The sequence below is a fragment of the Canis lupus genome, chromosome 26, assembly GCF_048164855.1.
Source record: "Canis lupus baileyi chromosome 26, mCanLup2.hap1, whole genome shotgun sequence".
NCBI classification, from domain to species: Eukaryota; Metazoa; Chordata; class Mammalia; order Carnivora; family Canidae; genus Canis; species Canis lupus.
Window position 1 is genome coordinate 18,109,904 of NC_132863.1, and position 144,179 is coordinate 18,254,082.

The window sequence follows — 144,179 nt, forward strand, 5'->3', positions numbered from 1 at the left end:
TGTCATTCTACCACTTGAGTCTCAAACCGGGGTTCAGGACACGGCCGTGGAGCAAAGCATCTGCCAGTGCAAGCCGGTGCCAGCTATTTATTTATTTATTTATTTATTTATTTATTTATTTATTTAAAAAAAATTTTTTTTATTGCAGTTCAATTTGCCAACATATAGCATAACACCCAGTGCTCATCCCATCAAGTGCCCCCCTCAGTGCCCGTCACCCAGTCATCCCCACCCCCTGCCCACCTCCCTTTCCACCACCCCTGTTCGTTTCCCAGCTATTTAAAGCCACTGCCCGGCCAAGCAAGGACAGAACAGGGGTGAGGGGCCACCTGTTCAGAGGGTGACAGAGGGTGCTGGCAGCAGGCAGGAAGAAGGCAAAAATGATAGGAAGGAGCCCACTTGGGCAAAGGATCCTCTTTCTCTTCCTCCAGGCCTGCCAAGGCCGTGTCTCCTCAGCCTAGCATGGCATGATTGAGCCTCCAAGACTTTGGGCGGTGGCGCATATTTGTTTTCTTCACACCTTTCACATTTGCAATCTGGTGGAGACAAAGAGGCTTTCTTTCTTCTTCTTTTTTTTTTTTTTAATTTGCAAATTTTAGCTTTTATTTTAAAGGGTCCAAATGTTCCTTCCACACCCTGCTAGGATTATAAAACAGGGAATTCTGGCTTTGGAGAGGCAAGGGTATGATTAACATGTGATGCATTTTAAACTGTATTTAAATCTTTAGATTATTTTGGGAGATACATTCCCAATCACATGGTCTCAGTTTTACAACTTGGTATGACTCTTCTACTTGATTTGGCATAGAGCTTTAAATCCTTCAAAAAGCTCATCTAATGAGAAAGCCTGTTCTCATAGGTTGGGTTCTCCCAAGAAGTAGACTCTGAGTCAAGGATTCAGGTACAAGAACTTTATTAAGGAAAGGCTTCCAGGAGACACCAGTAGGTGAGCAGAAGAAGGAGGACAGGGAGACAGAAGAGGCTGAGCCAGGTGTGATATCGTGGGAAGTCTCAGTCTTGGCCTGATCCAGAGGGGAGCTCTGGAGAGTAAATTATGCCTCAGAGCACCTCCTTCCTTCCTTGGGGCAAGGAAGCTGTGCTTTTGGGCTCCCCAGCCAGTCACTGGCCTGAAGTCAAAGGGACGGGTAGGGTGGGGTGGGAGGTAGTGTGGACATAGGATCTATAAAGTCCACAAACGCTACTGGCCCAACTGGCTCCCAGGGGGCTGGACACACAGGGCTGGCTGGAGAGGCCCTAGGGGATATGAGTGGTGCACCCATAGCATCGGCCACAGGGCACCCTCCACACTTCCTGCTCTTACCACGGCGGGGGGGGGGGGGGGGGGGGGGGGAGGGGGCGGGGGGAAGCTACTTAGAGGTCTTTCATCACGTTCTGCTGCAAGAGGAAATGAATGATGTCTTTTGAAAGTCCCGGGGTGGGCTTTTCATCCTCCAGAAGCACACTTCCTTCTCCCACTGGGTAGAAGTGGGCGTCCTTGGAATGCCTCTGTAAGACTGAGCAGCCATCCCGGCTGAAGACGACCCTGGCCATCTGAAAACTGCGAAGGGCATACTTTTGGCTCTCCTGGCCCTTCAGTTCGTTGATTTTCTGAGACAGGCACTGGCAGACCGATGTGGAGAGTGGGTTTCTAGCAGCTGGGTGTGGATGGTCAAACATTTCATAGAATCTATCCAGGGATTTCCGAAGCCCGTCATCCTCTGCCTTGGTCTCCGTTTGGCCCTGCACAGAAGGGTCAAGCCAGAAGTTCTCAGAGGTCCCGGAATCATGTTGTTCAGTATTGAGGTTACTGGTGTCTGTAAGACAAAACACATTCCAGTACTTGGACACATATTCCAAAAAGCCAAAAGCAGGTGATGTCTCTTCTATTCACCACACTGACTGTTCTTAGGTGACTGGTAATGGTCAGAATTAGCTGATTTCAGAACTGACTCCCACCATGCTGGGGTTATGCGACCTGTTAGCTCAAAACAAAAATATCTTATTTGTATGTTTCAGGAGTTCTTCATCTATGGTCTTTGCATAAAAGTTCAGGATGGCTGTGTATCTGGATGGGGGGAAAATCATATTTATTTTCTCTAACCTCAACCGGAAATTAAGCGTTTTCTTTCATAATAAATTTAGTCAACAAACCTATTAGTAGTGGTACCTATGACTTTGTTACCAATAGCTCACAGCTATTTTCATATCACATGATAGTCTGCAAAAGATGTTTTAAAATATCATTTATGCCTATCACTATGCTATGGACTAAAGTGTGGCCCTCCAAAATTCACAAGTGATAGCCCCAATCCCTAACATGACTGTATTTGGAAATAGGGTTTTTAGGAGGTTATTAGGATTGTAAGAGTGGGAGCCATTCTGATAGGAGTGGTGGCTTTATAAAAAGAGGACAAGGGATCCCTGGGTGGCGCAGCGGTTTGGCGCCTGCCTTTGGCCCAGGGCGTGATCCTGGAGACTCGGGATCGAATCCCACATCGGGCTCCCGGTGCTTGGAGCCTGCTTCTCCCTCTGCCTGTGTCTCTGCCTCTCTCTCTCTCTCTCTCTCTGTGTGACTATCATGAATAAATAAAAAAAAAAAAAAAAAAAAAAGAGGACAAGATCTTTCTTTCTCTCTGTCTGTCCATGTGCAGGAACTGGGGAAGGGCCACGAGAGGACACGATGAGAAGGTGGCCTTCTCTAAGTCAGGGAGCCCTCCCCAGAACCCAACCATACAGGCACTGTGATCTCAGACTTCTGGTCTCCAGAATGCTGAGAAAATACATTTCTGTTGTGTAGGCCACCCAGTCTATGGTATTTTGTTATGGCGACCCAAGGAGACTAATACACAGCGCTTTGAAATTACTACAGTTATTAGTTCTAGATACTAGATACTATTACTTAAGTATTAATTTATTAGATTAATCTTATTATTTAAGTATTAATTTACAAAACATATATTAGAGACTCTTTTTTTTTATATACATATATATTAGAGACTCTTAACCATAGGGAACAAACTAAGGATTGCTGGAGGGGAGGTGGTGGGGGGATGGGGTAACTGGGTGACGGGCATTTAAGGAGGGCACTTGATGGAATGAGCACTGGGTGTTAAATACAAGTGATGAATCACTAAATTCTACCCCTGCAACTAATAATATATATTAACCAACATGAATTTAAATAAAATCTTTAAAAAAGTAAAGTTTAAAAGCATATATTCATTATAATATCATGCATTTGTTCTTTTTTTTTTTTTGCATTTGTTCTTTAACTATTTTAATAACTACATTTCAGTACTTTTTTCCTTGGCAATCCTACATATTTTCATTTTTGCATTTAAAAACATTATTCTGAGAAAAGGTCGGTAGGCTTCAGCATATGCTAACAGGATCCATGGCACAAGTGTAGTAAAGACCCCTTAATGTAGACAGTGCTGGGCATTTACACAGTTCAGACACCGTCTTTCTCTATTCCCTATAGTAATCCTATAGACTATTTATCTCTAATTAAAATCTCCACCTTTGTGTTTTTAAAGGAGTAGCAAATAAACTGAGCGATTTAATAATAGACAATATGAAGCCAGAATTTTTTTTAAATTTTTTATTTATTTATGATAGTCACAGAGAGAGAGAGGCAGAGACACAGGCAGAGGGAGAAGCAGGCTCCATGCACCGGGAGCCCGATGTGGGATTCGATCCCGGGTCTCCAGGATCGTGCCCTGGGCCAAAGACAGGCGCCAAACTGCTGCGCCACCCAGGGATCCCTGAAGCCAGAATTGATCTCACTTCTGTACCTCTCTGGGAACTCGAATTCTTAATATAGGAATCTCTTAGCTCTTCTGAAACAAAGGACTTTCCTATCAATGTGTTCTAGAAAAGATTCCACACCAAGAATCTAAAGAATTCCCTAGACACCAACCAGTTTTATTCTTTAAAATTTTATGCTTTAAATCAAAATATTATATTTTCCTCTTCTGCTCTGATGTAAGCTTTAATAAATTACTAGCTTTAATTCCACACACACACACACCCTCCAGTAACTCAATTAGTAGCTATAATAAAAAATATTTGTACTTGCTAATGATGAAGAAAGTTGTATGATACAGTGGGTGGTTTTAGAAAAGGAGAAGGGATCTGGAGTTTTGACTCTAATTTTGCTACCAGCTAGATATCATACTACATTGCTGAGCTTTAGTTTCCCCATCTACAAGACTTTTAGTAAATGGTCTGTCTTCTAGAATTTCTCTGGTAAAACAAGGAACAGAGAAGTAGATAATCCAAAGCATCCAAGAAGGATGTGGACACATGTAGTATGAGACACAGGTAGCCCCACACATGGACAGACATCCACTGGTCCACCATTCAAGTAGCCCAACAACCCAGAGCACTTGGCCACCTTGAAGAATGGCTGATTCCAGGGTGGTTATAGGAAAGTACATGATGGGACTGGTATATCTTATTGTTCTAGAATGCTCAAATTGTGATAGGGGCTTGTCAAGGAGGAATAGAGGCCAGCTGGAAAGGGATCATCTGGCCACATCTGGAACAAATAGAGCATCAAAATAAATAATGATAGTAACTGATGATAGCCCATTTATGAAAATATAAAACAACAAATCCATAAAATAATTGAAAATTGGCTGAGGAACAGGCTATTTATAGTCTCAGAGTACTTCCCCATAAAATACTTATTAGTTACAAATGGAAAAAGAATAGCTTCATGGTGGAGAAATCTGGCACATGTCACCTTAATCAAGTGACCTAAGTGATGGGACTAATCGAAATCCTGTTGCCACCTGACCAGAGGCAACAAGAAGACCCCGCACAAATTCTCTGGTAGTCCTGCCAAAGGTACATCACCCGACCCTGATTATGAGGAAGCAGCAGATAAAACCAAATTGAGGGACATTTTGCAAAATGACTAGCCTGTCCTCTTCAGAAGTACCAAGGTCATGAGAACCAAGGTAAGAGTGAACAAGACTGCTCTACGCTGAAGAACACTAAAGAGACAGAACTAAACACAGCACATGATTTTCAACTGGATCTTTTTGCTATAAAGAACATTCCTGGGGGGCACCTGGGTGGGTCAGTGGTTGACCATTTGCCTTTGGCTCAGGTCGTGACCCCAGGCTCCCTGCAGAAAGCCTGCTTCTCCCTCTGCCTATGTCTCTGCCTCTTTCTGTGTCTCTCATGAATAAATTAGTCTAAAAAAAAAAAAAGGACATTCCTGGGATTGCCTGAATGGGGTCTGGAGATTAGACGGTAATAATGTACCCATTTAAATGTTCGGATTTTGAGAGTTCCATTGGGTTGTGTAGCTGAATGTCCTCGTTTATAGGAAAATCAGAAGTGGTGGGCATCAGGCTGGCAGCTTACTCTCAAATAATAATGGAGAAAGAGGTTCTTTGTATTGTACTTGTAAGTTTTCTATGAGTTTGAGATTCTTTAAAAAAAATAATGAAAACAATCTTCTGGAGGAATAATTGTTAAAACTTCCTTTGGTGACCTACTTTAATATTAACAGAAACAAAAAAAGCCCTAGCCCAGGGCTTGGCAAACAGTCTTTGTGGCTATTATAGAGCCAAGGGAAGAAGGGGCAGGCAAGGGGTCCCACAATGGCAGGATGAGGTGTCGCTTCCCACCCTCCCCAAAGATGATCTGGGCCCAGAGACATAAGGCAGGAAGTCAGGGGCTGAGAAGGGTCAATGGGAAGAGTGGAAGAGAGAAAGATCCTCAGCAGTAACAGAGAACGCTGGGGAGTTCCTGAAACTGCCACCCGAGGCAGCCGTCCACACAGAACCCTCTAAGTAGCACAGCATGTACTTAGTAAGGAACTGGTCAATAACTTTGATTTGAACCTAATGAGCCTAAAACCTGAGCATGTCTCCTCTGTTTTTCATGAAAATATCAGGCAGATTGCAACTCATCTTCAAAGAAACACTCCTGCCCCTTTCCAGAAGAGCAATGACAACATGGGTTATTTACTACAGATCAGTTCTTTTGAACACTGTCTCCAGCTCATTTCAGTCTTTGATTTTCTTTTAAAACTCACTTTATTACCAACAACAAAGCCATCTCTCTGATCGTATGGCTGTTGCAGCCTTTCTGATTATCTGGGATTTCTTTGCCAGCAAATAGAGCTAATTGCTTTCCTTTTCCTGTCCTACATGTGGACAGAATGGCCATCTTTGATGATTCAGTCAGCTCCTGCAGGGGTACATCCTCACAGCTATGTTCAAATGGCACCTTATTCTTGTATTAATATAGTCCAGACTCATAGGGCTCTCACTTGGGACAGTAATGTCTACTCTAGGGAGAGTCTGGGGATGTTTCTGTGTCAGTGATTGGAAAGTGCTACTTGTATTTAGTGAGTGAGGTCAAGGGCGTAAACATCCTATAATGCATAGGACAATCCCATACAACAAAGAATCATCCTCCCCCAAATGCCAATAATGTCTCTTACCCCTGGGAGGAACAGTGGCTCAAAGGGTGGATTCTGGAAAGAGTAGGAGGTAAATGCTGAGTCCCACTGCACTGTAATATATTGAGTTGCCTTGGACTTCCAAGACACCTTTGCTGTTGATCCCTGCACAATGCCTGCCTTCCTTCCTTCCTTCCTTCCTTCTTTCCTTTTTTTTTTTTTTTTTTAAGATTTTATTTATTCATTTGACAGAGATAGAGAAGACAAGCAGAAAGAGGGAGAAACAGGCTCCCAGCTGAGCAGGTAGCCCAATGTGGGGCTCGATCCCAGTACCCCGGGTTCATGATCTGAGCCAAAGGCAGCCACTCAACCAACTGAGCTACCCAGACACCCCCACAATGCCTTTCTTACTGGCACCTATTGATACCATGCATTCCTCCCTTCTCAGACCTTGAGACCATTTCATTGTTCTCAGCAAGGGCCCCAGTCCCAATGATTTTGGCAATATCTAAATTGAGGAGAATTTCCCTTTTTATTCCAATTTGCTTCCATCATGAATAGAATTTCTTTAGGAATTGACAAGAAGTGAGGAGGATGGCCATGCTTTTGCATGCATTGTTTCAGGGTCACCTATCTACCAGAGCAATTGTTTGTTAAATTTTCTTTTAACCAGAGAGAAAACAGCTAACATACAGATGTTTGAGATTCTTACAAACCTGAAAGTATTTTTCTATCTTTAGGAGTGATAGATGGTAGTTTGTTCGGTAATCCAGGCAATCAATTTGCATGGAGGATTTGAGATTAATAGTTGCATTCCGAAAGAGGCCATTAGCCTTTAGAAACCCAAATGTTTAATGGGAGTTTCCTCTAAAGAATCTTTCATGGCCACTTCTGGGGTTGATGATGAACGCGTAGTAGCATTTTATCACCATGGAACATTTTAGCTTTCAACTTTTACCACGTTTTTCCTAAAAGGATTTGATATTTAGAATCCCGTCTCCCTCCTGCATCAGTCTCAATAGCTGCCCACTCTGCCTTAGTTGTTCAGACTCTCTTTTACTAGCAACTGCTAGTTGGGAGGATCTGTGGTTTCCAGGCTGCATAGAGCTGAAAGAAATCAAAGACTTAATAAGAAAGAATAGAGAATTATCAGGATTTAAGGAGAGAAAGAACTTGTGGCTGATACGGTCATCTTTTATGGTGCTCAAAGGGAACGTTACCCCTTTTGCAGGCCAGTGCCCGGTACATTCCTAAGTGTGGCCCTGCTGCCTTGGTTTATCTGTTGGGGGCCCCTTGGGTTCTGTGTGCCTCTAAGAACGTCATGGGTGTAAAAGAACAAAGTGGGGGTGGGGGCATGTCCTGATCAACAGTCCCTGAGGAGCATACTTTGGATGCACTGACTCCTCTCCTTTATGACAGCTATCAGACTTCAAAGGCCCCACACGATCTCTACATGGTGACATTATCTTTTTTTTTTTTTTTTTTTTTTTTTTTAACAGTAGGGTCTATTGCCCATGGATCTGGAGCCCTGATCTGCAGTCTGCACCTCCCTGTCCAGATCTGCTTTTCCTTCCTACCCTCTTCTGTTCCTCTCACTCCTGCCATCCCACTCCATACCCTGCAGAGGAAAAGAGGAGTGATCAGGTTCACTGGATGAACAGGATTAAGTCCTAACTCCAGCCCCACGGGCCGCATGAACGTCTGACTGGAGCAACACCCCTGCATCATTGCCTCCAGAAAACCGGCTTCTTTTCTGATCCCTGCAAGCTCCCTCTTCAGAACCTCTGCACCTGCTGTTCCTCTGTGTGGAACATGCTTTCTCCACACATCCGTGCGATCGTTTCGGTCACCTCCTCAGGTCCCAACGGGGCAGCCACTACCTCCACACTGCTTCGTGACGCGGCAGAGGGCAAAGAGCATGGGGGAGCAGGCAGTGACCGGGAAAGCCCTGTCACTTCTGTTCACATGTCATTGGCCAATGTTCATTCCTACCACCAAGCCTGATTTCAAAGGAACGAGGATGAACACTTCTCCTGTAGGGGGAGGTAGAGAGCACTGGTGACCAACAATTCAGTCTTCCATACCTTACCGGAGCTCGCTATTTAAAATCACATTGCAAAAAAATAAAAAATAAAAAAATAAAAATAAAATCATATTGCCCTTACTCCTCCAGGCCCTGGCTGTCCCCATATCCCTTATCTGCCCTATATTTCTATATAAACATAGTAGCATCTAATAATGTATGATTTGTTTGCTCATGGAATTTGTTTCTCTTGATACCTGCTGCACCCCCATGGCCTAGAGCAGGGCTAGCACAAGGTAGATATTTAAAACGTTTCATGTTTTGATTTACTTGATGAATTTCATTCTCAAATAAAGATGTAAACCCACATGATTACTAGGGTGAGCAGTACTCACTACGGTGACTAGGTTTGCCCAGGACAATCCCAGTTTATGCCTGTTATCTCAATTAATTGTTAATAGCACCTTCTTTCACTCTCAAAAGGGCCCTGGATCACACGACTCATTACATGTATACATGTCTCATGACACAGCCATCACATTTAAGCCCCTGTCCTACATCCCTATGTCTTGTGAGGGGGAGGGGCAAGTTTTGGTGCCAGAGATAATTCCAGGCTGTGGGCTAAATAATATGGTATCTACACACTTTTTTTTCTCCCCTAAACTTCCTACTGTACTCCAAGACAATCCTCCTTTCCTTACTCTTTGTGCTCACAGCAGTCTTTTCTCCTATCTGCCAGCTGTCCGAGAACTATTTGGTTTCTGCTCTGCAAGGAAAGGGCCTCAATTCACTATACCAACTTACTCTGATTCCTCTTTCTGGTTTCATGTGGTTTTCCACCACTGTGTAATAACCCCCACATTGGGGGCACCTGGGTGGCTCAGTGGTTTAGCGCCTGCCTTCGTCCCAGGGCGCAATCCTGGAGTCCCGGGATTGAGTCCCACATCGGGCTTCCTTGCGTGGAGCCTGCTTCTCCCGCTGCCTGTGTCTCTGCCTCTCTCTCTTTCTGTCTCTCATGAATAAATAAATAAAATCTTCAAAAAAAGAAAAAAATAATAACACCAGCATTAGCGTTCTAAGATACTTTACTCTCTGTCTCTTTAATAACATAAAATTAATGACAAAGAAAAATCAATAAGCTTACTGCCTTCTTTTGCCTGATAGCAACCCTGCCATCTGCAACTTGTACATTTTAGAATTTGCAACTATTCCTTTAAAGGACAAAACCCACAGACTGACAGAGGGGTGGTGGCAGGATGTGATTAGCAAGATATTTAATCCAAATTAACACTTCAAAGGATGGATGGTCTGCTCAGGTGCTTTTGAAACCTCAGTCGGAGCCTGTACTTGTTTACATCTGAAAGCTAATCCTGATGAATCACCCAGAGGGGAGGTGGCATATGCTGTCACCCTTCATCCTAATTGTGAACATAAGCAACGGGCAGAAGCTAGGGTCCTCTAAAAGGCAACTGCTGAGAAAGAAAATGAGGGCTGGAAAAACCCAAAAATATGTGTGATGGGTGAAGAGCCCTAAAATTAAGTGCCCAGGGAAATTAATAAGGCTCATCTCTGCCGTCTGATTTGTAAACGATCTCACTTTTACCTTGGCATTTTATATTTTCTTAAGCAATTAAAGTGTTCTGAAAATTACAGAGAACTAGAATATCCAAGTTCACACCACTCCAAAATGACAACTGCCATATTGTCATATTTGCTTCAAGACTTTTTTCTTATTAAAGAAGTAAACATTTTAGGGATGGGTGAAACAGGTGATGGGGATTAAGCAGTGCACTTGTCTTGATGAACACCGGGTGTTGTTAAAGTGTTGAATCACTATATTATACACCTGAAATTAATATAACACTGTTAACTACACTGAAATAAAAATAAAAATAAAACAACAAAAAATGAAATATTTTAATCAAAGTTGCCCACTTCCACATGGAAATTCATTCTTTCCAGGTCATTTTTATTTATTTTTTACTATTTGTTTTTAAAGATTTTATTTTTAAGTAATTTCTACACCCAGCATGGGACTGGAACTCACAACTCAGAGATCTAAGTGTCACAGGCTCTACTTACGGAGCCAGCCAAGCACACTTTCCAGCTCATTTTTATACTTTGCATATATTATAGTGTTGCTTTGTGTGATGGTCATTTTATTTTCCATATACAAAGTTTTGCTTTTTTCCCCTCCACTTTATGAAGTTTTACTTCCAGCCATTGTTGATAATACATGTGAATCTGCTTTATAGTATTCTAGTATAAGAACATACGGCATTATTTTTCATCCATTTCATTCTCTTGCTGATGGACATGGAGGTTGTGTCTAATTCTTCCCATAACAAACAAGGCCTCAGTGAAGCCCCAGTACCCACTTCCTGGTGGACATGCAGACTTTCTCTGGACCAGTAGCAGAAGGGCTGAGTCGAAAGGAATATGAGTTTTCAATTTCACCAGAACCTGCCAAATCGCTCTCCAAAGTGGCCGTGGCACTCCCACCAGCAGGACCTCGGTTTCCCTATTTCTCTGTAACTTTGCTAAACTCTGATCTGGTTGGGCATTTCCAATCCCATCTCCTTACTCGGGGTCACATTTCCCTCCACACTCAAAATGGCTGAACTGCTGCTCTTCTGATACTTAGCGGCCACATGGATTTCCTGTACTGTGAAAAATTCACATTCTTTACCATTCTTCTACGGGGTTTGTCTCTTTTCTATCTTCTTTTTAATGGCATGCAAGATGAATCACAGAGAAAAACAGTATCTTTGTGACTTTTCTCCACTTGATCTCATGACTAGAATATCCCAGTCTGAGGCTGGGCAAAAGAGCTCCAGGTTTGTTTTTGTTTTAATGGCAAATCTTCTCAAGGAAGACAACCTTCACAGTGTCAGTTTATGGCTTCCAAAAAGTGACGCCGCTGTGTCTCTGCTCCATTTAGTAAAAAAGTCACGCACTAAGCCAGATCCAGGGGCAAGGAAACCAGCCGGCTTACCAGAGCCACATTTTCCAGGCAAGAAAATTGAGACAAAGACCGAGTCTCCAGAATCACCTCACGAGAGGGTTGGTGAAGAGACCACAGAAAAGTCTAATTAACTTTCTTAACTAAAGTGATCTTCCTGTGGCTAACATCTAACATATGCCATAATTAGGACCAATGATAGCTTTCCACATTGGCTGTGGAAAAGCCAGGCAAGGGGGTTCTCCCTAGATGATTCTGGTAATACAAGTTTAGGAATCACAGGCCCAGATCCTAAAAATGCTTAACAATTCTCTTCTTTAGTAGGAGATGAAGGTTTAGCCTGAGGCTCGATTTAAAACAGCTTCGTTTTGCATTTTGTTAAGTAAAAGCCAAATTAAAAGATCAGAACCTGACCCCTTTACAGCTAGAAAAGCCAGGGGGAATGATCTGATTCAACTCTCTTGCACTTTCAGGACCAGACTATGATAGCTAGAGCTGGACCAAGACCTTGGATCCCCTGACCCTGTCCAGGTTTTGGGGCACAGCTCATGGGTGCTTTGGCACCTCGAGCCCTGAGAGGGTACTAAGAGGCAAGGCTGTCAGACCAGGGTACCGGAGACGTATCTCCCTCAGGAGCCATTGGGAATGAGGAGCTTTCCTGCAACACTTAAAGCAATCATTTAAAAATGTCCCCCTCCAGGCGTCTCCAGGATCGAATCCCATGTCGGGCTCCCTGCATGGAGCCTGCTTCTCCCTCTGCCTGTGTCTCTGCCCCCCCTCGCCAACCCCCCCCCCCCGCCTCTGTCTCTCAAGAATAAATAAATAAAATATTTTTTTAAAAAGTCCCCCTCCGCTGACAAATGTTTTTTTTCAATCTCATTTTACATGGGATGTTTCAGCAGATTTATTTCATATCATGGCCTAGATAGTAAGGCACAATCATGAGCAGAAAAGAAAATCAAATGATTCCGGATCTAGGTTGCCATGGCAACACTGCTATTTTGAATACGATTGTTTACTTCAGCAGAATTAAGTTCAGTGTGAGCAGCTAATTAAGATGAGGCTTGAAGCTTTAACCTTAACCTTCACTGTAAGAAAAGAAAAAAGAATAAGCATTTTAAAAATGATGCTTGAAGTGTTGCTGGAGATGTATTTAGCAGAGGGATCATCACCCTTTGTTGGGGAAGCAGAAAACTGATTATTTTTTCCTTGAAGAGGAATGGGGGCCTACTCACCATCTGTCCAATTCCACAAGTCAATATTTCCTAATTTTAAGATATAAAGAGGAACAGAACAGAATTCTTATCAAAACAGAGCCAATTTCACTGTTGACATCAGCAGACTTTCTGAGACCAGCAGACAAGGAAAATCTGATGTTTTCCTTTATGCAGTAGGCAAAAGGATTTTTGTTAGATGCATATTTGTGTAAACAGACTTCATTCCACATCAAAATCAACTTTAAGTATATCTGTGAAGTAACAGGTTGAATTGTAAACAAATACACCAGAATGCAAATGTATAGCTGAGTGCTTCCCCTGCAAAGTGATCACCCTGGGAGGCCAAGCTCTAATTTTCAAAATGCTGACATTGCTGAGAACATGCTGGAGCCTCTTAGGAAGTGTCTCCACTCCCCCTGGAAGCTTCTTCTGGATGTCCTCATGGGTGGCAAATCTCCATCCTCAGAGGACAGAATTACCATTTTGGAAATTGTCAAAAGGCATTAAGAATAAAATCTGAGAAATAATGTAGGTGATCAAGCAAAAATAAATTGCTTTTCTTACATTACACACACTGGTTCTGAAAGCAGTTCTTACAAAGGAATTCCAAAACCAATTCTGCATGATGGCAGGTAGCATAGTATTATATACTTACAGATGTGTTACTTTAAAGGGCAGAATGAACGTGAATTTAAGTTCTAGCTTCTGTAAACAGCTCATAGTCATAGATCAGAAATCTGAATATTTCTATCCTGATAGATGAAAGGCTTGTGAGCATGGACTGGGTTTAGAAGGCTTGAGTTTTGAGTGCCAGCACGGCCACTTATTGGCTATGTGACCTTGGGCAAGTTACTTGACATTTCTGAATCTTCACGTTCTCATCTGTAAAATGAGGATGATGATAATAATAATGATCCATACCCCATAGGACAGTTGTAAGAATGAAATGATTTATTAGCATAAAGCCTAGCACACAGTTCACACCCAATAAATAAAAGCTACTCTGTAATTACTATCACGGTGACAAGAGCAACACCAGCAGCAGTGATATAAATATTAAGGTATTGGTCATTTAACACCAGAGATTTTTAAAAGTGAATTGTAAATGCTCTTGTATATCTACATGCAGTGATAGACACGTATCACAAAGGAAGTCCAGATGAACAAGTGTTCATTCTCCCAACTGGAAGAAACGTCGCCTTTACCAACAGCTAGTGCCCCACCCTGGCCTCAGTGTTGATGGGATAAATCAAGGCAAACATCACCCATCTCACCATTAGGACTGACTACAGAGAGGTCCCCAGTGCATGCTCTGCAGAACAAACATGATCCCAGTGTGGGTGGAAACAGCAGGTTCCTCAGCATGTGGGAGTGTCAAACACAGAAGCCCAGGCTTGTGGGGCCCTCCAGCTGTCCCCCAAACATCTCCCAGGGGGTGCGGGGGAGGGGGACCAGTAGTTGTGGGTGGGACTGCAATGACTAACCTCCAGGAGCCTCATGGTGGTGATGGTTTCATGGTTGATGGAAACTATGAATCAAGGGAAGAGTTTCAGGGAAAAGTCAAGGTTAGTAAATACACTGAAGAAGGAGACAGATTGCATCAAACAACAACAAAAAAGAGATCGGGAAACTGGGCAGAAAAGATCTCTGTTCATAGAATGGCTGCTGGCGGAGTCAGAATTGTAGTGCTGAGTTAAATTTTAAAAGGCAAGACAAGGGGATCCCTGGGTGGCGCAGTGGTTTGGCGCCTGCCTTTGGCCCAGGGCACGATCCTGGAGACCCGGGATCGAATCCCACATCAGGCTCCCGGTGCATGGAGCCTGCTTCTCCCTCTGCCTGTGTCTCTGCCTCTCTCTCTCTCTGTGACTATCATAAATAAATAAAAATTAAAAAAAAAAAAAAAAAAAAAAAAAAAGGCAAGACAAGACTGAGAAAGGCAATGAGAATGGTCCTAGGAGTTAATCCTTCCTCACACACCCACCCTGCCCCTGCTTCCCGCATTTACAGGTGAATCTGAAGAAGGGCAAAGCTGTGAGCCTTCTCTCCCAGAGCAAACATCAGAAACATAAAAAGCTCAGAAACTGGGGAAAAGCCATAAACATTTAAAAAACAGCATAATATAATACAACCTATTCAGAAAAGGCCTTGGAGACAGCGGAGAAATAAAAGTTGGAGCTGGCTGAGTGGCAGAAAATATGAGACATGAGAGGTTTAGGATGTATTTGTGTTGAAATGAGTCCAACATGGATTATTAAGGGCTAGTCGTGGGGGCAAACATGGAATTGAGTTTCTAGCTTTACAAGGACGCCTCTGGTAGGATTGCAGAGATAGTTCTGTATTTTTGACCAAAAAAAAGTGATGCACAGATATTATGAAAATCCTTTTTTAAAAAAGATTTTATTTATTTATTTGAGAAACAGAGCACAAGCAGGGGAAAGGGGTAGAGGGAGAGGAGAACAGGAACCCCCCACGAAGCAGGGAACCTGACATGGGGGCTCAATCCTAGGACCCTGGGATTACAGCTTGAGCTGAAGGCAGATGCTTAACATTGAGCCACCCAGGCACCCGAAAATCCTTCTTGTTACCAAATATCTAAAAATTCTGGGTAAAATTTTTTTCTTAGTCTTTTAAGATGCATGACTGAATAAAGGAAGCTGGAATTAAGGAAGGGAAGTCCTCAGAGTCCAAAAGCAAAATCCCAGAGGACATTCTGAGAGGTGAATGAACCCTGAGCTGGTGTCCTGATCTAGCAAATCAACTTAAATGGTACTCAGGTTTCAGGACACCAAGTCTAGGGTCACAGCAAGATGGGGTGTTTGGAAGGAGGTCACTGCGTGAAGCTGAGAGCCCTGAAGTAACACCCTTGGAGAAAAAATGAACTAGGGAAAAAAATGCCTTGCAAAGGGTCCCAGTAAAAAAACTTGTTTGTCTTGGCTTTGGCCCTGGGTAGAGAGAAGAAGAAGAAGAAAATTCCTCTGGAGATTTAACTATAAGCCTGACCTCACATGTGTTTGTGGCCTGAACTGATACTATTTTTGTAGTCTAAAAACCCCCAGCCAGGAATTTATTTTAGTATGCTTCCAGAATAATGTGCCCTTCTATGTTTAGAGAAAGCAAATGCAAATCCTCTTCAGAGGAATGTACCTTCACTCAAAAGTCAAAAGAAACCCTGCATATAAGGTTCCATTGAACAGGAGCTCACAATAAAAACAATACTCACAAAATACACTGGAGCCAGTTCCAGAATGAGACTCACAGAAACTTGAGATGTTAGTTAATTGTTGCAGAATATAAAACAAGTATGTTGATGATGTTAAAGAAATAAATTAGGAGATAGTTTGAGTTAGGTAGGAACAAGGGACTTACAAATAATTTGTCGGTAAATTAGAAAAATAAACAAAAATAACTTAGAAAAATGGAAAATTAGGGTAATAGGTATTTATACCTCTGTAGATGGATCAAACAGAAGATTAAATGCCACTGGAAAGAGAATTAGGGAATAGAAATAAGAGTTGAAGATATTACTCAGAATTCAGCACAGAGAGACAAAGAGATGGAGAAAACAAAACAAAAAAATTAAGAGATATGTAAGTCAAAGTGAAATGGTCCAACATGCATCTAATTGAATGCCACTGGAAAGAGAATTAGGGAATAGAAATAAGATTTGAAGATATTATTCAGAATTTAGCAAGGAGAGACAAAGAGATGGAGAAAACAAAACAAAAAAATTAAGAGATATGTAAGTCAAAGTGAAATGGTCCAACATGCATCTAATTGAAATTTCAGAAAGAGATAATAGAGGCAATGGGGAAAAGGCAATGTGCAATGAGTGAATGGGTGGAAATTTCCTAGAATTGAGCAAAGCATGCATTCTCAAATTTAGCAATCACAATGTTTTGCAAGCAGGATAAATAAAAAGAACCCTTATTGCTATGCATGAGATAAAACTGCAGATTATCAAAGGCAAAAATAAAAATTCTAAAACCACCCAATAAAGAAAAGATTGATTACCCATAAATGAATGACAACTCAGTTGACAGCTGATGTCTCCACAACAGCAGTAGAAGCAAGAAGGCAGAGGAATAATACCTTCAAGCTCTAATAGAATATAACTGCCAACCTAGGACCACTCAGGAAATGGTGAGGAAATTATGACATCATTCTCTTACCTGGCCAGATCAACAGAATAATAAATGTCATACCCAGATTGCTTTCCTGTCCAAAGTTCATTCTTTAAGAATGCTCAAAATGGATAATATTCATATCACCTTGGTCAATTATGGAGATTTTATCTGAAGGCAGAGAAATGAGCTACAGAGAATGTTCATGTTTTCTATTCCTCTGGTGATGTGAGTCTGTTTAATTCACTAATACAGTCTAGCTATCCTCAAAACAGGGTCCTGATGCTAGACTTTGATCCCAAATCACATGTGGCTGTCTTAAAAGTATAATTCATGTCCACCTTCCATTTTGTTTCTCAAAGTTTCATTCTGTAATGAGCCAATTATGCAAAATAATTCAACTTCAAAGTTCTAGTTGGTTTTATTAAAAAAATGTAGATGCTCTCAATGTTTTGTTTTGCAGATGACATTTTCTTTTTCTGTAATCAACTATTTCCATTTGCTTTTCAAATAATTACCAACTTTATCTTCTTAACTCAGCTCATGCCTGCTGCTCTACTGGCCTCAGCCTTGCAATACCAATTATGCAGTCATTGGCTCCAAACACTTTTGAAAAAAAGGAAAATAATTATTTTTGCTCTCATGATATTCACTCTCTTTGAAAAGATCACATGAAAGAAACTGTATAGCTTCGTTTTAAGAAAGCAGTTAAATTTTCTTTTAGTCAAAAAACTATGCCAATCATAAGAAGATAAACAGAGACAGCGATTTTGACTCACAAAGTTACTACTGGTAACATTTAGTGCCTTATTGATATTTTACAATTTTTCTGTTATCTAAGGTCCTCCCTAATTTCATTTCACCTGTAAATGAAATTATTTTCTTCCATAAATCTAGAAAGGAACACAAATTTGTAAGGGACTATGAAAAAGAAAAAAGTGATCTGATTTTACTGGTTATTCCAGAGGACCAAATTTTTTTTGACCTCTGAGTGGCAAAATCTCAAATGCATTTGAAACTTAAGCTTCTAAAATAAAGCCCTCTGCCCCAAATCCATACACACAACAAATCTTTCATGCACATTTTTTGTTTCTCTATATCTTGATCTGCATAGTGGTTAATTGGGTGTATACATATGTAAAAATCCACCAACCCATAACACATAAAGTTTGTATACTTCAGTGTATGAAATAGTATCTCAATTAAGAAAATATCTACAGGGGCACCTGGGTAGCTCAGTCAGTTGGGTGTCTGACTCTTGATTCTGGCTTAGGTTGTGATCTCAGGATAGTGGGATCACTCTCATGCCAGGTTCCACGCCCAGCACACAGCCTGCTTAGGATTCTCTTCCTCTCCCTGTCTCTGCCCCTCCTCCCCTTCCCCAGGCATGCAGGCATATTCTCTCTCTCTTTCTGAAAGAAGAAAGGAAGAAAGGAAGAAAGAAAAGAAAGAAAGGAAGGAAGGAAGGAAGGAAGGAAGGAAGGAAGGAAGGAGAAGAAGAAGAAGAAGAAGAAGAAGAAGAAGAAGAAGAAGAAGAAGAAGAAGAAAGAAAGAAAGAAAGAGAGAGAGAGAAAGAAAGAGAGAGAAAGCCTACACACACACACACACACACACACACTCCCTGTCTTTAATAAGTCCCAGATGGGGCACGGAAATTAAAAAAGATTCCCAGATGGTTCTAATATTCACTTAGGTTGTAACCATCATCCTAGGGCAGTTAGAACATCTCTTGATTAGAATAGACATTCAGCAAGTATTTGTTTCAAAAAATGTAGAACGAATGAATGAATAAGTGGATGAGTGAATGAGTGAATGAACCAACAAACTAATAAATATCTGTGTTATTCATGGTTGTAGGTATACCATTGACTAGGGCCAGAAAAAGCCCTAAGCATATTTTTAAAAAGAAAAAAAGGGCCAGATGTTCTAAGCACTGTAATGTTTTATCTTTTTAACTCTATCAGCAACTCTACAAGGTGATCTTTAGGTGCAGCCAACATAAATCACTTTGGCTACTTGAAGAAGAAAGAAAGGTAGTTATAAGTATACCATGGTACAGAATGCTGTTGGGAGAGATGCAGAAACAGACTCCAGGCTGAGCTTTGAGGAATTACTCCCCAAATCAGCCAAAGGGGCTCTATCATTATTTGAAACCTGAACAATTAGAAAGGTGCTGCTATAGATGCTGCTCCAAGTTAAAACCGTTTCTGCTACAATCTGGAAGATTCCCAAAAAGGAAGCTGCCTGTTCAATCAAGGAAGCCATTATTTTCTGGTTCTAGCTGAAAATGAATGTCCCATGTCCCATCTCTCTTCCCACATAATCTAGGTCTGAATCCAAATGTTTATGGGACTGTATTTGATTAGCAGGTCTAATTCACATCCACAACAGTAGCTATAAGAGATTCTGAAAATGGGAACTTCCATCCTCTGTAAGAGGAGGAGGTTGGAATAGGCATTGAGTGCGCTCATTGATAGACTCACAGACAATGAACCTGAGGCATAGAGATTAAGAATGGTCAAAGATACACAGCTAGCAAGTGGCAAGGTCAGGATTCAAACTCAAGTATGGCCCCATATAAGAGAATAATACAGTGCACAGGCAAGCTCATGGGTGTGAGGTCTCTAGGTCTTGACAAACTTTCATGCTCATGTTGACTATACTCATTAATCCTGACATCACCTCTAGAATTTAAGTCTCACAATTTCTCATCTTCATAATTCAGAAATATATTAATTTACTTGGCCATTTTATTTTTGGTTTGGAAAGTGTTCTCAGGTGTTGGCAGAGAGGGTTGTAGAAAGGGTTCTTTCACCGAACAGTGACCAAAACATCCATGCCCAGGCTTCAATAAGTACCTCCAACTCCAGCTCCTCACACTAGTTCCATGGTACAAATTAAAAAAACATTTACAAGTATCCTGAAGTTATTTTAGGACTTTCTAGCTTTTAGGAACATCTAGCTAATTCTACTTTCATCAAAAAGTTTGGGAAACTATGTTGGATGTAATAGAATGATGGTTATTTAGCCTCTGCTTGGAAAGCTATTACATAGCTCTCATGAACTGGAAACCATGAGACTAAAGCTTGTGATATATCCTATTATCTGAAACTGTATTTCCACACATCCTTAGTACAGTTCAGGCTGTCCATCTGTCTATCTCCATCCATCCATTCATCCATTCCCCCACCTACCCATCTCTCTATGCAAATGACCCAGATAATAGAATAAAAATATTAAACTGTATCTAAAATAAATATGTCAATAAATATAGACTAAGGTTGAGAGAGAGAAGGGTCAGTTCCAAATCACAGGACTGAATGTTGAAATTCAGTTGACGGAATTGTTGAAATGTTGAAAGTTCCTCATAAAGGAGAATATGTCAGCTATTTTTTAAAGACTATAATTTTTTAAAGAGATCCTTCTAGGGGCAGGGGAAAGAGAAATGCTTCGTTTGACATTACAAGTTATAACGTGCAAATCTGTCAGTTTGGGAAGGGTAAATATTTGCTGAAGATTAAGTGCATGGCAGAGAGATGTCATTAAATCACAGTAATTAAAAAGTTCAATTTAGTATCATGTGCATCCACTCCATTTTTGATAAGCATACAGCTTCAACAACCCAAGTCATAGTCTGATCGGTCTCCACAGTGTAGAAGGAAATGATAAATGTCTTTAGCACGACTTCCAACAAAGTGAGCCTGAGTTAATTATTCTGTGTGCAAGTGAAAATGGATTTGGTTAAACAAATGGCCCTGCCCGCCAAGGATATTGGCCACATGCTGGACTAAATCTCATATTAATCAAATGTAGATCAAACTCTGTCAGACATGTGCACAGAAGGAAGGCTTTATTCCTTTATTTCTTATTAGTCTTGGTCTCTATATGTTGTGATGGAAGATTCCTGCAAATATTTTTGGCTGTGCATTCATAATTTAATGATGTGGCATTAAAAAGCAAATTTGAAGCCCCTGCCATGGGTACTGTTTACAGATTGGTGGGCTTCATATAGTGGGACTGATAATTCATTCAGGTTTTCCAGAAATGGATCCTCTCATCTCCAAACTGGCCAGAGTGATGGATGAAGATGCTGTTTTTAGACAGGAAGGTCCAGAAAGCCCTCTTGGAGGAGGTGGCATTTACCCAGAGTCATACATGCAATGAGGGAGGGAGGAAGTGATGCAAATATCTGAGTGGCAGGGTCCAGACAGAGAAAATGGAAAATGCCGAGTTCCTGAGATGAGAACAGTTAAACAAGGCTAAGAACTAGTCAAGAGGCCACTGTGGCAGAGCCCAATGAGCAAGGCGGAGACAGAATGGAACGATATGCATTTATAATGTATGGAAACAATTTCCTATGGGGCACCGGGCTGGCTCAGTTGGAGTGTGCGACTCTTAGTCTCAGAGTTGTGAATTCAAGCCTCATGCTGGATGTAGAGATCACTTTAAGTAAATGAATAAATAAAAATATTTTTAAAAATTTCCACCTAGACCTTGTCAGAGACATTAAAAAGAGTAACATTAAAATATTTAGTGATATCTTATAAAAATCGATCTGAACCATTGTTACAGTATTTGACATCAAACAAAAAAATCACTCTGATTTAGCTTTGGTTTAATCAGGTAGGCTAACAATTATGTGAAATTATTTATTACTGTTCAACTTTGTAAAGATGGTGAAAAATTTAAAAATCCATACCTCATAAACACACTAAAGACTTTCTGAATAAGATGGAAATCTGTACACAGGTTTGAGCTAAATCAAAGGAAGCAGCTCACATTGTGGAGAAAAATCAAAAGCTTAAAAAAAAAAAAAACCCAACCAGTTGCCAAGGCAACAAGAAAATCATTCGACAGAAAATATAGTTTCCATCTCAAGCACGTTCACATGGAGAAGCCAAGTATCTTCTGGCTCTGCATTGGGATTTTTATGTAACCTTTATCCAGTCATTTGTGGAGACAGGTTAAGAGTTGAGAACTTGGGAGAAGATATTTGCAAATGACGTATCAGATAAAGGGCTAGTTTCCAAGATCTATAAAGAACTTATTAAACTCAACAGCAAAGAAACAAACAATCCAATCATGAAATGGGCAAAAGAGATGAACAGAAATCTCACAGAGTAAGACAGACATGGCCAACAAGCACATGAGAAAATGCTCCTCATCACTTGCCATCAGGGAAATACAAATCAAAACCACAGTGAGATACCACCTCTCACCAGTGAGAATGGGGAAAATTAACAAGGCAGGAAACCACAAATGTTGGAGAGGATGTGGAGAAAGAGGAACCCTCTTACACGGTAGGTGGGAATGTGAACTGGTGCAGCCACTCTGGAAAACTGTGTGGAGGTTCCTCAAAGAGTTACAAATAGACCTGCCCTACGACCCAGCAATTGCACTGCTGGGGATTTACCCCAAAGACACAGGTGCAGTGAAATGCTGGGACACCTGCACCCCGATGTTTCTAGCAGCAATGGCCACAATAGCCAAACTGTGGATGGAGCCTCGGTGTCCATCGAAAGATGAATGGATAAAGAAGCTGTGGTTTATGTATACAATGGAATATTACTCAGCCATTAGAAAGGACAAATACCCACCATTTGCTTCAACGTGGATGGAACTGGAGGGTATTATGTTGAGTGAAATAAGTCATTCAGAGAAGGACAAACATTATATGGTTACACTCATACGGGGAATATATAAAATAGTGAAAGGGAATAAAGGGGAAAGGAGAAAGAATGATTGGGAAATATCAGGGAGGGAGATAGAACATGAGAGACTCCTAACTCTGGGAAACGAACTAGGGGTGGTGGAAGGGGAGGTGGGCAGGGGGCTTGCGGGGGGGGGGGGGTGACTGGGTGACGGGCATTGAGGGGCACTTGATGGGATGAGCACTGGGTGTTATTCTATTTGTTGGCAAATTGAACACCAATAAAAAATAAATTTATTAAAAAAAAGAAAAGAGTTGAGAACCCACTGGTGCCTTGGTCAAAGCTGGAAGGCAGGCAACTTGCCAGGAAAAAACCCTTTAGGGGAATGAGAGTAAATCCAGTGGTTCTCAGGCAAAGGCACAAGACTTCTTTTCTTCTCTTGAAATCATTCTGCCACTTTTCCCAAAGCACTCAATTTTACAGAGAACTCCCATTTATGAGCTAGACACCAAATGATTATTGAGAGACTAGAAGGTCACATAGCAGGGCTGGAGGGCTTCCAAATCCTTCTCCTTGAATTTCTGCAATTTCGAAGAGTGACTCAGAGCTGACTTTAAACACCATCTGTGCTCCTCGCTGGGCACCCTGCTCAAAGCCCTGCCACTTGCATGCTGCCAAATATGGTCTTGACTCTCCCCTCACAGGCCTTCTCCACCTGGAGACTCTGCTGCTCCTGGGGGACCCTATGTCCTGGCCCCTCCTGTATGGAGCTTCCCCATTTCCCCAGGTGGAGCCTCCCCAGGTGGAGCTGGCTGGTCCCTCCCCCCCAGGCCTGCAGTGAGCATACATGGTATTTAGTGTCTCTGCCCTCCTCTCCCCAAAGCTTGTGTGTGGCCAGTTTCTTAAAGGATTGTGACTTCCTATAGAGACGGTCCTTGTCCTATTTCTAGTAGGACACCAGGGCTGAGGTAATGGGTTTCAGCAAACCAGAAAAAATGAATTACTATATTGCTCTAGGTTTTAATGTAGAAGGACAATCCCAAATCACCAACAATACAACTAGCAGGAAGAACCTAAAGGCAGGCTGTGGAAGAGGGAGGTGGCTGTAGAGGCAGGTGGCTGTGTCTGGTCCCAGCTCCTGCCCTTGCTAGTGAGACCTCTGAACCTCTCCTTTTCCGACCCGTGTCTGCAGAATACCACCTGCGTCCTGACAGGTGGCAGCAGGTGTTCCACGACAACGGGGGACTTGGTTTTCCAATAAGTTCAAGATGGCAGGGTTAAAAACATTAACTGGCTTTATCATAGTACTTCACCCACAGAACTGGAGGAGGATGAAATGAAGCAAAATGAGGGAGCACAACAGAATGCTCAACAAATGCCAACTGTTGTTTTCATTATTGTTACTCTTCTCATCCACCTGGACGCAGCAGATTTTTTTCATAATGTCTATAGATTACTTTTAATTTAAAAACAAGAAAGCAAAAAAAAAAAAAAACCCAAACAAACCAAAAAATACCAAGAAAGCTATTTTACTCAAAGAACTAGTCCAATTAGCATGCAACCCAGCTAAGTTTGTAATATATTTTTTTTCTGTATCGTGATAGAAATGATCCCGTTCCCAGTTCTTCCTCTGCATAAAAGTTATACACTGCTAATTTCTCTGTCAAAAAAAAATTTTTTTTTTAACTTTGGAAAGTCATGTTTGAAGAAAAGGACTCCCAGGATAGGGGAACCACTCACCCAAAGTCTGATGCAGAAAGTCTCCACCATACATACATCTCCCTCCTCTCAGACATGAGGGGAAGCTGCCCATTTGCTTTCCCAAATATCGAGCATCATAACATAAACATCATGCTATGAATTTGCCCTCAGCATATATCTGCATTCCAAGGGTCACCAAGTTGATGGGAATCCACTGGAAACGTACCTGAACTCTTGTTTCCTCAAAGCCAAGGACAGCAGGTGCATTTTATATGAGGATTATAGGGCCACTTCAGGTAACTGAACAGAGGCCAAGAGTTAGTCAAAAAGGAAATGATAGGGGCGCCTTGGATGGCTCAGTTGGTTAAGTGTCTGCCTTCAGCTCAGGATATGATCTCAGGGTCCTGGCATAGGGATGATAGCCTGTTACTCCCTCTCCCTCTGCTGCTTCCCCCTGCTTGTGTGCTCTCTCTCTCTCTGTGTCAAATAAATAAATAAATACATGCATACATAATCTTTAAAAAAAAAGAAGGAAATGATAAAGGTGCAAATTCAAACTATGTATATTTCTTTTCTCTTTTCTCTAACTACTCTGGTAACTAGATTTTCTAAAATTATTCTCTCTCTGTTTCTCTGTCTCTGTCTCTCTGTACACTGCACATACACACCATACAGCAGGGGTCTCACTTTAGATGGACTCTGTTCGGGACAATCATTTGCAGTAACACTGTTAGGCACAGGCTTAGAGATAATGCAGAATGTCACACAGGCCCCAACCAGGGCGGAACTGAGCAAACAAAATAATGTGCCCATTAAAGTATTTTAAAGGTCAAGAGAAACAGTCTATCAGTGTTACAGGAGGGATTTTTCTTCTCACCAATGAATAATCTCATTTAAATGAGTATCATTTAGGGACACCTGCATGGCTCAGAAGATTAAGCATCTGCCTTCGGTGTAAGTCATGATCTTGGGTCCTGGGATCAAGCTCTGTGTTGGGCTCCCTGCTGAGCAGGGAATCTGTTTCTCTCTCTCCTCCTCTCCTTCTGCGCTCTTTCTCTCTCAAATAAATAAATATTTTAAAAAATAAAGGCATACCACTGAAATACTTCAGAAGTCTAAAGAGAAACTAGGGACAAAGCTCTGAGGAGTCGAGAGCAAAAAAATGGAAGAAAGTCAAGGAGAGAAGCACAGGAGTCTATTTTAGGAGGAAAAAGCAAGAGTGCAAACACTGTCTGGCATGTGTACATGAGTGCTCCAGATGACAGATGGGGAGCTCCAGGTCATGACAAAGAAGACAGGTGCATCAGCCACACAGTGCTGGTGGAGGGAAGGGGATCATCATCTTGTGGTTCCAGAAACAGAAGGAACAGTACAGCCTAGGACAAAACCCCAGAAATCTCTACCTAGAGATGCAACTCTTCTGTTTAGATTCTCAGGCAGAGAATTAGGATTAATGAGATTCTCAGGGTCTGAAAGATGTTGAAGTCTAAGAGATTTAAAAGCTCTCATCCTGCTCTCAGGATGAGATTGAGGACAGAATATTAGTAAACAGATTAGTTCTATCTTGGAAGAACTCTAAATTCTTTTTAGTGATTTGGAATATAATGTATGCACTGGCCAAGCTAATCTAAAAATTTTAAGCAGGGCTAAGAGAAGCCTGAGTTACATCTTAAGACTCTTCTGTGGCAAGGTAAGGCATGAAAGCCTAGCTCATAAGCTAAGTCACACCTTAGCATATGAAGAGTAAGAAAAACAGAGGTAGTAACTAACGTGCACAGTTTCTACCCAATCCAAGAACGCTTTAGAAATGGGGAGCAGTAACAGAAAAAAAAAAAAAAAAAAAGTTGAGCAGTCTCTTTCCTCAACTCATTCCCATTAGTCTTCAGAAAGGAAAGAGAGTGGAGGGGAGGGCAGGGAGCATAAAAGCAATGACATTATAGCCAAAAAAACAAACCAAACAAACAAAAACCAACCAACCAACAAAATCCCAGCAAAATAGTAAGTTTTTCCTCTGGGTGGAAGGATTATGGGTGTTTCTCTTTTACTTCGGTGTCTTTTCATAATTCCCAATCTTCCACAATAAACACATAAACAAGAAAATTTTAAAGAGAGAGAGATATCAGAGGGATTCAAGAAATCAAATTGAGACAATTTTAAGCAATACATCTATTGCCACTGAAAAGCAAATGCTTGCTCTGCTGTTCATTGTCCTGCCTCTTTAAGAGCAACAGTCATGTGTCTAATATTTATCAAATGTCCACCAATGCCTGACCCTGGATGGAGAAATGAAGGGTGGAGCTGTTGACAAACTCACAGTCAAGAATCAAAAGAAATCAAACAACTAAAGCACTGTTAACTGTTAGCCCAGTTCTTCTTCTGATGGCTGTCATCGGAGCTCATAACAGAGCAGAGGTCAGAGGTGCCACAAAGATTTCACTCAGCTGGAAAACTAGAGGGGCCCCTAAAGGAAACGGGGGTTTGGATAAGCTCCATGATTCTCCACAAAAAAAATCACGGCTAGGCCGAAGTGTCCTAGTGGTTCCATCTGGAAGATAATATGGTTCTACCTAAAGACAAAGCACTATAGTACTCGTGTACCCTTGAACCTTTGTCAAAGTGTCACTATAAATATACTTTGGACTTTGCAATGAGTCAGCTTGAAAACTATAGCAATGGCCAGGGGTGCCTGGGTGGCTCAGGCAGTTAGCGTGTGCCTTTGGCTCAGGTCATGATCCCAGGGTCCTGGAATCAAATCAAAATAATGTGCCCATTAAACCAAAAAAACCAAGAAAGCTATTTTGTGCTTTCTTGGTATGTGCCCTATTGGGCGTCCTGCTCAGCAAAGAGTTGGCTTCTCCTTCTCCCTCTGCCCCCCATCCATGACTTGTGCTCAATCTCTCTCTCTCAAATAAAGTATTTAAAATTATAGCTATGTCTAATTTGCAAACCGATATATTTGTAACTTTTATTTATTTATTTTTATTTATTTTATTTTTTTATTTATTCATGAGACACACAGAGAGAGAGAGAGAGAGAGAGAGAGACACACGGGCAGAGGGAGAAGCAGGCTCCATGCAGGGAGCCCGACATGGGACTCGATCCTGGATCTCCAGGATCACGCCCTGGTCTGAAGGTGGCACCAAACGCTGAGCCACCCGGGCTGCCTGTAACTTTTTTTTTTAAGTAGGCTCTATGCCCAGAGTAGAGTCCAATGCAGGGCTTGAACCTACAACCCTGAGATCAAGAGTTGGATGCTTAATTGACTGAGCTACCCAGGTGCCCCTGTAACTTTTTACTAAATTATAACATCACATATAGAAGTGCCTAAATAATGGCTCTATTAATTTTCACAAACTGAACATACCCAGTATAACAAGCACCCAGATTAAGAAACAGAACAGGAGCCCTTCTCGTGTCCCCTTCCAGTTACTACCCTTCAAAGAGGTTACTGTCATTTTGACTTCTAACTCCTAGATGGCTTCCCACTCAGCCTTTTAGTTGTGAGACTCATCCAGGTTGTAAGAACACACAACCACTTAACCCATTCTACAGATGATGGGCATGTGGGCAGTTTCTAGTCATGGCTGTTATAACTGGTGCTGCTCTATTCCCATACATGTCTTTCCATGAACTTAAGGATACATTTCCGTTGGGTATGTATCTGAGAGCAGAAATGTTGGGTTGCAGGGGATAGAAATGTTCAGCTTTTGGAGGTACTGCAAATAGATGGAGTAGTTTATGTGAGGATTAAGAACCCATCTCTGCTTTTGCCTGTTGCTGGCTCTCTGACTAGGACATCCTACCTATATCAGGCCTGGTCCAAATCTGACCTCCTGTCATCCGAGACTGGGAGGTCCCAAACCATTCTATTTTCATCTATTTTAAGAATATTATCTTCATAGATATTGCCTATGCTTCCTCCCCCCGCCAAAGAAAAGGCTGATAACCAGAAGGGCAGAAGAAATTATATTGTAGTGAAGGGCAAATTATATTACAAAAGACAAGCCAACTAGTAAAACACAACTTAGAACTATAATTATCTTCAAAATGAATCAATTCATCACATAAACCCAGTCACTCACTGGTAAATTAATGAAAAATATAACAGCATTGAGCTTTTAATTGCTCCTATTGCAAAAGCCCCAAACTTAAACTTTGGTTATCAGGCAGAAAAAAGGCAATTAGTTTGCAACAGATGCCTCAGTAAAAACCTGTTACAACATGGCACCAGAGTTAATATTCTCCAGTTTTCTTGAGGCTTCCACTTTTGACAATCCTACTTAATCTCTCAAAACTGATCGCTTTTTGCTTTTTTTTTTTGGATTAGGATCTTTTTCTAACATCTCCAGTATATAAGCTTCATAAGAGTCCTGTTATCTCAACCCTCAAATTTAATTTCCTCTCCAGAACTTTTTTTTCTCCAGAATATTAAATGTCAGAAAAACGGCAGATAAAAAGATTACTGAGCAATGATAGAGCTTAAATAAATTAAGGCTTCCAGGCTGTGTTGCTACTTCCTGTTCCCAAAAAGTAATCTTTTTTGAGGATATTAAACATCATTTGTGACCTTTAGAGAGAACTCCCTGAAGTCATTCATTCATAATAAAATTTGGTTAGACTATCACAGTAGGGAATAGCATAAAATGATGCCAATTTTCAATTATAAGACCTGATAATGCCCCATGACACACTTTCTAGATTGTTGACTAGGTTTGAAATGGTCCCAATAACAATCAAATATATTTTTCTGGGCACCATCAGATTAATAAACCACAAATAAACATGATCAGGGGAGAGAAATGAGAAATGGAATACTTTCAGAAAAATAATTCCCACAATATCCTAATCCCTATGAAGATTGCAGGGAAAGGAAATTTGTTCTTGGTCCAAGACCTGCTCCCATATGAGTGGAAAGGGTGGCTGATATAATGGCAGGGAGGGAGGGTCATAAAGAAATAACCCTTTCCAGCAGTAATGACTTAAAGGGCATGGAAAGAAACTTCACTGGCCCTTCCATGGCACCTAGAATCCCCATCTGCTGGACTCCTGAGGTTATGACATGTCATGGAGTATGGTGATCAACATGTTTATTCATTCAACAAATATTTGTGAAGGATCTATCGGGTCCCATAGACTAAGGTTCTAAGGTTTGGAGATTCTGTGATGCACACACAGATCCGGTCTCTGTCCTCATGGAGCTAAAGATCTAGAAGAGGAGGTAAAACAAGGAATAAATGACTACACAGATAAATTCCAAAAAGTGACATATAGGGTGCCCCCAGAGAATATGACAGCAACAAAATCTGGATGCGGAAATAGGGGGGTCAGTGGATGACTTGGTTATAGACCATATGTGCTCTAGTTAGCCAGTATTAACTATGTTGAATCCATTATTCATAACTAATGCCGTCTTTAGCCAGGAGAGTAGTATTTATTGTATCTTTCCACTAGTCATTTCAATGCAATTAATTTTCGTAAAAGATTTATTTATTTATTTGAGAGACAGAAAGAGAGATAGATAGAGAGAGAGCTCTAGCGGAGGAGGGAGGGGAAGGGCAGAGGGAAAGGGAGAAAATCCCCAGCCTCTCCACCAAGCACAGAGCCCTACATGGGGCTATAACTCAAGCTGAGGGGGGGCTGCAGACCAGGGGTCCTCAGGGCCCTATGTGCATATTTCCCCCCCTTCCCTCTGGTATAGATCCACTCTCCACCTGGCTCTACCCTGCTCTACCCTGGAAGGCTGACTTACATGGACTACATCATGGATCAGCACCTTTGCTCTCTCTGTCTTGGAGTTGGGAACCAGGGAGGTGGCATTTGGCAGGAGATGCAAGGAGGGAGAAAGGTGAGTTCAGATTCCTTACTTACCTGGCTCTTCCAGGGCACCTGCCATGGATTGGGGCAACCCTCCATCAAGCTCATGGCTCCTATCAGGCAGCCCTCTCCACACAACTCCTGTGGGCATGCTCTCTCGGGGTTTCTAGGCCTGGGTACTGGGCTTCCCCTTGTGCTTTCCTCACACCTGCTCACAGCTTTGTAAATAATCCCTTTACTAAGCTTTCCTCAAATTACCTGCTTGGACAGTGTTATCTGTAGCAGTCACACAGCAAGGGTCTCAGGGAGTGGGTGCTGGTGAAGGCCTAAGAGGCAAATGTAGACAGAGAGATGCCTGTGGGAGAAGGGGGTGGCCTGAGGGATGGAAGGTCATGGTGATGGTGAAGGGGGGATGATGGGAGAGGTGGGCTGACAGGCTAGCCATAGACTACCGTGCTTATGTGAAACCTACTGCATGCCAGGCACTATTCCATAGGCTTGAACATAATTCACTGAACTCCTATAGCTTTCTTATAGCATCCCACCAATGAATCAGGAAACTGAGGCACAGAAAGGCCTAGGGATTTGTTCAAGGTCCTGAACTAGTAAGTGGTGAAGCTTAGATTCAAACCCAGAGTCATGTTCTCAACCTCTGTGCCAGACTGACCACTCTGGCTGGGACAAAGAAGGGGACTTCAGAGCTCAAGATTTTGCAGGAAGCAAGGCACTGATGACAAAATTCTTGGGACAGCTATCTATGTAGACTGCTGAAATAAAGCTACTTGGAGAAACTCTTGCTACCCTACATAAGCCCTGCCTCAGTGACAATGCAGAATCCTGTCTGGACATCAGAATGGCAGAAATCCTAAAGGGAAAAAAAGGGCCATATCCAAATAAATGACAGTCACTTATCGTAGTTATAAACCACAACTATGATCCTAAGAAACCTCACATTATCAAAAAACATATATAAATAGTTATTTCAAATATGGGGGAAGGGGAGTTATGGTTACAGAGAATGGATAAAACTAAATAATTTTTCCTGTAGGAGCTTTGATAATGGAGAGTTTAATTCCATTTTTTGCCATCTGAAAATTATGAATGGCTTGATCACAGACAAACAAAAAAGAACATGGAACAGCACAGGAAAATAACCTGCTGCCAAGTTCACACCCACTGACAATAAAGAAAAGCCCAGGGCTCCCTCCGATGGAGCTTAAATCACAACCCCTCTCAGTCCAGAAAATGCAAACCATGCTTCCCACATGGGCAGGTGCATAATAACCCGTTCTTGAGATGAAAGCTGACACCATAAGGGAAATATCAATCAGTTATGTTTGCGTAAGGTCTCTGGCAGATAAGATCATGAAAACAACAGTGCTCAGGGAAAATGAGGAGCACCAGGAACAGGTAACGACAGCACGTCCCTCTCATTACTTGCGTTAAATGGCACCTCACCATCTTAACTCAGACTGTCTTTCTTTGGCCAGCAAAGCCAAACCATCATGTTCCTATTAATATGAGAAATAGCTTCCACAGCAATCACTTTCCTTTCCTTCAGGAGAAAGGGAGGAAAGGAAACGCTCCCTGAGTCAGACTCATATATTTTTCATTTGCACCGTGGGCTGCCAAGCATGCCAGCTTAGCCGGGGCTGTAATGAGGAATCCAATAACAAGCTCGCACAAAGGCCGGCTGGGGGCCTACCCACTGTGGGTGTTTAGTAATAGCTACAATCGTACTGACCAGCCTCTGCCTTATTCTGTTCTTCCTGAACATCCTCTTGCTGGGTCCCATGCACAGTAAAGACAGGGCTGCAGAAAATGGTCCATTTCTACAGTCGTTCACTCAACATCCAGGGCAGGTTGCCGTGATTATGCATACCCTCAGCTTTTCCGTGCAAAAGGGAGTAGCCGGCAGGTGACATTTGTTAATCAGTGATGCTCCATACATTCAAACAAAGGAAGCCAAGAAAAGCTGGCATTAATGCAAATATTTATCCTTTCAGCTTCAGACTGATCTGTTGTAAAGGAGTGCACCCTCTCTTTTGGGTATGGCAGGAGAGATTTGATGAAGTACTTTGAAAGGGATTGGTTTAGCTAAGTGTATTGCTGGTATTTGAAACTTCCTATTTTTCTGAGTCCTCAACATCCCCACAAACAGGCTGTGAGCATCCACCCAGGTACACCAGTATGATAATGCTGGTCCTTGCTACAGTTCCTCTTCTTACCCTCCCCGACTGTGACTGAGTGACAGGCAAACACATCAGTAAAATCTCCTCCCACCTCTACTTGTCTATCTCACCCTGACCTCCAAATGGGCACTTGCCCATGGCTCCCCACCTGCTAGGTTAAGTCTGCTCCCTGGGTGTTCCCCCCCAGGTGGCCTCCCTCCTCTAGGCCCCATGAGCATAATAGATCCTTTCATTTCATATGTCTCTCTGTGGCTGTGTTGGAATCATCCTTGAAGACCCCACAAGGGAGACTTACTCCCCCATTTACAATAGGCTAAGCCATCCAGCGGTTTTGGAAAGGAAGCTAAGGCCTCTGATGACCATGAAGATCAAGATAGGCCATAGGAATTGATCCACAATTTTAGGTTTGAAAAACACAATTTTTTGGGGGGGGCGGGCACCTGGGTGGCTCAGTGGTTGAGTGTCTGCCTTCAGCTCAGGTCATGATTCCGGGGTCCTGGGATGGAGTGCCGCTTTGGGCTTCCTTACAGGGAGCCTGCTTCTCCCTCTGCCTGTGTCTCTGCCTCCTTCTCTGTGCCTCTCATGAATAAATAAATAAAACGAAAGAAAGAAAGAAAGAAAGAAAGAAAGAAAGAAAGAAAGAAAGAAAGAAAGAGAGAGAGAGAGAGAGAAAGAAAGAAAGAAAGAAAGAAAGAAAGAAAGAAAGAAAGAAAGAAGAAAGAAAGAAAGAAAGAAAGAAAGAAAGAAAGAAAGAAGAAAAGAAGAAAGAAAGAAAGAAAGAAAGAAAGAAAGAAAGAAAGAAAGAAAGAAAGAAAAGAGAAAGATGCAATGTGAACATTAGGATTTGGAAAAGACAATATAAATTTTAGGATCTTCAATTAAAATTGGAAAAGATACAAGCTTCCATCCACATTAAAGAAAACTGGAGATTTCATCAGAAAATTGTTCCTGGATGCTGGACACATTTCCCCCTTAAAAATGCAACCTTCATGACAGCTAATGAACCAGCTGTACTGCTATCTTAGGCGCAAGTTGTAAAGCAAAATATCTGTGTGTTCTGCTTGGTTAACAAATGGATAATTGTAGCCCTTCCACGTGATAGGATTCAAGCTGTTTATAAGAAACAAAAAAATGATATAGGAGAAAATTGCCTTCCTAGACAGAAATACAGAATAGCAACATTTATGGATATCACAAATAAAGAATCCAGTTCCTTACATGAAAAACAAAAAGCAATCTTCATCTTCTAAAGTCAAGATCGGGAAGCTGACTGCTGAGAGCTTTTGGTTGGCTCCTCTGGGCTCCGACTCTACAAAGGGCAGCCCTGCTCCCGTGGGCAGGGCCTGCACTGTTCAGAGCCGCTTGTGGTTCTTTACATTCTTCAGTTAAGGTTCATATGGAGGAGAGGACCCATTCACATCCCACTCCGTTCTACTGCAAGTGGTCCCTCTTTCCCCTTCTCATTGCTCTACCTGTGCCCCCGACCCCCAACTTCTGATTGATTTCCCCCTATTGGAGCACACAGGTAGGCTGCATTTGCCAGCCTCCTTAGCTGCCGAGTGTGGCCATAGGTCTAAACCCAGAATGCAGTGATGAAGTGCATGTGGCAGGAGGAGGCGGGGGTGAGTGGAGGGGTGGGTGAAAGGAGAGGCACAGGCCTGGCTGGGGTGGATTGGAGAGAAATCGAGAAGGGAAGAATGGAGAGAGTGAGTATAGACAAATCAGACCCGTCTTTCAGGGCCCTCTACTGTAAAAAGAAACAGGGAAGTGAGGCAGGAGGCGAAGAGCAATACAGGGTCAAGGGAGGACTTCTCTTTTTTTTAAGATGAGGGATATTTTAGCAAGTTTTAGGTTGCTAAGAATAAGCCAGCCAAGAGGGGAAAATCAATAATGCAGGAGAGAGGAGATAAGTGGAGGTGTGATGTATGTGACCGTGACCTGGAGAGAGGACACCGGACAGCATACCTTCGGAGGGACGGGCTTTAAATAGGAGCAGAGATAACGTTCCCACTCTAACAGACGACAGACAGGGTCCTGCGGGGACAGGAGCAGGTGGCAGGGCAATGGCAAAGTTCTTTTTCTGTTGTTTGAGTTTCTCAGGAAAAGAAGAAGCAAGAAGCAAGGTTTGGGAGCTCAGGGGGTGAGCCTTAGAAGAGGTAGAAACAAAAAAAAACAAAAAAAAAAAGAAGAGGTAGAAACAACCCAGTTTCCTCTAGACCCCAGCAACACCGCCTCAGGCTGGACCAGTGGGGGCGCCAAAGCTCACCGGGCAGCCCAGCTCCCAGCCCAGGACTGCTGAGCCACTTCTTTTTCTTCCCTTCTCTTTCTCTGTTTTTTAAAAATTTATTTATCTACATATTGTCACTGCAGGGTCATATTCATGTTGTGAGATGTGACTTAGTTTCAGCAAAACAATGTAATATGTAACATTAAATTAATGCTGTTAATTATTTTGTTGTTCACTGTCTTGTCTTTGTAGCCGTATAAGCACCATAAGCCTAGGGCATTTTTTTAAAAGTTTTTTTTTTTTTAAAGATTTTATTTATTTATTTATTCATGAGGGGGGTGGGCAGAGACACAGGCAGAGGGAGAAGCAGGCTCTATGCAGGGAGCCCGATGTGGGACTTGATCCTGGGACTCCAGGATCATGTCCTGGGCCAAAGGCAGGAGCTCAACCGCTGAGCCACCCAGGGATCCCAAGATCTTATTTTTAAACCTTCTCACCACCCCCGCTCCCCCTTCATGCACACACAGAGTTAACTATGTGAAGTGACAAATGTAAATTATTTTGATCTTGGTAATTATTCCACAACATATATAATCAAATCATCATGTACAGTTTAAATTTTGTCAATTATTCTTCAAAGAAGCTGTAAAATAGTACCGAGCCCATTTGTAAGGAGAGAAAACAGTTGGGAGACTGAGCCCATTTGTAAGAAGAGAAAACAGTTGAGAGACCAGACAGGGTCAAAAGGTGGCAAATCTCTCAGGAATCAAGAACAGGCAGAGAAAACCCACCAATCTTTAAACAACACTTAAAAAAATGAAAAATCCTTAATCCATTCACTCTCAATTTTCCTAGTAAACTCTTCCCACTCCATGAGAAAAATACTAATGTCCCAACAGAAAATATAGGATGAGGACATTTACAAAGAATTGACAGGTAAAGAAATGTGAATGGCCAATAATATGAAAATATTGCAATTCATCCACAGAAGCAGAAAATAGAATGGTGGTTGCCGGGGACTGAGGAAAGAAGGGAACGGGGAGTTAGTGTCTGATGGGCACAGAATTTTGGGATGGGAAGATAAAAAAAAGTTCTGGAGATAGATGGTGGCAATGCCTACACAATACTGGAAATATAGTTAAATGCTATTGAACTGTACACTTATAAACAGTTAATATGGTGAGTTTTATGTGATACGAGTATTTTACCACAATTCTTTAAATATTACATTTCATTGGCAAATAAATCCGAACAATGAGATGACATTTTGAACCCATAGGGTAACCTCAGTGAGGACACACAGCAGGCACCAATACCTGTAGAAGGGGTGAATGTTATGGGGATGTGGGAAGAGGGGGCCCACCCCAGCCTGCCACATGAAGGATAAGCAGGTGTCATTTTCCCAGAGAGCCATGGGACTCAAATACTTTAACCTCACAGCTTATCTGTCAGGAGAATATTCTCCAGAAAGAATCAGTAGCCAGGCTCAGAATCTCTACGTGCATACCTACCAATCCACCACACACTGGAAGGCCAGGAGGGTGCCACCAGTGGACAACTTGCAGGGGACAATGTCTGGAAGCTACAAAGCCCAGTGGGCAAGAGAGAGAGCATGAAACCCAAAGATGCTGTCCACCACACTCCACCCAGCTGAAAGAAGATGGCTCACAAAAAGTGAGTTTCCCAGCCGGAATCTGACATGACCCTACAATCAGCAGCAGGCAGGGCTGGAAGGAGAAAGGGTGGGGAAAAGGACAGGGAGGAGGTCTGGCTGGAGATCATTTAAAAGGATTAGAGGGCGCCTGGGTGACGCGGCGGTTGAGCGTCTGCCTTCTGCTCAGGTTGTGATCCCAGGGTCTTGGGATCGAGTTCCGCATCAGGCTCCCTGCAGTAAGCCTGCTTCTCTCTCTGCCTATGTCTCTACCTCTCTCTGTGTGTCTCTCATGAATAAATAAATAAAATCTTTTAAAAAAGAAAAGGGGGGGATTAAAACAGTTAAGCCAGGTGCCCCCCAATACACACCAAAAACCACGCATCTTCTCAAAAGTGCCAGCTGCGGTGTGTGTGTCAGCAGGGTGCACACAAAACAGAGGGGACATTTATGTTCATAGCAGCATTATTTGTAAGAGTAAAAATATTAGTAACAACCAGTAAAAAAAAGAAGTTTAATAAATCATGGCATGGCTGTAAAATAGAATGTTTTTCAGTCATTAAAAATTATATTTTGGGGGAGCTTTGTATGTCTCAGTTACTTAAGCGCCCAACTCTTGATCTCTGCTTAGGTCTTGATCTCAGGATCATGAGTTCAAGCCCTGTGCTGAACTCATGTATATATTAAAATATATACATTTTTTAAAATTTAAGTAATATTTTTAAAAGGCTCATAGTATGTTTACAGAAAACTGAGACAGTCAGCAAAAATGGAATTGGGCCTATGGATCAGATCAAAGTTCTGCATAAATATGTTTTCCTGATTTTTATAATTATACTGTACTTATATAAGAAAGCATCCCTGTTTTTCAGGAAATATACACTGCACTAAAGTATTTACAGGTAATAGAGCATCATGTATATATATACTCACTCTCAATTTGATTAAAAGAAAATAATACTATACAGAGAATGATGAAGCAAATATGGCAAAATGTTTACAATGGGAGAATCTGGATGGAGGGTGTAATTAGAAAAGCAAATAACCCAATAAAAAAAAAGGGCCAATGATACCAACAGGTCATTTACAGGAGAATAAAGATGTCTAATAAAATTGTATAGGGTGATGGTCAACCTTATTAATAAGTGAAATGCAAATGAGCTGTTGTTTTTCACCTGTGTCATCAAGGATGTGGGAAAATAGGCACTTTGGGGCACTTTTGGCACAGCCTTTTGGAATGTTATCAGTAGTTATCTACCAAATTTGGAGCTGTGCATGAGCTTCAATGCAGCAATTCCCCTTCTAGGGCCCTATTCTACATAGGGGAAAAAAGGCAGCATGCACAATTAACCAGAGAGTGGGATCCTTCTTTGGTTAACAATAAAAAGTGCAAGTAAATCACAAAAATGGGAACAATGATTAATGATTACCTCCAGGTTTTAAAAAGGAGACTATGTTCTTCTCAGCACTGCTTTTTAAAAATAAATGAAATATTCAAATAGGCAGGAAACATACAAAAGCGAATACAGCAAACCTCAATGTACCCACCAATCAGAGTTTACTAATGTGAAGTTCTAAGACAATAAATCATGAGATATATTTTAGCACTATCCCAACTTCTTTCCATCATTTTCCTTCTAGAATTTCTTCTTCCTGAGCTTTCTTCTTTAAGATTTTCTATATTTACAATGAAAACCGATTATCCTTTTAACAACCATAAGCCTTTGGAAAAAGCAGCCTTGATGCAAACAGGCAGATCACTTGTACATTGCTCAGTATGTCTGGGAGGCTCTGGTAATTCCCTCTGACTACTTGTTATTGGAGCAAGTGCTATTGTCAGGTATCTCCCCTTGCGTGCCACAGGACTGACTCATCCTAGGGTTGAAATAAAATGCCATTTGGGAACCAGTAGCTTTCATGCTTGAATGCCCAGGTAATTCTTCATTGAACAATAGCTGGTGAAATGCCAGCTGTGGCATGACTTAGCCAGAAGGTACTGTATTTATTACCTTTCCTTTGAGTCCAACGGCTTTGTTACTGTTAAGGAATTTAATGTCCAGAGCAAGCATGTGACTTGCTCAAGACCAGACCCCAGGTCTGCTAGGGGGGAGAATAAAAGAGATGCTCCACTAGCAAGACAGCATTAGATCCCTTTGCATCTCTTGGAAAATGAGAGCTAAAGGGAGCCCAGACAGTGGTTTAAAGAAGGTGTTCCCAGATGTTCCATCGAAAAAAGGTTCCCTCCTCAGATTTCCCACAACTTAAGCCTGGTCAGTGCTCCCTTCAGTGAACAAAGCAGACAGGGGCTTTTCCTTTGTACTGTATCCCTAGTCTTACTCAGGTTGAGATTTATTCATCCAAACTCAAAAGTCTTGGCAACCAATCCCTGCCTCTCAGGTGTCAGCTCTTTGGCCCTATAATATGACAAGGAATTATACAATCGGCCTCATTGCTGAGACTTATGGACACACATACAGCCCCACAGCTCTGGGTTTCACTTTTTTTTTTTCTTTTAAAGATTTCATTTATTTATTCATGAGACACACAGAGAGAGGCAAAGACACAGGCAGAGGGAGAAGCAGGCTCTATGCAGGGAGCCCAACATGGGACTCGATCCAGGGACTCCAGGATCAGGCCCTGGGCTGAAGGTGGCGCTAAACTGCTGAGCCACCCGGGCTGCCCAGGGTTTTCACTTTTACATCTCTCAAGAAGATAAACAATGGAATCAGTAAGTATCAATGCACCTGAGCCAACATCATAGACTTTTTTTTTAAAAGATTTTATTTATTTATTCATGAGAGAGAGAGATTGGCAGAGACATAGGCAGAGGGAGCAGTAGGCTCCATGAGGGAGCCCGATGTGGGACTCAATCCTGGGACTTCAGGATCATGCCCTGAGCCGAAGGCAGATGCTCAACCACTGAGCCACCCAGGTGCCCCAACATCATAGACTTTTCAATGAACTTTTGCCTGGCCAATAGCCCAACAGCCTCCACGATGACCCCCAAGGATCTCTCTCTCTTGACGTTCACATTTCTGTGTATTCTCCTTCCATGGGTGGCAGGGTTGATCTGTGTGACCCAAAAAAATAGGCAGAAGTGATGGTCTTGTCACTTCTAAGATTAGGTTACAAAGCGCACGGTGGCTTCTGTTTTGAATCTCCCTCCTGCTCCAACACTCTCTTTACTCACTCGGGGAGAAGTCAACTGTCACATCACAAGGACATCCAGCAGCCCCGTGGAGAGGCCCATGTGGAGAATCAAAAACTCTAGCCAAGAGCCATGTGAGTAAATCTTCTTGGAAGCAGATTCTCTGGTTCCAGTAGAGGCTTTAGCTTGATTGTAACCTCATGGGAGACCCAGAACCAGAACCCTCCAGTAGACCTCCGGACCCAGAAACTCTTGAGAAAATAAACATATGTTGTTCTAAGCCACTGAGTTTTGGGATAATTTATTACTCCCAATAGATAACTAAACTCCCTACCTTTCAATATCCAGCATGTTATAACAGTAACTATAGTTTTACTAAAGTATATTTTAAAAAGATGTTGGTCACAGACTTTCACATAATTTTTAAAGCTGCCTCTTTAATATATTTATAATTGATGGATCCATATTTTTAAAATTTTTCTCAGTTGATTGAACTCAGATAGTAAAAGATTTTTCAAAGGACTACAAATCACTGCCATAACCTCCAATACTCAAGCAAATTGTGTATTTCAGGGAAGGATTGGAAAGCTCTTTATTTTATGAGGCTTTAGGGGAGCTGCCTTCCCAGCAGGCTTTTCCTGAGCACCTGCTGAAATCCTCCATGTGGCTCTCAGACTGCTCCAGATCTAGGACAACACACCGGCTCTTAGGTACGCCTGGTTGGCTTTGTCATCCCCGGTCTCTTTCTCTAGAACACTGTAAATCAAAGGCCCCAGCTGAAGCTTACACATCAAACCTAGAGATGAAAAGAAGAAGAAACTAAAAGAGACATAAATAAAACCTTTCCTCTGCGAGAAAGTACAGCAGCTGGCTAAGCGATCACTGAATGTCAGCCTCAAGTAACATTTTCCATTCTTTATTTTATGAACTTAGCCTGGTCTTTCACAGCTATTCTTTTTTAAGCCTATCCACCACAAACAACTCCAAGCTTGCCTACTAGAAATACCACTGTGGGAGAATGTCTTCTAATCTGAACATTTCAGAGGCTGATTTCTTGGATTTTCTATCACTAGAGGGGAAGTTCCAAGAAAGGGGGGACCATATCTAGCTCACACTCTATTCCTAGGAGCTAGCTAAGCGCCTGGCACACAGTAGGTGCTCACTGAATATTTGAATTTAATCCTCATCTCTGAAGGCCTATCAATCAATCAATCAATCAATCAATCAATCAAAGGGTATCTGTTGAGTTGCTATGGGCATAGTACAGTGCCAGGAGCTGTGAGGACCATGAAACCTAAGATAGCATATACATACTTGAAGGATTTTAAAAAAAGACTATGACACCCTCCTTGTGAATCCACTGGAATTCAGTAGTTCTTACACATAAACACAAAGGTGTGATTTCCTTAGCAAGCTACGTGATATTTTAAATATTCTACGTAGTTCCTGCGGTACCTGAAAGCATTCAATGGGCACTTTATCTGATGAAGGCAAGGCAGTTACAAGGGTGAGCATTACAGTTCATAAGCAAAGTTTGGGACTGGAAATAATGTATAATATGGGTAAAAAAATCATCTGATTTTTTTTCTTTCTAACGTTCTGTATTTCCCAGACCTCCTCCAATTAGCATATATGAGTTTAAATAAAGTCAGAGGAAATAAAAGTACTCTTAAGTAGAATGAGACAGAAGGGGAGAAATGATCAGGCAAGTCAGCAAGTGCAGGAAAGATGGCCTCTGATGAAGTGCACAAGCTTTGGAGTCTGCAGATCTGGGTTCAGATCTCAGCGCTGTTACAATGTCACCTGTGCCTCTGGGCCGGTAATTTGCCTCTCTTGAGCCTACCCTTCCTTCTCTGTAAAATAGGGATCATAGTGTCTTTCTAGGTAGAGAATAAAGATTAAATGAGACAATATACATTGAAAGCTCTCAGCACAGTGTAAGGGTGGAGTCATGGTGGGTATTATTTCTATATTCCCATGGGTGACAGGGAGTGGTATCTGATGCAACTTTTGGGGTCTCCTGTGTCTCTCCTGATACACAGCTGAAGAGAGCTCTCTCTCCCCTCCCCCACTCTTCTATCACCATCCTGTTTTACCCTTTCTTCTCTTTCCTCCACAGCTTTTGTCTCTGCCAGTAACACCCACTGGTGTGCTTAGGTCTGCAGGTGGGATCCAGCTTAGTGAGGTGGGTCAGATCATGTGATCAGGATTCTGCCATCCTATCAATTCAGATATGTGATTTCAAGCCTCTTACTCTTGGCAACCTTGCGTCATCTAATCTATAAAATGGTGTCTTTACTTACTACAGAAAAATATTAAAGGAAAAAAAAAAAAACACAAGTAAATAGCCTCCAGCAATGACAGAGTAACGGGCATCAGACCTGCCCTTCTGCTGGAAATGAGAAAGCTGGACAAAACAACTGTTTTCAGATACTGAACACAGGAAGTTTAGGAGAAGGAAAACAAGTAAGATGTGCCAAGAAAGTTGGCTGCCCCAACTTTCTGCCTGGAGGCACTTTCTGGACCACAGTGCAAGAAGGGAGGATCCAGGCAGGGCACAGAGATTAGAATTTGAGATGTCTGAAATTTATGAAGTCAACTCCTGCAGAGAAAGGGGTTGCACAGAGATAAAACCCCAGAAATCAGCATAGAGTTTATTATTTTTGAGTCTTTCACTGATTACTAAGCTGTGCATATTTAGGGCAAAAGTCCATAAAGCCAGGCAAAGCCAGGGGAGCTGTGAGCTGGACACGCACATCTCAGACCTCACACAGGGCTGGGAGACATGCATGCTCTGATAGCTGGAATGGAGAGCCTTTGTTGAACAGCTGGTGTATTCAGTAGAGACCCAGAAAGATCACACCTTGGTAGGAACCTAAGCTAGCTATAGAGTTAATAAAGCTGCCCTAAAATCTCCCTCTCGAGTTTAGAAACAAGCCTTGAAAGGATCAAGCTAACCAGCAAGTAATCTACCAGTTACACCATTACTTTTATATAAAGACAAATTCCTAAGTATAGGAAGAAAAGTGGCGCATGGGATCCATAAAGTGGGATAATACTAAGGAATTTCCAATGGTTACAGGGAGCTTTATAAAGAGTTCTTCTAGAGCAGGCATTGGCAATCTTTTTCTGTAAAGGGCCAGAAAGCTGTGTAAAATCAGGCCTTGGGTCAGATTTGGTCCATGCGGCCTTAGTCTGCCAACGTCTGCTCTACAGTCTTACTTAGACATCACTGGTCTTTCCACTTCATACTCTATTGTGTTAGAATCCACACTTTCACCAGATCCCTGAGTGACTGATAAACATATTTCATTTTGAAAAGCACTGCACTAAGACAGTGGTTTTTAAGACTTGGCTGCATATTGGAACCCAGAATCTTAAAATATTCTGATTTCTAGGCTGCCTTCCTTACCCATTAAATCAGACCTTTTAGAGGTGGATTCCAGGCATCAATATCATTAAAGCTCCCTCCAGGTGATATTAATGTGTGGCTACAGCTGAGAATCAAGGCTGAAGAGGCTCACTTAGTACCGTCAAACCAACCATCAAGCTCATCTGCTAGCAGAGAAAGCAACCCAATACCCCAACCAGGCCCACTTGCTCTCAGAGACCATTAGATTCTAGAATCACAGAAAATCCCAAGGAGCATGAAAAAGAACATTAAATCTAATTCCTTTTTTTTTCTTTTGAGGTATAGTTGACACATAATGTTACATTAGTTTCAGGTGTACAACATTATGATTCCATAATTCTATACCTTATGCTATGTTCACCACAAGTGTAGCTACCATCTGTTACCATACAACTATTAGAGCTAGTTCTTGATGTCTGTTTCCAGTCCCCTGGTGGTATGGACCATTAAAAAAAGTAATCCTGGAAACACAGAATGTATTTATAAAGATGTTATCAAATTCAGCCTCAAGTTAAACATGTAGCTAAGAGTAGACAATTCATTAATCTGTTTTGACATTGGATTTACGTTAAGGAATTAAATACACATAGGGCTGAACTCAGAAGCATTTTAAATTCAGGAACATGGAACAAAAAATATACAGATATTCCTAAATAAACCACCACTGAGTGTTCAGTACTTTTCTTCCAGATTCTCAGGTCCCATACAATTTCACAGATGAGATTTACTTTTTCCAGTGTTTATAAATATTTAACACCTTTAAAGATGCTTTTCTGGATCAAACTCAAGATGCCATCGAAGAGAGGCTATTATATGTGTTTTGAGAAAAGTTGGCTAATTTCTTCATATAAAGTCCAAAACAACCACTTAACTCAGTTCTTTTTGTTTGTTGCTCTTTGCCTTTATAATTTGAGGAAATAGTGCTTAAATATATGATTCTTTCTCCAGCTGCTCTTTTATAATATTTGCATTTTCTTCCACCATAGAAAAGTACAGAAGGTCTTTATCACATGATTAAAGTTTATAAGCAAAAGAAAAATATATTAATTTACTCCATTACTATGAAAATTCTTCCAGACTCTACTCATATCACCTCTCAGAGAGGCCTTTCCTGGCCATGGTGTTTAAATCACATCCCCATCTCTTATGTTGCATTCTCATTCCTCAGAGTACCAGCTGATATGTTATCTTTGTTTTGTTGTCTCTGTACCCCTTCTCTACCCCCTCCAGCCATGACCACAATAACCAGAATAAAAGCTCCTTGAAGTCAAGGTCTTCACTACCTTTTAAAGAATCCAATCATCAAGAGTTCAGGTAAACAACCCAGAAGAGCACAGAAAAAGCTGAAAAGAACTCAGTACATTGTTGGGGCATGATACCCTGTGAGAGTGATGCATATGACAACGTTGCCTCTCATCAACATAACGATTTACACTGAAAGGCAGAGAGACAGACAATGTAACTGAGTGGAAGCTTGGCATAATCTACTAAAAATATAATCCACAAACTTTACAACTTCCAGTTGCCTATTAAGCACCAGAGCAGCGCAAGGAGTGCTTTATGCCCTATGCCCATCAAAGTGTCCCAGGCACTGGCCTCTAGACTCATGGTAGGCCATGATGAAATTCTCACCAGTCCGTGGCCAAGTGAGAAAACTAGCAACCACCGAAGGCTGATCTTTATTTTGGGATTAGGCCTTCCTTCCATTTTGCAAATTAAAATAGCCTTTCTTGACACAAAGATCTGAAGGGACACCTGCACCCCCAATGCTTACAAAATCAATGTCCACAATAGCCAAACCATGGAAAGAGCCCAGATGTCCATCAAAAGATGAATGGATAAAGAAGATATAGTGTATGTATACAATAGAATACTAATCAGCCATCAAAAAAAGAAAAAGAAAAAAGAATTCTTGCCATTTGCAATGACATGGATGGGACTAGAGGACATTATTCTAAGTGAAATAAGTCAATCAAGGAAAGACAATTATCACATGATATCACTTGTATGTGGAATTTAAGAAACAAAACAGAGGATCATAGGGGAAGAGAGGAAAAAATAAAATAAGATGAAATTAGAGAGGAAGACAAAGCAACAAACTTTGGAAACAAACTGAGGGTTGCTGGAGGGAGGAAGGTTAGAGGATGGGGTAACTGGGTGATGGACATTAAGGAGGGCACGTGATGTAATGAGCACTGGGTATTATATTATATGAGACTGACGAATCACTAACCTCTACCTCTGAAATCAATAATACATTATATGTTAACTTACTGAATTTAAATAAAATGATAGATGGTAGTAGTGTGATTAATAGCTATTGCTTAGAGATTATGCTGAATGAAATTTAAGAGCCCTTCCTTCCAATTCTAAAAATTCTGGTATCACTGATTAAGTGAATGGGTGGCCTCCTGTAAGATAGCAAGGTTATTCTTTTCTGTGGATTACATTTCCTTTAGTGGAGAGATTTTTGTTCATCCTTTCAAGGAATGATTATTGAGCATCTACTATGTGCCAGGCCCTGTGCTTGACAGTGAACAAAATAGGTGATCCCAGGACCGGGATCATGACCTGAGCCAAAGGCAGATGCTCAACCACCGAGCCACCCAGGTGTCCCTAACTTTTCTTTAAAAAAAAAAAAAAAAAAAAAAAAAATTAAAGGATGACTATGGCCTTCATCATAAGTATTATAACCATCCTACGTATACCAAAATGGGGACCATCCTCCAAAGACAAGTAGTAGTAAGTATTCAACAAAAAGAAAGATACAGTTTGGATTTATTCTCTGTAGCTCATTGCCTGAAATCCCGGATGGATTCTAGGGAGCAGGAATCCTGAAGCCTGACAAAGAAAGACTATATCCTCAAAAAGGAAGTTGAAGGGGTGCCTCTTTTCCAGCAATGTCAAAATAATTCTAGGGCATTTGACTTGCCAAATGTGGAACATTCCACAGAAATAGGACTCTAACTTATGAAACTGCTTTGAATAATGCAGTGTTTTATATATATATATATATATATATATATATATATATATATATATATATATGGATGGATATTATAGAAATACTTTCGGAAGTTAGGAGTTTATGTTATATTTCTGGATTATAATCTTTTTTTAAACTGATGATATCACTGGGCCAGTTCTGAATCACAGTTCAAGCACAATCAAATGTGGCCAAGAGCTGCCCTCAGCCCCGCAGAGGAGAGGGACAGGAGGCAAAGGCTGGCTGAGGAGATGCACCTCTCTGTGGGGCTCTAGCTGAAAGCAGTAGGCACTGCCCTGACACACAGCTGCCAGCCCACTGATTCCTAAGCCAGTGTGTCCAGGAGCAAAAGAGAACTCAAAGCAGAAGATTATGGGTAATGGTGACAAGACCACTCACTCTCAGACACTAAAAGCAAGTGTTGCAATAGAAAAATACAATGTGTGGCAACCAACACAGCTACCGTTCCCGCATCTCCCCCACCCCAGGTCACTCAGTTCATAACCCCTAGGTGCACCAAATCCCAAACACAGGATGTACTAAGGAATGTTGGTACCTTGCCTGATACGCTTATCATGGGCAGGCCAGATGGCTAGGAAAACTAACTCTCCCATCATTCTACAGTGACATGTTGATGCTGAAACCTCCCTGCCCATGGCTGGTAGCAGATGCCAGGAACCTCAACAGTCCCTGGGATACCACCACAGGCCTCAGTGCCACTTCTTTCAAGGTAATTGGTTTCTTTTCAGCCTAAACCTAATTCCTTCAACACTTAGGAAACTGCTTATCAAAACTGCACGCCTGACAAGAGTGGAAATGGACACATTTACTGCAGAGAATCTGCTTCCTCACACGAATACAGGGAAGAATCAGTGCTTCCTAACTATTACAAGGGATGGCACATAGGAACTGGAAGAAAGAGACAGGCAAATGTTCTCATTTTCAATGGGGTGGAAGAAGATACAATCTGTAAGTGCATTCATTACAGACCACTGAGCCTGATACCTGAAGATTTTAAAGTGTGAGGTGGGACTGCCATCTGTGACATTTTGTGTGCCCTACTCTATTGGGTAGGTATTATTATCCCCATGAAACAGATGAAAAGACTGAATTATAGGGAAGTTCTTTTTAAAAAAATATTTTATTTATTTATCCGAGAGAGAGAGAGAGAGAGAGAGGGAAAGAGAGAGAGAGGCAGAGACACAGGCAGAGGGAGAAGCTGGCTCCTCGCAGGGAGCCTGATGTGGAACTCGATCCCAGGTCTCCAGGATCACTCCCTGGGCCAAAGGCAGGCGCTAAATCACTGAGCCACCCAGGGATCCCCGGGAAGTTCTTTAACATACCTAAGGACACCAAATAAAAAGTGTTAAAGCCCTTCAAACCCCAAAGGCTGTACTTTCTCCCCATTTGACAGAGAAAGGGAGTCACCAGGCCCAGTCATCTGTCCTATCACATTAGGCCCACCTCAGTCCTATCATAAACTTAGCTGAGTTCAAGTACTTACATTCCTGTTTTGTTGTCTGTCCCTAATAATCTACCTTTCACTCTTTTTTAAGGAACTGAATGGATGTTAACTAGACTTTGTGTGATCCTTTTGCAACACGTTCAAATACTGAATTATGTCATACATCTGAAACTAATGTTATATATCAATCATATCTCAATTTTTAAAAAGATATTACATTTTAAAAAGCAAGTGATACAATGTACTGCTGTAGAAAAGCCTAATTTTTTTTTTAAGATTTTATTTATTTGAGAGAGACACACAAAGCATGAGTGGATATGGAGGGGCAGAGGGAGCAGGAGAAGCAGACTCCCTGCTGAGGACATGGAACTTGATCCCAGCACCCCAGGATCATGACCTGAGCTGAAGGTAGATATTTTAACCAACTGAGGCACCCAGGCACCGAAAATCCTAATTTCTTAAAGAATCCAAAAGGGAACTTGGGGGCACTGATTGACAAAGAGTAAGAACAGGAGGGACGCCTGGGTGGCTCAGTGGTTGAGCATCTGCCTTTGACTCAGGGCGTGATCCCAGGGTTCTGGGATTAAGTCCCACATCCGGCTCCCTGCATGGAGCCTGCTTCTCCCTCTGTGTCTCTGCCTCTCTCACTGTGTCTCTCATGAATAAATAAATAAAAATCTTAAAAAAAAAAAAAAGAATAAGAATGGGAAACACCATCCTATCACTGAAGCTTCATGACCCTTCATGACCAAAAGTGAAGGACTAAAGGTACAGCCTGCCTAGGTTGGGACAATACTATCTTCTTAGAGGGAAAAAGGGCAATTGGGCTTCATGCTGTAAGATTTTATTTTCCTCTCAGCTGATCGCTAGAGCCTTGCCTGGTTCCTGCTGCCTGGACCCCACCGGGATACCCTGCACCACCAGGGTAGAGCTCGGGCTCTATCCCACTACCAGCACACAGCCTTCTTTCAGGCAAACAAACTGCCAGGGAGTCTTTGAATATGTGGAGTCTCTTAGGTTGTTTGCTCTTGTTCTCCCCCTTGCCTTCAAACACCTTGTTTTCCAAAAGTCTACAGGAAACATCTTGTGCAAAAGTGAACAAAATCCTGCTTCTTCACAAATTCCCCGTAGATGCACCAGCATGTATTTCCATGTAGGCACAAAGTGTCAAGCGGCACTGGGACACATGCCCAGGTGACAGGGATGGCTGATAGATGGACACCTTCCTCTCAGGCAACTTCTGCCATGAAATTCCTGGGTATACCTTATGTCAGGCCATGATTGGGATTTTTGTTTTTTTTTTTTTAAGGTTTTATTTATTTTAGAGAAAGAGCATGGCAGGGAGGGGCAGAGGAAGAGAGAGAATCTTAAGCAGACTCTCCGCTGAGCACAAAGCCCAATGTGGGGCCCAAGTTCATGATCTGGGCTGAAACCAGGCATTAGGCACCAACTAATCCACCCAGGCTCCCCAGGCCATGACTGAGATGTTCTTGTGTAGCCACAGATCAAGGGTAAGATAGTGAAAATTCACAGACCCTGAGCAAACAAAACTGGCCTGCAGGAACTGATAACGTTGCGTAAAAAAACACAAAGGAGACACTATTGACTAGTTACTTTTTTCTTGCTCTATCCTAATGTTTTGCATTAATTTAAATTTTTTACATTTTTTAAAAGATTTTGAGAGAGAGAGAGAGAGAGAAAGAAAGAAAGAAAGAAAGAAAGAAAGAAAGAAAGAACGAACGAACATGGGGAGTGGGAGAAGCAGACTCCCTGCTGAGGATGCAGGACTCAATCCCAGGAACCTGAGATCATGACCTGAGTGGAAGGCCAACACTTAACCAACTGAGCCAGTCAGGTGCCCCTATATTTATTTTTATAAAGATTTATTTGAGAGAGAAAGGGAGATGAGAGAGAATCTCAAACAGACTCCCCACTGAGTACAGAGCCTGATGTGGGGCTCGATCCCAGGACCCTGAGATCATGATCTGAGCCAAGATCAAGAGTCAGATGTGCTTAACCAATTGAGCCACCCAGGGGCCCCTCACATTAATTTTATTGATCTAGCATAGGAGCCAGAAGCTTCCTCTTTTGATTGAAGAGGGAGGAGACAGGCTCCCAATACCCGAATAGCAAGCCCACCACCACCTACTCTTATTATTTTTGTTTTATCCCTTTAAATGTTAAATCCAAAGCTTCAGCTTCTCAGGGAATACCTCTGAAACCACAGGCCACATTTGAAGCCGCCCCCTCTTTTTTTTTTGCCTGAGGAAAGCTTTTTATTCTATCAGATTCTCAAAGCAATCTGCAATCAAACCAAGGTAAAATACAAATGTCTTCAAGCCTTCAAGAATGTTGTATTAAGACACGGCCCCTCTTGAATTACAAGTGCTGTGGGCTTAACTGAGTATGTACTGAGGGCAGGAATAAGCCCAGGACAGTAAGAAGGGACAGCCAGGGCTGGTAATCAGGCCAGATGGGCACCAGAACAAAATGTAACTGGTCTTTGCATTTCACTTTGTCTTTGCATTGGCCCTAGCCCGGAGTATGCATGACAGAGAATTTTATGATATAACCTCAAGAAGTAGGCAACCATCTCCAGAGCTTGGTTGCATGACAAGGCTGTGGCCTGAAGGAACCACCTGGTTAGGTGGGGGGGGGGGGGGGGGGGGAGACAATGTTGCAAGCAGTGATCAACCAAGCTCTGGAGATGGCTGCCTACTTCCACATGGCCTTGGCTAAATAACCTAGCTGGGCAACAGTTTTCTCAACTGTCAAATGGGGATATAAATAGTACATCTCCCCTTGCTTATTGGGATAAGGCCAAGTAAACACTCAATAAATGTCAGGGATCATGATTACTATTTAGAGGAGACTTTATACTCCTTTTGTAATCATTTTCTTGTGTGACCTTTGCAGTGAACACTTCCTGAGGGTATGAGATTTATTATTATCTTTATGTTGTTTCCCCTTTAAGTACTTGCAGCCACATGTTTTAAAAGCATATCCTTTGCTTTGCTGCCTATTTCAGAACTTTTATCTTCAAAGGACCAAAGCAAGTGCACCTCCTCCACATTTTTCTTGTTTTTTAAGGTTTTTATTTTATTTTATTATTTTTTATTTACTTATGAGAGACACAGAGAAAGAGAGAGAGGCAGAGACACAGGGAGAGGGAGAAGCAGGTTCCATGAAGGGAGCCTGACATGGACTCGATCCTGGGTCTCCAGGATCAGGCCCTGGGCTGAAGGCGGAACTAAACCACTGAGCCACCTGGGCTGCCCCCACATTTTTCTTATATTCCATTTTCTGTAAATATCACATGAAGTCAAATTTACAATGATTTGAACATTTCTAAGCTCGGCCAACAAAATGACAAAATGGATTTTCCAATCTCCACCGTGGATAATGCTTTCTGGCTAAAAATGTCTTGTGTGTTATGATGCTTTGACCTTCTTCCAGCACTTTCATAACTACTCCTTATTTTATTTATGTGCTTCTTTATTTATTTATACCTGTACCTTATCCCACCAAGGACTGAAGGTGGCTTTAAGGACACAGAGAAGTTGACAAGTTGGCCTGAAATAAAGGTAGAGTCAAAGAAAAACAAGAAAGAAAGCAAACCAAAACCCCTGAGAAAAGAGAAGAAAAAGGCACTATTTCTATTTCACAGAGAAGGAAACCAGGGCACAGAGCCACATAATGCTTTTTGAACAATGTGGGTTAAAAGCAAGAAATAAGCTGACATGAAGCCAGCCCTACAAATGATTTCCTGGGACTCTGAGGTATTGGGAAACGGACTCAAAACAAAACACACCAATTCAAAAAGACCACATCCAGCTCAGCAAAAGTGGGTCAGAGAGATGGGGACTCCTCCTGGGAGAAGTCCTGGGAGCTGGATGGGCTAGAGCTTAGGGGAAAGATGCCCTTGACAGCAACAATGATGGTCCATACGACAGATCAGGTATTATTAGGAAGGGCCAGGTACCATTCAAAAGCCGTCCTCAACGTGGATAGATCTGGAGGGTATTATGCTGAGTGAAATAAGTCAATCGGAGAAGGACAAACATTATATGGTCTCATTCATTTGGGGAATATAAAAATTAGTGAAAGGGAATAAAGGGAAAGGAGAGAAAATGAGTGGAAATATCAGTGAGGGTGACAAAACATGAGAGACACCTAACTCTGGGAAATGAACAAGGGGTAGTCATAGGGGAGGTGGTCAGGGGGTTGGGGTGACTGGGTGATGGGCACTGAGGGGGGCACTTGACAGGATGAGCACTGGGTGTTATGCTATATGTTGGCAAATTGAACTCCAATAAAAAATAAAAAACAAAAAATAAAGCCGTCCTCAAGAGTATCACCTCATTTACTACTCACCACAGTACTCTATGACATAGCATGAGTATTCAAGTCTTGCAAAGGAGGCCCAGAAAGTTTAAGTAACTTGCTCAAAGTCATAGAGTTGAGTGGGTGGCAGATTTGGATGCAGGAGGTCTGACCCCAGAACACCCTCCTAACCTGTCTTCAGAGACCCAATGAAGACAGGCCACCAATGGGAGGGCTGAATGACCAGGGATGGCCTCTTACAAAGCTGAGAGGGTAAGGAAAGCAAGCATGGTGGGTGGGTCAAGGAAGTTGCAAGGGAAAATGAAAACTCAGCTAGAAAACAAGGAAGTCAAGATCTAAATCCCCATGATGGACATGTGTCTTATTTTGATCCTCGCAGCTTGCTAGAGAAATTCCTGAAAGTGACCTCATAAGGAGTCAGGATGCTGACTGGTCCCCAAAACCCACCTTATCCATTGGACAGAAAAACAGGATGATGTTGTTGATGTCAGTGCTGATAATGATTTAGGATTATTTAGGATTATTATCATCACTACCATCATCATCAACAATAGTGTTTGCTTTTTTTCTATGGTAAGTTTAGTGCTGCCATTCAATTTGATTAGTATTTGCTGAGCATATACTGTGTACCAGGCACTCTACTAGGCACAATGATTTTGAACACAGAACTTTATGTAATTTCTACAGCACATTAAATATTATTTTAAACATTAAAATTTTTCTAAATCAGGGGCGCCTGTGTGACTCAGTTGGTTAGGTGTCTGCCTTCAGCTCAGGCCATGATCCCAGAGTTCTGGGATCCAGTCCCACATGGAGCCCCACACCAGGCTCCCTGCTCAGTGGAGAGTTTGCTTCTCTCTCTGCCTGTCACCCTGCTCGTGCTCTCTCTAGATCAAATAAATGAATAAAGGAAGGAAGGAAGGAAGGAAGGAAGGAAGGAAGGAAGGAAGGAAGGAAGGAAGGAAGAAATAAATAAATAAATAAAATCTTTACAAAAAATTGTTTTTCTAAATCACATCACACATTGTTAGATGCAAGAAAGTTTCCTGTTATAACTTTGAGCAAAAAAATAGAATCCAGAGCTGTTTTTTAATTCCCAGTTCTTTCTTTCTTCAATTCCAGTATAATTAACGTACAGTGCTTTATTAGTTTTAGGTGTACAATATAGTGTTCAGCAATTCTCTACATTACTCAGTGCTCATCATGATACATGCATTCTTGATCCCCTTCACCTATTTCACCCTCCCCCTCTCCTTTCCCTTCTGGTAGCTATGTTTGTTCTCTATAATTAAAAGTCTGTTTATTTCTTTTTTTCTTCATTCATTAGTCTTGTTTCTTAAATTCCACAGATGAGTGAAATTGTGGTATTTGTCTTTCTCCGACTGACTTATTTTGCCTAGCATTATACTATCTAGCTCCATCCATGTTGTGGCAAATGACAAGATGTCATTCTTTTTTGTGTCTCTTTCTTCTCAGTTTTTAATATGCTGAAAGACATTCAGTATCCTTCTTAGTTTTCTGGTTAGTTGCACACATCAACTTCTCATGCCTGTTGAAGGTTAAGTTAATATTTGGAAAGTGATATGTGGTTTATAGTTTACTACTGGCAGAGACCAAGTCTCCTTGAGCTCACCTCCCATGTCCTAACACCCTGCCTGTGTTTGCTGAGTGCCCACCACGTGGGTAAACACCATGTCACCTCCTCAGTAGATGAAATCAGGAAATAGATCACAAGTAGGAAGAATCTGTCTAGACTGATGTAAAGGTTGCAGGTAGTGGCAAGCATTGTGGTAACACTCTAGCAGTAGAAGAGACATTTCCCTTCAACCATCCTGTAAGGTACCTGGATAGCCAATAGCAAGCACAGTGTTCAGTACAGAGTATGCACTTATTCAATGCTTACTGGATGAATAAAAAGCGTTAAATAGACAGCAATATGAATGTGTGCAAATAATATTAGGCAACTGTGTTCACTGTCTAAAATAACTAAAGTAGGATTATCTGATATTATTGGTTCATACTGACCCCACAAAATTCACCTGAATACATAAAGAAAATTCTCATTTACAGGCACCTGGGAGGCTCAGGCAGTTAAACGCCCAACTCTTGATTTTGGCTCAGGCCATGGTCTCAGGTTCATGGGACTGAGCCCCATGTCTCACACTCAGCAGAGTCTGCTTGTCCCTCTCCCTCTGATCCTCTTCCCACTCTCTTTCTCATTCTTTCTCCATCAAATAAACACATTTTTAAAAATTCTCCCTTACAGCATTATGTAGATAATTCCAAATTTGTTTTTCCCAATTTCTAAATCTTGCTATCCCTATTTTTGCTCAGGCTGCTATGTCTTGGAGCTGTTGGAAGTTACCAGATAATCCATAATCATCAGGTCCAGATTTGAGAGACAACATATTTCAATCAACTCAATTCTTTGAAGGAAGAAGACACGATTAGCCACAGACTTGGCACAAAGACCAATGATCTTCTCATCTTCACAAAGTAACTCAAATTCAAATTTAGGGAATTAGCTGAAAATTTATAGCAGACATAAAGCAGTGGGAACCTGTAGGGCATGTCTCGGATGTACAATGAAAGTAAAAATTCTACTGTACCACCTTAAATCATAATTGAGCAATCACCTGTTTCTTATTATGACTATTTCTCCATACTTCATTAATAATATATCAATAACATTAATAAAATAACTATGGCCAATAAGGCAATTTAAAAAAAATAACTTAAAACTCTACAGGTAATTTTGAAAGTACCCACAATAAGAAAACTCTTGAGGTCTAGTAATAAACGGTTATAAAAATGTTTCCTCCAAGATCTGATTAAATCTTGCATTATTGCTCTTCTCTGGAGCATTGGTAAGTATAAAATAACATGCCAATTTCTATTCCTTAAGCTGTATCTTCCTAGCATCACTCAGAATGTAGTAGCTTCAACAGCTACTCTTTTTATAGAGGATTCTGACATAAAGATATTTGCTCATCCTGAATAGATGTTTTTTTCCTTAAATGAGTATATGCACATCTACTTGTTCTATGCATCTATGAAACCTACATTGCCTGATTTTAAGTGTTGCCTTCACTCTCAAAAAAACAGAAATCATATTCTATATTCTTAGTTTTGGCTTTAGAGCTAGACTAGTCTGGGTTTGACCTTGACTCTGATTTTAAGTTTATGTATCATATTTTTACAACTAGACCTCCAGCTCCTTGCATACAGAAATCATGTGTTCCCACTGTTTTATGTCACTCTCAACCTAGAGCATGGTGCTGGATACAAAGAGGACAACAGCAACAAAAAAGTTTCATTCCAGGCATTAGGAATGGTTAGGTAGGTCCACCTAACCACTCCACTGGTTAGGTGGACCTCTAACAAACATGACATATAGGGGCACCTGGCTAGCTCAATTGGAGGAGCATACAACTCTTGATCTTGGGGTCATGAGTTCAAGCCCCATATTGAGTGCGGAGATAACTTAAAAATTAAATCTTACATGCCAGAGAATACATTCTCACCAACATAATTCTCACAAATGTGGTTTTGCTTAAAGACACCTCATATTAACTGAGATCCTTCATCATAAGATGATTTGTGGAGACTACATGGAAGCATCTCCAAACACAAATCAAAGCACTTGGCAAATGAGAAGCCATCTGCTGACATATGCACCTTCAATGAAGAGAACAGGATTAGATTATTTGCCTAAAATTATACACAAAGTTAGGAGAAAACATATATACTAATAGCAAATGCTAGGAAGTAATTCTATGGATACTCTGAGTCATTATTAATCAGAATAACTTCCCTGTAAAGGCTCTGTGCCAGTACAAATCACTTTTTTGCCCAGTACTGAGCAACATAAAGGATGAGAAATCTCCTCCTGAAAGGAGCTCAACAGATAACTAGAGGTCTAGAAACACCTGTGGGAGCACCACTAACTGTGACAGCAGCAATAGTAATGACCACAGGCCTTTACTAAGTGTGCTGAGCTCCGTTGCCTCCCTCAATCATCATGACAACCTAGGAAGCAGGCAGTATTATCATTTTCATCTACAGATGATGAAATTGAACAAGACAATGTGTAGCAACTTGCCCAAGGTCACAGTCAAGGTCAAATCCAAACTAGTCTGGCTCTAAAGTCAAAAATAAGAATACAGAATATGATTTCTGTTTTTTGAGAGGAAGGGCAACACTTAAAACCAGAGGGGTGCTTCTACACTAATAAATAGCATTCATTAAGGGATGCCTGGGTGGCTCCATTGTTTGAGCCTCTGACTCTTGGTTTCAGCTCAGGTTCATGATCTCATGGGTCATAGGAATCAAGTCCCAGGTGGGGTTTCCTGCTCCTTGGCGTGTCTGTTTGAGATCCTCTTCCTCTGTCCCTCCCCCCACATACTCGCACTCTCTTTCTCCCCCTCAAGTAAATAAAACTTTAAAATAAATAAATAAATAGCATTAAGATAATCGGCTCCCATTGGGAAAATAATAAAGCTATCACCCTGCCTCACACCTTATACCAAGATATACATTTTAAAGTTAAAAAAAATTTTTTTTAACTGTAAAATTACCAGGAGATACCTATTTATATAATGTTGGGAATTAGAATGATTTTCTAAACATTGCACCAAAGCAGAGGCACTGATTGATAAAATTACTACATAAAAATCTAAAATCTCTATACAACAACAAAAAAACCCACATTTACTTATAGTAGCCAAAAATGGGAGACAGACTAATGACCATTAATAGGGAGAAAGTTAAAAAGATTGTAGTGTATTTGTACTCCAAAATATTACGCACACCTTAAACTGGCTGAGGTATTAACAGCTAAAGAATGGTTGTGATAGAATGTGGAATTTTAAAAAGCAAGTTGCAGAACAATATGTTTTTGTTGGAGATTTCTGGTTTGCTAAAATCAAACACAAACAGTGACCAGACTTGAAAATTCCCTGAGCTGACACAGCCAGTTAATCATACATGCAAAGCTTAATTTAGTTTATTTTACAAGATGAGAAAGGCTAATGTGACCTGGGTCACTTCTTACTTATGCCTCTGAAAATCAGGAGCAAAACTTAAATTGTTCCCTGCAACTGACAGGTGGTAACCACTAACCAATTCCTTTACATTTAAGAAAATTCTAACACTGTAACCAATTATTGCAATGAATAGTCCCAGTCTCCACATTACATACACTGCTTTATAACAATATACTTCTGAGCCTCATTCCATATTTTGGTTTGAGCACTCTCAGTTTTTGCAAACTGTCTTTTTATTGTGCGTACAATAAACTTTTACTAATTACTACTTCAGGGATTCATTAGTTTTACTTGTTTTGTTGTATTTTTCTGAATTTTTGACAGGTTAAAAGCTATGCATAATCAACTGTACTAAAATACATATATTTACATATATGGTTTATCAACATGGAGATAGATATATTTATAGTATACTCCCCTAAGAATATACACAACACTACTGGTTACCACTAGGAAGGAGAAAGGGAGGGTGTGAAGAGAAAATGTTCTCTTTTGCTTCCTTTTGATATTTTACTTTTTTTTAAAGTACACATTAGGGCAGCCCGGGTGGCTCAGCGGTTTAGTGTTTGTCTTCAGCCCAGGGCCTGATCCTGGAGACCCGGGATCAAGTCCGACATTGGGCTCCCTACATGAAGCCTGCTTCTCCCTCTGCCTGTGTCTCTGCCTCTCTCTCTCTCTATCTCTTATGAATAAATAAATAAAATCTTTAATAAATAAATAAATAAATTTAAAAAATAAAGTACACATTAATTGGGTCATTTTAGAGAAAACATTTTAATCAGAGTATATAAAAATTAAAAGGCAAAACTGGGAAAATTATGGCAAAAAACGCTAAAGATTTAGTATTCTTGATGTATAAAGTACCCTTATGAATTAGTAAGGTGACAACAATTCCAATAGAAAACAGGCAATCTATAGAAAAGAAAATGTCCAAGAAAATACAGTATTTCTTTACACTATAATCATAGAAATGCAAATTAAAACATGAAAATTGCCCCCCCTATAATTAGCAAGGTTTCAAGAAATTATAATATTAGTGTTGAAAAGAGTCTTGGAAAAAATGATTTGCATCCCTTGTCTAGAGGACAAACGAGAGCAATTTTTCTTACAGAAATTTAGCTTGAAGAATAATTTAAGATAAATATAAGGGCTTACCCAGAAGGATGTTGAACACAGCCCTCTATAAAAGCAAAACCTCAGAAACAATGAAAATGATCAAACATAGGCAACTGTTTATTTGTATAATGATTTCTAAAGTTGTTTCAGGAGAAAAAAAAACACAATTATTTCAGAGAAACATAAGGAAGCAGAGGAAAACAAGGAAAAGGTGATCTCACAAGCACTTAAAAGAAAAAGGGCCTGGGGTGCCTGGCTGGCTGGGTTGGAGGAGCGTGTGACTCTTGATTTCAGGGTCATGAGTTCAGGCCCCACATTGGGTGTAAAGATTATTAAAAAAAAAAAAAAAGCTAAATAAACTTTAAAAAAAAATAAAGAAAAGAAAAAAGGGCCAGGATTTTTTTTGATGCCCAACAGATTATTAAAAAAAAAAAAGATTTATTTATCTGAGAGAGCAAGAAAGAAAGCACAAGCAAGGGGATGGGGCAGAGGGAGGGGCAGAGGGAGAGGCAGGCTCCTCCTGAGCAAGGAGCCCCTATGGGGCCTTGATCCCACCCCTGGGATCATGACCTGAGCTGCAGGCAGACACTTCACCGACTGAGCCACCGAGGTGCCCCTCTACAGTTGGGTTTTGACAGTTTTTTATATACTGGAGACACTAGTCCTTTGTTAGACAGCAGATATGCAAATATTTTCTCCTGGTCTGTACCTTGCCCTTTCAACCTCTTAATGTGGGCTTGCAGAGAGTGAGAAAGTTTTTAATTTTGAGGAGGTCCAATTTATCAAATTTTTGGCTACTGTAGATTTTATTTCAATCATTTCCATTTGCTTTTTTTATAACTTGGATTTCCTCACTGAAATTTTCTATTTTTTCATTTGTTTCAACAGAACTTGTAATTGATTGTTGAAGAGCTTTTATGGTGATTGCTTTTAAATTCTTAGCAGTTAATTCCAATGCCTACTTTGTCTCAGTGACTTGACTCATTCAACTCGTGACTTTTGGCTCTTGGTCAGACGAGTGATCTTGGTCCTATTTAAACCCTTTAGGATCCCTGGGTGGCGCAGCGGTTTAGCGCCTGCCTTTGGCCCAGGGCGCGATCCTGGAGACCCGGAATCGAATCCCACATCGGGCTCCCGGTGCATGGAGCCTGCTTCTCCCTCTGCCTGTGTCTCTGCCTCTCTCTCTCTCTCTGTGTGACTATCATAAATAAATTTTAAAAATTAAAAAAAAAAAGTTAAAAAAAAAAAAAAACCCTTTATTTTAGCACAGAGCCATCCTGTTTAGGTTTAGCACACAGGCCATGGGCTGCTTTTATGGGTTGTGGTTCTAAGGACAGTTTAATTTTCAGAGCCTTTGCTGTTTCCTTGGTCTCCTTGATTTATTGGGTACAGTTAAGGCTCCCACAGGTCCCCGCTAGTGCTGCCCGAGGGACCAGCCCAGCCTGTGGGTGTCTCTTGGGGGTGGCTGATCTCAGGCCCCCTTTTCCAGTGCCACTAGCTGCTGCCCAGCTGGCCCAGTGAATGTAAGAGGACAGGGAGCAAGGGGAGTCTCAGGTCCACAGAGACAAAGGGGCTTCTCCAGCCAGGTCACTTATTGTGTTAACAGAATCCCGCTGCTCACGCCCCGGCCACCTGGGCCTGTCTTAGCAGAGGTCTGAGAGGAGAGGGCTTCCTCTGGCCACTTACTCTTACAGATTTTCTACAGATTCCCTCTTGTTGGTTGCTGGGCTCTCCTGGTGATGTAGGATGACCAACCGGTCAGTCCTGGGGAGAAATGAGCCTACCTGGGCCCCTTCTAGCTGCTGGGTTGCAGGCTGAAATGCACCTCCTTCTGCTGGGTGGGAGGACAGAAGACATCCTGCCTCTGCTGCTCCTTCTTTGGTCCTAGAGCCCAAAAAGCAATTCATCTTCTTACCATTGCTCAATATTCTTCGACTGCCTCTCACGTTTCCATGGTTTATAGTTGTATTTAGTAGGAAGTAATGGCTAGGCCATCATGTCAGATTAGAAATCCCAATAGATTTTTAAAATCTCATTACCCTTTCATGCTGCTATAACTTCATCAAATAGGGCAAATTTAAATCCTTTGGTCTTATCTTTGCAGAAAAGCACAACTTTTTCTTGCCAAATGCAAAAGAAAAATCAGATATCATTTTCTACCTTTGTTTTCTAGCCTCCTATCAATCAAGCAAGATAAATGAAAACGTGTCCACAAATTACACAACACATGTACGGTCACTAGACTTAACATTGGTAGCCTTAAGACAAGTTAGCTTCTCAGATTCTGAGAAAATAATCTCTAATAATTTGGAAGCTTTATCTCTAGTAGGCACAAAAACTGCAAAGAATGAATTATAAAAAGGCTTAAATTCTTGTTCTTGGTAAGGTTCAGGAATCTGTAAAAAGTTGTCACTAGAGGGCAGCAGACTCAAACACTGCCCCAAAGCAAGCAATTGCCGGGCACCATCTCCAGATTGTAGACTGAGAACAGCTGCTTAGGTTTTTACTGGCTAAAAACATGGAATATTATTTTAACCCATTCTTCCTCAAACTTGACTTCTAAAATGGCACTGGCTCATGGGTAACTTCCTCATTCTTTTACTTATACTGTGCCCAATATTCCCAGCATTTTCAATATTCCCCATATTTTCCAAGAGTTCTTAATAGAAGAAAATTCTGGATCTATCAACTGAATATATTGTAAAGAAATGGAGCTAAATCTCTTGGCTTGTTTGTCTGTTTTTAGAATTTATTTAAATTTTCCACTCAAGTGCATTATTTTGTGAGCAGGAACAAAGTCACAATGCTATAGGATGTAATAAGAATAGTTTTCTTGGGGTGCCTGGAAGAGTGTGTGGCTCTTGATCTTGAGGTCATGAGTTCAAGTCCTATGTTGGGTGTACAAATTACTTAAGTAAATAAACTTAAAAAAAAAGAAAACAGTTTAAAACGCAGTCTTTAGAGGGTGCTTTGCAAGGGAACTTGGCATGAAGTTGTAGCAAGACAGCAGCTGGAGTTACCACCTTTCTGTTCTATTTGCAGCTTCCCATGTTCCCATGGCCAAAACAAAACAAAACAAAAAATGCTCTAAGTCATCTTCAAGTTCAAAGGATTCAGCAAACAATAGCAAGGCGGAGGCACCAGAAACGGACACCTGATTTCCATGACACATATGGTAAGGCTGTATTAGCTAAAGAAACCATTTTCTGTGTTGCATATACAGCAACACAAACTGGAATAGAAGGGGACCTATCCCCTGTTGGCAGAGTTACCCCAAAGGAATGGAGAGATCAGTAATCGTCCCAGCTGGTGTAATACTGTATTGTCTCAGGAATGACTCCTGATTGATGCCAAGTGAAAGCACTGTGCACCCATTAAAATATGGCACGATTGAAGAAATAAAGTACATGTGAAACCTTCAAAAAAATTAAAATCAAATTAAATAAAAAGCAGTCGTTAGAGATATCCTTAAAGCCACGGCCACATGCACTATAATTAGAGAAATATTCCCTAGAAAAATGAGTTAAAGAAACAACTCTGCTTGGAACATACTTTCTTCGAAATGGAATGATAATTTTCTGCTCTCAGAAGCACGTTATCTCCTCACAGATGTTCTTTTCTCTGCTGTAGTCTCATCAGGAGAAAAGCCGAGGGCTTTAGAGAGGCCAGTATGGGCTAGTCTGAAGACTTCCCAAATGAGAGTCAGGCAAATCTGCAGGGATTAGGTAAGAGTAGATGGTATTCAACTTAGAAGCTTTCTCATCCTAGAGTCCACATAAGATTAATCACAAGCTAAATTTGATGACAAAGCTCTAACGTGGCAATCAAGGGACTGTGAGACTTTATATCATTTTCATACCTTATCAAAATTACACTCATATATGTTTTTCAGGCATTCATTCAACCAGCCTTTACTGAGCACCTACTATGTGCCATGTGCCAGGCACTATATGCCCTTATTCTCTGCTCACACGTCAGGGTCTAGGTTTAAAAGGCAGCAGCTGCAAACACTGTGTGATGAGACAAAGAACAAAATGTGAATCTCGAAAGGCTAGCATGGGTGACCCAAAATGGAAAAAGTGCTTACCCTTAAAAGATATGTTCCAATAAGCTGGGTTTCTGTAACTTCAAGCATGTTAGCAAAACCCAGCTCCACAAAAAACTCTAGGGAGCCTGGAGGTAAATAAAGGGCAGCCACTTGGCAAACAGCATGATTTATAACTTCAATGGGCAAAGAGCCAAGTTTAAGAATAGTTCCTGGGCCAGATGAGAAAATTTCTTCTGGACAGAAAAGTTATGAAGGGTTGTACTCACTCCAGCAAGCAAAGTGAGAAGACTCATTTTCTTCCCTCAGGTTTAACATAAGAAGTTGGATCCTACCTCGTGTTGAGAATAGTCTGCCAATGGTTAGAGCTTCTTCAATGAAAGGAAGAGGAGAGGTTGAAAGGCAAGCTCAGGGAGCAGTGGACATAACTCTGGTCAAAATGATCCAGAGTTCTAGTCACTCCTAGGATGGTGCTGATACTGAAGATATACTCGGGGTTAGCAGGGTTAGCAGGAAGAAGCTAGCAGAGACTGAAGGAGAAATACTTAAAACTTACTACTTAGCACTTACTCATACCTGAATGTTTGCATTTCTTTAAAGTTATGCCTTTGAAGTCAGCCTGACCCAGATTTGAGTCTTGGTTTTCCACTATTCTTTGGAAAACATATCAATATAGAACCTCTATAAGACTATTTCCTCCTGGGAAACATGGAGATCATGATAGTACTTGTTTCTCGGGGGCAGATGTGAGAATCAGAAAAAATGGTGGATAAAACATGCATAGCACAGCACAGCATCTGGAATGTAAGTGTACAATAAACTATTAATCTTTCTGTCTTCTCAATTCAATATAGTCTCCTTTGTCCTACAAATACATAAAAGTGAATTGTACTGATGACGGTGACATTTGACTACTTCAATCAAGTTGTTTTCTGATATTTTAAGAAGACACAGCTGAGTGACAAGTCATGACTGAATGCTTACTTGTAGAAGCCTGGAGAGAGAGCTCTCAGGTCAGACCCTGTACACCTGAACTGCAAAGATAAATGCCCGTAGGCGTGGCTCTCAACAGGAACACAACCTGTTTTTCAAATCAGTGGGGATTTCTTTTTAAAACTTTAAGTGCGGGCAAAGTACACAGAAGCAAACAAGCTTCTCCCATAGCAGATGTCTTTGAAACTCAAAAGAGAGGAGCAATGAGAGATGTTGCAGATGGCAACTGGCATACTTGAGCCTTTGAAAACAATTCTCCTCTTAAACTAGTACTTCTAATGACTATTTAGTGTTACCTACACTTTAGCAGCCTAAAATAGAGAGCTGTATTCTTCTCTTTTTAGAAAAGGGATGGAAAAGTCACAGTTAAATCTGTACAGAGAGTCACTGAAGAGATAGAGTTGCCAGGTTGCTATGTGACCTTGGGTGACCTTCTTCATCATCAAGCCCCACTGTCCCTTGCAGAAAATGACATATCAAGGTGAGCTGGGGGGTTTTCAAACTCTTTTTGGCCCTGACATCCTTTCTTTCAATGACTGCTCATCTGGAAGCCTATAACACAAATAAGTTGATATGGGGAGCAAGAGTGGAGAGGCCAGGGCCCCCAGATGTTCAGTCCTGACCTTACAGCTCCTGAAGAGTGGCCTGGAGCTGAGTTTTAAAACCACTGGCCAGGGGTACCTGGGTGGCTCAGTGGTTGAGCATCTGCCTTTGGCTCAAGTCGTGATCCCGGGGTCCTGGGATCAAGTGCTGCATCAGGCTTCCCACAGGGAGCCTGCTTCTCCCTCTGCCTACGTCTCTGCCATGTCTCTGTCATGAATAAATAAATAAAATCTTAGAAGGAAGGAAGGAAGAAGGAATAAAGAAGGCAAAAAAGAAAGAAAACCACTGGCCCAGTGGTTTTCTCTTACTCTGTGGGCCTTCGTCCTCTGCACTTACTATGCTTCACTACTTGGGTCACACAATGAGAACACACTGCCGCCTTAAAACAGTAGCAAGCAAAGAGTTCAAAATCCTGTTTAGGATCCTAAAATGAAGCCTAAGTGGCTAAATCTGCAGATGCCACCTGAGGGAGCTCTGCCAGATGGCACACTCAAACTTTCCAAATAAAACCCATCAGCTGGACAGGGGATAGTAAGCACAAGATTTTGTTCTGAGATTTCTCAGAGAATTAGTTCATCAATCTCCTTCTTTCCCTTCCTCCCTATACCTTAGGTCCAGTTTAGAGGTCGCTGGGTCACTAGCCACTAGGTTGGGTATCATTTAATGCACTATAAGGAAAACATCTTTAACATTATTTACATGTCTAAAATAAATCCTGACTCCTATATAAAATGACACCACCACATTGGGAATTCTATAATTATTACATAAACTCTATTTTGAGATTTTAGGTTTAAGAGCTTAAAATTTCTTATGGAAATAAGATTTTCCAGAATTACAAATAGGTATATGAATCATAGAAAGGAAAAAAGACATTTTTATCTATTCTTAAATAGCAACTTCCTTGGATGAAATGCCTAAATATCCAGGTTACAAAATGGCCTTTGAAGATTGGGATGTTGACAGATTGCAAAAGAAAAATAAGAGGACATTAAACCACTATTTAACTTTAGACATATAGCTAGGGCTGTCAGCTAGGGTTTTTAGTCATCAAAGAATTATTACGCTTAGCATTCAATTTGCTGTATACATTCAACCAATTTCTCAACAGATGCTCTTAGAAGTTAAAGTTTAAGGAAAGGGCTCACCACCTCCATACTGCAATGTGTAAGCAAAAACTTCAGAAGAGCTCTTTGTCCTGTATTGGAATGTATCTGGGGTGCTCTCCAGAACAAAGGTTGCAGAGAGCCCTGATGAGATCACCAACACAAACTATGCAGACTTTCTCACGCTATAGTAGTACACACAGGACTTCACCGCCAGGAAACCTTGGTGACTTTGCTATTGAAGGGTTTATCCAAGACCAATGACCACCTCACTTGGTACTTCTGTTTACTCTACACTTTTCTTAAGCCCAATTAAAAAAAGAGAGAAAGGAAGCAAGTATCTAAGAGGCAGGGAGTCTAAGCCTATCAATAAATGTGTACTACAGATTAACTGACAGACTTAATTCAGCAGTCTCTTAAGTGGCCTGGAGTTGACCAGAGAGGAAAAAACACATTTCAAGGATGGGAACAACGCAGCTGAGACACTACGGCCTGACTCAGCATAAAAGCAAGCCCAACAGGAGTGGCAGGCCTATGCTAATGAGTAGTTAGACACCCATGAACAGGAGCCTGTATTCAGCTGGCATGCCCCTGTATGTTGCCTGGTACCTTGCCAGTTATTAAAATATTGCAAAATACTGCTGAATTGGTCATTAAATATTTTGAACAAATGCCCTGGGCATGCGATTACACATGGCCCTGAAAATGAGGCACAGGAGCTTTGATGAGAATTGGAAGGAAAGTATATACAATGACATCTCAAAGAGACTCAGAGGAATATGATGGATATGCAGTTTCAAGAAGACCTTTTTAGCAGTGTGGTCTTCTGCTGGATCTCACCAGGAAGGGCAGAGGGGGGCAGTTTCCTACTCTTGTACCTGGCTTAGGCGACAAGTGGCTTGTTCTACCATCACTTCATAAAGAGTGGCTAGACGACACTTGCTCAAGACACCAGTTCAAGACAGACGAGCTAAAACAAAACAAAACAAAAAAGACAGACGAGCTGTGTTTATTTGGACAGAGTTCAGCCTCTCCTGCCTTTGGGTATCCAGGCTGAAATGACCAAGGCTTTGAGGTTTTTCTGACTAATATCTCAGATTGCTATCAACTCATTATTTTCTAGAAAGTGCTCTTAAGTCTCATGTCTCTTGCCACTAATATCCTCCTCCAGGGCATGAACAGTGATATGGCAGTTGGGTATACAAGATAAGAGCTGAGAAATATCCATTAAGGGGGGGTGCCTTGGTGGCTCAGTCAGTTAAGTGTCTGACTCTTGATTATGGCTCAGGTCACGATCTCAGGGTCCTGGGACTGAGCCCCTCCTTGGCCTCCACACTCATCAGGAAGTCTGCCTGAGATTCTCTCCTTCTGCCCCTCCCCACCCACTCACGGGCACATGCATGCTCTTTCTCTCAAATAAATAAATAAATCTTTAAATTAAAAAAAAAAAGAGAGAGAGAGAAAGAAGTATCCATTAGATTTAACTCCTAGGGAAGATCACTGGCATCTGAGCAAGGGCAGGCTTGGTCTAGTGAGTTATGGGGGTAGAGGACATGTGCTCAGGAGTGAGGAACAATCGTTAAGAGGAACATGGGATGGAATATAGGCAACCCTTTCAAAAAGCTTCACCAGGAAGAGCAGGTCAGTGATAAGCCAAACCCAGAGGCCGCACAGTGAAATGGGGGATGCTTTACAAAAGTGAGGCTTAAGCTCGGGTCCATATCCTTACAACCTGGCTTTTCCAGTGGTCCCTGCCATCTCCCAAAGCTAAGACCACTTGTCCCTTACCTGCTCTTCTTCAAGGGGTTACAACTGTGATGCTGACTTCAATCTTGAAGTTGGGACCTTGCCACTCATTGATAAGCCACCTGCACACTGCCTGCCACCTGCCCGGGATTTCTGGGTACTCTTGCTGCATTACCCCTTGGAGGGCTGTGCTCTGCTACCAGCGGGTACCCTATACTACCACTGTGGCTCCACCCCCTTGCTAACTGTGTGTCTGAATTTTGACTGCAGATTTTGACAACTGGGCTAATTTGACTGAGTCTTAGTGGTCAGCTCCTGGCTCCTATTTCACCCAGCAGCTAGAGCTCCAGGTCCTGGGTTCACCTTCAGACCTCCATTCCACTGTAAGTAAACCTGCCATACTCTACCAGTTCTTAGTCAATTATATTGTGAGCCAAGCACAAGCTACATGAGAGTAGCCAACAGCAACAGAGTACTAGGGTGGGTACAGCCCAATGGTGACTATCAGCTGGAAACCTTTGACTGTATTTACCAATCTCTAGAAGATCAACTTCCTAATAACACACAATAGCAAACGAGCAAACCAAAAATGCAGTAGGCTTGGGAGCTAGATATGTGAAAAGTCTGAGACAGAATGGTAGCCACCAGAGCACCAAGAGAGACTAATGTAAACGCAGGCTCTGTCTCTGAGCAAATAGATCCAGTGTTATCAGAACTAGATTAAACTGTGGGCAAAATCTGCTGAAAGGCATGGGGGAGGGAACCTACAACTAAAACCACCCATGAACACGATAAAGGGTAGGAAGGTGGATCCTACTTACAAACAGAAAATTAAAACTAAAGACCCTGGACAATTTTGAGAACATGGAGGTGGAAGATGATCAGCCCAGAGCAAATCAGTTTTGGCAGTTAGGGCAGTGACTTCTCCCAGAGTTTAGGATTGTCCACCTGAACCATTTCATTGGTTGGTAATGGCCAGATTACCAGTGACAACCCTTCCTCAATTTACTTTGTAAAACATCTCTTTCTGGAGCGCCTGGGTGGCTCAGTCGGTTAAGCATCTGCCTTCAGCTCGGTCATGATCCTGGGGTCCTGGGATCAAGCCCCGCATCAGGCTCCCTGCTCAGTGGAGAGTCTACTTCTCCCTCTCCCTCTCCCTGCTGATCCCCCTGCTTGTGCTCGTACTCTCTGTCAAATAAATAAATAAAATCTTTTTAAAAAATCTCTTTCTCACAACTCAAAAATATTACAACAAAATAAATAGTCTTCCAAGCTGTGTAAACTTTACCTAGTGATATTAGAATGAAGTTCCCTTTTGGTGGCGAAAGCTGAGTGGATTTATTTCCACTTACCATAAACTATCAGCTATGAAGCTACTAAATACAAAGGTGGCTGCCTTCCATTTGATCCTAGCATAAACCCTGCTCCCATCATGGCTGAAAGATATAATTTTCACTAGTTCTTAGGAAGCTTTAGGTGGATCTGGTCCAATTTTAAGTAATCATAATATGTACTGTTGAGTAATAGATGGCATAGCATATAAAGGTATTGCAGAATGGTGGACTGCATAGCAAAATAAAATTGCTTTTAAATATTTAATTCTGGGCACCTGGCTCAATCCATTAAGTTCAGTTGGTTAAGAGTCGGTGCTCTTGATTTGTCTCAGGTCATAATCTTGGGGTCATAACATCGAGCCCCATGTTAGGCTGCTCACTCAGTCAGTGCCAAGTCTGCTTGAGATTCTTTCCCCCTCCCTCTCCTTCCCTCTCTGCTCCTCCCACCACTCCCTCAAATAAATAAATAAAATCTTTAAAAATAAATAAATAAATATTTAAGTCTGAATAAAATAGTACTAAAAATTTAACATTCCTCCCTAAAATTACCCCCTCCCAAAATGAGTTGTTTGCAATACCAAGCTAACAAACTTGCCTAAATTTATTTCTGGGCAGCTCCTTATTGCAGTGATATCCTCTACTTGGTTATTTTTGTTAGAAAAAGCAACTTTTGGGACACCTGGGTGGCTCAGTGGTTGAGCATCTGCCTTGGGCTCAGGGCACAACCCCAAGTCCCAGGATCGAGTCCCATATCTGGTTCCCTATGGGGATCCGTTTCTCCCTCTACCTGTGTCTCTGCCTCTCTCTTTGTTTCTCTCATAAATAAATAAAATCTTTAAGAAGAAAGAAAAAGCAACTTTTTTCTAATAAAAATGTGATTTAGAACAGTGCCTTTGGGGTTCAGCCCAGCTACCCCATTTACTAAGTGACACTGGCAAGCTTCCTAAAGTCTCCAAGTCTACATTTCCTTATTTATTTATTTATTTATTTATTTATTTATTTAAAGGTTTTATTTATTTATTTGACAGAGGGAATACATGAGCACAAGCAGGGGGAGGGGCAGGCAGAGGGAGAGGTAGAAGCAAGCTCCCTGTGGAGTAGGACGTCCAATGTGGGACTTGATCCCAGGACCCTGGGATCATGACCTGAGCTGAAGGCAGACACTTAACCAACTGAGCTACCCGGGGCACCCCTACATTTCCTTATTTATAAAATAGGGTTGCTTTCTACTTCTCAGGTTTGTGGTAAGAATTAAATGTAGCAATCTTTGTGAAACACTTAGCATGGAGCCCAATGACACAAAATCTGACAGGGAGCAAGCTCACCATAAATGGGACTGATCAGTATCCACATATTCTAAGACATTCCAGCATCTAGCTATACAGAGAAAAGTAATTGTAGAACCTTCCTTGGGGTAGTACATGCAAACCAATGTGAGTGTTTTAAACACAAGCTGCAGATGATGATGAGACATAGCCCCGGGGAAGAACAGGAGATAAAACTGGATGCTAGGAAGGGTTTCGTTTGGAAAGGTCAAGTTGGGGTACATGGGGGAGGAGGTGTGTGTGAGAATGTGTAGGTAAAGAAAACATGAATAGGATGCATTTTAGGAGCATAAGAGAGACAGAGCCTCCAAATCTCTCTTCTACCTGTCCTTGATTCCTGAAATTAAACCATTCTTTTAGGGCTAGGTACTCTTAAACAAAGACCCTCTTGGAAAAGCTAACACTTGAAGCTACAATTAGTCATTTATCTTTCAGTCCAAGTTTCAAACTATTTTTTGGGAGGCTTTGATGGGTGACATGTGGAGGCCCTGGGCACCCAGGGTTGGGGCAGAGGCTCAAGCAGGGAGGAGAAATGAGAGCTGGGAACATGAAGGGCACGGACCTAGAGGGACTCACCTGGGTGTGGGGTGCACATTACACACCTCTTGTGTTCTATCTTGACAGAAACAGCACAGGATTTATACCATTGCACATGACTTGATAACTCGCTACGCACACATTAATGGCTGACAGTTTGGCCACGTCTCCATCAGTTACATACAGTTGGACAATCTCCTCCAACACTGATGGTGCTATGGGGCTAAATTCAGGCTTCACCTAATTCAGTGACTATGACTATGACTCCCACTCCTTATACATGGAACTTTCCAAAACTGCTCATCATCAGCCTTAAGCTACGTGTGGGGGTGTAGGGGGTGGGGGAAGAGAGATGTTTTATGTTGGGATCAAGTTCAGCCCTAAATCCATCTAGGTATATCTCATAATGAAATAGTAATAGCAATTAACATTTATCATTCATTCCTCATACAAGTATTTATTGAGTACCTGCTATCTTGGAGTTGATGTTTCAGTGAGGGGAGACCAATTAAGAGTCATACCTGGTGCCCAATGGTACTCGTGCTGTGGAGAAGAATAGAGCCTGGGAAGAGTATGACAAAAAAAACCTCAGCAGGAGGGAGGGTGGCTGGCTCTTAGACTCGAAGGTAAGGGTGAGGGTGGCTGGCTCTTAGACTTGGGAGGTAAGGATGGACCTTGTGAAGGGTGAATGCACACTTGGTGTGACAGCGGCCCAGCCCAGTAAAGGCAAGGAGAATGGTAGAAGGTGAGGTTAGAGAGGCAGCAGGCCCAGGGCCCAGACAGCATGAGTGCCAGGTAAAGACTTCAGCTTTTGCTCTGAGACAGATGAGAAGCCAAGGGAGTTCTGTACCAAGGACTAACATGAACTGATTTATATTTTAGAAGGATCTTCTGGTGGCTGTGTTGAGAAGAGACTGTAGAAGGAGAAGGGTGGGTATGGAAAGAGCTGGTTAGGAGACAACCATAATCCAGAAGACACACAAAAGTGGCCCAGACTAGTGTGGTGGTCATAGAGACGAACAAACTGTTTAGGTTCTAGATATTCAGTGGAGCTGACAGTGATGGGCTGGATGTGAGAGAGGTTGAGAATGACTCCTAGGTTTGGGCCTAAGTGAACAGATGGATAAAAGTGCTTTTTGGGATGAGAAAGCCTTGAGGAATAGGTGTGCATATACAAGGTGGGGAGGAACTGGGGACAGGTAGAGGAATTAGCAATTTGGTTTAGGATATATCAAATTTAAGAAGTCTAACAGAAATCTAAGAGATGATGTCAAATACACAGAGCTCAGAGCTGTTAGGAAACGTGCCCCAAGTCCCACAGCCAGTAAGTGGCAGGGCTTTGAGTCCAGGTCTGTGGACCTCAGGGTCTGGGCTGGGCAATGAATAGGGAAGAAGATAAGGGCTTTGCAACCAGAGATGGTCACTAACTATGTCAAGAAATCATCATTAAGCTTAAATAATAGGCTTTTTAGCAATTCAGTCATGGAAATTTGTAGAAAAGTTGTTCCCAAATACAGAGTATACTTCCATGCAAGGAAGACTAAAGTCCCCATTACATGCTCTGTAACATGTAACAGGCTCACATTGCTACTTTCTCAAGTTTCAAAAGAACAAAACAAGAAACAATTCCACCCTCTCCCTGTTGAGTCTCTGAATGCAGCTGGACAGAGATTAAAAAGGGACTCAGACACAAAAGGCCTCCAGAGGGGCACCTGGGTGGCTCAGTGGTTGGGCATCTGCCTTCAGCTCAAGGCATGATCCCAGGGTTCCAGGATCAAGTCCTGCATCGGGCTCCCTGCATCGGGCTCCCTGCATGGAGCCTGCTTCTCCCTCTGCCTATGTCTGTGCCTCTCTCTGTGTGTCTTAAATAAATAAATAAATAAATAAATAAATAAATAGGCCTCCAGAAAACAGTTCCTTGTCCTAGTTATACCAGAGAGTTTGTCCTGCGAAATCTCTCCCCACAGCTGTGCTAGATAAGATGTTTTCCACCCCGAGACAATGAATGTTCCTCAGAGAGGTGCTATCGGAAGGGAGAGAGACAAATGAACAACGTACCCATATTTATCAGGGTGTTTCTGTGTGTGTGTCAATGTTAGCTTGTTTTAAACCCTGTTTCTTACCTGAATCCACATCAGAGGAGCAAGGAATAGAAAGGGCTTCCTCTGAGCTGAAAGCCTCGCTGCCGGCCTCCTGCTGGGGTCTCTGCAGAATGTAATCTCTTATGTCATAAACCGATGGCAAGTCCAACACACTGCTCTCCTCTGACTGGCTGCCTGGAGTGGCTTCCTGGGTCGCCATAGTCCTGCTATGGAAAAAAACAATTTTATACAAAAGGCATGGCGCAAGAGGAGCCGCCATTTTGGCCACAGCTTGAAGGGCAAAAGTTCCAGCCTCTGCCACTTAAAGTCCCAGAAGGCTTTACTTTCCTAACAGTCTTCCCTGTCCTACTTTAGACCTACTATGTGCTTACCACATTTCTTCATCAGGAAAAACAAATGCTCTCGGCACAGAAAGAAACCATTGATAATTTCAGTTGAAGGGGCGTCTGGGTGGCTCAGTGGGTTAAGCATCAGACTCTTAGTTTCAGCTCAGGCCATGATCTCAGGGTCCTGAGATTGTGAGGTCTATTTGCAGATTCTCTCTCCCTCTCCCTCTGCCCCTCCTGCTCATGCACTCTCTCTCTCTCCAAAATAAACAAATCTTAAAAATATATAAAATAATTTCAGCTGGAGAATAAGCTGCATGTCTGATAATGATGAAACACTGTGCGGCACTATAATCCAAGAACTACAAGAATACTTAATGAGAAAAGAAACTGTTTATGACATATCATGTGGAAAAAAGATTTCTAAACAATAGGTAGAATTTGATCCAGATTTTATAAAATACAATATCATGTGTGTGTTTATGTGTGAGAAAGAGAGAGAGAGAGCAAGAGAGAGAGATCTACAGATCTATAGCTTTTAAAAAAAGCATCTGGAGGGGTATATTCCAAATTAATTTCAATGGTAATTAATTCGGGGGTTTAATTTTTTTCTTTTTTTTTTAAGATTCTATTTATTTATTCATGAGAGACACACACAGAGAGAGGCAGAGACACAGACAGAGGGAGAAGCAGGCTCCATGCAGGGAGCCCGACGTGGGACTCGATCCCAGGTCTCCAGGATCACACCCTGGGCCGAAGGCGGCACTAAACCGCTGAACCACCCAGGCTACCCAGGGGTTTAATTTCTGAACACTGAGATTGTAGGTGACTTGTATTTTTATCTGTGGCCTACTGAAACATGCATTCAGTCAATTATTTAACATGCCAGGTCCTGGATATACAAAGGTGAATGTAATAGACCCTTCTTCAAGTTGCTCACAGTTTGGGCCAATCCAAAACAGAGACATACCATGTAAACAGAAGGACAAGACAAAGAAGAACCCAGAAAGGGACAGTGAGCTTTCTAGACGGGGTTATCCCCAAGCAAGGGGCAGGCCAGACCATGACCAGCAGACAGCATAAATACCAGTAGAACCAGCTTGGGCAACCACAAGTGGCATGAGTGTCAGGAGTTTAAAGTGAGAGTCAAAGGACAGTTGTGTGTGGGCAACTGGGGAAGGGCAACCCTGTGGTTTCAGCTAGATGACCGTGGGGCTCTCCCCTATCCCTACCTCAGCTCTGGGAAGGCAGCATGGTCTGGCTGCTGTCAGCAACATGCATATACACACTCTCCAGCTGAGTTGTAGACTACAAAGGTGGCTTACTGGGTTCACATTTGGACATTCCTTGTTAAAAATTAAGTAGGGCAGCCCAGGTGGCTCAGCGGTCTAGTGCCTGCCTTCGGCCCAGGGCATGATCCTGGGGACCCGGGATCGAGTTCCGCGTAGTGCTCCCTGCATGGGGCCTGCTTCTCCCTCTGCCTGTGTCTCTGCCTCTCTCTCTCTCTCTCTCTCTCTCTGGTCTCTCATGAATAAATAAATAAAATCTTTAAAAAAAATTAAGTGTTCCCCGGGGCACCTGGGTGGCTCAGTAGTTGAGCATCTGCCTTTGGCTCAGGTCGTGATCTCGGAGTCCTGAGATTGAGTCCCACATCGAGTTCCCCACAGGGAGCCTGCTTCTCCCTCTGCCTGTGTCTCTGCCTCTCTCTCTCTCTCTCTGTGTCTCTCATAAATAAATAAATAAAATATTAAAAAAAAATATTAGGTGCTCCTAAAAGAATAAAATAAAATAAAATTAGGTGTTCCTTACCTTCCCTCCCCTGTTCACGTTTACTTGTGGATGCTGGTTTCTCTGCTGGAGGGTTCTTTACAATGAACTCAGCCCTGCCCACCCCTATCAAATAACTATGGGCCTAGGGAGATCCTAAGCCCTCTGCAACTCTGTGTTTCATAAATTACTGTCATCAACAAATCATATTAGAGCATTTTGCCTGCCATGGGCCACCATGCACCATGCAGAGGAGCTACATGGTCAGATCTACAGATCTGGCAGCTGGATAGGAAATGGATTTGCAGGGCTTCAGTCCAGTGGCAGGCAATCTGAGAAGCAACAGGAATTCCTTCACTTGCCATGATCCTGGTAAGAGAGGAGGAGCCTGTGTACGAGGACAAGGTACACAAGAGCAGGGGACAGATTAAGTAACATATTTAGGAACTAAAATGAGATAGAACTTAATAACTGAATGGATAAAGGAGCTAAAGAGAAAGTGAGAGTCAACAAGGAGTGAGAGCTTCGACAGCTGGGTTTGTTTTATCTACTGAGTTAGAGAAAACTAGAGGAGGAATGGTTTTAGGAGGAGGCAGTAATCCAAACTATGGAACACTGAGCAGCTGTGAAAAATGACATCTGGAACTTGAAAGATCTCAAAGACACATGTTTGAATGAAACAAGCAATTTCAGAAAACATGAATAGTATAATAATACGACTAGATAACATTTATCCAGTGTTTGTTGGATGCCAAGCATTGTGCTAAGAGCCCTATGAAGCATGTCATCCTACTATTACCCTATGACCACAAGCAGACAGTCAGACCCAGAGGGAGGTAGGGTAATTTGCCCAAAGAAATTCATCTAAGAAGTACCAACCTAGGATGAACCCAGCTCCAAGACCTCCCAGGCTCTTGCATCTGCACAGCCCAAAGTACCACCTGATCAGGCAAAGGCAGGGGTGTATAAAAACAAATCAACAGTGAGGCCTGGCAAGATTCTTCTTGTTTGAGGACACCCGGTCACATGCTGCTGTGAACATTCACTTAGGCAGAGAGTGAGCCAAGATAGCAGCTGATTGCTTCTGAAAGAAGCAGAGGGATCAAGGTTCCCAAAGAAGCAAGAACATCCTGTCTCTTCACACATGTTATATCAGCCAATCAAGCCTGAAGTATCAGTAGACACCTCTGCCACAGGCATTGGTGTCTTTTCCTTCTCCCGTCATGTGACCAAACACTGCTCTGGAAGCTCCTGGGAGGGAAAAAACAGGTCAGTGAAGGACAGCAGTATATCCTGCCTGCCTGAAAAGAAGACTTTGATATTGACCCTCAAGCAAGAGTGTTGTTAGTGAAACAAATGGAAAAAATCCCTCTTGAAAACAAGTAGCACGGTGATGTGACATCCATCTTTTCTTTTAGAAGCATTTGGTATTAAACGCCAAATATGTTCCAAACTGGGCATTTGAAAAAGAAAGAAAGAAAGAAAGCCAGCCTACTGAAAGGCAGAATCCTGTTTATTACAAAGTCAGAGCCTGTGAATGCAAAATACCTGGAAGTCTGAGTTTGCACAGGAGAAAGCCAAGTACTAGGGACAGATGAGACCCTTTCAATGGTCTGCAAACACCTAAGCTGACAAATAGAATGCAATGATTATCTTTGCGCTACAACTTTCAATGGGTGGTTCTACTTCCTTCTCCAGAAGAGCTTATTATCCTCTCTTAAAAGTACTTTAATTACACAATGTAAGCATTCTTTTCCAATAATGGAGAGGTAGAGGCACAAAAAGTCTCTCAGTACGTTACAAGCTGCTTGCTGAGCAAAGACAGCCATTTTTCCGTGACTACAGACCCTTACAGACCTACAAATCCTAGTCAGTCAAGGTCCCATCTAAAAAACCATTTAACTTCAACTTTTTTCCCAATCACGGCTCTTCCTTCCCAACATTTTACATGAAAATGTTCGAACATGAAGAAAAGTGGAAAGAATCATCCAATGACCATCTCCATACCTGCTGTCTAGAATTTACAATTAACATTCATACTACTATCATACTACTATGATTTTCCTTAACACAAAACTATCCATCTACCCAACTCTCTATTCACCTGTTCATCTTTGTGTATATATTTCCGTTTAAATGTACTGAAAGCTTCTGAGTTAGTGTGTGATATGATCAATCTGTGTTTCCAATGCTCACGCTGTCAGCTAAATGAAGCATGGGTTGGAAGAGGGTATAAGTGAAGCAGGGAACACAACTGGGGAGCTCTGCAGAAAGGTCCAGAGATGCGTAGTGCCTTTGAAGTGAGAGACTCGGGTTTGCACCCCTGCTGTCACTTTTTAGCTGTGTCACCTTGGGCAAGTCACTCTCAGTTTCCTCATATATAACAATGACCTAGGGTGATGCCTGACTCTTGATTTCAGCTCAAGTCATGATCTCAAGGCCCTGAGGTCAAGCCCCAACCAGCGTGGAGTCTGCTTAAGATTCTCTCTCTCTCCCTCTCCTCTACCCCTCCCCCTGCCACTCACACTCATGCATGTGCCCTCTCTTTAAATACATAAATAAATAAATACAACCTTTTAAAATAATGCCTTGATGACTATGCTTACCTCATATAGTTGTCATAGGAATTATATGAAGTTAATGCATGTAAAATACTCAGTACAGAATGCATGCTCAGTAATGTCTAGCTCCAATAAGTGAAATAGTAATAATTAAAAAACAATTTACAGGCTCCTATCTTCCCAGCCTACCCTCACCATCTATTTGCCCTTCTATTTCCCATTCAGCACCCATATTACTTCTTTCATCCTTATCCAGTGTATTCTATAGTTCATTATCTGGTTAGTACCCTAAACTTCCCTTCCCTAGCCATTCTGTCCTTTTATCACACTCCTTTGACAAAACACCAGCCTAGATGAACTCAACTTACCTACCCACTCTCAGGCGCTAGCCCTGAGTCACTACATAGAACAAGCTGGCTCACCCTAAAATGAATGAGCATCAGCTTGAAATGGGCTGTCTGGCCACATGAATCTTGAGGTGTTTATCTCATAACCCCTTGACTCTCATGTTTTCTCCAGTCTTCTTCAAGTCAGACCCTTCCCATCTCTCACATACCTTTCTGCTCTTTTCAGTAGATCTGCTCACTTCCTGACAAAGGAAACGGAATCCTGCAGAGAGGAACCTCCTCCACTCCCCTATCAAACAGAGCCAAGACTCCCACTTTTGTCCACTACTTCAGTTCTCTTCACCATGGAGAGCTGTCCCTCCTGGGGCAGAGTCCAATGCTTCCACTTACTCCTTAAATCACACTCTCTGGACCCTTCATCAAGCCTTCAGTAATGACCCCCCTCTCCCACTTCTGCTCCCCTGGACCTACACTTAAATTTTTCAATATGCCCAAATCACTCCCATTTTCAACAAAACCTGGTATATAGGAGAATGTCCTTGTTCTTTGAAAATGCCACTCAAATATTCATTGGTAGGGGGACATGATGTGTGCAACATACTCTAAAATAGTTCTAAGTGTGTGTGTGAAAGAGAAAGAGAATGATAAAGTAAATGGATGGGGCAAGTAGAGACAATTGGTAGACCTGGAAAATATTATTTGGGAGTTCTCTATACTAATCTTGCAATTTTTTGAAGGTATAAAATCACATCAACATTAAAAGTTGCCAAGAAAGAAAAAAAGTGAAAAGAAAATCTTTGGCACCTGCCCTCCCCACAGCAAGTCTCCTCTCCCTTCCACAAACTTCTCAAGAATCTAAATTGGCTCATTTTCTGAGCTCCACCAACTCAATCACTCTTGTATAACTTCTAGAAACTCTGCCATCCTTTGTTTGCTTTTCAGGGAGCCTCTCTCCTGACTGTCCTCCCATCTGTTTGCCTTTGTTCCTTCCTGCCTGCTCTGTGGCTCATCCTCCATCCCCAACTGGACTTCCTCCACGTTTAGTCCAAGGCTCTATCTTCTTTCCTCCTCTAAGACATTAATCACCATCCAAAAATTTCTCTCTAGCCTGGATACTCCACTGCTTTCCAGGCTTCAAGCATTATGGCTTTCCTTCAAGTTCTCCAACAAGCCCCATTTCCTCCTACTGCACTTATCTTTCCCACGCCTAGATAACTCTACTAAAAAATGGAAGAGGAGGGAACATGTCCCATTTTAAGTCCAGGACAAAGATATCACAAAAAACTACAGATCAATATTATGAAACAAAAATCCTTGACAGAATACAGCAAACCAAACTCAGCAAAACATAAAAAGGATTTTCCATAACCAAGTGGAACTGGAACTTATCCTAGGAATTCAAGTTGTTTTAATGTCTGAAAGTCAATCAATGTAATACACTATATTAGAATAAAAGACAAAAACCACAACACACAGCATTTGATAAAGTCAAATACTTTTTCATGATCAAAATACCCAACAAACCAGAAATAGAAAGGAACTTCCTCCATCTGATAAAGAGCATTTTTTTGAAAAAAAAAAAAAAAAAATGCAGAGCTAGCATCATACTTCATGGTAAAAGACTAAATGTTTTCCCTCTGAGTTCAGGAACAAGATAATGATGTCTGCTCTAATCACTTCTATTCAACATTATACTGGCAGTTTTAGCCAGCACAATTAGGCAAGAAAATCAGATAAAAGTCTTCCATAAAGATCTTCATATATGAGAGAAGTAAAACTATTTCTATTAGCAGAAGATGTGATCTTGTGGATAGGAAATTCTAAGGCATCCTCTTTAGAAACCAGTAGAACCATTAAACAACTTAAACAAGATTGTTGGAGAGGTACCTGGGTGGTTCAGTGGTTGAGTGTCTGCCTTTGGCTCAAGTTGTGATCCTGGGGTCCTGGATCAAGTCCCACTCCCTCCGCCTATGTCTCTGCCTCTGTGTCTCTCATGAATACATAAATAAAATCTTAAAAAAAAACCACACAAGACTGTTGGATATAAGATCAATATAGTAAAAGTATATGCAAATGATTTTACACTAGCAAAAAAATGTGTAAAAATATTATGTAAATATTTACATATACTAGCAATAAACAATCCTACAATTGAGAACATAATTCCATTTACAATAGCATCAAAAAGAATAAAATATTTAAAATATAATTAATAAAAATGAGTAAGGCATGTACGATAAAAACTATATATATATAAACTATATATATATATATATATATATATATATATATATATATATATATATAAATTTTTTTTTTTTTTTTTGAAAGGAGGTGCCTGGCTAGTTCAGCCAGTAGAGCATATGACTCTTGATCTTGGGGTTAAAAAATCAAGTCCCATGTTGGGTGTAGAGATTACTTAAAAATAAAATCTTTTTAAACATGTTGAAAGACATGAAAAATCTAAACGAATGAAAATATATCCTACATTTATGGATTGGAAGACAATATTTTAAGATGTCAACATGGCTCAAATTGATCTACATATCAATGTAATTCTTAGCTGCATCCCGGTTGGCTTTTTTTTCTTTTTTGCAGACATTGACAAAAGTGCTTAAAAAATTCATACAGAAATACATGGGATCCAGAATAGCCAAAACAATCTTGAAAAAAGAACAAAGTTTTTTCTTTCAAAACTTACTAAGAAGTCACAATACTCAAGACTGTGCAGTCCTGGCATAAGGATGGACATATAGGCCAACAGACTAGAACTGAGAGTCCAGAAGTAAAATCTTACAGTCGCGGTCAATTGATTTTCCACAGGGTGCCAAAACAATTACGCAGGAGAAGGAAAGGATGGTCTTTTCAACACTGGGACAACTGGATATCCACACAGAGAAAGTCGTTGGCACTTAGAAAAACAGTTCAATAGTGCTTCAAAAGCTTAAATGGGGTTACACTTTAACCTGGCAATTCCACTCCTATGCATATGCTCAAGAGAAATAAAAATACATGTCCACACAAACTTTACACAAGTGTTCGGAGCAGCTTTATCCATAACAGGCAAGAAGTAGAAACAATCCAAATGTCCGTCAACACGAGTGGATGAATAAAATGGGATATATGCCCACACAGAATATTTTTCAGCTTTATAAAAATATTAAGTTCTAATACATGCCACAAGGACAAACTTAAAATATGATACTTAGTGATAAGAAGCCAGTGTTAGAAAACAGGCAACAGATCCAAAATGGTGTCACTTGTGCTAAACTCCACAACCAATCAGGAATCGCCTGATCAGCCCTCCTTAGGTAATCTGCCAGATAGATCCTTGCCATCCCCTACAGAGGAGTAACCTTGTGATAACCAACTTGCTTTTTTGGCCTAGTGTAACTCCTTGTTCCTGCTCCCTGAGGCCCTAAGTCTCATTTTGCTCGGCTTCTGAGAGTCCTTCCTACCTGCTAGACTGGCCACTGCCCAATTTGAATCGCTTCTGGCTCGAATTACTTACTCAGAACTTTAAATATGCTTCCGTTTATCTGATGACCACATGCTATATGAATCTATTTCTATCAAATTCCAAATTGATCGATTTATAGAAAGTAGACTAGTCTACTACTTAGACAATACGTCTAAGACTGGAAGATCACGGTGAATGGAACCCACGAACGGGTGCAGGAGACTTCTTCGGGGTGATGAAAATGTTCTCTAAAATCACGTTGTGGCGATGGCCGCACAATTCTGGGAATATCTGGAAAGCCACTGAATTTTACATTTTAAACAGATGAGTCTTACGGAATGTGAATTATATCTTTAGAAAGCTGTTTTTTTAAATAAATAAATATGTAAAAATAACAAGCTGGTTTTTAAAAAAAGGAGAATAAGAACGGAAGGGCATCCGGTCACACTGCCTGCAAATTTAGGTGATGTCCCCCAAAGAGCTGGCCGCAGAGGCCACGTGTTGTTGGGTTAAGGAGGGAGGGGGGACACCAGGAAATTGGAACCGTGTCAAGAGACGCCGCCATAACTTCCCAAGTATGAGAGAACGATCTGATGCGTTGCCCAGACCTTCTGCCTACTCCGGATCCCAGGTCACGCCTCAGCCCACCGAGACAAGTTAATTGAGAAAAACTGCAAAGTCCCCATTAACACTCACCGGCCCTCAAGAACAGCGCATCGAAATCCGGAAGCAGAGGCGCCATGTTTGTTATGGGAAAAGCCAGTTTGAAAGGAAGTCATTGTAGCCACGTTTGTTGAGGGCAAGGAAGGGCACTGGAATGTAGTCGCGGCCATCTTGACTGAGGGCATTCGCCCAGCCAGTGAAGTTTTGCGCTCTTGACAAACAGTTCGGACAATTTCTGAAGGCTTACTGATAAATGCTCTTGGTGGACGCTAAAGGAAACGGGAAAACATTTAAATTTTTAAAAATTTAAATTTTAAGAATTTAAATGTCTACGTTTTAAAAAACATGAAGAGTAGAGAGAAATTAACAAAGACAACGCAAGTATTTTAGTAGGTTGCATGCAGTTTAGCCGTGCACAACTGACAGAATTGCATGACCACACAAAGGAGATTGAAGGTTATTGTCCCATTTCACGATCTTCTTGAAAGAATCCTGTACATTCACATCTTCTACGGATGCCTATCTTAGGATAGAATCCCATAAATTTAAGGAATCCTTCACTTGACATGAATATTTTAAATAATGCTAGCTGAGGTTTGGTCAAACCATATGCCAAATTTGAAGGCGAATTTAAAGATAAAGTCAGAAGTAAAAACATATTCAGAAAAGTCTAACCCAGCAACTGTAAATTTCAGTTTGACTTCCAGCATTGGTAATTAAAGTGTATAGATGCACTTTTCACCTTTTTTCGTGTAATGTATCTCACAAAAACATTCTTCTAAACTAACATAGATTGTGAGCAGAGAAAGCCTGGAACAATACTAAGTTACTTTCCTGTTTGTTTCATAAAATGATAAACTCAAATATAATTGAATGAACTTAATCATCTGGATTATTATATAATCATTAAAATTGATAGAAGATACAGCAGAAGAAAATCCTAGATCCTGCATTGCATTCTCAGTTTTCATGTTCCTTTGGTCTCCTTTATTCTCCATTTCTCACCTTTTCTCTGTATTTCTTGCTGTTGACATTTTAAAATGTCTGATGCAAATTTAATTTGTCTGATGTTTCTACCGGGTTTTCAATGACATTGAATACCGTTGGTCACTCTTTCCCTCTGGAAAATTCTTGTCCTTGTGTTCCCTAATATTACCTTCTGGTTTTTCTCTTTCCTCTCTCAAAAATTCATCCAAATTTCCTTTACAAGCTTTTCTTTCTCTCCATTGTGGGCCTTTTCTCAGGATTCTGTCTTAAATCTTCTCTTCTCCTATCTATGCAGATGATTCCCAAACCACCAAGTCTAGTGTCCTCCCGAGAGTCAAATCAACATATCCTCCAGCCACCTTTAACTCAACCTTCCTCCATGTCTCAATCAACCTGCTCCTACCCCAAGAGCAGTCTCCTGTCCCAGTTGAGTTGGACTATTTAGTTGCCAAAGCCAGGAACTTTTTCTCTTCTTTTGTCAGCATGTCCTGTATCCATCCATAATCGAATCCTCCCCTGCTGATTCTTTCACTTAAAGAACTATCCACTAAACTATTCATTCTCTCCATCCTCGCAGCAACTTTCTGAGTATAGCTCACCATTACCTGCCACCCGGATGACATCTTTCCAACTCTCTTGCAACCAGGTGGGGTTTTGGGATTTTTTTTGTTTTGCTTTGTCTTATTTGTTTGTTTGTTTGTTTGTTTGTTTTTTATGAATAGTAAGTATACCACTCCCTGAATTTCAGGCTAAATCTCAAACCTCTTAACAAGACTTAGAGGACCCCTATGCCTTATCTCTTATCACTGTCCCCCAACCTTCCACCTATACAGGATTTTCTTTCCCTAAATACTCTGTACTTGCTCTCTTTTGCCTCTGAGCTTTTTACCTGGAATTACCAGGAATTTCCTTCCTTAGGGACACTCTTCTTTGGTCTTTCTTAGCTGTCAGATCTCAGCTTTGAGGAATTCTTCCAGGAAGTGTCTTGACTTTTCAAATGTGAGTTAGTTGTCCCTTCCAGGAATCCCTCCATTCCTCTATCTACCCTGATTAAATTCCTTTGCCTTGGGATGCCTGGGTGGCTCAGTGGTTGAGCATCTGCCTTCTGCTCAGGGTGTGATCCTGGGATCCTGGGGTCAAGTCCCACATCGGGCTCCTTGCACGGAGGCTGCTTCTCCCTCTGCCTATGTCTCTGCCTGTCTCTGTGTCTCTTATGAATAAATAAATAATTTTTTTAAAAAAATTCCTTTGCAAAAAAAAAAAAAATTCCTTTGCCTTTTCTGTTTCTCACTAACTGTAACTGCTCGGAGGGCAAGGACCATGTCTATCTCACATTTACTTGTAGTCCAGATCTCAGCCCAGTTACTCACACATAAGCAAGTGGTCAGAAAGGATTTAAAATTTTTTTTATTTTCAAAAAAGTTTTATTTAATTAAGTAATCTCTACCCCCAATGTAGGGCTCGTACTCATGGCCCCAAGATCAAGAGTTGCATGCCCTTCCAACCGATTAGGAACAGAGGTCTAGCTGAGGACAAAGCACAGGCTGATATCCCACAAAACGATCTCCCGCTCACAGTGGGATATGTGTGGCTTTCCTCAGGAAGCTTCCAGTTGTCTTCCTGTTAATGCCTTGCTAGAGGGAAAAAAACTATCTAACTTGTCAATGGCAAGGCCTCCACTATCTTGTAGGTTCTCCTTAGCATGTGAAAATCCTTTTGAAATCTCACTTTTCCTTACCTCCCCCAACTCCCAGGTATATAATCAGCCACTCCTCACAAACCCCAGGTAGCAGTTGTTCCTGCCCACAGGTCCTGTCCCTGTGCTTTAATAAAACCACCATTTTGCACCAAAGACATCTCAAGAATTCTTTCTTGGCCATCAGCTCCAAACCTCACCCCACCAAACGTCACTTATATTCCAGAACTTCATCACAACAGAGCCAGCCAGGTACCCCAGGACGCATTTTTATATGCATGAATGGTTATTTCCCAGGTATCCCCCATTCCCCACTCCTATCCAATTCAACCCATTCAACAAGTCTCAAAAACATAACTTCTTGGGGCACCTGTGTGGCTCAGTCAGTTAAGTGGCTGACTCTTGATTTTGGCATAGGCCATGATCTTAGGTTCAAGGGATCAAGCTGGGGTAAAGGACTCTGCGCTCAGGGGGAGTCTGCTTGAGATTCTCTCTCTCCTTTTCCTTGTGCCCCTCTTCCAGCTTATGCTCACGTGCGTGCTCTCTCTCTCAAATAAATAAATAAATAAAAACTTAAAAAAAATAACTTCTTCTGACCTGTTAATCAGTGAGACAAACCTTGAAACCTTTTGCCATTGTCACCCTTTCCCTGAAAAACCATTTGCTTACAAACTAATTTTTATTAGGAGAATACTGTGGCCTTTCCATGAGAAGTTTTATCTTTCTGATGGGCTTCCTAGAGCAACTTTCTGAAGTCTCAAGTGACTTTTCTTTGCCACAGAGCATGCCTCTGACCATCCTTTCTTACCACTTTCAATTGGTTAGTGCATAAGAGATGAAAACTAATTGAAGTCGTGATCAAGACAAAATAGAGACTTTAGACTTTAGAAAAATAGAGATTTTATCGCATTCCAAAAGTAAGGTATAAGTTATTTTTGTTCCCCTGCTGTTTTGATTGATTATATAATGGCTGTAAAATCTGGGTCATGTCACAATCTTATGAAACCTTTCTATTTCATGGTTGATTTTTCTGCCATCAGCTAAGCTAGCTGCTACCGCTGCCAAATCTCTTTCAGCAGAAAGAAGTCACTTTAGGTGAAAGACCAAAATAGCTCTTTCAAAGTGGGATGATGTTGTTTGCAGTTACCTTATCTGTCTTTGTCATTCTGAACCTTGACCTAATTACTCACCCATCTGGGGATTTAGCTTTAAGAAAAAAGAAAGAAAATCTTACGAAAGTTCAAAGGTTAAGTAGCTGATGAGTCTCAAAGCATCTTATTGCTTTTCATTCATACAATATTATAAAACCATAATTAAGCAATAAGTAGATAACCAAGGAAAAAAGTGTCAGATAGACTATAAGCTCCCAGACTAGACTGGAAGATCCATGAAAGTGAAGGTATGGATTTTCTGTGCCAATGGATACCCAGCATTTGGACATTGTATATTTATAATGAACAAGAGCTTGGACCTTAGTTTCTAAATTCAGTATCAGCGCAATGGTAAAGACTTAAAAAATATTGCTTGATGGACATCACATGACACTAGGGAAAAAGATCCATTTCCTGGCACCCCACACCAGTGAGGGCTTAACAAATGACATGCCATTTCATGATAGGGACAGACACATCTTATCTATAATTCAGAGCCACTCTGGACTAGCCACATTCAAAGGTGAAGAAACAAGTGCCCTTAGTGTAGAGTCAGGAGGCTGAGCTTCAGTCTTAGCCCTCATATTAACCAATTATGTGACTGTAGTCATTTACTCTTTGGAAGCCTTAATTTTCTTATCTGTACAGAGGGAACAATAACTGCCTTCCAGGGCTACTTAAAAAATAAATAAAAATTAAATAAAAATATAAAAAAATTCTAAAAGCAACTGTTTGATGGAATAATTGACAGACTGATGGCCAGCAATTCTAAATTCACTTTCCTCTCAAATAAATGATTTGAACAATGCCAGGTATAATAAAAGTATTGTGTCAGCAGAAAACAAATGGGGCTTGTAGAGGCTGTAGATTTAAACATTGATGATGCTTATGAATACTAAAGAAATAATTTGATTCTTTTATTAAAAGATTTATGTATATATGTATGTATGTATGTATGTATGTATGTATTTATTTATTTATTTATTTATTTATTTATTTATTTATTTATTTAAGAGAGGGAGCACACACAAGAAGAGGGACATAGGGAAAGAGAATCCTCAAGCAGACTCCCTGCTGAGTGCAAAGCCTGAGGTGGGGCTTTGCATGACATGAGCCAAAATCAAGAGTAGAATTCTCAGCCAACTGACCCACCCAGGTACCCCAAAATAATTTGATTCTTACACATTTACTGGGATGTGATGTCTGAGGTCTTAGTAGTTACTGCAAAGCCTGCAAATCATCAGATACAATAAATATGGTGATGAAGATTGTTGTGTTTATGTTCTGCCCATCTCCAAGAATTATTAAAGGAAGTGAATGAGCATTTTATTTGGGAACTTTTTAAAAAGATTTTATTTATTCGTTCATCACACACACACACACACACACACAGAGGCAGAGACATAGGCAGGGGGAGAAGCAGGCTCCCCACAGGGAGCCCAGTGCAGGACTCTATCCCAGGACCCCGGGATCATGACCTAGCCAAAGGCAGACGCTCAACCACTAAGCCACCCAGGCATCCATATTTGGGGACTTTAGACAATATATAATATATTCCATTTACAATGGCTGCATAATAAATTACCCCAAAACTTTGAGGCTTCAAATAGCAATTATCATTTATTATCTCTTATGGTTTCTGTGCTTCAGTTATTACTTTGGCTAGATAGTTCTGGCTGTGTCTCTCATGAGGACTTGGGCTGATGGCAGGTAAGGCTTCGATCTTCTGAAGGCTTCACTGGAGTTAGAGACTCCACTTTCCTGCTGATTCACTCATGACTAGCAAGTTTACATTGGCTCTGGGTGGGAGGCCTCAGTTTCTCTCCATACTAGTCTCTCCACAGGGCCAGCTGAAGCCCAGGACACTCCGTATACATGTCCTCACAGCAAGGTACCTGCATTGCTGAGAGCAGGGGTGGCAAACTCTTTCTGAAAGGATTAGATAGTAAATATTTTAAGCCTTGTGGACCACCTCCAGTCTCTCTGTCACATATTCTTCTTCTTTAAAAACAGCAACAACAACAACAACAACAACATATTTTAAAAATAGGAAAACCAACCTTAGCCCACAGACAAAATAATCTGCAGGCTGGATTTTGCCCATTAACCCAAATTCCAGTCCTTCTCCTAGAGTAAGCAACCCAAGAGACCAAGATGGAACCTGCCATATCTTTAAAGTCCTAGCCTGCCAAGTGGCGCACTATCCCCTCCATTGTATTCTAGGTCAATTAGGGATGATTCATTCCAGGAAAGGACTACCCAAGGGTTTGAGGGCTAAGCCAGAGGTAGGGATCATCAGAGGATATTCTGGTGGCTGACTGCTACACAATGCCTTTAAAAATAATATGTCTGAGGAGCATACTAATTGATTAACATGATAGACCACACAGAATTGTCCTTGCCATAAAATATAAAATATTCTGCTCCTAATTGCTTGGTGTTCTTCTAAATTATTCCCTGAAAGGTCTAGAAAATATAAAAGAATATAAACAACTATATTGTGAGTAGAGACTATCTTTTTTATCTTCAAAATCTCACAACTCCTAACAAAATTATTGTGACATAGTGGGTATTAAGTAAAGGTTTGTTGAGTTAAATAGATATAAATATTTATATATTTATAAAATTTATAATTATAATTGTATATATAAATTTGTAATTACGTTTAAAATTTTAAAGTAAACTTATAATTAAAATTTATAATTATTTATTGCATGTTATATATAATATTTATATTTAAAAGTGTATATAAATAGATAGTATACTCTATATATAGTAGTGTCTATAAAGCCTCAAAATAGGCCTTCTTTTTTTAATTGATCTGCTTATTTGGCATTCTGTAAGTCAAATATAAAAGATTTTTTAATTATTTATTTTTCAGCCAGTTGTGTTGATTTTATATAGACATAGTATGCATTTACTGAGAAAAAAGAAAAGTATACTTTTCATAAGCATAAGTAGTAAGATGTTTATAGAAATACCTCACTGTCAAGGATATAACAATCACTCAATCTTTTTCTTTGTAAATATCCACTTGTCTTTTTGGCAAATACCTTTGAGTGATGTTTTCAAAGATAGTGTCTCAATACCCACGTGTGAGCAAGTATGCAGAGGACTTGATGGAACTTGTCAAGAACTACTGGCTTCAGCTTGTTTTTTTGGTAATTTTTCAATCTCTCTACATGATTTTGCTGTCACAGTCTTTGACAATGACCTCCTGAAATTAGGTAAGATAAAGCCACCTTGGGACGCCTGGGTGGCTCAGTGGTTAAGCGCCTGCCTTCAGCTCAGGGCATGATCCTGGAGTCCCAGGATGGAGTCCCACATCAGGCTCCCTGTATAGAGCCTGCTTCTCCCTCTTCTTATGTCTGTGCCTCTCTGTCTCTGTGTCTCTCATGAATAAATACATAAAATCTTAAAAAAAAAAAAGCCACCTTCTTAGACTCCACACTGGTTAAATTGCAGGTTCAACTTTGAGCACCAGATTATTGACTTCTACTCCCCACTCACTCCACACCATGACCTATAAAAAGCCTGTGGGTGCCATGAAGAGGCCTATGTAGATTGTGGGGTGTCTTCACTCCTGCTTTTCTTGTCTTTAACTGAAGGTAGCATTCCCCTCGACACCTAAAAGTATTTCGGTCTTTGAACTTCTCCAGTAAAAAGTAAAATACACTCATGCTAATGAATCACAGATTTTAACGAATGTTCCAAAAGTTCCCTTGAATTGTGCAAGTCTTTGTTTTCCATTCCTGGGAAGTGTGTTTCTAAATGCGGGTCCCTGAGAAGGTCTTCCTATGCATTGTACATATCCCAAGAGGCGTAAGGAAAAGATCAAGGATTTGACTGTACAGAAATGTGAAAAGCTGCTCTAAACACATACTGGAGCCAAGGATGAATTAGACGAGGAGCTAATGCCCACATTGCATAAAAAGGGGGCTCCGGGGACCTACTCAGGAAGAATGTCCATAATCAGTTGTTAGATGGGACAAGCAAAGTTCTAAGGTGGTTGCATGAATGTGCATAGTAAAATCGCAATCAAGGGGTACCTGGGTGGCTTAGTTGGTTAAAGGTCTGCCTTGGGCTCAGGTCATGATTGAAGAGTCCTGGGATCGAGCCCCACATCAGGCTCGCTGCTCAGTGGGGAGTCTGCTTCTCCTTCTCGCTCTGCCCCTCTCCCTTGCTCATGCTCATTCTCTCTTTCAAATAAATAAATAAAATCTTAAAAAAAAAAAAGAAAAGAAAAATTGCAGTCAATATACAGTGGCTATCTCTAGAAAGTAGGACTGGATGGGGCTAAGTGAAGAGTGGACACTATCATTTTTTACTTTATAAACCTCTACATTATTTGGATTTTTTTAAAGCGAGTACATATTACTTTTGTAATTCAAAACAGTTATAATATGCTAACAATAGCTAAGTTTAGTACAGCACTCTAGACTGTGCTAAGGGCATTAATGACATGGATTTTTTCATATAGTCTTTGGAACAAAGCTGTGAGTAAGGTACTATTTTTATGTCTGTTTTTCACAGATGAGAAAACAGAGACACACAGAATGCAGGTAAACTGTGATAGAGCTCATAAATGGCTGGCTAAGATGATATTGAAATATATATAAACTGCAAAGAATATGATTATCCTAAAAGGAATCAGTGGCACTATTCCTAGCTCCCGAAAATAATTTAAAAATAATTTATAATTTAGAAAATGACTTAAATTTTAATTTTAAAAGGTGAATTGGAGCACATGGAGCTCATGATTCTTCTTCTTCTTCTTTAAAGACTTCATTTATTTATTTGAGAGAGAGAGCACAAGCAGGAGGGAGGAGCGGAGGGAGAAGGAGAAGCAGGCACCCCGCTGAGCAGGGAGCCCAAAGCAGGGCTCCATCCCAGGACCCCAGGATCATGACCTGAGCCAAAGGCAGATGCTTAACCGGCTGAGCCACCCAGGTGCCCCACGTAAATTATTTTAAAAAACATTATTACAGTAGAGCAGACATAGCCTCATGCTGGGTATCTGTGACATAAGTCCTTTGTGTGCTTTAGAAATATCCCTTGTGTGTACTATAAAAACCCCATGTCAGAGAGCCTTGTTGCTAAACTGGCTTGTGTAATGGCCAAGAGGGAAAATCACTTAGCAAAAGAGCATAAACAAGGAGAAATGTGTAATTACAAAGCTCAGATGCTCCAAACTGATTGATGTAGAAAATAAAAATGTGAAGACATCCTGTTCAATGGGCTTATTATCTTAAATTGGCTACCTCCTTTGTTGTGGATAGCCAGACAGACTCGTTGAGAGAGGCTGAGTGCTCACTTCACGTCTGTAGTGACACTCCAAGAGTCAGCACTTTTAGCTCCTGGGGTTCCTAATGTTCCTGTTCTATAAAAAGGAGGCAATAGCTGAGTGAAGTAAGTCAGTCGGAGAAGGACAAACATTTTATGTTCTCATTCATGTGGGGAATATAAATAATAGTGAAAGGGAATATAAGGGAAGGGAGATGAAATGTGTGGGAAATATCAGAAAGGGAGACAGAACGTAAAGACTGCTAACTCTGGGAAACGAACTAGGGGTGGTAGAAGGGGAGGAGGGCAGGGGGTGGGAGTGATTGTGTGACGGGCACTGGGGGTTATTCTGTATGTTGGTAAATTGAACACCAATAAAAAATAAATAAAAAAAAAGGAGGCAATAAAATCTATCTCCCCTCAGTACATGAAGGCAATGTGTGAAGCCTACTCTCCCTTTGCTATCAAAGTGATGAGAAAAGCATTTACCTACTGTTTTTACTGATAATATCAAGTTATAAATACCCATTATCAGTTGGTCCGTGGAGTGGACTGAAATCCACTAGCCTCTGAGAATGACAATGAGTTGGATGTTTCTGAAGTTCCAAAGGGCAGAGCCAAAGTCTCAAGAGGGCAAAGTAGGAGGCTACTTAGTCTTTGAACAGCACAGGGTAGAACCTCCTGTCCCCAAAACATCTTTGGTCACGTTAGGTACTTGAAGTCCCACTGTTACAAATTAATTCCTTTGAATTGTTAGAGTCGTTCTTCAGAATGAAAATATCTTCATATCAGCTTTCCACATAGGCAGTTAGTTCAAAGTTGGATCATTGGAAGTAACCCCTGGAAAGCCCATCAGTCCTCGAGTTAGGAGGTATGAGGAGCCTGCCCAGGAGAAAGACACAAAAAGATGTTAAAATAAATAAACTGCAAAGAACTCGATGATTCTAAAAGGAATCAGAGTTACTATTCCCAGCTTTTGGACCAACCCCAAGACTCCAAGAGCTCTAGTCTTTCCCAGGTCAATATGTCCCACATAAACAAAGCCTGGCTGGTCATCTACTCTCCAACTGCACAAATACGTCAAACTTTGGCTGGGTTCCCTCTGACGTCACCTCCCTCTCTCTCCACCTGGGAACAGCAATTTTCCAGCAAGTAGCTGGACTTTGTGCTTGGTGACAAACTGGTATTCTTTCCCTCTTCTGCTTTGAGGCCCTACAGACACAGAGCTGGACTCTGGCAGTGCCTAGATGCTAACGTGTCTTTCCAAGCAGGACACCTGACCTGCAGGAGATTGGCTTGTTTGTTTTTGCTTTTAAATGTTTTTACTGTCATCACAGATTTTTCTAATCCTTTCCATGGAGAATGAGTCCATATTCTGCTCTGATTAAGGATCTCAAGGTCCTAAACAGGAATACCACACCCCCTCAGCAAAAGAAACTCACTCCAGTCACATTCTTTCTCTTAGTGTATAAACTACCATCCCCTGAGCACCAGCGACACTAAACTAAGGGTCAGGGGCACCTGGGTGGCTTAGTGGTTGAGCATCTACCTTAGGTTCGGGTGGTGATCCCAGGGTCCTGGGATGGAATCCCACATCGTGCACCCCGTGGGGAACCTGCCTCTCCCTCTGCCTATGTCTCTGCCTCTCTCTGTGTCTCTCATGAATAAATAAATAGATAAAATCTTTAAAAAAATAAAAATAAGCTTTGGTCAGTCCCACCAGCCCTGGCTATGAAGAGGTTTTCATGACTGAAAACTATTAATGTATATTTAATTTGCAGACTGAATGGAACTGGAGTGAGGGAAGGAGAGGAAGCGGCAGGCAAGGAAGAAGAAACTAACAAAAGACCAATGTTGACATGTCTGTGGCACCTCCAGTCAGTCAGGAGACAGATACACCCCCTGTACCAACCCCTTCAGAGAACCATCTCAAAGATTAACAACATTAGGAAGCGTTAGGACTTTGAGCCATGAGCAAGGGTTGACTCATTCAATCACATAACAAAATGCAGTGAGAGCAAGCTCTGAATTAAGGTGGTAAGATAAACTTAACTCCTAAACCTCTCCTAGTACCTATCCCTAATGTTTCTCTCAGAACCTTTGGGATTTTTCTGCTCTCTCCATGTCTGACATTGTTCACCTATGTTTCCTGACAAACTTAATGAGTTGGTCATAATGGTTTTTTTTTTTTTTTAAGATTTTATTTACTTATTCATGAGAGACACAGAGAGAGAGGCAGAGACATAGGCAGAGGGAGAAGCAGGCTTCCTGTGGGAGTCCCGATACGGGACTCGATCCCAGGACCCCGGGATCATGACCTGAGCCAAAGGCAGACACACAACCACTGAGCTACCCAGGTGTTCCAGTCAATACTATTTTTAATATAAATTCAACTGTTTCTTGCTGACCATCCCTACATTTCCTCCCACTTCCTGGATTTGTAGGGAAAAAGTTCCCAGGATGATAGAGTCAAATTAGAAGGAACTCCTTCACCCCAAGAGGACAATAAAGAGTCAAATAACTCCACTCTCAAGGACTGCCAGGGAAAAGTCCCTCGTGGGGCACAATGGTCTTTTGTAAGTTCGCCCTCACCACCTACACTCACTCAACAGTCTCTGGTCAGTGCCGGTTCCTTCCCTCCACCAAGATTATTTTACATTTTCTTCCTTTCCCTCTCAGCTGCTATCTTGCTTCCTAATGCTATTAAACACCCAACCCAAATCAGACCCTCTTTCTGTCCATTTAACACAGAAGTTGCTGATAGTCCCTTGGTGTTTTTCTATGCCCTATCATCTGTCCTGGCCTGTTCACGGGACACTTACACTATTGATCTCTGCTCCTTCCCTTCCTTCCCCCTCCTTCCCTTTCCCCTCCCTTCTCTACCCAGTTGTTCCCTCTCTACTAGTTCTCCATATCTATATCTATATATCCATTCCTTTACCTGTAGCATGCATAATATATATTATAAATGCCCCAAATGTTTCCTCTAAGTTTGTCATTTGTCTTTTAACTTTGTACAATGGTTTTTTGTTTGCTTCCTTATTGTGTTTTTTTTGTGGGGGTTGGGGGGGCAAGCAAAGGTTTCTAAATAATAACATTTGTCAATCTTTTCTTTTACTGCATCTGGATTTTGAGTTAAAAATACCTTTCCCTTACTAACTACTTAAATACATACATACATACATACATACATACATATGTAAAAGGCCTGGCTGGCTGGCTCAGTCAGAAGAGCATGCAACTCTTGATCTCAGGATTGTGAGTTCAAGCTCCACATTTGGTGTAGAGGTTACAAAAAAAAATAAAAATAAAAAAAACCCTACCGAAAACAAAAACTTTTCCCCACCCTCTAGGTATCAAGGAATTCATATGTGCTTTCTTCCAGAATTATTTGCATCCAATTTTAGAATTTCCAAATGGCTGTTTTGTTCCCTTAGCAGCTTTTGACATTGTCGAACACTCCTTGCAATGCTATTCTGATTGGCCTGCAAGTCTCAACCATTTCCTGCTTTACCTCCCTCTACCTTAGCCAGTCTGACCCTGTTTCCTATGCAGGGTCCTGCTGCCCTACCTGGCCACCCAGGCCTGTGGTTCTCCCACTCACTGCCCCCCGCCCGCCCCTGCATACACCACCTAGGTGCTGAGTGGTCTCATTCCTGCCTGCAGCTTCCATTCAAACCAATCCATAGGTAAACCCACCCCTCTCTGCACCCCCCGCCCCCAGTTCCAACTTCTAAGTGAATCTAGATGACATTTTCACTTGGATATTTCAAAGGCATCTTAAAGTCAGCATGTTCAAAACTGGACTCAAGAAAGACCCATTTCATGTTACCCTCATCCCCAAATCTTATTTGTTTTCTTCCCATCTCACTAAATAATATCATCATCCATCAGGTGAAGAAACCCAAAAACCCAAGTGTCCTTCCTGCCACCTCTTCTCCCACATCCCAGATTCAAACAAGTACTAAGTCCTCTTGATGACTTCTCCTATTTCTCCTCACAACACACCTCATCCAGGCTATTCTCAACTCACAGCTGCATTCCTACCGTAGCCACCAAACTGGTCTCCCTGCTTCCTATTCTTCCTCATCCCTATATTCAGAGGGATCGATTTGAAATCAAGCCACTTCACTTGCCTCCTGTTGCTCTTAAAATAAGCCAAAGTTGTAATGTCTCCTCAAGACCTCCATGGTCTGGTATTTACTTATCTCTCCCATCCATCTCCCTATACCATGCTCCCTTTGCTAGGCTCCCGTTCCACCTCTTCTCCCCAGCCCAGCCCCTGCCACGCTGTTTTTAACAAAGACCAACACTCTCATTATATCTTCTCTGGGCCCCATGTATCTCCCCTCAGAAATGTTGTCATCACAGTTAGCATTTAATGTTTACATGGGAGATTTATTTTTACTATCCATGAGGACAAGACCACATCAATCATTTGTTTCAATTTTATCCCAACATCTACCTCTGGGGCTGACAATGGTAAACAGATGAATAAACTTAAGTCAACCTCTATTTCTTCCATGGTCCTTGTTTCAAACTTTTAAATAAATAAGATTTTGTTTTTCAAGAAGAGGGCTTTTTAAAATTTTATTTATTTATTCATGAAAGACACAGAGAGAGAGGCAGAGACATAGACAGAGGGAGAAGCAGGCTCCTCGCAGGGAGCCCGATGTGGGTCTCAATCCCAGGACCGGGATCACGCCCTGAGCCAAAGGCAGATACTCAACTGCTGAGCCACCCAGGCATCCCTCAAGAAGAGGTTTTTATGAAACATGGGTTGATGGCTTAGGGTGGAGTCTGATACTATGACCAGAATAGTGGGGATCAGGAAACCCTAGTTCTAATTCCAGTCTTATAAACTGCAGCAGTAAATGCAAAAGAGTTAAATATTGCATACCTCCCCAAAACATGTTGAATATGACTGCCTCGCTTCTATTTTCATTATGTCAGTTGCTTTCATATTCTTCTCTTCCACTGAATTATCAGGTTCTTGATGGAATACTCCATATCTTATTGATTTTTGTGTCTCCACAGTGTCCATCACTTCAAAGCACACAGAAAGTGATCAGTTGAATAAATGAATTAACTAATCTGTAATATACGATGGCATGATTTTTTTCTTTTTTTATTGTTTTATTTAAATTCAATTAATTAGGGACACCTGGGTGGCTCAGTGGTTGAGTGTCTGCCTTTGGCTCAGGGTGTGATCCCAGGTCCAGGAATCGAGTCCTACATGGGGCTCCCTGCAGGGAGTCTGCTTCTCCCTTTGCCTATGTCTCTGTCTCTCTCTCTGTGTCTCTCATGAATAGATAAATAAAATCTTTAAAAATAAATTAATTAATTTGGTTAATTAGCATATAGTAAGTATATCATTAGTTTCAGATGTAGATTTCAGTTATTCATCAGTTGCATACTACACACAATGTTCATTACATCACCTGCCCTCTTTATTGAGGGCATGATTTTCAATAGCACAATGAAAATAATACAATACTAAAAATAGCCGAGGAAGAATTGAGGGTATTTCCACTTCAATTTAATCAGAAGTAAAATATAAACAGAAGTGTCCCAAATATGATAAGCCTTTGGCCAGAGATTTGAATAAGCAGGGCTGATGCCAGGTCAAACCATGACGTAGGTGTTCAAAAAGATCTTACAGGAAGCATAAACAGGAAGTTGAGGAATACATTGGCATCTGGAATTGACAGACTATCAATGTAGGTGAGGGTCTCCAAGAGAGTAGTAAATATAGAAGTTTAGAATTAGCTTCACTTATATAAAACAGAAAATTGACTTAAACATAATAGAATATTTTTCTTCATGTAAATGACTTCCGGTGGTAGCTGGTCCAGTGCTGATATATTGGCTCCATGATCATTGGTACCAGTATCCCTTCTACCTTGTTGCTTTGCCATTTAAATATGTGACTTCTCTCTCATAATCCAAAATAGTTGCTCAGGTTCAAGCCATTGTATATGCATTGCAGCCAGGAAGGAACAGGAAGAGAGAAAGATAGCGAGTTAAGGACCCTTGTTGGCACTCTTATTCCACTGGTCAGTATTTAGTCACGTGGCCACATCTACCTGCAAGAAAAGCTTGGAAATACAATCTTTTTTTTTTTTTTTTTTTTTAGATTTTATTTTTAAATAACCTCCATACCCAATGCAGGGCTCAAACTCAAAACCCTGAGATTAAGAGCCACATTACCGAATGAGCTAGCCAAGTCCCCAGAAATGTAGTCTTTGATGAGGAGAGCCATGTGCCCAGTTAAACCTAATAATCAGAAGAATTAAAAGAAGAGTTTGTGTTGTAGGGAATGAAGTTAGGAGGAAATCCATGGATTGAACCAGTATTTACATTTCTAGTTCCTACACACAGACTGCCAAGGCTACACGCCTTGCATAATAGTGGCCAGCTGAGTGATCAAGCCTCAGGTGGATCTGGCATCTGGGTGAATCCAGTGCTGGTGCCTGGTCAGCTCCCTCCTCCCCATAAGTAGAGGCTGTTCCAGAGCTTCCCCACTCTTCTATAGCCTCTCTGATCTCTGACAACCCAGAGGAAATGCATGCTGTCAAACATGTGACTCAGTTTCCCATCCCCAAATCTACAACCTATCTCTCTCATTCACCACAATTGCCTACCTTCTAGTTGTGTGTTTGTTTTCTTTCATTCTCTGTTTTGTGGCACCTTTTCTCCTTAGTAAGATAAATCTTGCCTCTCTGGAAACAAGCCCCAGTGGATATTATGGCTTTTCTTTCTATCTTCCCTGTCCTAACACTTTGTAAACATTTTCAAGCCTCCCCTATCTTGAAAGACAAAAGCAAGGTTCAGGCATCCTTTGCCTGTGTGTTTCCATCAAGCTACCTCCCCCTTCTCTATTTGCCTACATAGCCCAAACTCCCAGGATAAACAGTTTACTTCCCACCTGACACTCTTCAATTCATTGTAATCCTCTTGCAGCCTGACCTCTGGCCCCTACTGTCTCTTGAAACTGCTCTGGTCAAGATCTCTGATGACCTACTAATTGTCAAATCCAATGTTCTCTTTTCAGGTTTCATCTTTCCTAACACTTCCTTGGTCCATGGCACTGTTGATACTTTACTTCTTCTAGAAATTCCTCTTACAGCCTCTTATGAGCTATATGCCCATTTCTTTTCCATTTTTCTTTCAGTCTCTCACTGGTGCTCCTAAGATTGCCCCAAGGCTACCTCATCCCTTTTCAGCATTTCAAATATGTGCTCCGTATGAGCTTGATAACTCCCACATCTCTAACTCCAGCTTCAGATCAAAAAGTTCAGCTTCTGGGACATTTTCAAGGATATTGATTTGCTTACATTTCTGGGAGGAACATTTGGGCTGGACTCAGCTAGGCAGTTTAATTGATCTCAGTAGAGTTCAGTCATGCAGCTGCAGTCATCTTGTAATTCATCTTGGCCTCCATGGTCTAAAATGGGCTCACTCATGTATCTGGTGGTTGGTGCTGGCTCCTGTCTGGGGTACTTCAGTTCTCCCGTATCGAGCTCACCAGGCTTACATAACCACCTCATTGTCTCAGTGTTCCAACTCTGGCTGAAGGAGAGCAAGCCTCCGTGTGCAAGGGCTTTTTAGGGCTCTGCTTATATTACCCTTGCTAATGCCTCATTCGCCAAAGCAAGTCACACAGCAAAGCCCCAATGCAAAGGGTGGAAAAATAAATTCTACTTCTTGATAGTAGAAGTAGCAGTCTCACAGCAGAGGGTTATATATACAACAGTAGATGAAATTATTGCAGTAGACAATCTACCATAATGTTCTTCCCATTCCAAACTTGTTTCTTCCTGTGTCTTTCCCATCCTAAGAAATAGTGCCAGTGTTTCCCTATTAGCTCAAGCTGGAGCAAGTCTAGTTTACTCCTTCCTCCCTTGTGGATGCTATAGATTGGAGGGCTTAACACCAATTTCTAATCTATTTCTCCACCATGGAGATGCCAATGATAAACACTTTCTCACATTACTTTGTAACTATAAGTGGTCATATGATGTGGTTCTGGTCAATAAGTAGAAGTCTGTGAGTGATTTTACAAAAAATTTGCTTTTTTATTGAAAGGAACAGACCCTACGGGCCTGAGTAACTCTGTGGGTTAAGTGTCGGACTCTTGATCTCAGCTCAGGTCTTGATCTCAGGGTTGTGAGTTCAAGCCCCACATTGGACTTTATGCTGGGTGTGGAGCCTACTTAAAAAAGAACAAAAGTTAGAAAAAAAGAGAGAGAAAAGGAAGGAAGGAAGGAATAGATCCTCTCTTTCTTATTTTGTCCTTCCATCACTGAACACAAACAAGGCATCTGGAGCTGCAGTGGTTACCATGTGACCATGTGGGGACAAGTATTAAGAAAAGGCCAAGAGAATCAGAAACCAGCCTTGATATTGTTTAATCATGAAACAAAGGCAGCAGTTGCCTGCATCTAAGACTTCTTGCTATGGGGAAAAATAAATTTATCTCTGTTCAAGCCACTCTAAATTGGGATTACCCCGATGTTTATAGCAGCAATGACCACAATAGCCAAACTATGAAAAGAGCTATCCATCAACAGATGAATGAATAAAGACGATGTGAGTATGTATATATATATGTATACACACACACACACACACAATGGACAATGGAATTCTACTGAGCCATCAAAAAATGAAATCTTGCCATTTGCAATGATGTAGATGGAACTAGAGGATATTATGCTAAGTGAAATAAGTCAGAGAAAGACAATTATCACATGATCTCACTCGTATGTGGAATTTAAGAAACAAAACAGAGGATCATAAGGGAAGAGAGGGAAAAATAAAACAAGATGAAATCAGAGAGGGAAACAAGCCATAAGAGAATCTTAACCATAGGAAATAACCAAGGGTTGCTGGAGGGGAGGAGGGTGAGGGAAAGGGGTAACTGGGTGATGGACATTAAGGAGGGCACGTGATGTAATGAGCCCTGGGTGTTATATAAGACTGATGAATCACTGATATCTACCTCTGAAACTAGTAATACAGTATATGTTAATTAATTGAATTTAAATTTTAAAAAAGAATTTTAAAATAAATAAATACATAAATAAATAGGAATTTCATTTTTTTGGTTACTTCTGGTCAAAAGAATTCCTGGCACACCTTCATCCCCTAATCCAATCAGTCATCACATCCTGTACCCTCTTTCTTCTGAGGTTTTCCCACGTGTACTTCCTTCATTCTATCTCTGCTGCCTCTGCCTTCATTCACACCCCCGTGGAGCTACCTTGACAACCTTCAATCTGGTTTCCCGCTAATCTTTTCTCCAACAAAATCCTGCTTATTGTCCAACTTGGCTCACTCAGGGCCAAGAGATTTCCAATTTCCTGTCATGTGAAGTCTTACTTACTTAGAATAGCCCCGAGTGCTTTTCTCAATTTAGCCCCTACACATCTCTCCATGATTCAGCAGGTCGAGGGTGGGACCTGGGAATTTATATTAACAACCTCTCCTATGATGATGCTCCCAATAGTGGGTAAACCAGTTTTTGAGTAGCATTGGTACAGAGTTCTTTTCCTTCAGAGTATTTGTCTTCACTTGTAATGATAGATTCCTTAATTCAGCAGTTCTCAAACATTAGTGCGCGTCAAAGTCCCCTGGAGGGCCTGTTAAATAAAGCACAGAACACTGCCTTTTACCACCAGAGTTTCTGATTTATCAGGATTAGGGTAGGGCCTAAGAATTTGCATCTCTAATGAGTTCCCATTTAATGCCATTGGTGCTGCCTCTCAGGGACCATACTCTGAGAACCAATGTCTTAGTACAGGGTTTATCAACTAAGGCTCTATTGACATCTTGGATCAGATAATTCTTTACCATGGAGAGGTCGTTCTGTGCATTAGCACAGATGTTCAGCAGCATCTCTGGCCTCTACTCAATAGATGCCCGGAGCAACTCCTCCAGTTGTGATAAAAAATGTTTCTAGAAATTCTCAGATGGCCCCTAGTTGGGAACCACTACCTTGGAGTGACAATTTGATCTCCATCCTTTTCCTTAATCTCTATGTTTCATAAAACCAGGAGTCTATTTGTTTATATTCCCAATGCGTAGTATAGCCACTCAACAGATATTTGTTCAATAAACGAATCTAATTCCAACAGAGCTTAAGGTCCTTTAATGCTTCCTTCTCCAATCCTTTTCTGGTATCTCTGAACAGCAAAGTAATGGTGATGTTTCCATTCTTTTATCTGCACTTTTATAGTACATCTGTGCCGTAGCAGTGACATTCTGGAAATAATATCTTAACCGAAAGAACAACTCAATAATGAGAATTTATGAATTTTGCCAGGAGGGTAGGAAGAGGATACTTTTGGTCAGGGTACTGCTGCTCCCCAGTAGCAGCATTATAGGGGCAGCTGCCTATGCCAACCACACATTCGAGTGGCCCAGTAGTAAACACAGGAGGCTGGGGATTCAGAACTCTGACAGGCAGTAAGGAGGAGCTGGGGAGCTTGACATGGTCTGTTCTTGCTCAAGCTTATTTGACTTTCTCTGACTTCCTCCTACTGCCACCTATCTCTACATCTGGGTGGCTTGGTGAGCTCGTGCTGCTCCAGCTAGGTCATTAGGGCATAAATTGTTCCATTCTGGGTTGCCTTAGACCACAAACACTTTCCTGTATGTGCCAACCAGGTCTTTAGGCCAGATTTATGAATGCCGGAGGGTAGTAGAAGAATTGTTTATTCACCTGTGGGGAAATTAGCAATCATTGTGCTTTCAAATCTTCAAGAAGGAAATTCTCACAGGGAATGTAGTGGAGCAGAACTTTCTGACTCACTGAGAGTGTGAGTGTAATTTTAAGATGATTTTCTGGGTTAATTGATTCTTTGATGGCATGTTATAGAAGTTATTTGAGAGGCAATGGAGAATTTATACCTAGATTGTACTTAATTTGGCATACTTCACAGAGCAAGAGCTGGGTGTAGGAGAACTTTAGGACAAGAGGGAGCCTGGAACAAGAAGCCATGTCTCTTCTCTGAGCCATTTTCCTCTTCTCTCTCCCTCTCTTTCTCTCTCTCTTTCTGTCTCCCATGCCTCTTTGTACCACCCCCCCTGCCCTGTCTTGCAGACTGGCTTTCTCTGCTTCTCTTACCCTTTGGTACACTTGAAAGGCTCCTGAGTTCATAAGTGAGAGCCGCAGCCTCCTGCAGACACTGACCAATATCCTCTCTATTCTAGTATAAGATTCCAGGGAAAGAGAATTTGATGGGTGCAGCTTGGGTCCAGCCAGCTGTGGGAAATATAAGCAAGATTGCCAGGGGTCCATCCTGAAGGAGGAGGTAGTTCCCAGATATCATGCTGTCTTAGATTGTATCTCCAAAAGCAGACTCTGAATCAAGGATTTGAGTACTACTCTATTTAGGAGGATATTGGAAGAACATATACTTCCACCTCACCCTTCTTACTCCCTTTGGCTACCTGCTGGAAATCTCTGCCAAAGTCTCAAGCCAGAAGGCAGGGAAGGCCAGAAAGTCTATTGAATTGGACCATGTTAAGCCAGCCTTCCAGGGCACAGAGCAGGGTGGAGAAGGCAACCAAGTTAAATCTGAAGAGGCAAATGGAGACATGATTTGGATGATTCTCAAAAGAATTGTGTTATTTCTATACCCTAACACAGATATGAAAAAGTAAAAAATTCCATTCTTTAGTCATAAGTAATTGTAGCATGTAGCCATGTCTAATTTCATAGTATTACTCGTGAGATTTGAATAGTCTGTTGACACTTGACATTTCTCATTGTTTCATACAACCTAGGGTTGGAAGTGTCGATAATTTTCTGGACAAATTTCAAACATATTTTCATTTACATAAATATGAACCAGGCCTGTTGTAACAAACTTAATCAGTTCAAGTGTCAAATATAATGTTTATGTTATGCTCCACATGAGTAGTTATGTCCTAAGCAAGAAGAAAGTTAGTTGTTTTTAGAACAGTGATATCAGATTTTGTTCTTCTCCACATCTTCATGTATAGCTTTCAGAAGTCACTGTCCAGGGCTTCATTTAAACTTCATTCGTATTGATTCAAACTCAATCCATACAGATTTATAGAAACATTTCTTTACCAAGCAGCTTTAACCAAAAGCCTCATGTCATTTCTGAAACAAGCAACCACAAGAAAAATAAGTTGTTTGTATTAATTTCCTACTACTTCTGTAACAAATTACAAAAAATTTAGTGGTTTAAAACAAACACATTTATTATCTTTAAGTTTTGGATGTCAGAAATCCAACATGGATCAACAGGATTGGATTCCTTCTGAAGGTTGTAGGGAAGAATAAGTTTCCTTGCTTTTTTTAGTTTCAAGAGTCTGCCTGCATTCCTTTGTGACCCCTTCCTACATCTTCAAAGCTGGCAGTTTAGCATCTTCAACTTTCTCTCTCTTTCTCTCTCTGTCTCCTTCTCTCTGTCTCCTTCTCTCTCTCTGTCCCTCTCTCTGTCTCTGTCTCTGTCTCTGTCCCTCTCTCTCTTTGACTTCTTAATCCATCATCACATCCCCCCAAAATCTGACCCTCCTGCCTCACTCTTCTAAGTACCCTTATAATTACATCAGTCCCACCCAGGTAATCCAGGATAATCTCTCCATTTCCAAATCTTTCACTTAATCACCTCTACAGAGTCCCTTTTGCCATGTAAGGTAACATACTCAGAGGTCTCATGGTTAAGGACATAGATATCTTTGAGGAACCATAATTCTGCCTACTACTGCTATTAGGATCATTCCCTTCGTACCACAATTTATAAATACCCCAATCTAATTAAGAAGGAGGATCTCTATCACTCTACACTTTTTTTTTTTTTTTTTAACTTTACACATTTTCAAGTGATGGTAAGAACCTCCTGGTGCTCAGGGGAGAATCTCAAGTATACAGCAGAAATTTATAATACAGAACTGCAATGGAGTGGAAAAGCATTCTCTCCCAGCAATTCACCAGAAGTATGTGCCTTTGGGGAGTTGAAGCTGAACTTGGGATAACACTGGGTGCCAGAGAAAGCAGAAGAAGAAAAATATGGAGGAGAAATTGGGGCAGAGAAACTTCTTTGGCCTAGATGCAGAGTGTCTGCTTTGAGACTTCGAAACACAAAATTTGGTTCTGGAAGGGAAGAAAGGATGTTAGGCATAAGCACCACATTAAACCCAAGGTTTCATTTATTAGCTTGTGGCTGATTCTTCAGAAAGATGTCTTGATTCATTGATACTTGACTTTACCAAGTTTGGCTTTTTTCCAGCTTCTCCCAGAGGGTGCTGTTGATCTGATGGAGCATTTTCTCCCACTCACTCTAACCCTCTTTGTTTAGTTTTAGCATATTCTCAGATTTCAAGGAGGACTCGTTATTATCAAAGTTTGTATATTTACCAATTATTCCCATTTTCTCTATCTTGGTCTGTGTTATTTTTCCCCCTCAGTGGTCTACAGAAAAAAAAGATACTAAATAATTATTTTCAAGCTAAGAGAGATTCAAGGGTTAGAGATATTTTTGTCCTCCACACTACAATATAAGAAAAGTTAAAATATATTTTATGCCCAGCGTGGCACCTTGTATTTACCAAAGATGGCCACAACATTTCCCTTCCCTCTCTTCTTAACTGATACTCAGTATAACTGACATAGAAAGATGTAGCCTATAGTCCCTCCCCTTTAATCTGGGTGGGTTTATGACTATTGTGGAATTGACACTGTGTGACTTCCAAGGCTTGATCATAAATGATGGCACAGGTTCACTCACATTGTCTTGGGATGCTCACTCTTAGAACCCAGCCACCTTGCTGTGAGGAAGCTCAAACAGAGACATAGAGAGGCCAAATGTTGACATTCCAGCCAACAGCCTAGCTGAGTTCCCAGCCAACAGCCAGCAAGGACTGCCAGACGTGTGAGTGAGCAGACCTTCAGATGATGTCAGCATCAAGTCTCAAGTCACTCCCTGCTATTTGAGATTTCCCAAATGAGGCCTCAGTTGTTGAGGAGCAGAGACAAGATGTCTTCACTGTGCCCTTTCTGAATTCCTGATAAAATAGTGGTTGTTTTATGCCAAGCTTGGCACAGCCTATGTCACACAAGAGTAACTGGAATATTTGGGTTGGTACAAATGTCAAAGGACACAGGCATTCTTGCCAGCAAACCCTATAACCTTAATAAGATGCCTGAACCTTACCATTTTTCCCTAGCTTGTTTCTGAAGAAAAACAAATGTGTCAACCGCATTAATCTAATCCAGAACTGGCCTTTTTTCTCCCTCCAATGCAATTCATCTTTTCCAAACTATTCATGTGGTCAGAACTCAGTGCTTTAGAGATTTCATGAGGCCTCATAGAAGGCAGAAACAAATTCCATTTAAAAGGATAGACCGCACCTTGTTCTTAAAATTAATTTTTATAAAATACGATCAATAAGGCAACAAAGCAGGGAGGAAACCCCTTTTCTTGAGAGGTGAAGGTGGCATGGTATTAAGGGAAGAAGGGCAGAATCAGATGACAAAGGGTGAGCATGAAGTTGCAAACGATGATATCCAATCAGGAAAAAAAAAATCCGATTTCTTAGTTATTTGTGGTTTCTTCATTCTTAGAATATTAGCAGTCCTAGATCTACTCACATGGAGCCTTTTTCAGATCTATTTTGATAGGCTCAGTCCCCCTCAAATATCTGCCCACCCTTCAGAAATTTCTGTAGACCCAGAGTTTAGAAAGTAATTGTTTCCTGATAAAGTGTTTTGTGAGATCAGCTATAAGGAGGAAGCTATTCATTATTTCACTCAGCAATTATTTGTGTTGGCTCTGTGGATAGGAGGGATAATAAGATGAAATGATGGTTAAGATGGGCATTTGGGGTGGGGCATACACATATTTTCATGAACCTAAAAATAAAGCTCATGTAATTTAATTAAGTGCTCCAATGCCAACAACAAAGAGTTTGCTTATTCCTCTGTATCCTGTGTACTTTGATTCTTTCAAAGAATGGGAAGGAGAAAATTGGCTTATTTCATGCCTCTTGAATAATTACATCAGGTACTTATTCTTTACCAATAGCTCAAGAACGCCAAGGCTGGCTGGCATGTGTGGATTGACAGATATAGACTGTGATTTTCATAACAGTTTGTTAACACTTGACTTCACTTAAAAACACAACTTATGGAAAGAGGAGGCTAAGAAAGCATGAATGATTGAAATCTTCTGACATTCTCTAAACCTCAGTATTGACATTGACCCACTCATTCTGTGAGCCTTGCACCGCAAATGCAATTTGCAAATAGTCTCATTGCTATGTGACTGCCCTCTTCTCCTTGAGCTGCTGCAGCTGCCGTAATTTAGCAAGAAAAAGGTGATGGCCTTTCTGATGATGACTAGGGATATGAATAATATCCTCATGACACACTGACATTTCTAAGAATGCCTCAGATTGTATCTCATTCGTTCTACCCCAAGCGGGGATCAGAACTTCAGAATTATTCATCCACTTAGTCCTTGTAACAATTATTAAGGGTCAATACTAGTACAACACCCCATTTTGATAGACAAAGAAACTGAGGCACATATAGGCTGAGTAACTTGCCCAAGGTCATCATGAGTGGGAAAGGCGGGATTTGAAGTCTGAATTCTGATTCCAGAGTCCATGCTCTTAGCCATTACACAGTGATGCTATTGAGAGTTTGTAACCCTCTTTATTTAAAAAGAAAAAACAAGGAGCACCTGGGTGGCTTAGTTGGTTAAGCATCTACCTTCAGTTCAGGTCATACTCCTGGGGTCCTGGAAGTGAGCCCTGAGTTGGGGTCCCTGCTCAGCTGGAGTACCTCTGTCCCTCTGCCTGCTTGTGCTTGCTTTCTCAAATAAATAAATAAAATATTTATATATATTATAAAAAGAACTACACAACAAAAATTCTAAGAGTCCGAATTGCTGATGCTTGATGCATAATCAATTAGTCTTTGTTCTAGGCTCACCTAATGTGCTAATCAATAGTCAGAAGCAATAATTCTAATCGTTTGTAGTTAATTTTGACCCAAAGAACACTAGGACATATTGTTTTGGAGAATCCGTTCTGGGAAAGGACATGTTTATGATTAGCAGACAGCAGGATCTGGTTTGCACAACATTTTCCAGTGACACAGTCTGTTTTCAGAAGCTGCCAAGGCTTCTGAAACAAAACCTGGGGCAATGTTCACACCAGAAATATGTAGAGGGCAGGAAATGGCTAACTTCTCACGAACATCTGAGGCAAACTGGGAGGGCTTAATTGATCAGTTATATCATTCCATCATATCTCTATTCACAAAATTACATAACACCATCTTTGTGATTGTACATTTATTGCTAAGGCCAAGTGGGAGGTTCAAGATAATTATAGGGTAAATTCAGTTCATGTATATTGTCAACATTAATTGCCTTGTCTATAGCACTTCCAGTGAAAATCTTTACCTTCACCTCACCCTCACCACCCTCCTCCCTCCTACACACACACACACACACACACACACACACACAAACAATGTCATAGATTCGGGGAAGAAAAGGCCTCAATGTTTTGCAATTTCTCCCATCAAGGGGTAGAGGGCTTGAGGGGAGGTGTGGGAGAGGGGTGCCTGCTGGCTGGCTCAGTCAGTAGAGCATGTAAATCTTGATCTCAGGATTATAAATTCAAGCACCATGCTGGGTGTAGAGATTACTTAAAAATAAATCTTTAAAAAGAGAGATAGATGGAGGTTTTGTGTGACTCAAATCTGGACTTGGCTATGTAACTTGCTTTAGCCATTAAGGTGCTGGCAAATGGGATATAAACAGAGGCTTGAAAAATACATCACATTGGGGCTTAACTCATTGCTGGGGGCTCTTATGCTGTCATGTGAACAAGCCCAGGTTAGCCTGTTAGATGATGAGTGACATGTGGCCAGTTCATCCTGTCACTCCAGCTGATCTCAAACCAAGTGCCAGACGTGTGAGTGAACTGCCTCTCCCTACTCCCCCACTCCCAACTCAAACAGCCTCTCAACCACCAGATAATTAAGTAAGGCAATCCTAGACCATCCAGCCCTAGCTCAGCAGGCAAAATGCCAATTTGACTAGAAAAATGTGAGCAGCTAAAATGATTGCTGTTTGGAGGTGGCTTATAACAAAATTGACTGACACCCATCCTTACCTTCCCACATGGCTATGTGGGAACGTGCTTTTTCTTTCATGGTTCTCCCTTCCTCCCTCCCTTTCTTCATCAAGCCACCATTGATTGGCTTAGAAATGGTGATGGACCTAAGTTTGGCCAAATGGATTTCATCCCTGAGATTTTTCAAACAACACATATGAAAAAAGTAGTCTCTTTCCAAGAGTGTCATTTGTAAGATGTGAAACTGGGGATTTGTTCATAACTCTGTTTCCTACTAGGTAGACAATGCTAGTCCACAGTAGATAGGAATAAAACCAACAGAAAGAAGTAGAAATGAGGGATGGTGAGAAAATTCCTTGGTGGCATTTCCATACTTAAACATCATTCCTGGGGCACCTAGGTGGCTCAGTGGTTGAGTGTCTGCCTTTGGCTCAGGTCATGATCCCGGGGTCCTGAGATCAAGTCCCACATTGGGCTCTCCACAGGGAGCCTGCTTCTCCCTCTGCCTATGTCTCTGCCTTTCTGTGTCTCTCATGAATAAATAAAATCTTTAAAAAGATATAAATAAAAAAATAAATATCATTCCCAATACTCCTGCAGTTGGATAAGTTAACTCTTTCTTGAGTTTCTTTTTTTTCTTTTTTTTTTTTAAGGATGAAGTGATAGTTTGTTTTTTAAAGATTTTATTTGTTTATTCATGACAGACACAGAAAGAGGCACAGACATAGGCAGAGGGAGAAGCAAGCTCCCTGCAAGGAGCCTGACATGGGACTTGATCCTGGACCTTGGGATCAGGCCCTGAGCCAAAGGCAGATGCTCAACCGCTGAACCACCCAGGTGTCCCATGTCTTGGTTATCTACTGCTATATAACAAGACACCCCCAAATTAGCAGCTGAAAACAATCATGATTTTATCACCACTCATGGATCTGTTGATTGACTGGGATCAACTGGGTGGTTCTTCTGCTGGTTTCATTTGAGGACTTTCATGTGGCTATAGTCAGATGGTGGTTGGGGCAGAGTCATCTGAAGGCTAAAGTCTCCGTTAGTTGGAACATCCAAAATGGCTTCTAACTTACACAACTGGCATCTCAGGCATCTCTACTTGGCCTTTATCTCCACACTATCCACAGCTTGGCCACAGGTTTTCTCTTTCCAGCAGGATAGCTAGACTAGTTACATGGTGGCTCGGGGCTGCCCAAGCATGTTCTCAAAGATTAAATTTCTTGTGACCCAGGCTTGGAAGCCACACAGCATCACTTCCACTGCACTCCATTGGTCAAGCCAGGCACAAAGTCATTCTGGTTTCCAGGAGAGGAAATTAGATTCTCACTTCTTGGTGATGAGAGAAAAGAGGTGTGACTCTTGATCAGTAGAGCATGCAACTCTTGATCTCCGGATTGTAAGTTTGAGTCCCACACTGGATGTAGAGATTGCTTAAAAATAAAAAAAGAGTGGCAAAGAAATTGCAGCCATTTCAACCTACCACAATAACTTTTGGATTTGAACAGATGTTATTTAAATTTCAGCTTCAAGGTGTGTGGTATTTGGAGATTCAAGGTATAAGAAAAACTTTTTAAAAAGTTAAAGGTCAATAAAAATAATTGCCCCTACAGCCTGGTATTTCTATGTCTATGGTTTTTATTCTAAAACTGGCACCTGCTTGAAGGTCATTCAGATTTTCTATTAAATATAACTTTCCCCAAAAGTGAGTCATTTGTATAACTGTGTATTTAATGTTGGCCTCCCTCACTAGACTACGAAGTTTGAGAAAGCAAGGGCCACATCCACTGGTACACAGTGTCTCCCTACCCCAGGAGGAGAGGCATGATGTCTACCGTATGATGAATATCTCCTCAAATATTTCTTGAATGGATGAATGCAGTGATTCTTACCCAAAGGTGATTTTGCCCCAAGAGGACAACTGGAAAGGTCTGGAGACACTTTTGGTTGTTACAACTGGATAGAGTATTGCTACTAGCACCTTGAGGGTAGAGGCCAAAGGTACTGCTAAGCATCCTACAATGCACGTGATAGCCCCCTACACATCCCCTTCTTCCCCTGGGAGAAGGGAGATGGAAAGGGGTGTTCAGAGCCAGGACTGGAAGCCCATGCTTAGCCCTTACCAGCCACCTCTCCTCCAACGGTCCTCACTGTCCTCCTTCTGTTCCAGCCTAGGAGTGTTGCCCTCAATTGGATGTACAGAACGATGTACAGGGTATCTTACATTTGTCCCTCTGATTCCAACCAATCTCTACCTTTCTCTTCTCTGTCCTGTGCCCTAGAAGGCTGCTAGAAGTCTTTGTGGACTGCTTCAATGGGTCCCTTCCTCTGGCTTCCCTTTGGATTCAGCCAAGCAGAGTAATGACAGAGGGAGAGTAAGATTGGAGAACTTACTGTCCTGAAGTCCTCCACACTGATGGCTGTGGATTGGCTGAATTTTTCTGCTGAAAGCCAGAGCTTCTCCCAAGAGGCTCCCATTCTCTTTAACTATAGCTGCGACTGCCTATTACCCTTTAGGCCTAGGTGTGGCTCCCCACTCTGGCTAGACTCATTGCACCACATCTTGCATTTTGGTTTCCCTTAACCATCCACATTTGTAAACAGTCTATGAAACTCTTCTCAATTACCCCATTTATATGTGACATCAGTTTCCTTCTGGGAAATACACTGGGAGTTTCAACACAGCCATTTCAGGGAAGACTCACTATCTATAAAGACATGTGCCTGGTCTCACTCCTTCGTTCTGATCATCTTGGATACTAACAGCCATGCTAACCAAGCTGAGTAAACCCTGCTCCTTTGGATAATGAATAGTCTGGGTATTATTTCATCTTGGGTTGAATCCTATAGCCCATCCTCCTCCCTTTCCTTACTACCCACTCTTGCATCTCAATACTCCATGTCCCAGGTTTAACCAAACGAAGTCTTTCCCTTTACCCAAGTATGTCATGCTATTGAGGCTGACAAGTACCAGGGACCAGTTCCCTGCGAAATTGTGGCATATTGACCCATACATTTCTGAGTCAGCTTTGCCCAGCTCTGAACTCTGGGCACCTGCCTGCTGACATGAAATGTGCTGCAGCTTTGCCAGGAATGACTCTCTATCCAGCCCCTTGACTCCGCCTCTGTCTGTGGCATATATATGATTTAATATCTGTTTTACTTACTTTCTAACTTGTTGTTCTTAAAGACCCCCAACATTATCAGTTGCTTTCTCTGGTATCTTAATAAGTTATCTAAGAAAGGAAAGAAGAAAAGAACTAATTTCTACAGCTATGTGTCATACCTTGCTTTAGCAATTACTATTGCTACATAAAAAATATCTCCAATTTTAGCAGTTCAAAACAACCATTTTATTCTGTTTGCAGGTACCATGGGTCAGGATTTCAGGTAGAATGGGAGGGATTTGTTTCTACTCTCTGAGGTCTGGAGTCTCAACCGGGAAGATTGAAGGCTAGTGTGACTGGATAGCTGGGTCTGGAATCATCCGGAGTTCTATTCACTCACCTGCCTGACTTCTGGGCCAGGCTGACTCAAAAGACTGGGATTGCCAACCAGAGGGCTTGTGTGTGGCCTAGTTATGTGCTGCCCATGGCAGCCTTTCATTGTCAGAATTCTTTCATGGTAGCCCAAGACTCTAAGAGTAGTTTTACCAATGAACAAGGCAGAAACTGCATAGTCTTTTATGAACCAACTTCAGAAGTCAAACAGTATCATTACTTTTGTGTGCCATTGGTTGAAGCTGCCACAACCCTCCCACTCCCCTATTCACAGGGAAAGTAACTGGACTGAACCTCTTTATGAGGTAGTGGTGAGGTCCCACTGTAGAGAAATAAGTAAGACAGGAGGTATTATTCAACCATCTTTGAAAAGTGCTGTTTGCCCAAAGAACCATAAGACTGATTGCTTCTTTTAATCCAGCAACTCTAAAAGACAAGTGGTGGTTCTCTCATTTTACAAATGAGAAAACAGAGGCAAAGAGGGTGAGGAACTAGCCCAAAGAGAAAGGAGACAAGAATCAAGGCTGATTATTGAATTTTAAAGCCCACCTTAAAGAATAGACCATAATTATGTTTGTATATACATAAATATATAAAATGTATATATTATACATTTATAAATAATACACAAATGTGAATATATATATAATATATATAAAATGTATGAATGTGTGTTTAAATTAGGATGTCTCCTGTAAACCAGAAGCACTTATATAATACTGAAATCATGTGTAGGCCTTTCCCCAGCTTAAATATAGTCTTAAAGACCTAGATTTCCATGTTTCCTTTGGCTTCCTCTTCATGTACCTATTAGCAATCTGTTTCTTTTCTTTGGAAATATGTCTGTTCAGATCCTCTGTCCATTCATTAGCTGCATTGTTTGTTTTTTATTGAGCTATATGAGTTCTTTATATACTTTGGATATTAACCCCCCTATCAGATATATGATTTGCAAATATTTTCTCCCAGTGCCTTTTCATTTTGTTGATGATTTCTTTTTTGCTGCACAGAAGGTCTTAAATTTCTGTGCAGCTTCTTTATGACTGAAGGACAGAAATATCTAAATGGCAAGGTTGATCAGTGGGTAGAACCCATAGCAGATCTAACCAAAAAGCAATACTGAATTGCCTCTCATCTCAGGGGCCAGGCTCATAGACACCGAGAGAATTTTTCTAAGGTGACAATATAAACATAGACAATTATCCATGATTATAAGAGGTGAGAAGGACCTGCGAAATTGAAACATGGAGGGAACATATAAAGAAACAAATTTTTAAGGAGTCCTTGTGGAGCAACTGGCACAGGAGAAAGAATTCTCTCCCTGAGCAAGAGATCAGATAAATGGTGAGGGATTTGGGGAGCTGCACTCATTTCCCATAGAAATTTGAATTTCTGATAATGTTAAAATAATTTAAAAATTATGTGGAAAATCATATTTCCTTAAACGGCATATCCTATTTGGATTACTTATATTTCTTTTCCTTGATATGAGAGATGAAAGGAATAAAATTATGAAGATTTGCCTTTGTAATCAATTTTGTATTGCTTTTAGTAGGCTACTTAATATACAGTCAGTATATACGCAACAACATGGATGAGCCTTACAAGCACCATATTGAGTAAAAGAAGCCAGATGCAAAATGGTGACATGCCGAGTTATTTCATTTATATAAAATTGAAGAATAGGGACGCCTAGTGGCTCAGCAGTTGAGCATCTGCCATTGGCTCAGGTCATGATCCTGGGGTCCTGGGATAGAGTTCCATATCGGGCTCCCCACAGGAAGCCTGCTTCTCCCTCTGCCTATGTCCCTGCCTTTCTCTGTGTGTCTCTCATGAATAAATTTTTAAAATCTTAAAAAAAAAAAAAAAGTTAAGGGACTCCTGGGTGGCTCAGCGGTTGAGTGTCTGCCTTTGGCTCAGGGTGTGATCCTGGAGACCCGGGATGGAGTTCCACATGGGGCTCCCTGCATGGAGCCTGCTTCTGCCTTTGCCTGTGTCTCTGCCTCTCTCTCTCTCTCTGTCTCTCTCTCTCTCTCTCTCTCTCTCTCATGAATAAATAAATAAAATATTAAAAAAAAAAGACTTAATGTTCGATGCTTTCACTTCTACTTGTAATAGCACCCCAACCCATGTTAGGGGTTAACTAACCTCAAGCGTACACACTCCCTGTTGCTGACCTAAGTCCTTTGATTGGTAGCAGGACTAACTTACTCTGAGATTTGCAGACCACCGACCTTGAGGAGCAAAGGCCCAGATTTCCCAGAAGGTAAGGCCTGACCACATTCGAACAAGGCTGCCCCGGATGCCACCAAGTCTGTGCAGGGTCATGTCAACATCGGACTAACTGCCCAAACACCTCCTCCTGCACGCAGCCCCCCTCCTTCCTCATGCCTTCCCCTTTAAAGCCCTCTGGCTCCCCCTGGATGGGAAAGATGGTCTTTGAGACATTAGTCCACCACCTTCCCAGGGTGCTGGCTTCATGAATAAAGCAATCTTTCCTTTCCTACCATGACTTGTCTCTCAAGTATTGGTCATGAGTGGCAAGCACCTGACCCTGAGTTTGGAACCGGTTCTCTGTCTGGTGAGAAGACAGTCTTGAATGTTGGTCATTTATTTAGGAGGTGACTCCAGGAAGCTCAGTGAAAAAAGGGAGAGAGAAAAGCTGTGAAAGAGTAAATTAATATGTAAATCATAACTTTGGGCAAAACTGGATTCAATTCCACTGGGGGTGGACCTTTGACTGAGGAACACTGCCGCATTGACTATCCTCGTACATAGGTCATTTTGCAAGTATTAAAGAATAAAGTAGGGATGAATTTGCACAATCAAATTTGAACACCCCTCTGCTCAGAAACTGTAGAACGTGCCTCAAAAAAAGGCACTGTGAGGGAGCTCGGGGTTTTATGCACTGTTAGAAACCAAACATCCATATCCTCCTAAATTCACATGTTGAAGCCCTAACCCCGAGTGTGGCTATGTATGGGTATGGGGCCCTTGTGGAAGTGATTAAGGTGAGATGAAGTCATAAAGGCAGGGCCCTGCTCTAATGGGATTAGTGTCCTTCTGAGAGGCGACCCCAGAGTGTGCCTATCTGCTCTCTCTCTATCTCTCTTGCCTTCTCTCTCTCCCTCTGTGTATACTTGCTGAGGAAAGGCCATGTGAAGACATAGTCACAATGCAGCCATCTGCAAGTCAGAAAGAGAGCCCTCACCAGAAACTAAATTGATCTTGAACTTGATCTTGAACCTCCAGTGTTCAGAACTGTGAGGTAATTGATTTATTTTTTGAATTTTTGTTTTGTTTTGTTTTTAAATAGATGTGCCTGTCTCTAAAGTTTCTGTTTTTTTAAGCCACACCGTCTGTGGTATTTTGTTATGACAGCCCAAGAAAACTGAGGCAGGCACTATCTTTCATTCCCAGTGAGTAAAGGTTGCTCTTGAGGGCATCGTAGGTGGCTTGAGGTGGGAAGTTTTGTTAGTATGTGCAGAACTTTCCACCCTGGCTGCCAGAGAACTCAGAAGTTAGCCAAGGGAATATGGAAAGGCCACGTAGAATCTGCTCTACCATTGTTTCTGACCTTTGACCGAGGAACACTGCCACATTGACTATCATCGTACATAGGTCATTTTGCAAATATTAAAGAATAAAGTAGGGATGAATTTGCACAATCAAATGGCATGAGCATTGTAAATTGTGATTGATATGACCAAATTATTCTCCCAAAAGATTATATCAATTTATATTCCGCCTGCAATGTCTGCTTCTGTACCACCTTTCTGACACATTTTATCAGACATTTTGATCTTGCCAGCGTCGTAGGTAGAACACAGTGTCTTGTTGTGATTTTCATTTATAAACTTCTTTGGAATCAGTGTCATAGACTGTGAGACAAAGGCAGGGAAGGAAGTTTTCCTGCTTCTTTGGCAACCTTGGCTCATATATCAATTCTTCACAAAGGGCATGGATACGCCTCAAAGGTTGTATCTTTGGCTGGGTTGGAACAGGAAGGAAATCTCCATAGGTATAATCTGGTCCAGGTATCACTTGATCTTGGCAGTAGCCATGGTAACAATGGCAACAGCACCAAAGGCAGCAGAAGTAGTTTCAAAGCATCAAAGGCCTTGATGCAGATTAAAGCCCAGGAAATCACAGTGAGTTGAGGGTGGGGTTGAGGGGTAATAGTACATACTGCCCTGTAGCTATGTTTGTGAGCTGGCCTAAGTTACTCCTGCCCACTGTCAGAGACAGAGAAAAGCCATATGTGCTGTTACCGTGTTCCTATATTTTTATCTCTGCACCGAGTCCGTAGTTATTTTGCCAGTCTTCATCAAAGATATTACCTTCTTCTAGAAGAAAGAAGGACCATAACATTCAAGCAGTTGAAAAACATTATTTATTGTCACCTCCACTCTTCCTATTGACTAATCAGGAAAGGGATGGCCTGTGGAATGAAGAGATCACAAAGCAGGTAATGGGGGATTTAGCAGTAGGAAAATATGGGAGAAACAGGACCTATAGATAGAGAGTTGTATATAAATAAGAGCTGTACAGTGAGAATTCTCTTATAGAAATGTAAGTTCCAGGGTGCCGGGGTGGTTCAGTTGGTTATGCATCTGCCTTTGCTCAGGTCATGATCCCAGGGTCCTGGAATTGAGCCCTACCTACCTCAGGCTCCCTGCTCATTGGGGAGTCTGCTTCTCCCTCTCCCTGTGCCACTGCCTCTGCTTGTGTTCTCTCTATATATCAAATAAATAAATAAAATCTTTAAAAAAATTTTTTTAAAGAAATTTAAGTTCCAAAAATCTCACATTGGTAAAGATCTGTGCTAAAAAATTATTTGACTTCACTTCTGGTAGGGGTAGCCAGATAATACAAGCTAAGTCTTGTATACAATTTATTTATTTATTTATTTTATTTATTTATTTATTTTTCTTGTATACAATTTAAAAGCAGGTTGAGGATCCCTGGGTGGCTCAGCGGTTTGGTGTGTGCCTTCAGCCCAGGGCATGGTCCTGGAGTCCCGGGATCCAGTCCCACATCGGGCTCTCTGCATGGAGCCTGCTTCTCCCTCTGCCTGTGTCTCTGACTCACTCTTTCTCTTTCTGTGTCTCTCATGAATAAATAAATAAAATCTTTAAAAAATAATAAAAAAATAAAAGCAGGTTGATACATAAATATATATCTAAATGATTGATGAGTTGATAACAGAATAAAGAATTACTGAGCCAAAATCTAGGATAAGGCAATAATCCAGAAAAGGAGCATGGTGCTCAGAACTGTTTTTGCCCTAAGATCATTTGTTGATTTGAAAGTAACAGCTAGAGGACTGAGCTGTGATTTTTGACAGTGTCAAAGGGTGAGAACAAAAGTCAAAGCTTAGAGACAGCGTAAGGAAAGAAGAGCAATGTAAGTCCAAATAAACATTCAACATAAGAAACAAAAATAATAATGTCATAGAAGGTCTAAAAATATGGAATTAAAATATAAAGAGAAACAAGAGCTTTTTGATGATGATGGGGATTAGATGCTCACGGATTTCAGATCTGCAACGCCAAAGTTAAGCTTTTAAATTCAAGTTTGGGGGCAGCCCTGGTGGCGCAGCGGTTTGGCGCCGCCTGCAGCCTGGGGTGTGATCCTGGAGACGCGGGATCGAGTCCCACGTCGGGCTCCCTGCATGAAGCCTGCTTCTCCCTCTGCCTGTGTCTCTGCCTCTCTCTCTGTGTGTCTATGAATAAATAAATAAAATCTTAAAAAATAAAATAAAACCTTTAAAAATAAATAAATACATTCAAGTTTGGGGGACACCTGACTTGGCTCAGCCGTTGAGCATCTGCCTTCAGGTGAAGGCCTGAACTCAGTCCAGGGATTGAGTCCCGCATTGGGCTCCCTGCGAGGAGCCTGCTTCTGCCTTTATGTCTCTGCCTCTCTGTGTCTCTTATGAATAAATAAATAAAATCTTTTTTAAAATATCAAATTTGGTTTTATTTATTTATCATTTTTTAAAGGTCTTCTACTTTTTAATTTTTATTTTTTAAAAGTAATCTCTATTTCCATAATGGAACTCAAACTCATGACCCCAAGATCAAGAGTTGCATGCTTTACCGATTGAGCCAGCCAGGCACCCCAAGTTTTTTTTTTGTTTTGTTTTGTTTTTGAAGTAAAGTATTTTTATAGCCGTAAGGATGGAATACCTAAAAATTAGTTAGCAAATTCAGTTTGACTTGTTTAAACATTCTTCCAAAAGCAAGAGCCTTGTCTTTGACACAGACTCATTATATATACTCTTGTCAAATTTAACATCCATTATTGGGAATATAGAAGACAAAAACAAATAAGATTTTTAAAAAAAGAAAAACTCAGAAGATCAGATAAATGATAGACCCATTCACAATCACCAATGATAAACAAAAGAATTAAATACCATCTGAGTAGCCTAACAGACAAAGCAATTGTGGGTGCCCAGGCAGGCTGGCCTTGCACCCTGTTCTTTCCCCTTGTTGCCAATCCTTCACTGAGTTCATAGCCTGTAGATTCATACCCCCATATTCATTAAAGGAATTATATTCAATTTCTCTTCAGAAACTTGTGCTATTATAAGAGTCTGTTTTTAGTGACCCAAAAAGCCAAAAAGAAACACAGAATCTCCGGGGCTTTGGGGAAGAGCTGACTTGCCAGCTATCAGTGGCATTTCTGAGCCTGCTGCCTGCTTATTCCTGGAAGTCTGTGCAGGGTTACCAGCCAGGGGTATCTTATTCATTCTGTCCTCCCTTCTCTGATGCATGCTTTTTTCCATGTTGATCACATTACAGGGGTGTTCTGTTTTAGGCTAACCTGAATGACTTGGATTCTTTTGCTTGTACAGAATTGAGCAATTGGCTTACTTATATTCTGATTTATCTACTTCCATCAGTGGGGTGGATCAACAAAAGGACACCTACAACATATGATGGGAAAGCCAAAAAGACCCGTTTTCAAGAAAGGCAGCTACATCCCAGCCTGTGTACAACAGATGCCCCCACCCACCCTGAAAAAATTTGCATGTGCTATATTAGTGTGCACATTTCCTTTTTAAATGTAACTGAGTTGGCTCCAGGCAAATAACATCTGACTAGGGGGAACTACAGCCGGAAGGTGTCGGCTACTCTTGCAGTTTACCACGTAAGGGAGTAGAATTCTCTAATTCCCAAGTTTTCTAGAGCTTCCCTTGACAGTTTTAGGACCATTTGCCTCACAGTCTTTCCCTCCCTTTGCCTTTCACCACTGTGCTCTAAGTGCGTATAAGTGATCCCTCTTGCCCACGATCTTCTAATATTCCCTGCCACCCTGTTTTCCTAAGCCAAGCCCAAACAGTCAGTTTTAGGGATCTTTGTGAAACTGTGTGGTTGTCTTTCCCCACATAAATCTTTTGAAATCATTCTGGTGGGGAAAACATTTGGTCCCAAACTCTTTGATCAAGATGAAGTCAACATTTTTCGAACAATAGTTCAAGATTTTTTTACTGAATTCAGAATAAAGTTAAATTGGATCATCTTTTCTGAAAATAATTTCTCAAACTAGCTACACTATGCAAATCACTTTAGGATTAAAAGAAATCAGGGCTCCTGGCTGGCTCAGTTGGTGGAGCATGTGTCTCTTGATCTCAGGGTTGTGGGTTCAAGCCCCATGTGGTGTGTAGAGATTACTTAAAAATAAAATATTAAAAATAAAAAGTCAAGAAGAGTTTGGTCAGGTAATGTCACATTGACTATATCTCTTAGCTATTGTTGAATAGTACTGGTATTGCCGTATTATTAACAATAAATTGATTCAACCATACTTCAAATAAAATCTGTATTATAATTTTGTAATAAATGCTATGCAACCACACATGGTATATAATATAATATCTATTATTACATATACTATAACACATGATATATAATATAAAGTTGTTATGGCAGATTCAAGAGCCCAAGGATTATAAACCATAATAGAAGAGAAAACCAGAATTAAGGCATGACAGGATTCCAAGGACTGAAAAACTCAGTAATGAGTCAATTTCTTAAACCCTCATATTTTTTAGGCATCCTGAGACAGTCCAGCTGTAGAGGTAGATTAATTTACCAAAAATATACCAGCATGAACTATTCTGCAGGCTTTCCATCAAGGGTGCAGCCAAAAACTGTAATATTATCTTTGTTTCACTGATTGGGTAACTGATAGAGAGGTTAAGTAGATTCCCCTACGGTTTGACACCATGAGTTGGTAACAAAACCAGGATTAGAACCAAGTGTCATCCAGCATTAAGCAGGATGTGCCAGGTACATCTACTGTGAATTGGCAGCCTTGCAATATTCTGAATATGACCCTTTTTTAAGAATCATCTGTCACCACACGATGGTATTTTAATATCATTGACTACATTCCCTATACTGTACCTTTCATCCTTGTGATTTATTCATTCCATTACTGAAAGCCGATAACTCTGGCACCTCCTTTACTCATTTTGCCCATCTCCCCACACTCCTCTCTTCTCACAACCACCAGTTTGTTTTCTGTATTTATGGGTCTGTTTTTGCATTTTGTTTGCTTGTTTATTCATTGGTTTTTTTTAATTCTACATATAAGTGAAATCACAGAGTATTTGTCTTTGTCTGACTTATTTCACTTAGCGTAATACCAGAGAGTTCCAGAGAGTTCTCCTCCAGAGACTACAGGGTTTGAATACAGAAAAAAAACACATAAGCCCCACAGGCAAGGGTTTTCTTAGAAGGTACAGCTCTTAGGAGTAGAGAGACTTCAGCGAAATCAGTCTTAGTCTCCCACATGAGTGTCTGTCCTTGTGAAATCACATTTCAAATTACGTCAGAACCAGCCCTAAAGGTTAAAAAAAGAGAGACATCTTACCTATTTCATTTTGTTCTTCAATAATGCAGGCAGCTTATGGTCTGAAATGCATATTCTAGGAACGCTACATTCTAGTCGAGCCACATTTAAGAAACTTACCTCTTCCAGCTAGAGTCATGGTCCATGCCCTGATGTGTACTACCCTAAGCACATGTGAGTACTGATAAAGTACATGTGTGTACATATTTTTGTAAGCCCAGTTCCTTGTTACTATGTCCTGCAGTTGAACTGGAAATCAGTGACAATAAATGACAATAAAATAAGGATATAATAATAAAATAATGACTCCCACTTGGCCCATGATTCTGTATGTGGTACCCAAGTGTGCTTAGGGCTCAGTAGGTTGCTGCAGCCTGAGATTCACAACCCCCAACCGTTCTGGATCTCAAATGGCTGAATTGCAGCCTCTACCCACCTTCTGGGAATTTTCTCTTCTTCCAAATCAGGAAACTGAAAGGGGATACCTTCTAGCTTGATCTTGATCATCCCAAATCAGCCATCTTCCTCAGGTATAACAGCAAGAAGCCAGCTAAGAGAAATAACTGAGAGCATGAGTTTTGCAGGCAGATCTGGGTTCAAGTCCAACCCCTGTACTTACTAGCCATGAGGCATTGGGCAAGTTACTTAAATTGCTCCAGTGTCCTGGTTTGGATTCCCTGGAAACAGATCTTGAGGCACCTAAGAATTTTCCCAACCACAGGGCAAAAGAGTTGGTTCTTTATCAGCTATTGATGGAGGGCTACTTGGGGTGGGCAGGGGGAGCATTAATTCCTTGGCCTTTCTGGCTGTCCCACCTCCCCTACTCCTTGCTCCCACAGGAGAAGGACAGACCCTCAGGCAAATAATTGTAGATGTGGGCAGTTGATAATCTATCCCTGGCCCCAGAAATGGTAAAATGTGAGAGGATATAGTCAGACCCTGACAGTAACCATTTTACCCAGCTGCATTTCTGCTGTCTCTAAAACCCACCTCACAGGGCTTGCACATAGTGGCCCTGCAGCCTATAGAAATTACTATCATTACAGTTGGGGCAGGAGGTGGAGGCAGGAGCTGAGAGTAGTATGGTGAACCAAACAATTGCCTCTCCAAAGATGGCCACATCCTAATCCTCAGAACCTGTCAATATATCACCTCACATGGGAAAAAAGGGACTTTGCAGATGTGATTAAATGAAAGATCTTGAAATGGAAAGATGATCTTGGATTGTTCAGTTGGTTCCAATGTCATTACAAGGATCCTTATAAGAGGGAGGCAGGAGGGTCAAAATCAAAACAGGAAATGTGATTTTGGAAGTAGTGGGGCCAGGAGCCAAAGAATGCATATGGCTCTAGGATCTGGAAAAGGCAAGGTAGGAGGATCTCCCCTAGAGCCTGTGGAAGGAACACAGCCCTGCTGACCCATGGTCAACTTCTTTTAAATTAATTAAACAAGGAGGCCATTAGATGAAGTGGTTCTAATACCTTAGCCTATGTAAACAAGCCAAACCCTAAACCCATACATGCCTCAAAGTTAAGAAATTGAAACCAATTACAGTTGACTAGGCTCTCCCAAGTGAGGCAAATGCTTCAGCAGCCACTGCCAATCAAATAATGTTCTTGCTTTGCTTCCACTTTTTCTCTACAAAAGAGAAATAATGTTTCTCCTCATTCCTGTGATAGAGCACTTCTACCCACTTCTGGTTTGGCACTGCTCAATTTGAACTCATTTTTGCTCCAACTCTTAAAATTTTTATTATGCCTCAGGTTATCTTTTCTGACCTGCAGAACTGTAAAATGATAAATTGTGTTGGTTTTAGCCACTAATCTCGTGATAATTTGTCACAGTGGCCATAGAAAACTAATATAGAAGGGTATACAAGGGGGCACCTGGGTGGCTCAGTGGTTGAGCATCTGCCTTTGGCTCAGATCGTGATCCTGGGGACCTGGGATGGAGTCCCACGTGGGGCCCCCTGCAGGGAGCCTGCTTCTCCCTCTGCCTGTGTCTCTGCCTCTCCCTCTCTCTGTGTCTCTCATGAATAAATAAATAAAATCTTAAAAAAAAGAAAAATACTTAATATGTAATAATATTTCCTATGAGCTGGCACTAAGTGCTTTGAGTATCTTGACTCCTTTCATCCTGAAACCAACCATAAAACATTTGCTACATGGAATGTAACTCATCTTGCCATACTGAATGTCCTTTTATACCTCTTCTTTTCTATAGCTTAATGATAAAAAGCTTTAAATTCATTTTATCATTACGGTTTCCTTATGCACTCAACCCGTTCTCTTCTGAGAAAACATCTGGTGGCAAAAGCTTCCTCTTCCTGACAACCAGAGAGTGGAGACTGACACAATTCCACTCAAAGCAAGTGAAAAAAAATTGGCCTTGGCTCCTTTAAGTCTCCCTTAATCTAGATGGATGCTCTTCATCCTTTGCGGTTTGCTCTGGCTTAGTACAGTCATACAATCATTTAAGGAAGATTCCATGCTGCTTTCACGGTCGAAGGTGCAGCTTAGACGAGAATCTTCTTTCCATCATCACCAATGATGAAGTTTCCAGATTGAAGTGATGGAAACATCAGTGGTATGGCATTCCTGGAGTTCATTCTCTTTGCTCCCCAGGGAAAGCTCGACTTGGCTTGGGGTTATTGCAGCACGAAGTTCCTCACTCAGCTAGAAAATCTACCAGAGACTCAGGGCAGCAACTGTATTGCTGTGAATATAAAATCACCATGAATATAACAATAAAGGTTTTGTATAATGGGGAAAGTCCTGGAGCTTGGAGAAAGAACCTCTGTTACCTTGCAGGTCAGTATGCTATGATATTAGACCTTCACTCTGTCTCTGTGTCTCTCTCTCCCCCTTTCACTTTGTTTCCCAGTTTCCCACTTATTTCTAAATAGTGCTACATATAGATAAAGGGGGAAAGACAACTGGGCCACCACTTCATGAAGAAACAAAGAATGATGGCTTATTAACAGCTAAGTCATTTAACCAAGGCTTTTAGGTACGGATTATGAAACTAAAGAACAAAACAAATGTTTGTTTGATTATGAATTGTCCTTGGGTTTCATGGAGGATTCAGACTCTTGAATCGAATTTTCACCTGGATTATTGCATGTGTTTCCTACCTGTTACTTTATCGATCTTCCCTTTACAGCTGTAAATTCTTCAGGGTAAGCCCACAGTCTTCTTTATCTTTGCTTCTCCAAATCCCAGGTGATTCCAAACACCTAAAAGGCTGCTTATTGAATGGAATGACAAGTTGACTGACTGCGTCCATTCATACATGAATAAATAAAGTTCACACTTTAGCATTGTTGAATTATTCCAGGTTGTAGCTGAATGCCCAGTCCGGAATTTGAGTGAACTCAGTGATCATTTGTTGTGATACCTGAGCCTTACTCATCCCCTTCTCCAGGACTCTCCAAGAGCCAGCCCTATTCTGGTGACTTCATTCCCCACATGCTTTGTCATTGCAGTGCAATTCAATAAGTATTTTTTGTGCTCTGGTGGAGAAAAGTGTGGTGATACCCACACCGTTAAGCAGTTTACAGCCTGCATGAAATTATTCAACTCCAACAACCAAATGACATTACAGTTGTGTATTGGTCTATTCCATGGCATTCTTGCCTTGGAGGTAAGATAAACCATAGGTAAACCACTCCCAGAACAGTATGGAGATACAGGCAGAACAAAGAAACAAAGATAGGCCCCCTTAAAAAGAGGAGAGCAAAACAAAGGAATGAGGAGGAGTGAGACAGGAAATTCTACAGTACAAGGGACTAACCTGGAATTCAAAGGGGAAGAGAAAACACTTCCTCTTTAAACCCAGAAGAAGAAAATGTTTTCAAAAATAGAACAACAGAAAGGATTGTACATCTACGATTTGGGAAGGTCATAAGGAAAAGAGAAGAGGCTTCTAAGGTTTTAGAATCTGATATCCTTAAGGCTAGTTTCTGATATGCTTCTAGATAAGGTCAGGATTTCCCAACTGGCCATTAGAGATGCCCTCTGGGTGGGTGACCTTGGGTGATTTACTTGACCTCTCTGTGCCTTTTTGTTTTTTTTTTTAATGCATCTATATACATCATGGAGTTGTAAGAATAAGTGAATCAACAGGCCTGGAATGATGCCTGGCATTTAGGGAGTATACTATAATTATTATCCAATATGATTACTTTTTGTTGTTGCTACTGCTGTTATTGTTAGAACAATTCAGCAAAATAAGAATCCAACTAATTGTTAGACATTGTTTCACACATATATCAAACAGGCCAAACAAATAAATAGCAACTTCAGTGACAAATAAAAGTGGGAGAGATCTTGTCTTTGACCTTTTAAACCATCTTGTACAAACCAACCACTTACAAGACAGCTAAGGATATTGTAGGGGAGGAAAAACTTTTCTTCCACCCTCTTATGCTCAGTACCTGAGGCCTGTGAACTAAACTGACAAAGGAGAAAAAAGGTTTGTCTCCCACGCATATAGGAGCCAACAGAAAAAGTAGCTGACTTACCAAATGGTTAAAGTTAAATCCCTATGCACCTAATTTAGTAGAGGAAATGGAGGAAGGAGAAAGGCTTCCAGATGTCTTTAGGAAAGCTTCTTTTCTTTAGGAGGGGGCACATGGCTGGCTCAGTCAGTTAAGCATCTGCCTTTGCTCAAGTCATGATCCCAGATTCCTGAGATGGAGTCCTGCATGGGGCTCCCCGCTCAGTGAGGAATCTGCTTCTCCTTTTCCTTCTGCCCCTCCCCCAGCTTGCACTTTTTCTTTCTCAAATAAATGAATAAATAAAATCTTTTTTTAAAAAAAGGAAAGATGAATGAGTTTTTAGAACAGGTGAGAAATAAGCACTTTGTGATAACATTTGTCTGTACAGGTGTGAATGGTATTCCCATCTTCATAAAACTCTTCCCTCCTAGGAGATTTATAGTAGCCTCATTTCCCAGAAATTGCAGCTTTTCCTCAGATATGGGAAGCTCAAGGCGGCTTTTTTCTGCATCTGTTGAATCTCAAAAGTCTTAGGCTTAAAATAATCTTTAAGCTAATTCTGGGGTTCAAATGGACCTCTACAACAAACACACAAAAAAGTTCATGGAATGCTTGGGATAAGACTTCTTGTTGTTTTGCTTCTCTTTTTACAAGGTGTGTGTGTGTGTGTGTGTGTGTGTGTGTGTGTTTCTCTTGAGATTGTAATGAACATGATCACACCACAAGTAAAGTTAGAAGTGGGTCAGAAGGCACTCTGAAGCCTTATTTGGTTGCTGGAGGTCATTAAGCGTGGCTCACCCTAACGCGATGTTAAATATGTATACGTCAAAAAAAATAATAATAAGCTAGTAAGTAAAAAGTGCTACATATATTTTCTAATGTTAAAAATATTAAATTTAAATTAAAAATACTAAAAAGAATTCCTTTTCGAAGTATTTTTAAGGAAAAAAGCAGGTCCTTGGAACTTCCGTTGTCTCCTCCTGCCCTGTCCCACATTCACATGGTGATTTTTTTTTGGTGATGGGCAGCAACTCACCTTTGCGGTGGCACTGCCTGCAGGGTGGGGTGCAGACCCTACACCAAGGTGACCACATTGAGATTCTGAGATGGGAAGTGGAAAGTGAATATAGGTAAGCAGGTCTCTCTCTCTGTGTCTGTCTGTCTCCTTTAACTTTTCCTTTCATGCTGTCTGATCATCCTGGTAAATGTTAACATGGTCATCCCATTTGCCTGCAACCATGTTAGTCCCCTCACCTTCATCCCCATCCTTCTCACCTTCACCTCTATCCTTCTCCTCACCTTCATCTCCATCCTCCTCCTCACCTTTACCTCCATCTTCCTCCTCACCTTCATCCCCATCCTCCTCCTCACCTTCATATCCATCCTCCTTCTCACCTTCATATCCATCCTCCTTCTCACCTTCATCTCCATCCTCCTCCTCACCTTCATCCCCATCCTCCTCCTTACCACGGAGCCTTCTTCCTCCACCCCATCAGCCTCCTGATCCTGGCCTACGGGTTAGCTTTCCCATGAGCAGGGATGCTTCTCCCATTCTCTGCATCCTACATGGAGTCCTTCTTCCAGTCCCCAGAGGCCTGCTAGCCAAGGGGGGGTGGGGCACAAAAGGGGGAGTAAAACGCAGTGCCAGGTTGGGGACTCTGGTGACAAAGCTATGGAGTCTGCTGTGGCAGAGAAGACGCACAGAGGTGGCCACAGGAGCAGAAGAGAGAAACTGCAAAGAGCAGACAGTCTAAGACAACTTTGTTTCCAGGACACCCAGGCTGACATAATCGCCAGACCTCACATCAGAATCATTGGGAATATCCATACATGAACTTCTTACTTAAGGGTTTTTAAATCAGTGGTTTTGCTTTAAAAGATCCAGCCACCAACACCCAGGAAAGTACATCTAGTGACTCTCCCCATTCTGCTCCCTAACCCCTTCAAAGAACTCTCCATTCACCCAATTGTTTCAATCTGGTTCTCCCAGCACCATCTGCCTCTCAGGTGAGGAAAGGGAAGCTGGGAGAGTCCTGGTGTCTCGACCCAAGTCCCGCACACAATCCTTACCAGGTTTCCTGCACTGAAATGGAGTCCCCTCCTTCCACAGTCACTGAGCAAGGACACCTCTGTGACAGCAATGCCTTTAAGACTCAGAGTACAGCCAGCATGCAGAAGGTGGACACCACCCAGAGGCTAGGCTCTGCTTCACTGTGGAGCAAGTTGAAGCACAGCCCGTTTCTGCTCAGCTTTTTTTTTTTTTTTTTTTTTTACCTTCATGCCCTGACCTTCCCTGGTATCCTCCCTCCACAAATCTCCCCACTGTCCCAGAGAAAAGGGATCTTGTACCACAGGTACAATAGGCATCTTTCTTCCTTCCTATGGCATGTGGATTTAAACAGAGCCTTCTCCTCTTTATAAAGAAGTTTCTTTCTAGATTGCCATTCTTTCTAGTAGCCCTGAAGTGAGGCCAGGATCATGGGGGCGGGGGGGCAGTGTGTCTCCCTGACAAGTGTACATGGGACAGCTCAAGGTATTTTATTCTCTTGCAGACTGGAAACAGTAAGTCAGGAGGCTTAGGCTCTAGGTTGGCTCTTCTCTTAGTCATTTTGTTTTTTACCTTCTCCAAACCTTGGCTTTTTCATCTGTCATATGGGAAACTATCCCACCCTATTTAATATTAATTCTTAAAGTCAACATTAATGCGAACATCAAATAGAACCAAGCCTGATTGCTCTGAAGGCTCTAAAATACTCCATTTGAGGGCAGGCAGGATAATTTTACTAAAATGCAACCTGTATTTATTTTGTATGTGTAGCCAGCCACTAACATCTTTAAGGTAAAAGCAGCTCTTTCAGTTTCCAGGGAAGCTGAAGGTCACTAAAGACGAGGGTCAGGGTGTGAGGGCCTTTGTGGGACCAAGGGGGCAGTGGTATGCAGTAATTGTAACAGGTGCTCTGGTGTCTTGTCAAGATCCTCACTTCAGGACCAAGAAACTCACCACCTCCATTGCCAGGAGGGTTGGCCCCTGGTGGCTACCTTAACCAGGGCTATGTGACCTTCCTGGAGGTAGCCTGAGTCCAAAGATGGGTTGCTTCCAGTCAAGACAGCTCTGAAGGGCCACCCAATTCCAGAGCTCTGAGTGGGTTTGGTTGAAACCTGTACAGTGAAAGCATCACAGCCATTTCCCAATCTGCCCAACCCCCCTCACTTACTTCCTCTATTTTGTTCCCAAAACCTCTCCCCCTAAACTTCCCATATGGAGCTCTTCATTTCAGACTCAGCTTCCTTGACACGGGGAAAGGGGCTGCCAGGCATGCTAAGTGTGCGAAGACCTCATTCTTAGCTCTGCCAGTACCTGCAGGAGGGACAAGGTTTCATAAGAGATGTTGCATCTCTGGGCTTAGTGGGTGCTGGACCACAGAGAGACTACAAAAGCCTTCTTGAAGTCTGTGTCTCTGCCTTCTGCATCATCTCCCTCTGGCCCATAGATTAAATGCTGTCTGCATTAGCCAACCAAGAAGTCACCAGGCATTTGTTGTGTCTAGGGCAAGCCCCTGGTGTCCTCTCCTGGGTTTGTGCCTGCTATCTTATGTACCTTGGAGCACAATCTTTCTGGAGTCCACTGTCCTCATGTTTCCCTTGGCACCTAAATAAATTCCCAGGGTGATTGCCAGCATTCAAATAAACAACCCTGACCTCAGCCTGAACTGAAGGGGGGGAGTGGGGAGTCACCTCGGATAACCTTTTCTCCCCATTTATGGAACACAGACTTTAGCACATGGCCCAGTAGGACTATGATTTAAGTTATTTATATTCACTACCCACATGTCTTGAATGAGAAACTCATAAGCAGCCAAGAAGGACATGTCAGGGACAGTGATTTATGTTATGGCACTGAGAGATCTCATAAGTGGGAGGTGACTTATATGACATGGGCACCAACCAATCCACTGGATGCCAGCCAGTCAGAACAGGTACCTGTAAGCCAGCTGTGCTGGATTGTACCAGCGAGGCTCTAACCTGCTGAGCCCTACATCACTGACTCTCCATAAAACATGAGGTGTAAGTGCTGTTTTAGTTGGGTTCCTCCAAAAAAGCACGATCTGAAAGAAGGACGTGGGTGTGGGTAGCCTGCCTGGGAGATGATCCCAGGAAGCAGGAGTGAGGGGTAGGGAGAACAAAACAGGGAAGGGGGGATCCCTGGGTGGCACAGCGGTTTGGCGCCTGCCTTTGGCCCAGGGCGTGATCCTGGAGACCCGGGATCGAATCCCACATCGGGCTCCCGGTGCATGGAGCCTGCTTCTCTCTCTGCCTCTCTCTCTCTCTCTCCCTCTCTCTGTGACTATCATAAATAAAAAAAAAAAAAAGAAAGAAAGAAAAGAAAGGAAAAAAAAAAAAACACGGAAGGGCAAAAAGCCCACACAAGTGTGTTACCGCTGTGGGCATCTGAGGCTCAGTCCCACTGGGACCTTCTGAAGAACCATGGACAAAGCACATCAGAAGTGTTCTACCAGAGGATGGAGGCTGTGGCATTTAACTGTTGATTCCATCCCCCCTTAGATGAACATTGCTCCCTCCCAGGGCATTAGCTCCCTTGCACTTTCCAGTTACCTGAATTTTCCCAAGGGAACTTCCATTGTCTTCAAGAAAGCAGAGTAGTTTCCACGTAAGCTTTATAAAGAATGCTGACAAAGCATGAAAACTGACTGTCAAAGGCGTGCTAAAATCAGGCGAGTTGAGAAGGTGTGACATAGGACATCACAAACATCTGCTAAAAGTGCTTAATAAAGGTACAGTGCATAATAAAGGTACACCAAGATGCACTTTTTTTAAATAATAAATTTATTTTTTATTGGTGTTCAACTTGCCAACATATAGAATAACACCCAGTGCTCATCCCATCAAGTGCCCCCCTCAGTGCCTGCCACCCAGTCACCCCCACCCCTGGCCCTCCTCCCCTTCCATCACCCCTAGTTCGTTTCCCAGAGTTAGGAGTCTCTCATGTTCTGTCTCCCTTTCTGATATTTCCCACTCATTTCTTCTCCCTTCCCTTCTATTCCCTTTCACTATTATTTATATTCCCCAAATGAATGAGAACATATAATGTTTGTCCTTCTCCGATTGACTTACTTCACTCAGCATAATACCCTCCAGTTCCATCCACGTCGAAGCAAATGGTGGGTATTTGTCGTTTCTAATGGCTGAGGAATATTCCATCGGATACATAGACCACAGCTTCTTTATCCATTCATCTTTCGGTGGACACCGAGGCTCCTTCCACAGTTTGGCTATTGTGGACATTGCTGCTAGAAACATCGGGGTGCAGGTGTCCCGGCGTTTCACTGCACCTGTATCTTTGGGGTAAATCCCCAGCAGTGCAATTGCTGGGTCGTAGGGCAGGTCTATTTGCAACTCTTTGAGGAGCCTCCACACAGTTTCCCGAGTGGCGGCACCAGTCACGTCCCCAGCAGCAGCGCAGGAGACCGCCAGGGGCCGCGGCGTCCGTGGGCAGAGGAAGGGCGCCGGCTCCGTGCTCCGAGCGGCGCGGCTACACCAAGGGCATCGTGAAGGACATCATCCAGCACCCGGGCCGCGGGGCACCCCTCGCCGAGGTCGTCTTCTGGGATCCGGACCGGTTGAAGGAGCGGACGGAGCTGCTCAGCGCCGCCGAGGGCGGACACACCGGCCAGTTCGTGCGCTGCGGCAAGAAAGCCCAGCGCCGCAGGGCATGTGCTCCCGGTGGGCACTGTGCCCGGGGCCCGTCGTGTGCTGTCTGGAGAGCCTGGTGGCAGGGGCAAGCTCGCCCGAGCCTCCGGGAACTACGCGACCGTCATCTCCCACAACCCGGAGACCAAGAAGACCCGAGTGAAGCTGCCGTCGGGTTCAAAGAAGGTCATTTCTCCGCCGCCAGAGCCTGGTGGCCGTGGTCGCTGGACGGGGCCGCGCCGACAAGCCCCTTCTGAAGGCTGCCGCGCCTACCGCAAGTACAAGGCAAAGAGGAATTGCTGGCCACGTGTGCGGGGTGTGGCCATGAACCCCGTGGAGCATCCCTCCCGAGGTGGCAACCACCAGCACACGGGCAAACCCTCTACTACCCGCAGAGATGCCCCTGCCGGCCGCAAGGTGGGTCTCACTGCTGCCCGCCGGACTGGGCGTCTCCGGGGAACCAAGACGTGCAGGAGAAGGAGAACTAGGCTTGAGGGACTTAATAAAGTGTGTCCTTTTGCCAAAAAAAAAAAAGAAAGAAAGAAGAAAAGAAAGAAGAAAGAAGAAAAGAAAGAAAGAAAGAAAGAAAGAAAGAAAGAAAGAAAGAAGAAAGAAAGAAAGAAGAAAGAAAGAAAGAAAGAAAGAAAGAAAGAAAGAAAGAAAGAGAAAGAAGAAAGAAAGAAAAGAAAGAAAGAAAGAAAAAAGAAAGAAAGAAAGAAAGAAAGAAAGAAAAAGAAAGAAGAAAGAAAGAAAAGAAAGAAAGAAAGAAAGAAAGAAAGAAAGAAAGAAAGAAAGAAAGAAAGAAAGAAAGAAAGAAAGAAAGAAATCTGGAAGTGGTGTGGGAGAGGACATATGCTTCTTGTCTATCCAGCAGTCCTTCCAATGGGGAATCACCTTTCTCTTCTCATTGTAGTTGTGTTTGCTCTATGTAGTATGCAGAATAAAGGTCCCCCAAAGATATCCATATCACAATCCATGGGACCTATAAATATGTACATTGGAGGCAAAAGGGAATTAAGGTTGTGGAAGGAATGAAGATCACTGGTCAGCTGACTTTAATGTGGAAGATTATCCAGTGGGATTATAATCCTCTGGATTATCCAGTGGACCCAATGTAATCACCATGTCCTTTTAAGTGGAAGAAGGGAGACAGAACTTGAACTACAAAGATGACAGCATGACATGGATGTTACTGGCTTCAAAAGTGGAAAAATTGGGCACAAGCCGTGACATGCAAGAGTATTCTATAAGGTGGAGAAGGCAAGGAAATGGATTGTCCTCTAGAGCCTCTAAAAGGAAGGCTGGCCAACACCCTGATTTTAGCCCAGCATTTCCTATTTTAGACTTCTGACCTCTAGAACTGTAAGATAATAAACTTGTTATTTTAAGCCACTAAGTTTGTGGTAAATTATCATAGCAGTGATGAGAAACCAATACACTCCATCTGATTTGAGACTGACTGGGCCAATTTGTCACCCCAGGGATGGGATCATGACCTAGTCATTCATGTCCCAGGCCACAGTGATTCATGCAAGAACAAGCACATGATCTAGGCAGGATCTAGCCTCTCCCAGGGCTAATGGGAAAGATGCATCCTTAACTGGGATATGCTGTGGCCTCCATTGTCCTTCCACTGACCCTTGCGATTATAGGCCTCCCACCAAGACTGCAGCAAAGGGAGTGAAAGCAACGAGGATGTCTGCCTGTGGGAAGCTTTCAAGAGCTGAGCCTGGAAGTGATGGATTTCACATCTGCCAAACTTCCTTTAATCAGACCAAAATCCCAGGGTTCCACCCCACATCAGGAGACACTGGGAAATGTGGTTAGGAAGCCCCAGGAGGTAGAGGAAAAGAATTTCAGGAATAGCTAGGCATTTCTGACTCATTAGCTTGAAATCCTTCCCTTTCTAACCCAACTGGAATTTATATTCATCCCCATAGATTCATCATGAACATAATCACTTATTTGAATATGTCTGCTCAAATTCTACTTTTCCAGAAAGAGCAACAGTGACCACCTTTCCTCTAGCTCCTCTTGGGTACCAGTATTTTTGTTTTCACAATGTTTATCAAGGAATAGAGAAAGGGCAGCTGCTGAGGTTAAGAGAGTGCTATCAGAAAACCCGAGGGATTTTTTCCACCCACACATGCATTTCCCCACAGATAGCATATCTGTCCCCAAAGAAACCTGGCTCTGACTCAATGAGGTTCAGCACCAGGGTGAGCCACAGCTCTTAATGGGGATGTGTGGGGTGGAAGAGGACTGAGGACCACGCTGTACATTTATCACCCAGGCAAGCAAATCTGGTCAGAACTTTTACTTGTATGAATTTATTATCAGATAATTGTGTATCATGCCACACAAGTCAGATCATGACCCCTAGAATATAGCCACACTTAATAAAGCCCTCTATAACTGCAACTACGTGTCAGATTATACTTGTTACTTTCTTTCTTCCTTCCTTCATTTCTTTTTCTTTCTTTCTTATTTTTAAAAGATTTTATTTATTTATTTATTTATTTATTTATTTATTTATTTGAGAGTGACTGTGAGTGGGGGAGGTATGGGGGAGGAACAGGGAGGAAGGGAGAAGGATAAGCAGACTGTACACTGAGTGCAGAACCCAACTTGGGGACTTGATCCCAGGACCCTGTGATCATAACCCGAGATCAAAACCGAGAGTCAGATGCATAGTCAACTGAGCCACCCAGAGGCCCCTATTTTGTGTGTGTGTGTGTGTGTGTGTGTGTGTGTGTGTGTATGTGGACTTATTGCAGGCCTGGTGAAGTATGTGGACCTCTTTCTTAGAATAATGTTTTGAAATTCATAAAACAAAATATTTAAGGATACAAAGGAAACCAATTATATTGAAATGCGCCTACCAAAACATTTAAAAATAAACAAATATTTGTTATATATGCCTCTTTTTTTAAGATTTATTTATTCATTTTAGGTGGGTGGGGGGCAAAGGGAGAAGGAGAGAGAATGTACAGTTGAGTGGTATTAAGTATATACATATCACTGTGCAACCATCACCACTATAATCTCCACAGCATTTTTCATCTTGCAGAATTGAAACTCTGTGCCTATTATACAATAAATCCTCTTTACCCCTTCCCTCATCTCCTGGCAACTACTGTTCTACTTCCTTTCTCTATGAGTTTGACTACTCATAGAGTAGTGTACCTCTGGCAGGAACACCTTCTCTGGTCTGTGCCTGGTAAACCTCACCCCTTGCACATGTGTAGGTGTCCTACCCCTACCTCTGGGCCCCGACTGGTTCAGAAGTTCATGCCACCCACACTTCAAGGGGCCAACACCTGCAACTTTCTGCCTGAGAGCTTTTTGAAGTTTCTGGTAGCTGCTCTGCATACATACACGACACACCAGAAGTATCAGGAAATTAATGCCCCCAGAAAAAAGCTCTTAGCTGATGATGAGAGGAGTTGGTCATCCTCCTGTCCTATTGATCCTCAAATATGACAGTTCTGAGGCATAGTCTACACTGTTTCCCTGCTCCTCTTTCCCCTGAAAGGATTGAACACTGTTTGCCTACAACGGGTCACTCACTTGGTGATTCATTTTTATTGTTTTCTTACCTTCCCCTGCCTCACTTTCTTGTTCCTCTGCTAATATTTCCTGGGATTATCACCTAAAACAGCTACCTGCCCTCAAATCTTTGTTTTGGGGCAAGTTTCCCAGGAAGTCTGAAGTGAGACACTGCTCCTTCAAAACACCATTCAAACTCCTCCTTCCTCAGAAAGACTTCTCCACTCTCCCTCACAGTTGGCTGCTCCCTCCTCTGCCCATAGTCTGGGGCACACTCCTTGAAGTTCGTATGGCTCATATTGCCAGGCTGTGGTCAGTTTACACATCGGGTGTATAGGGTTTCTATTGCCGCTGTAATGAATGACCACACAGAGGCTTAAAGCAACACCCATTTCTTATCTCACAGTTCTGTAGGTCAGAAGTCCAGGCATAGCATGGCTCAGCTGGATCCCTTGCTTCAAGTCTCACAAAGCTGCAATCAAGGCACTGGCAGGTCTTTATTCCCTTCTGGAGAGCCCGGGGATAGATTGACGTCTAAGCCCAATCAGGTTGTTGGCCAAGTTGTTTCTCATGGTGGCAGGACTGGGGTCCCAGTTTCCTTTCTGGTCGTCACCCAAGAGCCAGTCTTTGCTCCTTTGAGAGACTTCTTGGGTTACTTAGGCTTTCCAACTACCCCACCTCATCCCCCCCAGTGCAGTAAAGTAGGTCAGATCTTCCTTATAGCTTCAACCTCTCCTACTTCTTCTGCTATGTCTCTCTGATTCCAGCGAGAGAAAGTTCCCTGCTTATAAGGCTTTACGTGATTAGGTTAGGCTCAGATGATCCAAGACAATCCTGTTTGAAGATCCTTACCCTTAATTCCATCCACAGTCTCTTTCGTCTTGAAATGTAACATATTTACAAATTGCAGGGATTTGGAAGTGGACATCTTTGGGGGCCGTTGGGCTTACCACATCGTCTTCCCCCACTCTGTCAGTTACCTATTTCTTCTTAAAGAAAATTCAGTGGCTTAAACCAACAAGTATTTTGCATCCTTATGATTCCATAGCTGGGACTGGGCTCGGCTCAACATTTCTTCTGCTGCGGTGCCAGTGAGACAAAGCCTCAGAGTCCCACAACAGGAAGCCATGCTGAAAAGTCTTCCTCTCCTCCCTCCCTGCCTCACCTTCCCTACTTCCTCCTTTGGGCTTTCTGTGATCTCCTCTCAAAGAAAAGGCTTAAACTTGTGTCTTTATCTTAGGGCTTAGACCTAATGCTTTCCTTATTGTTCCTGTTACTTGCTGGGGTTGTCTTCTCACCATGTTTCTCCCTGCTCTCAATCTATCTGGAAGTATGTCACCTTTGCAAAATGTTTTCTGTTCTCATCCAAAACACAATCAGATCCCATTCCTGCCTTACCTGATGGCCCAGACCCCAGGCCTTCTTATGATCAAAAGTCAGTCTTTCTAACTACATCTGTCCTGCTTCAGCCGTGTGTGTCCTCACGGTTTGAGAAAAATAGTCCAATCACCTAAATAAACTTCATGCTAGGCTATAGACTTTCATTTCCTACTTTTTTCTATTACATTCTGTAACTTCCTTTCCCACCCCCACCCCCAAACTCCTGGCCTGAGCCTGAAAGGACTGGCTGGTAATTTCTGTTGCTTGATGAAGAAAGCCCTGTTTCCAGCCAGAATTTCCTCTTCTGTTACGTAAGGATCCAGCAGCCATTTCTTCCTGATGCTGTACAAGCAGTTTACATCAAGCTGTGTCTACATACAGCGAAAGAACAATTGCAGAAAGCTTAACCACTGAGCCACCCAGGTGCCCCTACAAGTTTGGGTTTTGTTTTGCTATTTGGCTTCCACGTAGAAGTGAGGACATTCTGTGTTTAGACTATACCTGTGCAGAGGGACTCTGATCCTAAGCTTTCTGCAATTGTAGATCTTACCATAGAAATGGTAACTATGTTGGGACTGTTGTGCCCAAGATTGCGAATCTGAGAAACCACCAAGGAGCCGACACCGATGCAAGTGCATGAGGGTTTATTAGCAAGCTCAAGCTTGGGTCCAAGTATACCCCACACAGCGGTGCAGGGACTTGGACCCCCGAGGTGGGTTACAGCTGGGTTTTTTATAGGCTGGTCTAGGGGATTTTCAGAAGGGGTGGAGGAATTTCTCAAGTTCTGTTTACATTCTGATATGGGGCTTAAGGGCATTGAGCTCTGTTCTCATTCTAATATGGGACTTTCTACCACGGGCGTAGGCTCTGTTGTCTTTCTGATATGGGATTCCTTGCGAGGACATTGAGGACATTCTGCAGTTTTTCCTATAAAGTTCAGCTCTTATTCACAGGGGCCTAAGATGGCTGTACTTGTGCTAATGCTACACCTGAGGTGGAATGGCCTTGATTTTTCTCGGCCTCCACAGGGACACCTGGTTAAGCATCTGCCTTTGGCTCAGGTCATGATCCTGGGATACTGGGATCAAGTCTCAGATTAGAAAAAGAGATCAGATTTGTGGTCCCTAGAGGCTGGGACTGGAGAGTGAGAAAATTGGAAGCAGGTGGCCAAACCGTACACATTTCCAGTTATAAGATAAGTCAGTACTGAGGATGTAATGTACAACATGATGACTGTATTTACCACTGCTGTAGGATACATAGGAAAGCTGATAAGAGACTAAATCTGTAAAAATTCTCATCAAGAGCAAAAAAAAAAATTTATAACTATATGAAATGAGTGGGTGTTGGCAAAACTTTCTTGGTAATTATTTCACAATATATGTAAATCAAGTTATTATGTTGTACACCTTAAAGTTGCACAGTGTTATATGTTAATTATATCTCAATAAAACACAAAAGTTAGGATTAAAGAGCCATGATTTAAAACCTTAAGGGGGGGATAAGTGAAATAGGTGATGGGGATTAAGTAGTGCACTTGTCATAATGAGAACTGGGTGTGATGTATGGAAGTGCTGAATCACTATATTGTACAAGTGAGACCAATATAAAACTATATGTTGACTAGATTGGAATTAAAATTTAAAAAATAAATAAATAGGGGCACCTGAGTGGCTCAGTCAGTTGAGCAGCCAACTCCAGATTTCGGCTTGGGGCATGATCTCAGGGTCAGGGGATCAAGCCCCACATCAGGCTCTGCACTCACCAGGGAGTCTGCTTGAGATTCTTTCTCTCTGCCCCCTAAAATAAATAAATAAATCTTTTTAATAAATAAACAAATAAATAAAATCCTTAAAATAGTAATAATAATAAATCACTGAGGAGAGAATTATGGTTGGTTAATTTTTTTCTTTTTATTTTCTTTTATTTCTTGAAATTTTACAATGGTCATGTTTTACCTTTATGATCAGAGGAACAATAAGGGGATTTCTTTAAAAGATTAATTGTCCAATCAGCCTGTTTAATACCTAATATGGAATAAAAATCCTATCTTAGATTAATCAGCCTCTTCCCTTTCCAAAGTGGTTAACCTGAGGCCATCTGGTTATTTAGTGGCTGACTAGGGCGTCTAATTCCTGGGATGACCCAATACATTGGTCATTCTTAACGTGGAAACCCCAGAAACTAACTCTGAGAGGAAGACTCAGAGTAATAGTTATGTGGGAGGTGATCCCAGGAAGCCCAGGGGGAGGACAGGAGGGAGGAAATGGGAAACCGCCAATCAAGTGAATTACCGAGGGACTACCATTGGGAGAGACAGAGTTATGTCTGCTGGGGAGTAAATGGATGGACTTTTTTTTTTTTAAGATTTTATTTATTTATTTTTAATATTTTAAAAATTTTATTTATTTATTCATGAGAGACACAGAGAGAGAGAGGTAGAGACACAGGCAGAGGGAGAAGCAGGCCCCATACAGGGAGCTCGACGTGGGAGTCGATCACGAGACTCCAGGATCACGCCATGAGCCAAAGGCAGGCACTTAACCACCGAGCCACTCAGGCGTCCCTTAAGATTTTATTTTATTATTTTATTTTGTTTTATTTTATTTTTTAAGATTTTATTTTAAACTAATCTCTACACCCGTTATGGGGCTCAAACTTACAACCCTGGATGGTTTTCTGCATGGATTTTGTTTTGTTTTTTTAAGTTTTCATTTATCTTTTTGAGGGAGAGTGAAAGCGAGATCACAGATTGAGAGGGAGAACCAGATACCTTGCTGAGCGGAAAGCCTGATGCAGGGCTCAATCCCAGGACTCTGAGATCATGACCTGAGCCAAAGGCAGAGGCTCAACCGACTGAGCCATCCAGGTGCACTTCTGCATGGATTTTGATTTTCAAATTGTCCTTCAAGGTCCAAAAGAACTTGTTATACAGGAAGAAGGGGAGGAAGTTTGTGAAACTTCTTTCAAATATTAAATACTCTATAAAGTATTGTATAATTCTGTCTTTAAGTATACCAAAATAGTGTATAAAATAATAATCATAACTAGTATACCTACTATTATAACTAGTATATCTACTATTATAAGAACTCTTTTTCTTACTTCATTTCCCATAAAACCAATTAGCCAAAATACAACTTACTCCCAAATCAAAACAACTTTTTTGAGTATTGACTGATTAAAAAAAAAATTTTTTTTAAATATTCAGTAGAAATTCTTTATTTGAGCCTGTGGGAAAAGACATTTGATTGATCTAGATCGTTGCCTTGCTCCGAGGAAAATGTTGTCACTCATCCAGAAAGTGTGTGTCTCTTCTCTGGGGACCAGGGCTCCACCAGGGCAGAGGACTGAAGCACCACAAAGGGGTTGCCTTAAGGCAGCAGCAGAGTATAAAGTAGTCACACGTGAGGACACCCAGGATGACAAAACAACTTGCTATCTATCTACGTAAATGTGTCGGAGATAGGAATGTACAGTGGAATCTTTTCTCAAGCAAAAAAATAAATAAATGTCAACATAGCACAATCACATCGTTATCTGTCTTATACATGGAAAAGCAAATGTCACATTTCTCTGACATAAAAACATGAAACTGGCCTACAGTTTTCTGAGTAGTTTTGCAACACTGCCAGGTGTTTGCTCTTCTTCCAGGATATTAAACTGGCCCCCAACCATTACTGACCTTTAAACTGAAAGCATAATGTGGACTGTTTGTTAGAAATTGGTGATAGTGAAAATACAACATCGAAGTGGTGACATTTCTGTTTTACAATTTTAGGGGAGTGATTTCCCTTTCATATAGCTCTGGTATTTCATAATCAATTTAATGGCAAGTTAAAATTATTTGGAATGAAAAAGTCATAAATTTGTATTTTAATTTTTTTAAAAGATTTTTATTTATTTATTTGGCAGAGAGAGAGTGTGCACACATAAGCAGGGGGAGGGGCAGAGGGAGAGGGAGAAGCAGGCTTCCTGAGAAGTAGGGAGCCCAATGTGGGGCTCAATCCCAGGACCCTGGGATAATGACCTGAGCCCAAGGCAGGCACTTAACAGACTGAGCCACCCAGGTGCCGCCAAATTTGGATTTTAATCAGATCATATTCTCTGATTTTTTGGGGGTGGTAAAACAAATGCCAAGAATGCCAAGAGTCTATAATGTATTTTAGTTTTTTTTTGTTTGTTTGTTTTTGTTTTTAGCAATCTCTACACCCAACATGGGGCTTGAACTCACAACCCCAAGATCAAGAGTTGTATGCCCTTCCAACTGAGCCTGCTCGATGCCCTAAGAATGCCAAGAGTTCTATGATAGAAACTGAATCTATTTCTCACCCCAAGTCTGAAATTCTCAGTCTCCTCCCCAAGAGGTAACCATTTCTTGTTTTAGAATATGGTCTCTAAAATATCCCATGAGCACATAAGTATGCTATAGCTTTAAAAATTTTAAACAAACACAAACTTTCTAACACCTGTGGTTTCAGAGTATCTTTTTTTCCAAATACTCTCTTTTTTCCTTCTTTTTAAAAATATCCATTCTTTCTTATGAAAAAAAAATCTTGGAGCTCATTTTCTAAATGACTTGCATTTCAATACACTCTCTTGAAAATGACAAGGAAACATGAGAAACCAAGACTGGTTTTAGATGTTTTCTTATGAATAAATAAGTTAGCAAGTGTTTGTTCATGAAAGCACCTACATGTGCTCTGGCCTTCATGAGCTGTATGTGTAGAAAACTCAAGGAACAGAAGATGTGAGGAATCAACAAAAGGCATATTTTGTAATGACTGCTATGAACATTGGTAGCGTTAACATGTGCCTCTTAGTAATAATATTCTGTTGGGACTTCAATGTCACTATTGGGGATTATGAGGCATAACAAAGTAAATAGTGCTCTTTAACAGGGAAATGCAAATTAAAATAACAAGGAACTATGATTTCAGAGCCATTAGGTTGGCAAAGTTTTCTAGTCCAATCATCTGTGGTAAGAGTGGGGAATTCAGGGGCATCTGGGTGGCTCAGTGGTTGAGCATCTGCCTTTGGCTCAGGCTATGATCCCAGGGTTATGGGATCAAGTCCCGCATCAGGCTCCCTGCAGGGAGCCTGCTTCTCCCTCTGCCTGTGTCTCTGCCTCTCTCTCTGTCTCTCTCTCTCTCTCTGTCATGAATAAATAAATAAAATCTTTAAAAAAAAAAAAAAGAGTGGAGAATCAGAAATGGGGGCTTTCATCTCTGGCCTATGGAAGTGAAAATTGGAATAATTATAATAGGGGGCAATTTTGCAATACTTTAGTAATGTTAATGTGTACATCACCTCAACTCAACAAACACACTTTTATGTATATACCCAAGCGAGTTTTCCACCAATGTGGGTCAGCCATCTCTAAGTAAGCCTGTTCATTGATTGCAGTATTGCTTATAATTGTAAAGTGATGGGATACTATAGAGCAGTTAAGAAATGAATGTATGAATTGGAGCTACATTTTTTTCAGCATGGGTAAAGTATCAAAAATATAATGGCGAATGAAAAAATCAAGCTGCAAAAGCACATGTAAAAATCTAACACCATTTAAGTACATTTGTGAGCCATACAATCAATACTTTGTTTTGTTTTGGATACATATGCTCCACTGTCAGATCCATCCTCCAGCCTTCTCCACCATGCTCTGGCGATGGGACACTTTGAGAACTTCATTAGGGGGGCACTTGGGTAGTTCAGTCGGGTAAGTAATCGAATAAAATATTAAGTTCCTTTGGCTCAGGACATGATCCCTAGGTCCTGGGATTGAGTCCCACATCGGGCTGCCTGCTCAGCGTGGAGTCTGCCTCTGTCTTTCCCTCTGCCCCTCCCTTTGCTTGTTCTCTCTCTCACTCTCAAATAAATAAAATCTTGAAAAACAAACAAACAAAAAAAACAGTTCTTTAGGGAGCTCTCTTCCTGTTGCTTTAGTTGGGTTCATCCAATTGGAGGCACCAATAGGAGTCTGAGGGGAGGAGGAGAAGAAGGCTGGGGATTAACTCTGTCCACCGACTGCCTGCTGCCTCCTTAGCAGGCTGCATTTGTTCACTGAACACCAGAGCTGCCATCAGGTAGCCAGCTCCTGGGACGGCAGGTCTATCTCGGTACTTCTAACAAGTCCCTCCAAGTCTTAACATGATGATGACTCCCTTCAGTTGCTACCCCCAAGGTACTTCACCATCCCATGTGAGTTTTCTCATCACAGTCTACACATTTGCCAGTAGAATCTTTATTAGACTACCTCAGTTAGCTTATTGCATGTGCCTGCCACGGTCCTGAATGAGGCACGTATTTATGTGGAAAGATTTAAAACTATGCCTGCTAATGTTATACACTCAGTTCAGGAGACAGGTCATCTCTGCAAAGGGAAGTAAAATTAAGGATGGAGGAGTAGAGGAGGGGAGAACTTTAGCTCTACAAAGTTTTTTTTTTTTTTAATAAAATTTTAAAAATCACAGCAAAAGCTATTATGTGTAAGTACTTTATATCAGTGAAATCTGGGTGATTAATACATGAGTGTTCTATGACATTTTGACCTAAGTATTTCTAAAGATGTTTGCTTTTTTCTTTTTTTAAAGATTTTATTTATTCATGAGACACAGAGAGAGGCAGAAATACAAGCAGAGGGAGAAGCAGGGTCCATGCAGGGAGCCTGAAGCAGGACTTGATTCCGGGTTCCCCGGGATCATGCCGTGGGCCGAAGGCGGCGCTAAACCGCTGAGCCACCCGCCCTGCCCCAAGATATTTTCTTTTAATAACAAGCTTTAGAAAATGAGATGCTGCTTCAAAGAGATCTACACAAGAGTGTTAACATGGGCCCAAGGCATGCTGAACCTGATGGGACATTCTTCTCCCTCACCCTGGAATCTCTCTTCACCAGTTTTTCTTCCAAAGACTCAAGAAAAATTCTGCACAATTGGATGAGAACATTCCATCCTCTTTGCTTGAAGGTTATGAGACAGTGCAGAAGTGCAATTAAAATGAACACACATGACGAAAACAAGATAAAATCAGCCCCCGTTCAACTCTGGAAGGCATCATGGTGGGTGACAGCCAGTGTGTTAACAGGACATCATTTAGGGATGCCTGGCTGGCTCAGTGCGTAGAGCATGTAACTCTTGATCTGAGGGTTGTGAGTTCCAGCCCCAGGTTGAGTGTAGAGATTACTTAAAAATAAAGTCTTGGGGATCCCTGGGTGGCTCAGCAGTTTAGTGCCTGCCTTTGGCCCAGGGCGTGATCCTGGAGTCCCGGGATCGAGTCCCACATCGGGCTCTCTGCATGGAGCCTGCTTCTCCTTCTGCCTGTGTCTCTGCCTCTCTCTCTGTGTGTGTCTCAAATAAATAAATAAATAAATAAATAAATAAATAAATAAATAAAATATTTAAAAATACATAAAAATTAAAAAAATAAAGTCTTAAGGGGCACCTGGGTGGCTCAGTCAGTTGAGCATCTGCCTTTTAATTTCAGCTCAGGTCACGGTCTCAGGGCTGTGAGATGGAGCCCTGAGAGATGTGGAATGTGAGATGGAGAAGCAGACTCCTGCTCTCTATCTCTCTGCCCTTCCCTATCCCTTGTGTGTACTCTCTCTCGCTCTCTAAAAATAAATAAATAAAATCTTTTAAAAAAATAAAATAAAATCTTTAAAAAAAGACAGATCATTTGTATCGTCTGATCTCTACAAAGTAGTCCTAACCACAGCCTGAACTCATGTTGCTAAGGAAGTTGCTTGTATAGCCAAAATAGACACAAGACAATATCGAAAGTTACACAATTGGTCAACTTCCCTGAGAAAAACATTTATAACTCTCAAAAATTTAGAGCTCAGAGTCAAAGGCTGTGTTGCCTTGCCTTTAAGTACGCGTGGTTGCAGTTTTAAGGTTTTTAAATATTTGTATTGCTTTCCATGGTATTTACGCAAGTTAATTTATTGCTGTGAAAAAGTAAACAACACGAAGTGTAGAGTTGACAGGACAAGTCCTCTTGTCTGTTCCAGTCCCACCCAAGCCTCTCCCTTCCTCAGAAATAAACACTGCAAAAAAAGAAAGAAAGAAAGAAAGAAAGAAAGAAAGAAAGAAAGAAAGAGAAAGAAAGAAAAAAAGAAAGAAAGAAAGAGAAAGAAAGAAAGAAAGAAAGAAAGAAAGAAAGAAAGAAAGAAAAAAGAAAGAAAGAAAGAAAGAAAGAAAGAAAGAAAGAAAGAAAGAAAGAAAGAAAGAAAGAAAGAAAGACTGCTATTAATGTGGTGTGTTTTTTCCTGGGCCATTTTCCATGTGTGTATATTATCTCTAATATTAAAGCTTTGGTATCATTCTTGGTCTTTTACAACTTGTTTTTCTCATCTAATATATAAGAGCTAGTGGCACTGGTTGATACATGAGATGAATGTAATTCAAATGCTTTACTTAATTCCCATTAAAAACAAAAAAACAAACAAACAAAAACCTCTAAGAGGCATACACCATCATTTCCCCCATTTTACAAAAGGGGAAGTGGAAACATAGAAAACCTCCCTGAGGGCAGCCCTGGTGGCTCAGCGGGTTTGGCACCGCCTTCGGTCCAGGGCGTGATCCCGGAGACCCTGGATCGGGTCCCCACGTCGGGTCCCCACGTCGGGCTCCCTGCATGGAGTCTGCTTCTCCCTCTGCCTGTGTCTCTGCATCTCTCTCTCTCTCTGTGTCTCTATGAACAAATAAATAAAATGTTTAAAAAAAGAAAAAAGAAAAAAGAAAACCCACCTGAGCCCAGACAGCCAGGCAATGTGAGCACCACGATTTGAGTCCAGGCAGGCAGTGTTAAAGCCCTCATTGGGTACCTCTGTGCTATACTGCCTTTATCTTTATAAGATCTTGTTATGTCACTCCACCTAGGTCTTCCTAAGTCTTTTTAGATACTGCATGGTTTCCAATGGAATGGATTAACCATAGTTTATGTAACCATTCTCTGATGCCAAAGATTTGTGTTCTTTCCAGTATTTTGTGACTCTTGCCTCTTCTTGTACATACATGGGTAACTAGTTCTTCAGGCTAAAATCGGAATGCAGAGTACGTCTACTTTATGTTTTGACATATGCCACTAAATTGTCTTCAGAAAGTGCTCTGCCAATTTTATTTTATTATTTATCTACTTACTTACTTATTTTTATTGTGACAAGTATACTCTAATTCCCAGTACTTATTTCATCCATCCCCCAGTCCACTTTCCGTTTGGTAAACATCAGTTTGTTCTCTATAGTTAAGAATCTATTTATTGGTTTGTCTCTCTTTCTTTTTTCCCTTTGTTTTATTTCCTAAATTCCACAGATGAGTGAAATCATATGGTATTTATCTTTCTCTGACTTATTTTGCATAGCACTATACTCTCTAGCTTTATCCATGTTATTGCAAATGGCAAGACTTTATTCTTTTTATGGCTGGATAATATTCCTTTTTTTAAAAGATTTTATTCATTTATTCATGAGAGACACAGAAAGAGAGAGGCAGAGACACAGACAGAGGGAGAAGCAGGCTCCATGCAGGAAGCCCAATATGGGATCAATACTAGGACTCCAGGATCACTCCCTGAGCCAAAGGCAGACAGACACTTAACTGCTGAGCCACCCAGGCATCCCTGGATAATATTCTAAAGAAGATGTGAATATTATCCAATATATATATTCCCCACATCTTTTTTACTTACTCATCTATCGATGGACACTTAGACTGCTTCCATAATTTGGCTATTGTAAGTAATGCTGCTATAAACATAGGGGTGCATGTATTCTTTTGAATTAGTTTTTTTGTATTCTTTGGGTAAATACTTGGTAGTGGGACTGCTGGATCATAGGGTAGTTCTATTTTTAGCTTTTTGAGGAACCTCCATAATATTTCCACAGTAGCTGTACCACTTTGCATTTCCACCAACAGTGCACAAGGGTTCCTTTTTCTCCACATCCTTACCAACTCTTGTTGTTTCTTATGTTTTCTATTTTAGCCATTCTGACAGATATGAGGTAATATCTCATTGTAGTGG

General features: G+C 41.6%; 1 protein-coding gene and 2 pseudogenes across 5 annotated transcripts; 2 read left to right on the forward strand and 1 right to left on the reverse strand.

Moving 5' to 3' along the window:
• Positions 1 to 896: 896 nt before the first annotated feature.
• SHLD1 (shieldin complex subunit 1) lies at positions 897 to 80,586 on the reverse strand. Of its 5 annotated transcripts, XM_072800138.1 has the most exons (4): positions 80,445 to 80,473; positions 78,176 to 78,300; positions 71,309 to 71,493; positions 897 to 1,814 (listed from the first exon to the last, which is right to left on the reverse strand). In XM_072800138.1, the coding sequence occupies exons 3-4, from the start codon at positions 71,484 to 71,486 to the stop codon at positions 1,372 to 1,374; spliced, it is 621 nt and encodes a 206-aa protein (XP_072656239.1). In that variant the 5' UTR covers positions 71,487 to 71,493; positions 78,176 to 78,300; positions 80,445 to 80,473; the 3' UTR covers positions 897 to 1,371. The 5 variants fall into 5 exon arrangements, with proteins under 5 accessions (XP_072656239.1, XP_072656236.1, XP_072656237.1 ...); XM_072800135.1 differs by lacking the exon at positions 78,176 to 78,300 and having other exon boundaries at positions 80,445 to 80,586; XM_072800136.1 differs by lacking the exon at positions 78,176 to 78,300 and having other exon boundaries at positions 71,309 to 71,490; positions 80,445 to 80,564.
• LOC140618844 (cytochrome c oxidase subunit 7B, mitochondrial pseudogene) lies at positions 10,835 to 60,793 on the forward strand (annotated as a pseudogene).
• Positions 80,587 to 123,848: 43,262 nt separating the features above from the next.
• On the forward strand, positions 123,849 to 132,713 carry LOC140618865 (large ribosomal subunit protein uL2-like; annotated as a pseudogene).
• The last annotated feature ends 11,466 nt before the right edge of the window (positions 132,714 to 144,179 follow it).

Coding starts and splice junctions, on each gene's coding strand:
- SHLD1 (XM_072800135.1), bottom strand. CDS start 80,581: ATGGCCGCGACTACATTCCAGTGCCCTTCCTTGCCCTCAACAAACGTG. Junction 71,494..80,444: donor TGCGCTGTTCTTGAGGGCCG/GTGAGTGTTAAT, acceptor TTTTTTCCATAG/CAGGACTATGGCGACCCAGG. Junction 1,815..71,308: donor CTCCTCTGATGTGGATTCAG/GTAAGAAACAGG, acceptor TTTGTCTTACAG/ACACCAGTAACCTCAATACT.